Source organism: Syzygium oleosum, unplaced genomic scaffold (assembly GCF_021117445.2).
Source record: "Syzygium oleosum isolate NSW1041296 unplaced genomic scaffold, Sole_v2.1 Sole_v2.12, whole genome shotgun sequence".
NCBI lineage: Eukaryota > Viridiplantae > Streptophyta > Magnoliopsida > Myrtales > Myrtaceae > Syzygium > Syzygium oleosum.
This window is the reverse complement of record NW_026607496.1, coordinates 663,591-807,769: the sequence shown is the minus strand read 5'-3', so window position 1 is coordinate 807,769 and position 144,179 is coordinate 663,591. Positions and strand designations below refer to the sequence as shown.

Genomic DNA, 144,179 nt, shown 5'->3' with positions numbered 1-144,179 from the left:
GCGTCCTAAAAGCAGCCTCGGAATATTCTCTTTCTTGATCCATAATTAATGAAATCCGGTAAGTAGATCAATCTTAGAGAACACTGGGGTTTCTTGCAATCGATCAAACTGATTATTAATCATCGGTAGTGGTTACTTATTCTTAATCGTCACCTGACTCAACTGCCGGTAATCCATACATAACCTCATCGTCCCATTCTTCTTCCTTACAAACAGGACCGGCGTTCTCCATAGAAACACACTAGGACGACTGAAACCCTTGTCCAGTAGTTCCTGCATTTTGACTTTTAATTCCTCCAATTCTGACAACGACATCCTATAAGGCAGCTTCGAGATTGGCTCAACCCTAAGGCTAACTCGATAGCAAATTTTGCTCCTCTTTCTGGTGGCAATCCCGGCAATTCCTGAGGAAAGACATCGGAAAATTGCACACCACTGCTATGTCCTCTAGCCGCATTTCCTCTGTCGTCAAATCAACCACACTTACCATGTAACCTTTACAACCCTCATCCAACCATTTAGTTGCTTTTACTGGTAAAACTAATGGAATCAAGGTTCCTCTTCGACTCCCCATTAACTCGGGTTTAGGATGTCCAGCTGGACTAAACTGAATCACCCAGCCACTATGATCCATCACTGCATTTTGATTAACTAACCAATCTATATCCGCAATTACATCGAGGCCATACATAGCCAGAACTGCTAGATTTATCCTTTCTTCTCTATCATCGATCACAGAAGTGGCAGTCCTTTCTATCACCTCATAATCATTTGCCTTGGCCTGCTCATAAATCTCCTTATAGTCCTTCAGACTCAGTGATATCGTCTGACTACAGAGGTCCGGCTTCAATCCATCACGGAACCTCCGGGCTCTATCCAATGAGTCCTTCATTATTTTTTAGGCAAACCTAGATAACCGAGTGAACTCAGCCTCATACTGGTCCACTGTTCTCTGCCCCTGATGAAGCCTCATGAACTCCGCCAACTTCTATCCTGGGCACTCTCAGAGGAATACTTACCATTAAAGATTTCCACAAACATCGCCCAAGTCTGCGCGGTATCAACCGGGAACACTCTTCCTATGGTGGCTTTCCACTAATCATTTGCATTTCCTTGCAACTGATGCACTGCTAACGTTACTTTCTCCTCATTCGTACACCCCAATACCTCGAAGGCTTTTTCTAATTCTTCTATCCAAAGTGATACAGCCTCAAGGTTATCTCTACCATTAAACTTAGGGGGCTTTAACTTCGGAAACTGCTCGACTAGCTGATGCATTAGTCGATTCGCATTTACCTACCCCTGTCCTTGATTTCCATTGTTGCCATTAATGGCAACAGCTACAGCGGCCTCAACCGCTTGGGCAATAGTGGCATATCACTCCGGAGTCTGCCTACCCATCAAAGTCCCAACTTCCTCAAGGGTCCTTAAAATTCCATCCACTCTGGGGTCTACTGCAATTCTAGCGTTAACTCCGAGACCCTCTACAGCTCTAACATCAACTCTGGGGTCCTCTACAGCTCTAACATCAACTCCGGGGTCCTCTACAGCTCTAGCTTGAGTACCACCTCGACCCCATACTTCTCTTCTTACGCCCCTTCCTGCATCTTTTCCTGTTCCTCTACCTACACCTCTTCCTTCGCTGCTCATTATCCCAATTTCTATCACTCTCCTACCTGCTATAATTCCATACAGAGATTAGAAACCTAGGCCAACTATACCAGTCTAATCCTAGGCAGTGATTTACAACAATAATTCACTTAGCAGGCAATCTACCATCACAACACCAAATCACAATCAATGAGGTTCGAGCACATACCTCAGGTCCGGATGCACCTGCACTTCAACCATCACAACACCCAATTCAATCAGCAATCACCACAATAGTCTGGAAATACGTGTAGCGCTAGACACACCTATGGCTCACTATGGTCTCCCTAGCCAACTACAGCTACCCTAGATGGCTACCCCAGGGTTCCCACTCCTTATCACTCCAGGCTTCGACCGACTTAGATCGAGCTGTCCTCGCTCTGATACCAATTCAAACATGGATGTCACGCCCCGAACCCCATCGAGCACGCGACATCCCTCTTCGGTCGAATTAGTGCGACATCCCAGGAAACGTTGCCGACCCAAACGAACCCATCAGAGTTTAATCGCGGCAGAAACTTCAAACACTCAAACCATAATTTACCTGGGGTGCTAGAGAGAAAAAATTGCCAAACCACTCTCAACTTATATACTATACCTCAATTTAAGCACAATATCAATTTACAACATAAACTTATGCCACAATCGCCAATTCTGAAACCACAAAGCAAAATATACATATTGAACTACTAAACTGCAAACCACCGATATCATAAAAGATTAGTAGCCTGGGTAACGCTACACCAAAATGGGACACTTCCAGACTCTTCCTCAGCTCCAACTAATCCCTACGCCCTCTAGATGGCGTCCGCTCTGACTCACTCCCTTCGGAATCCTCGTCCGAATCCTCATCAGGCACAGCTTCATCCGACGACTCCAAATCGGTCTCAACTCGATCGGGAATTCTACCACATAATGATAAGTATGCATAACAATCCCAAATACGCGGTAGCGGCGGCTACAGAAGGTTCATGGCTCGGGCGGTTGATCTGAAATGGTTTGGTTGATACTACCATGAGACACTTCTCAATAAGTACACAACCTAACCCTTATCTAGGCTATCACGTATTCCAGACAAGTCCAGACACCGAATCAAGCAACACACAAACAACATCCACACAATCGTACTAACAATCACATGCGATCCTACCTAGGATCCATCATGCACATCCCTGCATGTCAAACAATAATACAGCCAATTCATTTATATCCATCCTCATCCAGCACCATATCACGCGAGGCAAACCACACTCACACACTAACTCACACCATGCGTCGACTTTCACAAACCTCACGCGTCAAACCAAATTCGGCTCACTCTCAACTTTTCCACCACTACCGCGCCCGCGTAAAACGCATCAGGCCAACGGTCTTCTGACCTCATCAAGCATCGTCACCCCGTCGAGCCGGGCATCGTCACCTCGTCAGGGACGGCATCGTCCCGCGTAAACGAACACCCCTCAGGACGGAATCCTACATTCTCAACTTTCCTTCTCTACCACGCCCGCGTAAAACGCATCAGGCCAACGGTCTTCTGACCTCGTCAGGCATCGTCACCCCGTCGGGCAGGGCATCGTCACCTCGTCAGGGACGGCATCGTCTCGCGTAAACGAACACGCCTCAGGACGGAACTTACCCTGCGTAAACGAACACGCCTCAGGGTATCACTTTTCCAACCAATCCTACATTCTCATACCTTCGTTCCACACATTTCACACGTATCACACGGCCACACGTACACACGGCCACACACAATCTCACGCCTCACACTCACTTCGCAAATGCACATCCTTGCCACACAAACACCACACAATCACACATGCTTGACACGTGAGCTCATTTCGCAATCACACCACACACCTCACGGCCATACACACATGGCACACGGCCACTCAATATTCAGCCAAACAATCATTCAGAAAATCAACCAACAACTACAACCACTTTACAAACACACCATCCACATACAAACACACATTCGGAATCAATTCCCGTCACAAGGGCAGCAACTATTCAACCTCGACACCCCCACCATTCCGCTCATAAAAACGAACATCTAAAGAATCGGGGTAAAATTGGGCAGTTTACACAGTGACCGAAATACCATTCAAATAAATAGTAAACGAACTCTAAAAATTATGAAATTTGGATATGTTGCGTAAAACATCTTGATAAACATTTTCCGTGAGAACTCGAAACCCAGTTCCAACTCTAAACACCTATTTTGGTCACTTGAAGTAAGATGAAAATCAACCCGCCCGGTCAGGCCGCCTGACCATAAAAATGCATCTCATCCAGTACCCAAATCACCTTGGAAAGCCTTGAAAGTTTTATATGTCATAGTCAAAAATGTCCCCAACAAGTTTTGTGAAGGAAGCATTTTGAAAATGGGTCTGGAAAAATTTATAAAAATTCGAACAGACCCGGAGGTCGGAGGAACAGTATTTCCGGCACACTAATTTCGGTCCAAAGATGGACTTCCGAATGGCCTCCAATGATTTCCAAAAATTCTCAAATTAAATTATGTCATACTTCAAGATGTTAGGAGCAACTTTCATGAAGAAAACTTCCTCAAATTCGGCCCACAAAATTCTCCAAAAAAATAGCAAATCGGATAGGTACAGTAGTCACGAATCCGAGAATCACCCCAATCAACCAAAATTCAAGTTCTAACTCACACCCATGGATCTCCAACCCACAAAACTCATTCCCAAATATCTAATCCAACACGCAACAGCCACTAACAGCCACGGTCAGCCACCAACAACCACGATCAACACCCTAATCAACTCCTAAACTACCCTAAACCGCGTCTAAACGAGTCCGATAATACCCGATGTCCTAGGCAAGGGTTAAATTGCGACTTACCGAGCTCTAGACTATCTCGGCTAGAGCGATATGCGGCGGCGGACGGCGGCGAACGGCGAGCGGCTCGGCGCGGCGGTGGCGAGCGGCGGTGATCTCGGCTTCCTTGGCCGGGACTCACGGCCTCACGGGAGAGAGAGGGGGAGAGAGAAACGGCGGCGAACGGTGCGGCGGTGATCGGCCAAAGAGAGAGAGATGGCCGAAGAGGGGGGGGGGGGGAGGAGAGCTCACGGTGGGGGGAGATTTTCGGTGGGGAGAGAGAGAGAGAAGAGAGAGAATGGGTCAAGGTTTAATTAGTCAAATTTTTGACCCAAAATGGCAAATGACCAAAATGCCCTACTCTCTACTTTTCATCCGACGGTCCAGATTCGATCTTATCTTGAAATCGACGGCCGAGACCGAATCTTGTCCAAAATATCCAAGGGCAATCTTGGAATTTCTCAAAAAGTCCAAGGGCAAAAGTGTCTTTTCCAAATTTTAGGGCAAAATGACCAAAACGCCCTTGCCTCATAAAACTAACCCTTTAGAAAGCCTTAGGGGCAAAACAGTCACTTCCTTCATTTCTCATCGAAATCGAATTTTTCTGAAGGATTCGGGACAATCCAAAATTACACGTTTCAACTGCAACGTCGTCCTAATGCCCCGTTGTGACTTCCTAATTTTCCGGTGTCCGATTTGGGCTCAAACAAATAATATAAATTTTATTAAACGCAACTCGAGCGTTTCTCAAACTAACGGGTGGCTCGTTGGGGAAATTCGCATATTCGACCCGTGACTGATAATAAATCGAGTCACGTGCAAGTTCGTTCGGTTCGTGACGATTTCGGTTGTCATTTAAATCGCGAGGATCAATCACTAGATCCAAGGGGTACGATCGTTCGGTATAGGTTCAGGATCATTCGTCAATTCATTTCGTGGTCCGGCGGAATCACTCGCGATCCACTACTATAACAGTGGCGAACTGACCCCTAACTATCCTTGGATCGGCCAACAGTGGCTCAAAATGTCACCTCGGCGATTTTATGGTCGAAAATCAATTCACGATCGAATTTTCTCCTAGTCGCACGAATTTAAATCCCTGATTAGCCTTTCCCCAAAGGTTAGTGTCCCAGGAATGATCAGTTCCGGGCGAGAACTAACTACGAGTACATTTATAAAACCAAATATTTCACAAATCTCAAATGGACAATTTTCAGGATGTCACAATTTCCATTTATATTTGTCGATTTCCCAAGGTGGCTATTTGCAGGTCAAGACTAGTGGATGAATTTTGAAAAATTACAAGGTTGAAGAGTCAAGATTTCAAATCTCTATTTCTTTATTGCACTTCATAGTTTCTATGTATCATCAATGCATTTTCTAAGTTCCTCGGTCTTTATGAGTCTTAACTATTACGTAAGTTTCAAGAGTCAAAGTCCTAAGTTCCTAGGTATTTAAATGCTTTCTAGTTCCTGTGTTTTTTTAATGTTTGGTTATTTCCTATGTCCTAATCCCTTTATAAAAGGAGGAGAGTTCTCTATTATAAGACAAGACTTGTTGAATGAAAATACACGAGATCTTCCTCAGTGTGACTGAATATCTTTGGAGAGTGGATAACTCCTATTTTGGTTTCTTTATTATTGGAGAGTGGATTACTCCACGATGATGAGCTAAGGATCGCTTTATCCTCAGCTGGTGATTTTCCTTCAAGCCCCGGTGGTGAGCTTCTCTTATCTCAAAATCCTGTATCATGGCAGGTGGTATGTCCTCAAAGCCTTGGTGGTAAATTTCGTCGATTCCGATCTTTATCCATGGTCGGTGACGTGTCCTTTATACCTTGGTATCGATCATAATTTATCCTTCATTTATATTTTACCCATTGACATACATCCAACAAACACACACTCATCCATACACGTACTCCATAAACCCCATTTTCGGAATCACTTGCCCACGCACGCATCACTTAATAAGTTGACATTATATAATGCAAAGTTAAAAGTGAGACAAAATAATACGTCTTGCTTAATATGATTTAAACTGAAAACGTGGAAACGGTCTTACTTTCGATTTCGTACCGTGCACAATTGTATCTAACATGCGCGCACAATAATATTGTGCACACGCGTGTAGAGAGCTAATATGTAATTGATAGAAATTATAGGTTAAATATATATACATAATAATATTGTCTTTAATTTCTCAATATAGTTGAGGATGTCTGGTACAATATCGGTGCTTGTGCAAAGTGAGACAAAAATGGTAGTTATGCTTAGAAAGAAAGCGGGTGGTCACTCAATAAATTGATATTATATAGTGCAAAGTTAAAAGTGAGACAAATAATAATTCTTGCATAATATGATTCAAGTCCAAAATATGGAAACCGTCTCACTTTCGATTTCGTACTATGCACGATGGTATCTAACACGTGCGTACAATTGTATCGTGCACACGCATGTAGAGAGCTAATATGTAATTGTTAAAATTTATAGGTTAAACATATATATACAAAATAATATTGTCTTTAATTTCTCAATATGGTTGAGAATGTCCGGTACGATATCGGTACTTGTGAAAGTGAGACAAAAATGGTAATTATGCTTAGAAAGAAAGCAGGTGGTTACTCAATAAATTGACATTATATAGTGCAAGTTAAAAGTGAGATAAATAATACTTCTTGCTTAATATGATTAAAATCGAAAATGTGGAAACGGTCTCACTTTCGATTTCATATCTTGCACAATCATATCTAACACGTGTGCACAATTGTATCGTGCACACGCTTGGAAAGAGCTAGTATGTAACTGCTAAAAATTATCAGTTAAACTCATACGCACACAACAACATTGTCTTTAATTTCTCAATATGATTGAGAATGTTCGATACAATATCGGTACTTGTGCAAAGTGACGCAAAAATGGTAGTTATGCTTAGAAAGAAAGTGGGTGGTTATTCAATAAATTGACATTATATAGTGCAAAGTTAAAGTAGGGCAATTAATACTTCTTGCTTAATATGATTCAAATCGAAAATTTGCAAACGTTCTCACTTTTGATTTCGTATCATGCACGATCATATCTAACATCCGCGCACAATTGTTTGTGCACTAGTGTGCAAAGAGTTAGTATCTAACTGCTAAAATTATAGGTTGTCGCGACCGCCCTTTTTGGAGAATAGTTCGGTAAATGGCATCAGCCTGGTTTACGAAAATAGGTGTCAAAATAGGTTAAACACACACACACACATATATATATATATACATAATAATATTGTCTTTAATTTCTCGATATGGTTGAGAATGTCCAATATGATATATGTACTTGTACAAAGTGAGACAAAAATGATAGTTATGCTTATAAAGAAAGTGGGTGGTCACTCAATAAATGACATTATATAGTGCAAAATTAAAAGTGAGACAAATGATACTTCTTGCTTAATATGATTCAAATGGAAAATGTGGAAAGGGTCTCACTTTCAATTTGTACCAGGCACGATTGTATCTAACACGCGCGTACAATCTTATCGTGCACGCGCGTGTTTAGTATGTAACTATTAAAAATTATAGGTTAAACACACATATATATATATTAATATTGTCTTTAATTTTTCAATATGGTTGAGGATGTCCGGTACAATATCAATACTTGTGCAAAATGGTAGTTATGCTTAGAAAGAAAGCGGGTGGTTAGTGGTTACTCAATAAATAAATTGACATTATATTGTGTAAAGTTAAAAGTGAGACAAATAATACTTCTTGCTTAATATGATTATTTCCTTTTTTTTGGGCAGTTGGCGGTTTTTTAATTTGAAAAGTCGTGGGTAGTTTTTTATTTGCTAAGCTTTTACAGTTTTAGCCTTTGAAAAAAAGGTTTTTATCAAGAAAAATAAATCTAAATGGAGAACAAAAAGGAGTTATTTTCTTTAGATGATAGTAATTTATGCAAAGGTGAATTCAGAAAGCCATAAGTGAGATAAACCTCAAATTTGGCTTGAACATAGGGATATAAATATAGATATAAGTAGATAATGGTGAAAAGTGAGATAAAATGGTGGTTATGCATAGAAAGAAAATGTGTGGTTACTCAATAAATGGGTATTATATATTGCAAGGGTATTTGTGAAAAAAAAAAGCGAGACAAATAACTAATAACCATCGTTAATTTTTTTTTCAATAAAGAGGAGAGAAATTGTGTTTGATTTTTAAAAGTGAATCCTATTTCTAATATAAACATACTGCTCAAATACCACAATATTTTTATAGAATTGGATTTAATTACCCCCCGATATTTTTGAAGAATTGGGAGCAATTAAAATAATTGTCCTCGATTGTTTTTTTTTAAATAAAATTTGTACCATTGAATTTCAAAACTCAATTTTGCATCTCCTATTCTCGAAATCCTACTATATATTTCAGAAGACACACACTTTCATCCCATTACAAAACAATCTTAATGCGAAGAAAATATGAAAAAATGTTCTCATTTCAATCAGTATAAATCCCTAACAATAATCAAATGATCCGACGTTAACAATGAGGTTCTGGAAAACCATGCTTACAAAAAGATGTTATATTAGGGCCCAACAAAGCCTCGTGTCTTAGGCCCAAACCTCATGCTTACAAAACTATGTTTTCTTCCTATTTATTTATTAAATTTCATATTTGGCAGTGTATTTTTCATGTCTTAACTACATAAACCACCATATAATTGAGATAATCTCTACCGATAAGTAAAGACTTTTCGAGGCGAACCGAACTCATGAAAAACAGCGGCAAATATTGAGTGCGGGTCATGATATTGCACACGATACACGCCATCTTCCTCTTCTTTCCCCTTAAACGACGGATACGGATTTTGCCCGAGAGAGCGAAAGGAAAGCGACAGTGGGGTCGGCCATGAGGATAGATAGCGACGAGGAAGCAGGTGAATGATCGGGAATACTGATTATGCCAGCGACTCGTTCAATAGATTACTTTCGACAGGAAAAGAAAATTCTCGAAAAGGTTGGAGAGAAGTACGTCAAGGCGGCCATGCAATTGTTAATATGCGTCGTGGGATTCGAGACACGACCGTGTGAATACACAAATAAAATATTTTTGATTTGAATAAACCAACCAGCTTACACCGATTGCCTCGATGCTTACAAGGGCTTTAACTGAGGTGGGGTTTGTCCCGGTGCGTGCGTATCCGCAGCGCGGCATAAAGAGGGACTTCGTCAAGGTCTTGTCCTGTCTAATCTCTTCTCCATTTTGATAAATTAGCAAAGTTGGAAAGCCACTTCGTATCAGTGACGTGACAAATGATGAAAGGGGGCGTTTAAATATAAGAAAAATGATATAAATAGTCCCTCAATTTTGATTTAATGTGAAATATTATTTATAAATTTTAGTTAAATATGCAATATGGTCTCTAAATTTTTAATTTGTTCAATATAATCCATAAAATTTTAGAATATGTTCAAATTATTCTATTGACTATATGAAAATGTTCAATATTATCTCTCAATTTTTATATAATTCAGGGACTAGTTTGAATATGTACAAAAAGTTCAAGAATCACATTGAACAAATTAAAAATTTAAGAATCACATTACATATTTGATCAAAGTTCAGAGACCAGCTATGCCATTATCCCTTAAAAATAGGTTAAATTGTAATAACAAAAAATGATTTGTCGCTGTATTTAAGGGAAAAAATATTGGTGCAGCTAGGTTGACCGCTGGTGTAAAAATATTCTTATACATCAGAAGTTGAATTAGTAAAATTTGCATTTAAAATTGATTTCATAATTGAATTTTTTCCACGTATCGATCATCCGACGACCAACGTGTTGATTTATTACCCACATCGCTGTCCTGATTCTTACCTCTGAAGTGGCTACCGTCCCTAGTTCGGTTTTTTGCCCTCGCTGAAAGGAAAGACACTAGTTATAGTTGACTTCAAAGCCTACCTACGATATGAAGGGAAAGCCAGTCTTTACAGATTTTTCCAGCTTTTTTTTATTTATATAATTTTCATTTTATGACTTTTTCTCTGAAATTTTTTCTTTTTTGGTCAGATACTTTTTCTCTGAAAGTAGAAAGTAAAAGAAAAATACTTTCGAATTTTGAAAAGTTTATGATAAACTTTCACATGATTTTGCATATCAATATTTAAATAATTTAAAATATTTCAAGTGTTTCGTCCTAAATAATAATTAAAGCATAAGTGCCGCATGAGATTGTTTAAAGCGATTTTTTTTGGATTTAATAGCACGAAAAATCCTAAATTGGTACGCTTGTAACGAATTTATCTCAAACTAATTTTTTGACTACCAAAAATACCTATGATAAGTTTACTCTCCGTTAAATTTTATCGTCAATTTGTTGAGTTGGATGACAAGTGTCAGTTGACTAGTGTAATGATTTGGGATTTTACCCTTCGTTTGCCACAGTTGTACTGGTTTGAAATTTTTCGTGTTATTAATCCAATTTAACAGAAATTAGCGGAGTGTGAATTTGTCACAGGTACACCAGTTTAGGATTTTTTTGTGATTAAAAAATTAATTTGAGGTAAATTTGTCTCAAATATACAAATTTGGAATTTTTCGTCGTATAAACCTTTTTATTTTTGACTTTTCTTATCTCTTATCGTGCACGCATTTTCACATTCTTTTTTAAATAAAATACTTAATACCTCAAAAAAATAATCTTACATTGACCGGTACATTTATATATTTATATAAAAATATAGATAAATTCATATCATTTCTTTTATTTCGATTTGACGGATGTCTATCATGGATCAATCCTTCAAAATATAGGGACTATGAGCTCTCCAAAAATAAATTGATACAACCGAATTAACTCTTTTATAAGCAAATGGAAATTACATTATTAACAAAAGGGTTCATACCACGAAAAATCCCAAATTAATATACTTGTGAAAAATTCAAAACTAATTTTTTGACCACAACAAACCTCAAATTAGTACACCCATGACACATGGTAGTTGACGACTGTATCAGTTTGTGATTTTTCGTAATATTAATCCAATTTAACAGAAATTAATAAAATGTAAATTTGTCACAAATATACTAGTTTTTTATTTTTGGTGGTTAAAAAATTAGTTTGGGGTAAATTTATTACATGTTTATCAATTTTGGATTTTCGTGTTATTAACCCATAACAAAACCAAGTACATATAAGGTTTAGCTTAAATGAAATTACATTTTATGATCATTTCGCTCATTTTCGAATTCGAAAATCATACGATAAGTACATCATCATGAAAGTCTAGCGGCAGTGTGAACCTATCACAAGTCCAACCAAACTCTTTCACATGTCCCGTCAAATTTAAGAACAAAAAGAAGAAAAAATTGCAGAGATGTTCCCAAGAAAAATGCGACCCACCAAATAATTTCAGGCATATTTTTCAGGGAAAGAGTTGGTATTTCAGTCTTAAAAAAATGCATTTTTCATCCCAACTTATGTGTGAACTCCATTAGAAAACATTAGCGCCTAACTTTGGCTAAAATAAACAAATCCTTGATTACGTCAGCCCCATTTTTTGTCTCCATTACATATTGCCCAAACCTAATCCCACTAAATTAAACCATCACAAAGTAAGAAATAACATATTAATGGACACGGAATTGGCCCCCAACCAAAAAAGGACAAATTCTGGCATTTGCGATATAATGGTCATATTCATTGCATCATTCACGATATTGCAAATATATCTCGAATTTGAGTATTTGATGGAAACTAAATCCAAGTATATTTCCTCAATTGAATATGTTTCCTAATTTGGTCTGGCCTATTTTAATGACAATATGTATACATATATGGGATGGAATTTTACGCGGTGGACATGTTTGAGCAAACAAGAATGTCATGATTTTTTCTCTGTGATCATCCACAATAGTATGAATATATCTCGAGTTTGAGCTTGTGAAGGAAACCATATCCAAAAAATGAATTTTTTTTATCGTTTTAGTAGGTTATTTAAGTTGACTAGCTTTCCTATGTATATATATGAGATGGAATTTTACGCGGTGGACACATTTGACCAAACAAGAGGGTGTTGGGATGTTTTCTTTGAGAGTTTTCTGAACGAGTCCACTGTGAAAAATTGTGAGACAACAAGATTAATTGTGAACTCCGTACCCTACAGATTCAAAGTGAATTTCTTGGTGATTGGTTCTCCCTGTGAAGTAAGTTTCGACCCTTGGATCGAACCACACTTGTGTCTTTATAATTTCTCGTTCATTTCTCTGGTAATTTCTTCTTATTGTGTTAGATTTGAATTGCAAGATCTAATAACTTTCGCGTTATTTTCAGAAACACAAACATTTTTTTCCCAGCACAATTCACGTCCCTTTTAACCTCATTTTCAACCACCACACAAGTCAACTTAATTAGGGTTATTCAAAATGGGGAAGTAAGCGAGGTCTCAAATCCATCCATGGACGAACCTAAGGTCGCAGTCTTGTGTGGAAATGCCATCAGAAACGTGGTAGAATCGTGCACAGATTAAGGTTTGAAACGCACAGAAACTTCCAAACTGGAGAAGTCTCAAGAGGGTGACTATACTCGTTCACCGCGAAAAGTTACGGTTAATATTGAATGCTTTTTCGTTTTGCTAGATCAAGTTAATCACGTGTTCCGATACGAACTTGTCCGAGTACCAAGATTGATTTCGTCTTGTAATATAATCCAATCAAACAAGAGAATGTGTGGTCTCTACATGGTTTTCTTTAAAGGGTCAACGTCCTAACAAAACATCCAGAGACTTTTACCATTTCTTGCATGCAATTCTACCTTCACCAGTTGGGATCTTAGTCAAACACTAGTTTATCGATCAATTTGAGACGAACCGTCCCATTTTCTAAGTCAAAGGAATACTCTTTCAGCCTCACATGTCATATCGTGTTTTTCTGTATATATATAAATACAGGCACGCACACATCACATTCATATCAGATTTCTCGACAGCAAGAGAGAGGATGGCCGGAGAAGGCGAGGGAGCTACGTTGGAGTTCACGCCGACATGGGTGGTCGCCGTCGTTTGCACTGTGATAGTAGTCATTTCTCTGGCTGTCGAGCGGTTTCTCCATTATGCTGGCAAGGTGCCCTTTCTTCTCGTTCTTTTTCATCGAATCGATATATTTGTGCATCAACTATCTGAAGTTTCATACGAGAACTCGGCATGTCTCTACTCGGGTTCCTTTTGTGACTAATGAAGACGTGTGGCCTTCCTCTCTCTGATTTGGTAAATGCAGTATCTCAAGAAGAGGAACCAGAAACCGCTCTTCGACGCCTTACAGAAAATCAAAGAAGGTTATCCTTAACTACACAACGATTTTTGTTTTCATTTCCAATATTTTACGGTTCATTTCATGCGTCCTTATAGACTAGAAATTGCAATGATGCTTCTAAAACTTGGCATCTTATGCGTGCACGATCTCATTCCTGGCAGAGCTGATGCTGTTGGGTTTCATATCGCTCCTGCTCACCGTGTTCCAAGGTAGGATAGGCAGAATATGCATTTCGGAAGAGCTCGCGAACAAGTGGCTACCTTGCAAGAAGGAAGCCCCCGCCGAAGGTGAAGGCAGCGGCACCACCGCTCACTTCCTGACTAATTTCTTCCATCCTGGAGGACGCCGCCTTCTCGCTGAAGGTTCCTCTGATTACTGCAGTAGCGAGGTAACTTAGCTTTCTATATCACAAATATTCTTCTCTCTCTTCCTCCTTTGTTGCGTGCATTTTCCTTTGTTCTTTCTTCAGTTTGTTTTCTTTTTTTTAGTTCTTCGTTGACGAGAGAGAGAGAGAGAGAGAGAGAGAGAGAGAGAGAGAGAGAGCGAGAGAGAGAGAGATGATAGATGGGCTTTATAATATGTTATGTTTACGCACGACTTGCCTTGATTGGGCACGAAAAAAGAAAGTCGCTGGCTTCTGCACGAGTAAAGTGAGCTCATGCGGGGCACGTATTGTAGATTTTCTGAAGGATATGCAATCTTTCATCTTGGAGATCCCATCTATACCAGTTGACTTTTTCTTTGAAGTTAGAAGTCCAAAGACATGGCTAATACAGTGACCCATGATTTGGCTCCTCAAGTATTCAGTCACTGTTTTTGTGGCCCAATTCCCCTAACAAGCAGTGACTTCAAGCCGGATCCCATTCTGATCCGAACTTTTTTGTCATGTAAAAGATCACTAACTTTAGCTCGGGTTCCAACTTTGGCCCTAACTTTTTTGTCTAAAAAAAATATCACAAACATTCAGTAAATACCCAAATTTTGCCCAAGTCAAGGTTTCGTTAAATGATGCTGTTAAAGATCCTACATTTCATTACACGCATACATCTCTTTCCTTCCACGTGTGAAGGAGTCCTTCTTCGACTCGAAAATTCAGAATTTCCCGTGCACTAAAAACTATACAGAACAGCTGTTAGATGTTTCTCAATGCTTAACGATCCTTACCGTCCACAAAAGTTATTAGGTACCTCCGAAAGCATGTTTTACCGCTCTCACATGTGATGCTGTGACTCCATTTGTGTGAGATTTACAACTGTTTGGTAGGAGATGACATAACATACCTTGAGGCCTGATGGAACAAATGTTAGAGATTGCGCGGCAGAATGACACCGTAATTATTGTTTCAGGGGAAGGTGCCGTTGTTGTCTCTCACGGCGCTTCATAATCTGCACATTTTCATCTTTGTGCTGGCTGTCGTGCACGTGGTTTTCTGTGCTCTAACGATCCTATGCGGAGGAGCACAGGTAACTTAATGTCATGCCAGGAGACTTTTTGTAATCTGTCCTTTTCGGTCTCTTACCTATCAAATGTGTCTTCAATCAATTGTCTAAGTGCTTGATATCGTCTCATGCGCTTTTAGATACGCCTATGGAAGCGGTGGGAGGATGCCATCCAGAAGAAGGAGTACGATCCCGAAGAAGGTAATGTCGTTCAATTCGAAAGTGGAAAATTTTGCTGTGGCATATTCTTCTGCACTATCATTCTGACTTTCCCATCTCAAACACTTAAAAATCGATGCACAGCTTTGCGAACGAAGTTCACACATGTTCAGGATCACACCTTCATCAGAGGCCGTTTTCTCGGCATTGGCAAGAGCTTATCTGCACTTAGCTGGGTGGTAAGTCTTGAAAGGCTCCTCTTCATCTGCCTTGTTCATGTAACTTTGTACTAAAACTCTTGGCTAACATCTGGAGACATCCAGCATTGTGTATTGAACTTTCGATATGGCATTTGGCCGTCTTCTATAATGTCCAGGTTCATGTTCAGGCAATTTTCATAGGCCTTGGCTCGTTCTTGACCAATTTTCCCGTTTGTGCAGCATTCGTTTTTCAAGCAGTTCTATGGTTCTGTGACCAAGTCGGATTATACCACCCTTCGTTTGGGTTTCATCATGGTACGATATTCCTCTAAACTAGATTTTTACTCCATATGCTCCTGTGATGCCCATACATGGCGAGGCGATCCTAGTAAAATTCAATACTGACAATTATCACATTCATCTCTTTAGGCTCATTGTAGAGGCAATCCGAAATTCAATTTCCACAAGTACATGATACGCGCCCTGGAGGCCGATTTCAAGAAAGTTGTCGGAATATGGTAGAAAGAAATTGCTTTTAGCTATTTACCTTTTATTTCAGGAAAGAACTCGGGCGTGTATTTTTACCAAGAGAAAAATTTGTGAACATTTCGGCTAGAAAATAAAAACATAGGAAGATTTTAGCTCGTTCTTCTTCAGGCTATCTACTAAATGATTGTCTCCTCGTCACAGTTGGTACCTTTGGTTATTCGTTGTGGTCTTCTTGCTGCTCAATGTTGCCGGTAAGTTGTCTAAGCAGTCTGTCAGAGCATATCGTTGTGCAGAAGCTGTACTAGAGAAATTATTTCCAATTGATCAACTGTCTTGGAATGATCTGTGCAGGTTGGCATGCGTACTTCTGGATATCTTTCATCCCGTTAATTGTAAGTAAACGGAAATCCCTAGTTAATATGTGGATGGTTCTCTTATCTAAATGTCTTATTGCTTCTGTGCAGCTTTTGCTCGCGGTCGGAACCAAACTGGAGCATGTGATAAGTCAGTTGGCGCAGGAGGTTGCCCAGAGGCACGTAGCAATTGAGGGGGACTTGGTCGTTCAGCCTTCCGACGACCATTTTTGGTTCCACCGGCCTCGGCTCGTCCTTGTCCTGATTCACATCATTCTGTTCCAAAACTCCTTTGAACTGGCTTTCTTCTTCTTCGTATTGGTAAGTAAGTGGGGCTAATTGTCAGTTAAAATTGAAAATTCCTGAAGCACAAACCGGACTTCGACTAATGCTCTGCCGTTCTGCAGTTCCAATATAAATTCAGCTCCTGCATAATGGGCGAGGTCCGTTATATCATCCCGAGACTTGTCATTGGGTGAGGCCGACACTAATCTCTTTGATCCATGCATCGTACGAAGACTTATCTTCGACTCCTGACATCAAAGCTTTGCTCATGTTCTGCAGAGTGTTTATCCAGTTCTTTTGTAGTTACAGCACACTACCTCTATACGCAATTGTAACACAGGTTAGAGACTTAGAGTTACTTAATACGACTGTTACAACATTATACTTGTGATTTGGGTAAACAATGAGACTGATGTGCTTTTATTTGTTTGTGCCGATGAAATTAAGATGGGGACTTCATTCAAGAAGGCGATATTTGACGAACACATACAAGAGGGGCTCGTCGGCTGGGCCCGGCACGCAAAAAAGAACAAGAATTTAAGAAAAACCGCCACAGGTGGGCCAAGTGTTCAAACGGGTTCCAAAGAGGGATCGGTGGGAGTCGAGCTGATAAAAAGTGGTGGAAAAGGTACCGCAACGGGAGACGTGGAAGCTCAAGAAATCCAGCAATCCCCATCTCCGATGTCCACAACCTCCGAGACGCAGACACTGATGAAGCCATGAAGTTGGTTCTTTTTAACTTGACGTTCACAAAGAATCAATTAAGAAGAGCAGGATTGTTCTGTACAATGCTTCATCATCTGTATGAGTATAGATTTTCCTTTTCTGTGTCAAGTCATCATCAGTAAAAAATAGCGAGATTCTAGTGTCGGTCGACCATATAAAAAGCGCGAAACTTTGAGCATAACTGGATAGACACATCCTGTGGATGAGGTGATGAATAGAACGACCATCAAAGTTCAATGACCCAAATGCAAGCGAACCATAAGGCTCTCATGAAATGAAACCATCGTTGCTGCACTTGGGACAACAACCTCACCATCACAAATTTGAATTGTGAATATTTACTAACTCATTATTTCAAGTAGGACACAACCAATATCATCCCTGAAGGTCATTAGCAACTCGAGATTACCAAGGTAATCCGGATTTTGATAAGCACACTAGAATGACATTTGAGGAGGAATGCGCGAAATGTCATCAGCAACTCGAGCCTCGGGATATAAACCCTCCATAAGCTTGAGAATATACATTTCCTTGTATGAGCCTTAGGACATGAACCCCCATAAGCTTGAGATTAGAAACTAATCATATTCCTGAGGAGTTGAGCTAGATTGGAGGTGACCCTAAATTCTACTCAATTTTATTGAAAGTGATTACACTAATCTAGTCTAAGCTAATCATTTACTAAGAATGTGATGCTAAGTATTTTTATTGTCTAAGGTAGACTACATCAACTAAAGTCTAAGCTAATTTGATTATCGGAACCTAAGTCTATTGGCTAAACTAGACTAATTAGCCCTAAACTTAGTCTAACAATCCTTGGACCGCCACCATGGATTCCTCATCCACCGGCTTCACGCCTTCGGCCATCGGCTGCCAATGTTTCTAATGTCGGATCCATTCAAACAATCACCCAAACCAAGCATCATTGGCTCACACAATCCAATCAACAAACAAGAACATAAATTTGAGTATGGAATTTCGATCATGTGATTCGATCACCCATCCACCTCATAGGAACTAAGGATTGATTAATTAATGTTAAGTGACAATTAACCTCCACTTTGCAACAATCACAAGCTTTCTTAGCCATTCTAGAAAGGAAAAGAACAACCAATTTATTTAAAATGCGGGAATGAAAGCACGCAAGTATTAAAGAGCTCGAGCCACGCTGGGATCCAGCGATCTGATCACTCAAGGCCGCTCTCCAGTGCTGCAGCTGCCGGGGCTCCCGATTGGCTTAGGCACCTAGCCTTGGAGTTTCAATCCCCGGCGGAGCCTATCGACAGGGCGAAGCGACTGTTGCACTACCGGTGATCCTGCCTCCCTTCGTCGAGTCTGCTCAGCTTGACGCGAACCGAGTCGCTGGCTGTGCGATGCAGGTGTGGCTCGAGGTCGGGACGTACGGTGAGTCATGCGGTGGCGGGAGGAGGATGAGGTTAAGAGCGGGATGACGACTTAGAGATCTCGAAGTGGTTCTGCTTGTGCCTGATCTGGGTGTGGACGAGGCGGAGCCGGAGGAGGTGATTGCCGTGAGGGCGGAGGATCTGGCAGCGATCAACGTGGGCCTGGTGGCGCACTCGAGGGCGAACACTAGGCAGAACGTGTTGACGAGCATGCAGAAGAGGATCGACGCTTTGATCAAGAAAAGATTGGTGGAGTTTTGCTTGTGAGCAGTAAGGGCTAGCGGAAGTCCGGTCAGTTAGGAAAATGGATATGTTCATTGAAATTTCTAAAATTTGTTACGGAAGTGCATTTGAGTCCTAAAACTTGCAAAAAGTGTAATCAAGTCCTAAAATTTGTCAAATTGGTTTAATCGAATCCTAAAGTTAACACCATCTAACTTACTAATGGAAAATGTTGATCTGATTCTAACATGACTTATTTTAATATTTTCTCTCTCCCACGTGGCGATGACGTGGCTCAATTATGAAATATAAGACTAAAACGACGTTGTTTTGGCAAAAAATTGATTTTTAATACTAATTTAAATTAAAATGAAATTTAAAAATAAGCTAAATAATTTTTAAAAAATTGCATCCCTCCTCACCGCCGCCCCACCATCGCCAGAAGAGGTCCGTGAGCGGTCGGGGTCCTCCCCTAGACCGGGTCGAGGGCCACCACTAGCGGTCGACCTCTGCTAATGGCGGCCCTCGGCCATGTCTGGGTGAGGGCCAAGTGCCAACGACCCTTGACCATGTCTGGGGTAGGGCCGCGACCCCTTGATCAGATCTTGGCGAGGTTCTGTAGGCAAACACTGGAAAATATTGTCATTTTCTTGGAAAATATTTTCTAGAATGTCACATTTTCCTTGAAACAAACAGAGCTCTAGTTACTTAAGAGGCTCTAGTATTTGTAGTAGGATAAATGTGACATACTTGTGTTGATCAACCCCTATCCAGTGATTTCGTGGGAAGACTTCAAATTTTAAGGATGATAAATGGTACTATTAATATAATTAAGTAGATGTATAGCCAGCATTATCAGATAAAGACATCCCTACCGAATAAAGACATTCCTATAGTAAGTATTGCAATTTAAATTAGATAGAAAATTTCGACCAAAAAAAAATTAGATAAATCCGACCGAAAAAAAATTGGATAGAAAATAATAAATGGAAGAAAGTAGATATTGTATTCCTATGTGTGCACATACAATGGCGTGGGAGATGGTTATGTTGATTGATCATAGTATCCAGTGATTTAATGGAAGGGGTTCCAATGTTAAGAGTAGATAATTACTCATCATCATCAAATAAGAGATGCATTTACGTCCTCGCAATGGTCCTTAAAGAAAGAGACAAACCCCTAAGTCCTCATACGACAGAACGGCAGTCCAAAGACAAACAGAAAACGGATCCTTTAGGAAAACGCAAGGGAGAGAGACTATGCCAATGGTAAAAGGTACAACAAGTGACTTATTCGCGCGAAACCATGACCACCTGTGTTCTCGAGATCGCGACCGGAAAACAGCCCGACCAGAGCTGCTGGACCGTTTTCGAGCCCTTGGGCAATGTCCTCCACATGGATAATCCTTCCATCTTCGAGCTGAGGCTGAAACATATCCGGGAACTTTGGATAGAGACGATAATAGTCAAGCACGTTGAAAACCTTCCAATCGAACCCGCTGCAGCATAATGTGGATAGAGCTGCGTAAACCTTCGGGGTGGCTCAAGGTTGTACTGCGAGATCATTCCAAATGCTGCAAATTCGACTGTGAAGTTGATCGCCTCGGGGAAGTATCTAAAGATTTCAAGAGGGAAAAGTGTTAAAAAAGTCCTAAACCTTTTGCATTGGTACCAATTTAGTCCTAAACATTTTTTTGGTGCAAATTCAGTTATAAACCTTTTGCATTGGGGCCAATTTAGTCATAAACCTTTTTTTGGTGTTAATTTAGTCCTAAACTTTTTGTATTGGTGCCAATTCAGCCTTAAACCCTTTGTCTTTGTGTCAATTCAGTCCTTCCGGACAATTTTGCCCGGATTTTGCTGACGTGGACGCCGGCCGGTCGGCAGCCGATAACCGGCGCTGACGTGAACAATTTTAATAATATTTTAATATTTTTTTGAATTATTTATTTATTCTTTTCTTTTCCTTTTCCCTCCCCCTCTCCTTCCTCCAGCCGGTCGTCGGATCGATGATCGGCTAGAGGCTGGCAAGGTTGACCTCGCCAAATCTGGCGAGGTCCAGCCTCGCCCAGCCTCTAGCGAGGCTCGACCTCGCCAGAGGCCTTTGACCTGGCGGCCTTCGGCGAGGTCGGGCCTCGCCCAGCCGCAGGCAAGGCTCGAGCCCTCGCCGGAGGCCGCGAGGTCGAAGGCCTTTGGCGAGGGCTCCAGCCTCGCCAGCGACTACATGAGGCCCGACCTCACCGGATCTGGCGAGGTCGAGCCTCGCCGGCGGTTGGGCGAGGCACGACCTTGCTAGATCTGGCGAGGTCCAGCCTCGCCCAGCCATGGCAAGGCTCGCCTTCGCTGTCGCTGACGAAGGCGACCTCATTGGCCTCTGGCCGGTTGTTGATTCAGCGACCGACTGGAGGAAAGAGGGAGGGGGTGAAAAGAAAAGAAAAAAAGAAAAAAAAATTTAAAAAAATATTATTAAAGTTATCCACATCAGAGCCGGTGACCGGCCAGCCGGCATCCACGTCAGCAAAATTGGCCAAAATTGGTCGGAAAGACAGAATTGGCACAAAGATAAAAGGTTTATGACTGAATTGGCATAAATGTAAAAGGTTTAAGACTGAATTGGCACCAAAAAAAGGTTTAGGGCTAAGGGCCCATTTGGTTCAACTTTCCAAATGCTACTTGAGGGAATGCAAATACCTTTAGGTTAAAGTCTCTTGGGAAAATGCAAGTGGCGTTTGGTAAAAAATCATTTGTAAAGCTACTGTGGCCCAAGTGGTGTTTGGTAAATTTTTTCCTGCAAAAGGGCTTTGAGAATTATTTTTTTTATTAAAAAAAAACCTATCCCACCCTTCGTCGGAGCTGGCGAAGGCCGACGGCCATCGACGAGCTAGATCTAGCGCTGGCGGCCGTCGCTCGAGGTCGGGCGACCCTCGACGAGCTAGATCAACCGCCGGCGGTCATCACTCGAGGCCAGGCGACCCTCGGCGAGGGTTGTGCGACCCAGGCGACGGCCGCCTGAGTCGAGCGACCCAGGCAACGGCCGCCTAAGGTCGCTCGACCCAGGTGACGGCTGCTTGAGTCGAGCGACCCAAGCGACGGCCGCCTGTGGTCGCATGACCCAGGCGGTAGATGACCTCGTGCGACCCAGGCTGGCGGCGCCTGGGCAGTTGCGCGACCTCAGGTGGCCATCGCCTGGGCCGTGATACCTCGCCGGCGCGATTCAGTGTAGGCCGCCCTCGTCGGCCTCCCTCGCCGGCCACCTCACGAAGAAGATGAACGGTACCTAGAGGGGCAAAACCGGAATAAGCCAAAATAAGTGAGGGTAGTTTGGGGACAAAAAATTTGGGTTCAACATTTGTGGAATGCCGAAAGCCCAAAGCTGGTCCGGACCGGCTTTGGGCTTTCGGCATTCCAAATGCTAGGCCAAAAGCTGGACCAAGCGGTTCAGCATTTTGAAAAGGGGCTTTCGAGGTCGAAAGCTGGACCAAACGGGACCTAAATTGGCACAAATGCAAAAGGTTTATGACTGAATTGGCACAAAAAAAGGTTTATGACTAAATTGGCACCAATGTCAAAAGTTTAGGACTTTTTTGACACTTTTCCCGATTTCAGGATGGAAAACGTCATCTCAAGTCGGCTTCGCGATCTTGCCCGCGTATGTAACAATGGTTAATTCGCTCAATAACAATTAATGCGTTCCTAAACCATTTTTGAAGCACACTAGTTCATAATGCCAAAAAATACAACCGAGTGAAAAAGGCATATACTCATTTGAACTCGTCATTAGTGAAATTTATAAATTGGTAGAGTAACTTAGAAAATGCAAGAAAAGGTTGGCAGCCTATGCGAAGCGGGCCACTGATCACGATACCAACCACCACGACGAATGCGTGAAACTCGATATTGCTTAACTTGACCGGCTTCAATAAATTAGGCCACATTTTTTATCATTCATTTAGTCAAGTTCGTGTAATTGATCGATAGGCATTCGTTTCCAATAGAAATTTTCCAAAAAAAAAAAACATTGACTAATGGCAGTTGACCAATTAGTTTATTACTTGATCCAATGAGGCCGAAACCTCGCGCACCACATGACAACCTTGACGCGTCCCAGACCATATCCACACGTGCGATTGATTGGCGGTCCGTTTCGATGAATTCGTAATCGTACTGAGCCATAACTACATAGCAATGTGTGCCGTAGTATTTGTGCTTTGGCGATGCATTTGCAGAAGGTACAACATCTTGAAATCGAGTGAGGCGACTTCTTAAAAGTTGCGGGTATTGCTGTGACACGCGGGGTGTTGCAACCATCCATGTTTGCCAAACAAGTTACAAATACAGAAGTCGAAACAACTTTTTAATTGATAACTGCAACGGCCGCACATAAGCTGTATCTAATAACTTCTGAATACTCTTTGAGGAGCGACATCTTATCAAGAGTCGTGATTCTCAGATGATCCATCTTAGATGCGTCGGAACTCGCTAATTGGTTGACGTGGTAAAAAAAATCTGTTTAATTTCAGGTTACCAATACACTCGCTAATTGGTCGACGTGGTGAAAAGTCTTTTTCTTTGATAGAGCTATAACTGCTTGTATATTTGTAAGTCCACTTTGTTCATATTTGGTCGTATATTTGTAAGTCTTTTTTTATTTATTTTTATCTAGGTCTTTTTTTAATCCTCTGATTAGACAAGTACCAACTCGTTCAGAGTCTTTGTTTAAGTAAGTTGAAAAATTGAAAGATAAGAGCAATAGACCTGCAGAAAATGCTGTCATTTTTTTTTGTTATATTAAAGACAAGAAAAATTGTCAAGCAATAATTTGTGAGCGTTTCTTTCTGGTGCCTCATATATTTGGCGGTTTCCTTTTTCTGTGTTGTATTAAAAATGAAGGACAAGCAATCTAAGAACAGATAAATCACACACCATCGATGGCTCAAAAATTATACACAACAAACCTCGTTCACACCTCGAATTGACTAAGTTTTGCTCTTGTTAGGTGTTGAAATTGGAGTCAACGCGAGGTCTCTATCTACCAAAACTCCCATTGGCGTTTTGCCAAGACCATATTCACTCCACCAGATGAGTTCATCTGAGAATTATAGTTTCCTATGAGACATCGGAAGAACAAGTCATGTTCCTCGTAGGTTCGCTTGTGTTTTGTCCAGTAAAACGAAAAGGAAATCGTGGATGTGTGTGTGAACATCGTGTAAGCATTTTCTTGTGCATCATTCGATATATATACGAGGATGCAAACGAGAGGCAATAAAAACACGCAGAGAGAGAGAGAGAGAGAGAGAGAGAGAGAGAGAGAGAGAGAGAGAGAGAGAGAGAGAGAGAGAGAGAGAGAGAGAGAGAGAGAGAGAGAGAGAGAGAGAGAAAGAGAGAGAGAGAGAGAGAGAGAGAGAGAGAGAGAGAGAGAGAGAGAGAGAGAGAGAGAGAGAGAGAGAGAGAGAGAGAATGGCCGATGCAGGAGGAGCCGAGATATCGTTAGAGTTCACACCGTCGTGGGTGGTGGCTCTAGTTTGCTTCTTCATAGTCTTGATTTCTATCCTTGTTGATAGATTTCTTCTTTGCGCTGGCCAGGTGATGACTCTTGCTACCTAAGTTCTGAGAGTATCGACCTCTCCTAAAGTCTAACTCCGACATGTCGATCGCAATGCCTACTATTCTCTAACTCAAGTTTCCTTGCCGAATGCAGCTTTTGCAGAAGCGCAAAAAGTGGCCACTCGTCGGCGCCTTACAGAAGATCAAAGAAGGTGAGGGATCGTTTTTTTCTCTTTTTTTTTTTTGGACTATGTACAATGCTAATGTGCATGCATGTGAATTCTTTCCTTTGGTTTTTTGGGTACGACGACGATGCAGAGTTGATGCTACTGGGTTTCATATCGCTGCTCTTAGCGGTGTTCCAAACTAGAATAGGGAAGATTTGCATATCGGAGCGACTCGCCAACTCCTGGCTTCCTTGCAAGAAGCCCAATTCTTCTTCCACTGTCGCCAGTTTCACTACTAGTTCCTTTGCTTCCAGCGGAGCAAGAGGACGCCGCCTCCTCGCTGAAGCTTCTGATACCTACTGCAGTAAAAGTGTAATTTTACCAAAGCTGCTGCTGCTTCTTCTCCTTCTTCTTCTATAAATATAGAGATTTTAACACTACAAAGGTTAGTTTAAAAGATTGATATACACAATTATATTGTAAACTGTAAACAGATATTAAAATAAGAGGATAGTGTTTTGTGACCCTTGAAGAGTTTATCATATCATTTAGGTTAATAACAATTTTCTATACAAGTCCTTGCTCATCTCCGGTGTTAAGAGAGATCTGAAGACTACGACGAATTGATACAATCTCTCACGGCGAATATTTGGTGCCACCGTCTTTTTTTCCAGGGGAAGGTGCCATTGTTGTCTGTTGAAGCACTCCATCACCTGGACATTTTCATATTTGTCCTAGCTACGTTTCACGTAGTCCTCTGTGCGCTCAAAGTAGTCCTTGGATATGCTAAGGTATGGTGTGCTATGACATTGTTGTCACTTCAACTATTTCTTTCCGTTACTTCTGCTTACAACTTTCCCTCCATATTTAAGAAGAAAAATATACCGTACTTGAGTTTCGAAAAAACGTAAAAAGACCATATGTGATTCCTCGTGTATATTATTTGATATTTCAATAGGTTTCAAGTGCTTCGAGTCCTTTTTTTTTTTTGAATTTTTCAATTTTAAAAAAGTCAAAAGTAAAACTCATCCAAAGTAGGAAAATCTCTAGAAAATTAGAGGTATGTCAAAAGTAACATAATTTTTGTCCTTCCATGCTGTTAGATACGTCAATTGAGCAAGTTGGAGGAACATGATGTAGGGAGCACGCATTATGATACGCTGAAAAGAGGTAATGTTGGCGAATTCATCCTGCTCAAGCAATGCCGTAAAAGGGAGGCGAGGATGAGTGATCTCACTCACTAAAAGTTCTTTTTCCAGTCTCCAAAATTTTTTCTAATCTGATTGTGGAACTTCTATTCTGTGTGCATCTGCAGTATTCACGGAGAAGCGGCGTCATTATAACAACCGACGCCACAGCGAATCAGCTGTACCAGGCTGGGTGGTAAGTCATTGAGTTTCTTAAAGTTCCCCACGACTGGAAATTTGTCCCGTAATAGTTATGGAATGCGATATTTATGATTACCTGGAAGGAAGAGTTCTTCGATCTGAGACCCAACATTGACTTACATTTTCCTCTTCAGCAGATATCATTTTTCAAGCAGTTTTATCCTTCTGTGACCGAGTTTGAGTACATCGCTCTTCGCCTGAACTTCATGGTGGTACGTATTGGACATTCTTATTCGGAAATTCAGTTTTGGTTGATGCCGAAGCGCGATAGAAATTAGGCTAAACAGAAGAATCGAAACAATAACGAGGAACAAACTGTTCTCTCAATCGATTAACAATCGATAAGTGTTCAAAACATTCAAAAACTACTGCCTCCCAAAACTCTAAAAAAGAGTTTATAAAGGGTGTTAACCCTAATGACAAAAAAAATGCAAAAAATACAAAACTACCCTTAATTCGAGAATTACTAAAATAATTAAAAAAACTATCTAAACGACCCCGAATCACAAAAATCCATCGTTAGTCGTAGCCAAAGGGTACGAGTATTGATCAGCACGCCGTTTCGCTTCAGCCGACCAAATTTGAGCTCAATCCGACATCGTTGACTTCAAGCCCGCTGATTCGTCTAGTCGTATAACGGGTCCACTGGTCCCCTAGGTGCATCATCCTCCCCTGCTATAGAAAGATTCATCCTCGAATCTGCTTCGTCTTCATTGTCGTCAATCTCTTCAGGGTCTTCTTCCTCTTCAGTGTAGTAAGGTGACAAATCTGCTACATTAAAAGTTCCAGAAACATTGTGCTCACCCGGCAACCCAGGTGGCAACTCTTCCAGTACGACATCAGCAAACTCCTCAAGCAAGGGCATAATTTGGGTAGGAATTTCGGGACTGTCAGAATTCCGCTCCATCACTACAATGGCAAAAAGCCCAGGCGCGTTCATTGCCTCTTCTTGAAATTCTGACCTGGACATCAGATTATTCTTCACTTCCTTTCTCAAATCTGAAGGACCTAGGGTAATGGTTCAGCCATCTTTCTTGAAGGTATAGGTATTTCTGAAACTATCATGCCGTGTCTTTCTGTCAAACTGCCACGGCCTCCCCAATAAAATATGGCAAGCATCCATTGGGACTACATCACACCACACCTCATCGATGTAATTTTTTCCAATCGAAAATTGCATAAGACACCTTTTGCTCACCTTCACCTCGTTCCCTTTTCTAAGCCACGACAGCTTGTATGGTTGAGGATGATCTTCTGTTTTCAACCCCAACTTTTCCACCATAGTCGTGGACACCACATTCTCGCAACTCCCACCATCTATTATCATGCTGCATACTTTTCCTCTATTAGTGCACTTAGTATGAAAAATATTATGTCTAAGCCACGATTCATCATCTGCTACAGCAACATTTAATATTCTTCTAACGACTAGGGACTCACCAGAATCAGCATAGATAATCACTTCCTGTTCTGCATCCGCATACTCTTCTTCGCCTTCAGATTCATCATAAACTGAACCTTCATCAAAGACTGGATTATCAACAAACGTCACAATCTGTCGGTTCAGACAATCAGCAGCAAAATGCCCGAATCCCTGACACTTGAAACACCGCTTGGCTGCAGTTCGTCCCCTACTAGTTCCAGCACTACTCTGCCCCTCCTTGGATGCAGGTTTAGAACTCGTATCCTTAACTGCGACTGGTGTCGAATTTACTGCAGATGTTCTCGCTTTTCCTTGGGATTCTTTATCTGACCACTTGGAACTGCTGCATGACCACTTAGAATTACTGCTCTTTCTTTTAAACTGCCCCTCCACCTTTAGGGCTAGTCTGCACACATCCTCATATGTCCAATACTGCTGTAATTGGACAACATCAGAGATCTCATATCGCAGCCCTGCCAGATATCGTGCAATCGTCTGCTCGTCTTCCTCCGCCACATCACAACGCATCCACAAGCGATCAAATTCTTCTGTAAATTTCTCAACTGTTTTATCACCTTGCTTGACGTTATGATACTCGATAAACGCCTCTTGCCTATAATGGGTAGGCAAAATTTTTTTCTGCAATAACTTTTTCATCTTCTCCCAGCGATCCACCTTCGGTTTCCCCTCTCTAGCGCGTTGCTTTTTCACGTGTTCCCACCAAATCGAAGCATGTTTTCGCAGCCTAATAGCTACTAACTTCACTTTTTGCCCCTCAGTTAGGTCTTTAAGATCAAAAATCCGTTCTACCGTATGCAACCAATCAATAAACTCATCAGGATGAGCCTTACCATTAAACTCGGGAATCTCGATCTTCATTCCGAAATTTTGAGAAGAGCGCTGATTTTCAGGTCGTACTCCTCGATTCCGCCCTTGGTTCAGAACCCCAAAAGGGTTTACGTCCTCCTCTTCATCATCGGATGGATCCTCAGATTCTGCTTCTTCTTCGGATTGAATGCCCAGCCTCGCCTCCGCAAGTTGTCGCTCCAAATCCTGGATTTGTCTTCTCTGTTCTTCAATTTCTACGTCTCGCAGATCTCTTAAACGTGGTTGGTCGTCTGCTTCAAGAACTTCTCCACGCCCCCGGCCACCACGAGCCCGCCGTCCACGACTGCGATTCTGTTCAGCCATTGATTCAAGCAACCTGTGCTCTGATACCAATTGATGCCGAAACGCGATAGAAATTAGGCTAAACAGAAGAATCGAAACAATAACGAGGAACAAACTGTTCTCTCAATCGATTAACAATCGATAAGTTTTCAAAACATCCAAAAACTACTGCCTCCCAATACCCTAAAAACGAGTTTATAAAGGGTGTTAACCCTAATGACAAAAAAAACGCAAAAATACAAAAATACCCTTAATTCGAGAATTACTAAAATAATTAAAAAAAAAACCATCTAAACGACCCCGAATCGCGAAAATCCATCGTTAATAGTAGCCAAAGGCTACGCGTATTGATCAGCACGCCGTTTCGTTTCAGCCGACCAAATTTGAGCTCAATCCGACATCGTTGACTTCAAGCCCGCCGGTTCGTCCAATCGCATAACGGGTCCGCCGGTCCCCTAGGTGCATCATTAGTCCTCGTATGCATCATATTTTGCCTTGAAATGGTTCAATAAGTTCAAATTTCTGTCATGTCCGCAGGCACATGATTTGAAAGATCCGAAGAAAGATTTTCAGAAGTACATAATTGGGGCCGTGAAGAAGGATTTTGAGAAAATGGTTGGAATCAGGTGGATAGATAACCGTTTTATACAAAGCTATTTAATTGGATGTTGCCATGATGAGGGCTTGGTGATCAACGAATAGAACAGAAAGGAATGAAATGAGAGAGAAGAAATTTTTTTTTTTCTCTTTACAAGAAAGAACTCATTTTGCTAGGATGAAATAATGAGTCGCTGGTTTTACTCGCCCCGCTCCACATGACACAGGATAGATCTCTATTGCAGCATGTTGAATTACTCATCCTCATCTAAAGGCAATACATATGGCTGATTAATTTGTCAACTATTAATAGGAGAATGTTATTGAGTAATCCAATCTTTCTTTCTACGACACTACTAAATTCATGAAAAACAAAACATTATGACTTTTCCACGAAAATAGTACTTCAAATATCAGAGAATGTTTAGTTCTTCTTCAGGCATACTGATTTGCATTTTTATCATCATCGCAGTTGGTACTTGTGGTTATGCGCAGTAATATTTTTGCTCGTGAATGTAGCTGGTGAGTGACTTAAGCACATAAATTTATAATTATTCTGCATTTTAACATTAGCGGTAACTACAGAGTTGGTTACTAGCATAGAGCAAAAATTTTAGGGAAATCAACTCAGGTCGAGTGCTAGTAAAGGACACAATACCCGGATCACATGGTCTTCCTCGAGGATGGTGATGACTTAAGGACATGAACATTCCGGTACTAATGGAGCTAAAATGATCGATTCTTACTACGCCTAGAGTTAGCCTAATCCGCATTGAAATATATCGTAGACGAACGAAAGGAAAAATGCCTTCCATGATACAGTGTTTATCTTAAGGCAAATTGCCACTAAGGATGAGCAAATCATTAGTAGTGACACTGAAAAAATTGCTTTGGATCTTAACATTATTGGACAGTTAGTCTTCCTATTCAAAACCTGGAATATGCATGTCCAATTGGTCTCTGTCTTCTTCTTTTTTTTTTCCTTTGAGATAACTAATAAGGTTGTATCATTTAGAAGAGAGGCATCCTTATTCCAATCCATTTCTGGGTACAATTGTTGCAGGATGGCATGCGTACTTTTGGATATCTTTCATTCCGTTTACTGTAAGTAGTGATAAAAACTCCCTTCCTAAGTCCTTATGTGTGGCAAATTCCAAATGATTCATGATGAAAAAAGAAGATGAGAGGGGTTCTTGCTAATTCTGTGCAGCTTTTGCTCATCGTCGGCACCAAATTGGAGCATATGATAACACAACTAGCCAAAGAGGTTGCCAAAAAGCATTCACGAAATGAAAATAACTCTCCTACCAAAGAATGTGCAAAGGAGTTGGTTGTTCAATTTTCAGATGACAAGTTTTGGTTCGGTAGGCCTCATCTCGTCCGCAACCTGATTCACATCGTGCTATTCGAGAACTCTTTGGAGCTTGCTTTCTTCTTCTTTATATTGGTGAGTATAAATAACTCAAATTGTCATTATCATTAGTAATGTTCAGCTAAGTTTCTAGCATATGGCGAAAATCCCAACTAATGTGCCATCGTATCTCTATGCAGTTCCAATATGACTTTCACTCCTGCGTTATGGGAAAGGTTGGTTTTGTCGTCCCAAGGATAGCAATTGGGTAAGACCTGTTGCTCATGTCATTTATATCATAGTCCTGTAATCTGTGTTGTATATCGTAAACAGTCGAGGCCTCACAATCAATTTCACACATGTGGCATTTGTCGCTCTCTCAGAGTGTTTGTCCAGTTCATGTGCATCTTCAGAACATTACCACTATACGCAATTATGAAGTCACAGGTGAGTTGAACTTTACACCCTACTATGCTCTCAAGATTTGGAAGTTCTTTGTTTTTTTCCTCTCTTCGAGTTTAAATCACACGACTGAAGATGCAAAGTTCATTTTATTTGTCTCATTAAGATGCATCCGAAGGAGAATCAATCAGATGAAGAGGAAGATATGTGGATTGTGACCAGGATTTCGAAGTGGATCGATGACAGAAAGAATTCAATATTAACAAAGGTGGCCACAAATACTGAATCGACCCAAACCGGTTCGAGAGAGGGATCTACTGGAGATGAGATAACAGAATCCAGTGACATGAATGCGATAGGAGACATTGAAGCGCAAAATAGATAACCAAGCCTGCACCAACTTTAGTTGTTTTTTTTTTCTTATCGTGATATGTACTTGTGACGAGAGCTCAAGTCTTGCTGCGCAATAATTCTTTCCTCTTCATTAGTGCAGCTTCTTATATCTGAGCATCTGCTTCTTAGAGAGAGAGAGAGAGAGAGAGAGAGAGAGAGAGAGAGAGAGAGAGAGAGAGAGAGAGGACAACAATATGATATAGGGTTTTGGTAAAATGAAAGTCTTTGGACCATTGTGAGAGTAACGTCATGTTGTGAGTTACATATTCTCGAAGGACTGGACTCCACAACGAATTATTATTATTTGTTATTTATTTTTTGTGGTCCATAACAAGTTATTAATTTCATAGTGGATTAAGGGCAATCACTTAATCATTCTCCATGATATAAGAGACATTTACGTCCTGGCAATCGTCCGAAAAGAAAGAGACAACCTCCGAGTCCTCACACGACAGAAGGGCAGTGCAAAGACAAACAGAAAACGGATCCTTTTGGAAAACACAAGCGAAAGAGATTATGCCAATGAAAAAGGTGAAACAAGCGACTTATTCGTGGGAAACCAAGGCCACCTGTGTCCCGACATTGCGACTACAAAACAGCCTGACCAGAGTTGCCAGACCGTTTTCGAGCCCTTGGGCAATGTCTTCCACATAGATAGTCGTTCCCTCTTTGAGCTGAGGCAAAACCATATCCGGGAACGTTGGATAGAGATGATAATAGTCAAGCACATTGAAAACCTTCCATTCCAACCCGCCTCAGCATAATATCGATCAAGTTGTGTACACCTTCGTGGCAGCTCAAGGTTGTACTACGAGATCATTCCACATGCCGCAGATTCAACCATGAAACATCAGATTGCGTAGCACCGCATCCAACATCTTTCCCCTGACATTTTCATCATAGATGTCGATCCCCGAGGGAAGTACCTAAAGAATTCAAGATGGGAATTTGAACTCAAGTCGGCTTCACATATGTAACAGTGGTTAGTTCGCTCAATCATAATTAATGCGTTCCTAAACCTTTTTTGAAGCACATTAGTTCATAACTACAGAAAATACAACTGAGTGAAAGGGCATATACTCATCTGAACTGTTGTACCTCGTCGTTAGTGAAATTTATAAATTGTCAGAGTAAGTTAGAAAATGCAAGAAAAGGTTGGCAGCCGATGCGAAGCGGGCCACTGATCATGATACCAACCAACACGACCAATGCGTGAAACTCGACAGGTCCTCAACTTGAGAAGCTTCAATTAATTCGGCCACGCTTTTCATCATCCATATAGTCAAGTCAACTGCCTCCCCCTCGGGAGATTCACAGCTCACTATCAATTCCCCAAAACTACATTGACTATTGATAGTTGACCAATTATTATATTATTTGGTCGACTATTTAAGTACTCCCCAGCAAACGATTCCTGTAACAGATTCAATGAGACCGAACCTTATGCGCTCCATGTGATGAATTGGCGGTCCGTTCCGTATAGTCACAATTGTACTTTATCATAACTACGTGGTGGTGATGCGTGCTGTAATATTTGTACTTGACAATGCGTGTTTTGAAGGTGCAATACCTTGAAATCGAGTGAGATGGCTTCTCAGCAGTTGCAGGGTAATGCACCCTGGTGGTGTTGCAGTGGTCACACGTGTTCCAAATAACTTACAAAAGCGGAAATACCCTTTCTTTCTTTTTTTATAACTACAATGACTGTGTAGAAGCTGTACCAAATAATCTCTAAATACTCATCAAAGAGTGACATCTTATCAAGTGTCGTGATTCTCAGACTTTTCATCTTAGTTGATGTGGTAAAAAAGTTGTCCAGGGTCCCATTTTAATTGTGTTCTTCTTTGATAGAGCTATAACTGCTTGTATATTTGTAAGTCTTTTTTGTTGATATTTTATCGTACATTTCTAAGTTTTATTATCTAGCTCTTCTTTTAATCTTCTGTTTAGGTCAGAGAGCACGAGAAAGATGGAGGCAAGACTATTGCTGGCATCGATGGCGACATTTGCATATTCTCTCTGCTTTAAGTTAGCGGACAAGAACCATCTCTTTCAGAGAGTTCTTTTATACACCTCTTTGTTTGAGTAGGAGTTGACAAGAATAAGATAAGAGCAATAGATCCGCAAAAAAATGCTGCTATAAATTCTTTTATCGTAATAAAGACCAAAAAAATTTGTAAAGCAATAATTTGTGAGCATTATTTTTTGGTGCCTCATATAGTTTTTTTTTCTGTGACGAATTAAAAAATTAATAAGCAATGTAGAATCGAGGAAAACACACCAGTGCATGCTCAAAAGTAATATACAACAAACCTCGTTCATACCTCGTGTTAGAGGGTTAATCATAATAATAGTTTCGATTAGACAAAATGTTGTTTTTCTCTTGTTAGGTGATAAGATTGAAGTCAACGCGAGGTACGTGTTTACCAAGACAAAACTCCCTCCACCAGATGAGCTTGTATGATAATTGCAGTTTCTTTGAGCCAGCGGAAGAACAAGTCACCAGATGCGTGAAAATGTACCATATGAGAATTCGAAGGCGGAGCATTTAGAGAGAGAGAGAGAGAGAGAGAGAGAGAGAGAGAATGGCGGATGCGGAAGAGGACAAGACATCGTTAGAATTCACGCCGTCGTGGGTGGTGGCTTTAGTGTGCTTTGGCATTGTGTTGATTTCTATCTTTGTTCATAGATTTCTTCTTTGCGTCGGCAAGGTGATAACTTTTACTTCCTAAGTTCTGAGAGTATCGACCTCTCCAAAAGTCTAACTTTGACATGTCGATCGCCACACCGACAATTTGCTAACTCAAGTTTCCCGGTTGAGTGCAGCTTTTGAAGATGTACAATATGTGGACTTTCGTCGGCGCCTTACGGAAGATAAAAGATGGTGAGGATCCTTCTATTTTTTTTTTACTATGTCACAATGCTAATGTGCTGCACATAAATGCTTATTGTTTCTTTTTGGTTTTTTGGGTGACGACGACGATGGCAGAGTTGATGGTACTGGGTTTCATATCGCTGCTCTTAGAGGTGTTCCAAACTAGAATAGGGAAAATTTGCATATCGGAGCGACTTGCCAATGTCTGGCTTCCTTGCAAGAAGCCCGACTCTTCTTCCAACGTCACCAGTTTCGCTACTAGTTCCTTCACTTCCAGCAGAACACAAGGACGCCGCCTCCTCGCCGAAGCTTCTGCTGCTACCGATTCCTGCAGTCAAAAGGTAACTTTACTAAAGCTGCTTCTCCTTCTTCTTCTATAACTATAGAAATCTTAAACATACAAAGGCTAATTTAAAAGATTGATGTACAAAATTATATGATAAACTGTAAATGGACACAAGATATGTGGATAGTGTTTTTGTGACGGATTAAGAGTCTATCTAATCATTTATTAGACAAGTTGTTTCAAATCTTCAGTGTTAAGACAGATCTGACAACTTAGATGAGCCAATACGATCTCTCACATTGAATGTTTCGCGCAACTGTCCTTATTTTTGTTTAGGGGAAGGTGGCATTGTTGTCTGTTGAAGCCCTCCATCACCTGCACATTTTCATATTTGTGCTAGCGACCTTTCACGTGGTCCTCTGTGCGCTAAAAGTACTCCTTGGATATCTCAAGGTATGGTGTGTGCTATCACCTTGTTGTCACTTCAACTATTTCTTTCTGTTACTTTCTGTTTCTCTTCAATATTTTACAAACAATATATTGAACTTAAGTTTCGAAAAGAAATGAGAAAACTATATGTGATCTCATGTGTACATTATTTGAATTTTACAATTTCATATAAACTCAAAAGTGAAAAGTAAAACTAATACAAATCAGGAAATTCTATACAAAAGTTAGAGGCAACTCTTGGATCAACTTTGTGACATTATTTTTGTCCTTCCATGCCGTTAGATACGTCAATGGAGCCAGTTGGAGGAACATGATTCGGGGAACACGCATCATTTTAAACTGCGAAATGGTACTGTCGTTGAATTCATCCTCCTCAAGCAATGTCGGGAAAGGGAGGGGAGCAACGTCATTGAATCCATCTATGTTTAGTCTCCAAAATTTTTCTACTCTGATTGAGATATTTCTATTCTAGGTAGAATTGCACATATATTCAAGAAGAAGCTGGAAAAATATACCAGCAACAGAACTCAACGCTTTTTCACCGAGTTAGGCAACAAAACAGCCGTACACGGCTGGGTGGTAAGTCATCAAGTCTCTTGAAGCTCCCTCCGACAGCATAATGAGAAAGAGTTTGGAGGGTCTTGCCAAATTGAGTATATCTTTACAACCTCAACTGTCATACAATTTTCAAAATGTTCTACAGTCTAATTTCTTTGGATTATACTAAACTTCAGTGTTAGTTATGTGGACAAATATTTAACTTTTACATCTTTGTTCACGAACACAGTATGCTTCACGAACACAGTATGCTTAAATAGATCAAGTTTAGGGTATTTAGAAACTTAAAATGAGCAAAATATACCCAAAATTGTTACGGATGATATTTATCAAAACCTGGAAGGGAGAGTTCTTCGAAGAGAGGCCCAGTATTGTCTTAAATTTCCTATTCTGCAGATGTCATTTTTCAAGCAGTTTTATCCTTCTGTGACCGAGTTTGAGTACATTGCTCTTCGTCTGAACTTCACCGAGGTACGTATAGGGCATTCTTATTCTGAAATTTAATTTGGGTCCTCGTTGTTTCATATTTGGCCTTGAAATGGTTAAATGAATAAGTTATCATTTCTGTCATGTCCATGGGCATATGATTTGGACAATCCAAAGGATGATTTTCAGTACATAATCAGGGCCGTGCAAAAGGATTTTCAGAAAATGGTTGGAATCAGGTAAATCGATTAGGCTTTACAGAAAGCAATTTAATTGGGTGTTGCCATGATGAAAGTTAGGCTTGAAGAATGAATTAAGAGTGAAGAAAAATTTCTTTTTTTCTTACGAGAAAGAACTATATCATTTTGCTAGGGTGAAATAATGAATTGCGAGTGTCACTCGCCCCACTCTGCATCAGACAGGATGAATCTCCATTGGAACATGTCAAATTACTCATCCTAATTTGAAGGCACTACTACATATATAAATGTCTTTTGGCCAAAAAAAATATAGCACCAGACTTTACTTTATGAATAGGAGAATGTTATTGAACCAACCAATCTTTCTTGGACATTATTAAGTTCATGAAAGACAATACAATATGACTTTTGCACAAAAATGGTACTTAAGATATTGAAGAATATTTAGCTCTTCTTCAGGCATGCTGATTTGCATTTTTTTTTTTATCAATATTGCAGGTGGTACTTGTGGTTATGCGCAGTTATCTTTTTGCTCGTGAATGTAGCCGGTGAGTGACGTAAGCAAGCATAATTATTCTATTTAGTAGTGGTAACTAGAAAGTTGGTGACTATCATGGAGAAAAAGATGTTTGGTAAAGCAACTCAGGTTGAATGCTAGTATACAGACACAAAATACCCAGATCACATGGTCTTCCTGGAGAATGGTTGTGAGTTATATACATAAACATTCTGGCCATAAAATGAGCTAAAATGATTGATTCTTACTATGCCTTGAATTAGCCTAATACACATTGTAATATGTGAAAGGAAAAATAAATTCTGTGAAACAGTGCTTCCCTAATACAAGGAAAATTTTCATTAAGGATGAGCAAATCATTATTAATGATGCTGAAAAATTGTTTTGGATCTTAATATTATTGCATTAGAAATCATATGAACACACTTGACTGTGAGTCCCCATTTGAAACCTGAAATATGCGTGTCAAACTGGTTTCGTCGTGTTTTAGCAGAACAAGAAGTGATGTTTTTCTACAATTAAAGTTCGACTTTCCGAATGAAATCACTATTGGTTATGAATGGAGCTCGATAGTATCTTTCTTTTCTTATTTGCCTTTGAGAAGAAAGACATCATCATTGCAATCCGTTTCTTTGTACAATCTTGCAGGATGGCATGCGTACTTTTGGATATCTTTCATTCCGTTGACTGTAAGTAGTGATAAAAACTCCCTTTCTGAGTCATTATATCTTGCAAATTCCAAATGATTCATGATGAAAAAAGATCATGAGAGGCGTTCTCGTTAATTCTGCTCAGCTTTTGCTCATCGTCGGCACCAAATTGGAGCATATGATAACACAACTAGCTAAAGAGGTTGCCGAAAAGCGTTCACAAAATGAAAAGAACTCTCCTACCAAAGAAAGTGCAAAGGAGTCGGTTGTTCAATTTTCAGACGATAAATTTTGGTTCGGTAGGCCTCATCTCATCCGTAACCTGATTCACATCGTGTTATTCGAGAACTCTTTGGAGCTTGCCTTCTTCTTCTTTATATTAGTGAGTATAAATAACTCAACTTGTCATTATCATTAGTGATGTTAAGCAAAGTTTCTAGCATATGGCGAAAATTCCAATTAATGCGCCATCGTATCTCTCTGCAGTTCCAATATGACTTTCACTCCTGCGTTATGGGAAAGGTTGGTTTTGTCGTCCCAAGAATTGCAATTGGGTAAGACCTGTTGCTCATGTCAATTTTATCATTGTCCTGTAATCTGTGTTGTATATCGTAAATAGTCGAGGCCTAACAATCAATTTCGCATATGTGGCATGTGTCGCTCTCTCAGAGTGTTTGTCCAGTTCATGTGCATCTACAGAATAATACCACTATACGCAATTATGAAATCACAGGTGAGTTGAACTTACAACCACAATCAAGATTTGGTAGTTTTGCTTTCTCTCTGCGTTTAAATCACTGGACTGTGCAAAATGTTTTCATTTGTGTCAATGAAATTAAGATGCATACGAAGGAGAAGGGGAAAAGTGCCAAAAAAGTCCTAAACCTTTTGCATTATTGCCAATTTAGTCCTAAACCTTTTTTTGGTGCCAATTCAGTCCTAAACCATTGCATTGTCTAATTTGCTCTAAACCTTTTTTGTCCAATTAAGTCCTAAACCTTTTAAATTGGTGCCACATTCAGCCTAACCTTTTTGTTTTTGTGTCAATTTAGTCGTCAATTTTGACCGAATTTCTTGGAACGTGGACGTGCCGGCCGGCGATCGGTCACCGCGCGACGTGGCGCGACGTGGACAAATTAAATAATTTTTAATATTTTTTGAATTTTTATGTTTTTTCCTTTTTTTCTTTTTTTCCACTTTTTTTTTTTGGTCTTCCCCTCCTTCCTCTGGCCGGTCGCCGGTCCGGCGACCGGCCAGAGGCCAGAGGCCGGCGAGCTCGCCTCGCCGGCCACTGGGGAGGGCGGCCTCGCCGGGCGAGGGCGAGCCTCGCCATGGTCGGGCGAGGCCCGACCTCGCCGGATCTGGCGAGGTCGAGCCTCGCCCAGCCGCCGGCGAGGCCCGACCTCGCCAGATCCGGCGAGGTCGGGCCTCGCCCGACCATGGCGAGGCTTGAGCCCTCGCCAGAGGCCGCGGCGAGGGCGAGCCTCGCCATGGTCGGGCGAGGCCCGACCTCGCCGGATCTGGCGAGGTCGGGCCTCGCCGGCGGCTGGGCGAGGCTCGCCCTCGCCGAGGCCTCCGGCGAGGGCTCGAGCCTCGCCACTTCGCCCGACCTCGCCCAGCCGCCGGCGAGGCCCGGCCTCGCCAGATCCGGCGAGGTCGGGCCTCCCGACCATGGCGAGGCTCGCCCTCGCCGCGGCCTCCGGCGAGGGCTCGAGCCTCGCCATGGTCGGGGAGGCCCGACCTCGCCGGATCTGGCGAGGTCGAGCCTCGCCCGACCAAGGCGAGGCTCGGCCTCGCCGGGCGAGGCCGGCCCTCCCCAGTGGCCGGCGAGGTCGAGCTCGCCGGCCTCTGGCCTCTGGCCGGTCGCCGGACCGGCGACCGGCCAGAGGAAGGAGAAAGCCAAAAAAAAAAGTGGAAAAAAAAAGAAAAAAAAGGAAAAAAATAAAAATTCAAAAAAATATTAAAATATTATTTAATTTGTCCACGTCAGCGCCACGTCGGCGCCGGTGACCGGTCGCCGGCCGGCAGCCGTCCACGTCAGCAAATTCCGGTCAAAATTGACCGGAAGGACTAAATTGGCACAAAAACAAAAGGTTTAGGACTGAATTGGCACCAATTTAAAAGGTTTAGGACTTAATTGGCACCAAAAAAAGGTTTAGGACTAAATTGGCACCAATGCAAAAGGTTTAGGACTGAATTGGCACCAAAAAAAGGTTTAGGACTGAATTGGCACTAATGCAAAAGGTTTAGGACTTTTTTGGCACTTTTCCCGAAGGAGAAGCAATCGGACGAACTGAAAAAAATGTGTAGTGAACTTGAGGAAATTAAGACGCATTACAAGGACCCATCAGACAAACGTATAAAAAAGTGTCTTGATGATCTTGATGAAATTAAGATACGTTTGAAGGAGAATCGAACCGACGAAGAGGAAGAAATGTGGATTGTGACCAGGATTTCGAAGTTGATCGATAACAGAAGGAACGCAAGATTATCAAAGGTGGACACAAATACTGAATCGACCCAATCCGGTTCGAGAGAGGGATCTGTTGGAGTTCAGGTAACAGTCCGGTGACAGGAATACAGTAGGAGACGTTGAGTAGACAACCAAGCCTGCACCAACATTCGAAACAAATGAGATCATAAATTGATTTTGTTCATGAACTTCTGTTTATTTTTCTTTGCTTACTTTGTACACATTACGAGAGCTCGAGTCTTACTGCACAATAATTCTTTCCTCGTCGGTGATGCTTCTTTTACCCGAGAACCGATCGATGAGCATCTGCTAGAGTCGTGCATGTAAGAGTCTTTTTGATGTGGCTTAAATTAATTGAGATTGTAATTTGCTGTTATATGAGATTGGTCTAATGAGGTGAAATATAAAGATTTTTAGTTTGTCTAATATGGGTCTGGCTAGTGTGGGCCAAGTAAAGCCCGACTTGTGATGAGAGGGCCTTTGGCTGAAAACACTATAAATAAAACTCAAGTCTCTTTTTTAACCCTGATACACAAATAACCTAATATAAGTAGTAGTTACAGAACGTGATTGGTGAGTGACGGTCTCATTAAGCTTACAGAGGGTAATAGAGGAGAAGCACTTGCGCTGAGAATTGTCGCTAGTCCGCATAAAAAACGATAGATCTTAAATTAGGTGCGCAAATCCCTTTTTTTTTTTTTTTTCAATTACCGTGTTCTAGATTATATTATAGAGATCTTGCGTGCCTTTTTTGCAGCTTACATGTGGTATTAGAGCTGGAATAGTCTAAAGCTAGAACCTTCGTAAATGGAGAGAGCTTGTCGAGAGGAGCTTTTTGATGGGTGGCGTGTCTCCAAGGGACGCCGCATGCGCCGCTGCAGTGACAGTGTGCGGCAACGCCTGCCGCCACGCGCGTGCGTCGCCCAGCGCATGCAATGCAGGCACTACGGTTGACGTGCCCAGGACTGATGTCATCATGACGTCAACAACTTGTTGATGTGGGTCGACCTGACTTGAGGACCTGATCTGTTGATTAGATCTGGGAACCGACCCAAGTTGACCGTTGACGAGTCAAAACTGGTAGGACCAGAAAACAAGGCCGAACTGGATTGGCAATTTGGGCTGGTTTAATCCAGCTAAGCATGCGCCACACGTGCCATGCACTCAGGCAGCGTGTGAGGGCGCGTCCGGGCTCCATTTGGAGCATGCTTGGTTCCGAGGTTCTCGTATCAAAATGCTCTACAATGTGGTGTATTCAGTTTACATGTTTGATGCTTTTAAGGATGTGCAATGTGATCCTGAACTTTTTTCAATGTGGTTCCTAGATTTTTGGTATATGTTTAACTTAGTCCCTAAACTATATTAAAATTGTCCTTCCATTAATTTAAGTTCATGGACAACATTGAACACTTTCATAAAGTGCAGTGACTAAATTGAACATGTACAAAAAGTCTAAGAATCACATTAAACAAATTAAAAATTTAGGGACCACATTACATATTGGGATAAAGTTGAGAGACTACATTGAACAAATTGAAAGTTCAGGGATCATTTTGTTCATCGGGCCTAAGTTCAGGGACTATTTGTGTCATTTTCCCAATAAGAAAACGGCATGAATATTGTGGTGCTTGCACATCCTTCTTGACCAAAATCATCAGAATGAGGTGAGAGCATAAGAAACAGGTTGTAAGTTTTGGGCAAGCGTACATAAGAAAGAGGTGGAAGCGATGGCCTGTGTAATGATGAATATTTAGGGGTGAGCATTGGGTCCAGCTTAACTTGGGAACCGAACTGGACCGGTCAGTGAATGCCGAGGTGGAAGCGAATCGGTTTATGAGAGTGAGGGCATGACTCGTCATGCCGGCAAAATCCGCTACCCTTTGCATCACCGCCACCTTTATGCCCCATCTCATAACCAACCCCCGAACTGATCAACCCAGGTGTTCTTATCCGTTAGCGTGGCGCTCACCCACATCTTCATGTTCCTCATGTGCCATGTGAAGTCCTAGCCGACGATCCAACTCGAGCAACTGAGCTTCCTCACCAACTCGACGAGCCAGCCCTTGGAGTCACTCATTTTTTTGGGGGAATAATTTAAGAAGAACAATTGCAAAGAACTGAAAACCTGTCCGGGTCGGGTCTGATTTAGGTCTAGGTCGGGCACGTATGAGTAGCCAAAAATGTATAATAATTTGGATTGGATCACTTTTTACCCGATTCAATCTACCCATTTGACGGGCTTAATGACTATCAATTAGGGCTTAAATCGTGGATAATCAATGTGAAAATGTTGTTTATTTATTTTATTCCTCCCCTTCTCATGATTTGTGTGTGCTGGTAACGTTTTGCTGATGCCCATCTGACCGTTGAACGTGATGCAAACATTACCTCATTCCATGAATTTAAGAGTAAAATAACGTAATTAATATTGGCCCAGTGTGCACCGGACGAGATTTATATTGCTTAAATTTGAGAGGAAGCCTGGGACCGAAGAAATATTATCAAAATGTCAAATTAAGCCAAGTTAATCACATAAAACATGAAGAAAAGTAGTATGATGCTGTTGACCGTCACGCCTCGACCCTCGAGCGTGCTAACATCCCACCAAGGTCGTTATAAATGCGACGTCCCAGGATGCATCGCCGACCCAATCGAATTACTAACGATTAAACGCATGCGGAAGCGAATTAAAAACTCCCAATCACAGCAACAGGGATAGTCAGGAAAACACACCTCAATTTAAACAACATCATCAGCAATACATCAGGTTAATATATTACAAGTCCACCACGCGGACCTTCCCGATTACAACCAGAACAGGTACGGGTTAACCTAACTCCTCTATCTACGAGGATAACCTCAAAAAGTGTTCTCCCTAAAAAAGCCGGTTCCCAAGGAACGGTACGTGTACTCATATCGGATGACCTGAAAAGTTGTTAACAACAACGAATGAGATAAATCTCAGCGAGTTCACGACCTAAGCCTCGACTAGGAGGTCAACTCATCTCGGATGTAACTAACCCATGCAACGATACATTGATGGCAGACAATTCAATATAGAACATACAGGTACTTCACAACACAATCACAGGCAACCTTACCTTGCCCCGGGCACATGCACACGCCATGTACGTTATGATTCACCATATGCAATAATAATGCAATAAGCATATAATACAATCGGAATACGCATCAATTTTCTCAAGCACAATGCATTCACACGTGTCCTGATTATAAAGTGAAACCGCTTCGGCCCGTCCCATACCGTGCCTAACAATTTCATTCCATAATCAAGCGCAATGCTACCACAATTTTTCACGCGTTTTCCAATTACTACAGCCACACCAGGGGCTACGGCACAACCAGCGTTATTCGCATCAGGTTGGCGGTCTTCCGACATAACCGGGCATCGTCCCGCCCTGTCGGGCACGGCATCGTCCCGCCCTGTCGGGCACGGCATCGTCTCACACGACCACAATGACGGCATATCCCATAAATGGGTTCATTCCGAATCCGATTCGCGAATGACTACGTCTCCCCTGCTACCAGCGACGGCTTCCAATTACCAAATTGGGGACACCCGTTAGGGCCACGGCCAAATCCTAGGTTGGCGGTCATCCGGTATACGGTTTTCCGATATAACCGGGTACGAAAGGAACCTTTAGGTGATCATGCACACATAGCAACACTCAGGTTCCATCATTATAATTTTTAATAGCCGATGCAAACATAATCCGTGCTAATACGTTGAAATATCGCAACTTCCACACGTAAAAATGTACTAAAATATTCACACGTGATTATGCACATATCAATAATTTCCCAAACTTGGCATGCTTCTATATTCAAGTATCCACAACATAATTCTCATATAAAACTTAACAAATAAATCCGACACCTCAGGGTTTATTAATTAAATACCCGACATGCTATACTTAAAATTAACAAAACAATTCAATTTGGCATACAAACCAATATATAAGGCAAATTCTAGCTTAGGAATCACAATTTAAGCCTAAAATAAACACAATTTAATTTCGGAATTTCCACAAAATATTAATATTTTTAATTCCGAAAATTAATAAAATATTATTATTTAATTTCCGAAAATTAATAAAATAATAATATAATTAATCCAATAGATTATCACTAATCCCTAATCAATTAGTACTAAGAACAATTAACTTAAACTAATACATCATAAGCAAGTTTAACATACTAATCAAAGGATTAGTGCGAAAACTCTCCCGATTAAATTCTGGAGACACCGGTGTGTCGGCGGCGGCGAGGGCTACGCTTTGCACGGTCCGGAATCGACACGGAATGACGACACACGGCCGGAATAGGGCTGAACAGCAGCCACAGAACCGGTTTGGCTTCGGTGAGGCGATTTGGCGACGGAAAACGGCACGAACGGGTTGCGCACGGCGGCGGGGAGTCACGGCGTCGCTGCTGGTGGTTCTGGCCAGCAAATCAACAGCCAAAGGGGCTGAATGGTGGCTGAATGTGGCTGAGCAAAAAGGGAGGAAGGGGTTTGGCGTGAGGAAGGAAGAAGAGGGAGAGAGAGAAGAGATTTTTGGTGGAGAGTGAGAGAAATGGACGTGGGAGGGACAAGAGAGGGAACAAGAGAGATATTTCTCTCCTTTAATGCATGCCCTATAAGTCTTCATCATCATTCCCCCCACATAAATGCCAAACCCCCAAAGTCTTCTTCATCATTTTCTTTTGTTTCTTGGTCATAAATGCAAGAAGGGTATTTTGGTAATTTCACAAGGTATAAAATATTTATACGCGTATACGAGCTAGAATTTTGTACGGACTCGTATAAATCAAATTTGGGCTCAAACGGATTAGGAATGGGCTTGAAAATGCTAATGGGTTCAACTTGGGCTTGAAATTGGGCTTAATGGCTTAATGGGCCTCATTGGCCCACTTGGGCTTGCCTTGGGCCCAAATGGACGAATCACATTGGGCTTGGGGCCCAATGTGCATTCGTCCGGCCCACTTCCTTGTGGGCTCAAATTCTCGACCCGATAAATCCTTTTCCGAGAATTTCGAGTAAACCGATAAACGAGCAAATCAATGAGGCGGTGTCCAATGATTTAGTTTTGAAATCCTCGGAGATTCGACATCCAAATTCGGATTCTAATTCGTGGTAAAAATCAATCAATTGCGACTTTAGTATATCTTAAACTAACGGGCGGCTTTTAGGAGTTACGCGAATTCGACCGTGGTTGATTCGCTATCAAACCACGTTTAAGTTTTCTCGAACCATGGATGATCTCGATTGTCATGTAATTGTGAGGGGTCAATCACTAGTTCCGAAGTGCGTGATCATCAGTCAATGGGTTTAGGATCGTTCGCAATACATACAACGGTCAAGCGAAATCACCCGTGATCCGATTGTATGCTATTGGCGAATCGTTCTATAACCATCCCTTGATCGGTCTATAATGGCTCAAAATTGTCTCTCTTCAATCCTTATGGTCGAATTGTCAATCCCTGGTCGAGTCTCAGGTCATGCGTACTTAATTCCTTAACAGCCTTTCCCAATCGGTTAGTCTCTCATGAGTGATCAATTCAGAGCGAGAATTACTAATAGTGCATCGATTAAAATCATCATTTCATTACATTCCGAATAGGGTCGAATTTGAGGATGTCACATTGACACCAATAACCAATTAGGTTGTTGACAGTAAAAATAAATTTGGATAACAGAGATAAATACAAAATTGCATGGTAAAACACAGGTCCATCGATGAGAAATGACGTAGGCCACAAGTTTAGTTGCCGAAGATTACAGCAATAGACAGCTGTCAACCACTAAATCATGCCGGCGGGAAGTTTTGAGTGTTCGAAATTTGAAAAGACTGAAATCGAAAAGGGAACAGTTGTCGCCAGAGAATCCGTCATGTAGATTATCGACAAAACCGTTATTGTATGGATTTTAGGCCGTCAAAGGCATCAACAAGAATAAAAGCACATGGCTTTACACACGATCGATGGCAATTACTTGATACAGATGGACAGGTGTCATAAAAATAAAGGACGAAGACGAGATCGATGGTAGTTACTTGGCACAGATGGACAGGTGTCATAAAGATAGAGGACAAGGACAAGGTCAATAGTAGTTACTTGACATAGACTGACATATGTCATAAAAAGGGAGGATGAAGATGAGATCTATAGTAGTTATCTTACGGAGGTTAACAAGTGTCGCAAAAATGAAGGATGAAGATGAGATCAATGACGGTTATTTGACGTGGAGTGATAAATAGCACTAGAGGACGGTTATCATACTTACAGTATGAATACCATCCGATAGCTAGCAAAAGTCTCCCATGAACACACAAACCAAAATGCTATCTTTTTATCTTTAAACTTTCCGTACTGTACTTTCAATTTCCTTAGCTATAGTTATCTATGTTTCAAGTTTAGTATCAATGTAACATGGTACTGAATGAGTTCGAGTGTAATGCTGCCAGTCAATGACCGGTTGGATTTGTTCAAACTGGTTATGAAGCTTAAGTTTCTTATCGATCAAATATTGTCACTACTCGGATTCATATTGTTCGATTGAACCGAACAAGTTCCTTTTTCTCGCTTGGATATCTCCCGTCTGGAGTCGCCACTGAATCTGGTCTTCTCTCATAAAAAAATCGAAGAACAATGTTCGGTGAATTATATTTCGTCCCGGAAACAATTCCGGCGAAATAGATGCCTATTGATTTCTACTTTAAAACAATAGTTTCCATCCTCCTTTCCACAATGTATTAGAACAATTAAGATAATGGCCGAGTGGTCAAGTGTTCAAACCCGTCTTTTCGATCAAGTTTAGCTTGAATGTGATGTGGCATTAGTTATGCATTAAAGGGTCCTCTGCTCGTAGTAATCTTGACGCGTGAGTCGCCACTCATGAATCGAGCATTATCCGATAAACAAGGATGGAGCAATTATCTGCATTCATGGACATCAGTTGAATCTAGATATATGTACCACATTCGAAATACAACTAAATTGTGAGATTTTGTGGGACTAGTGTTAACTATTCTAAAAACTTAAGCTGTTAGATGAAGGCGTGATTTAATATTTAAGCTTTTAGAACAGTTGAAAGTGATTTAATATTTAATTGATAAGACAAATGGGTTTGAACTCAGGACTTTTAGCTCTGCTACCAGGTTGAGAAATGTGAATGAACAAAATATTATTTTTCTCTTCCGTTCACATTTCCCAACTTAAATAAATCACAATGCTATTTTTCTTAAGTCTGCCTCCTGTTTCAATACCCTTTTTGGCAATGTCCATGGTCAACTCCCTTCTGTTTGGACAATTACAGCTAAACATCGATATTTGTTTCCACTTTTCTATTTTTATCCCCCTTAAAGTCACTGGACAGTTGGAGATTAACAATAAAAATTGACTAATTGACATTGACCCAACTAATTTTTGTCGACCTTAACATCGACCAATAAAGTTGACATTGCATAAAAATATTCCCCAACTAACGTTATTTGAAGCGGATTCATTGGAGCGGAAGCCCTTTTTTTCATTCTCATTTTTGTTAATTGGTCAAAATAAAATTATTTTTTTATTATGTCATGGAGCTTCTTCACCTCATATTGATAAACTCCGAATTCATCAACACCCCACCAATCATGATTCAAGACATATGACCAAACAGCTCGAATGAGTGAGCGAAGCGTGAAATTGACTTCACACTTGCTAATTGTTAGTTAAATTTTTTTGTCAGAAAACAATGGAAAAGATAACTTTTAAATGACGAACTTGCCTCTTGACAAAAAAAAAAAAATGACGAACTTGCCTGGTTGAGGGTTCATATGACTTGCACATGTCTTAAGTCTTTTCATCCGGGTCTTTTTTAAATCCTCTGTTTTAGGTGAGAGCACGAAAATCATGGAGTCAATGGTATTGCTCTTTCAGAAAATTAGATAGAGTCGTAAACACGCAACAAATGCTATATAAAAAAAGGGTTATAAGCAATCTAGAATCCACAAAAGATTATGGTTAATTGTTCGCTAAGAAATTACCACAAACCTCGTTGACTAGCTAAGAACAGTGAGCCAGTGAAAACATATAACATGCAAGTTTGCACAATCAATAAGGAAATCCTAAAGAAATCCTATTTGTTATAACGAAAGGCACGATAATGTGCAATTAAACACTATGAAAGTAGAAAATCACCCGAATTCACGTTGAAAAGACGGATTTTGAGTCCGAAAACGACCTCGAATGGATGCCTTGATTTGGCCAAGACATTGCATTTTGAACCAACTTTTCCATTTGGTATCGCAGGCCCCATGACTCCATCTAGATCAAACATTATGACTCGCTCATCGAGTATTGCGCGATTATTCATTTTGAGCCCACCTTTTGGACTACGTTCCAAAAAGTCTTTAACAGCGACGTCCATGTCAAATAGGGACAAGAACTCCAAATTACACCTAGAATACCCAAATCTGATGATCACAACCATAGAGGAACCGGAACCGGGGTGCATAGATTATTATGAAATGAATTGGAGCTCAAACTTATACATTCTCGTGTCAGAAGCTTATGTTAAATCAATTTTGCATGAGCTGCCTTGTCTCCGTAGCTGTGAAGTTTGCCTTACAATCTTTCCCGATTTTTAGCGACAAACTGGAGTCAACGGGAGGTGTTATTCGGGGCATTGGAAGAGCAATTTTCAAGTTCTGTATTGCCGCGTTCTTGTTAATTAAGTCCATCTTCATCGCACAGATGAGTCTGTGCACTGGTATTCTATTAACAAATAAGAGTAGCACATGGGTTCATATTTACGTGTCTATGTCATCCTATATATATGGGTGTGTGAGGATATGAAGGAGGGTACATCAAAAACACGCAGAGAGAGAGAGAGAGAGAGAGAGAGAGAGAGAGAGAGAGAGAGAGAGAGAGAGAGAGAGAGAGAGAGAGAGAATATGGCGGATAGCGGAGCAGAAGAGAAGACGTTAGAGTTCACGCCGTCGTGGGTGGTGGCTCTAGTTTGCTTCAGTATAGTTCTGATTTCTCTTGCTGTCGATAGATTCCTGCTTTGCGCTGGCCAGGTGCCTGTCTTCTTTTGCTCGTATCACCTTTCTAAAGGTTTAGCTCCAATACACCTCTTGGTATCAAAGAACGCTGTGTAACTTTGAGTTTACCGTCGAATTCATGCAGCTTTTAAAGAAGTCCAGATGGGAGCCGCTGTTCGGCGCCTTACGGAAGATCAAAGAAGGTGAAGGATCTACTTTTGACCCCTCCTTTTGACAACGTCAAATTCAGACGGGTGCGAATATGAATTTTACATTAACGTCATCAATGTTGGTGCAGAGTTGATGCTGCTGGGGTTCATATCGCTGCTCCTGGCGGTGTTCCAAACAAGAATAGGGAAGATTTGCATATCGGAGAGGCTTGCCAACGTGTGGCTTCCTTGCAAGAAGCTCGACTCGTCTTCCACCACAGCCCGTTTCACCAATTTCTTTCGGTCCAGTGAAGCACGAGGGCGCCGCCTCCTTGCTGAGGCTGCTGCTTCAACTGATTTCTGCAGTGAAAAGGTAATTTTATTCCACCAGCCTGCCCCGCGAAGCTCTGTCTTCATTAACTTCGTTTATGTGTATTCTACTTATCGTGACAACGGAGATGATATAAGTAATGATAGGGATACAAATGCTAGTATCCTAATTTGTTTATAAAATTGCATGATTTACTGTGAGGTGAACATATCAAATAATCAAAGCGTGTATTTTAAACATTCATCAATAGTCTGTCACATCATTTAATAAATCAGCACAATTAAGTCTCTGCACAACTATAACGTTACGAGAGAGAGATATCGAAAAGATAGCATGAGAAAAATATACAAGGTCTCACAAAGAACATTTTGGTGCAACTTTTATTTTTCCAGGGGAAGGTGCCATTGCTGACTGCTGAAGCACTCCATCACCTGGACATCTTCATATTTGTTCTAGCTACCTTCCACGTGATTCTGTGTGTGTGCAAAATAATGCTTGGATATTGGAAGGTATGGCTTATATACTACATTCTGAATCTCTCCAAACGTATCTTGGACCAATTCTGTGACGCTCGCCTTCCACATTGCTGTGTTCATTAGATACATCGATGGGAAAAATTGGCAGACCCTGATGTTGGGAACAAACAGTATCACGAACTGCCCGACGGTAAGCAAAGACCGTCACATTAGACTTATTTGCTTCTTGAATTTCTGGTACCCAGTGTCTCCGTTTTTTGTGAATCTGACTAAAGTGGTCATATCTATATCGTTCGGACCTGCAGAATCACTTCAGAAGCAACCAGAAAACCGAGGTTGTCTGGCTTTAGGCAATAAACCGAAAGCGCTTGGCTGGATGGTAATAGTCTCTACGAGTCTCTTGATATACAATGCAACAACACTCTTCAGTGAAGAAGTTCATGTGGAGCTATAGGCTTCTCTTTACATATTTTCGTGTCCTGCAGTGTTCATTTTTCAAGCAGTTTTATCCTTCTGTGACTCGGTTCGAGTATCAGGAGCTTCATTTGAATTTTATGGTATGCCATTCTTCTGCAAATGTAGAATTAATTTTCCATCGTAGACTAGTCATGCACTAATTTCGATGAAATGCTTCATACAATAATTTTTCCGTCTTCTTTACAGGCACGGCATTTGGATAAGCGGGGGGAAGCTTTTCACAGCTTTGTAACTGGTGCCGTGAAAAAAGATTTTGAGAAAATTGTTGGAATTAGGTAATTACTAATTAGTACACCTTTGATGCTAACGAAGCATATTTTCTTTCTCTTTTTTGGGATATTTAAACTTGGCGAGCAAGTAATCGAGTTGAAAATGATGGAACAAGAGAGAATACGTCACTTTATCGACAAGAAGGAATTATATTTCCGCTTCAACTATTCCGTTTGTATTTTGTTTTTGGAAAAACAGTGCCTTTCTCTATGTTGATAGATTTACGAAAGAATTGGCAAATGTTTGAATAAAAAAATGGAAACCGGTTATTTGATTTTACGGTGAAATTATTAACTCGTTTTAATGATATGCAAATTATCAACTTTTCTTCTCTTTTATCACAATTTATTTTGCCTTTCTTGTTAATGCTTCACAATAACTAACTCTTATATGAATTTTCCAATTTTTATTTTAGTAACTTATCAATTTTTTTTCCGACTAAATTACCAATTAGTTTTGAATTTATTAACTTTCATTTGTGTTACTTCCCAATGTTTATTTGGTTTTTCTTTTGTTAATTTATTGATATTTTTTACCAACTTTTATTTGTCTTTCTTACAAACTTTTATATGAATTTTCAATATTTGTTTATGTGATTTACTAGCCCTTCTTCATTAGGTTACCAATCAATTTTGATTTATCAACTCTCGCTTGGATTATTTGTCAACTTGCAATTATTTATTTTTTAAAACCTTGCAATACCTCTATTGAGTTACCAACTGTTTTTTGCCTTACTTACTGCCCGTTAAATGTACCAACTAATATTTTTTAGAAATTACAAATCTTAATTAGAGTAATTAATAACTTCTTCCGTTGATTTACCAAATTTTTTTGTCTTGCTTACCAACCCGTTCAATTTATTGACTAACTTTAGAAATTACTAACCTCAATTCAAATGATTATCACCTTAATTCCCATTAAGTTACCATTTAGTTTTGTGTTACCCATTCTTATTTGAGTTAGCTATCGATGTTTATTTGATTTTTCTTTGAATTACAAACTTCCCTTAATTTTGACAAACCAAAAACTTGTAGTGTACCAACTTCCAATTATTTGCCTTTCTTACCAACGACTTAGACTTACCAACTATTGAAGGATTTTACCAACGTTCATTTGTGTCATGTACCAACTATTCTTCAATTAAGTTACTAAATTATTTTTGGGTTACCCAACCGTCCTTTAAGTTTATTAGCAATGTTTATTACTATTCTCTTAAATTTACCAAATTTTCTTTTTTTTTTTGGTCAGAACCAACTTTTCTATTGAGTTGTACAATTATTTGCCTTTCTTGCCAACACTTTACCAAATCCTTTTAGAAATTTCCAATCTCAATTAGAGTAATTAACAACCTTTGTGCGGTTAAGTTATCAATTAGTTTTGCGTTATCAGCTTTTTTTGAGTTAGTACCAACCTCAAATATTGTTTATTTTTTAATTACGAACTCTTCTTATTTCTGCCCCCCCCCCCAAAAAAAACTTATTTTATATTTTACCAATGTTTATTTACCTACTCACGCCTTATATTAACCACCTATTATATGAAATTATCAACCTTTTATATGTGATTACCAACTTTTCTTCGATTAAGTTGTCAATTATTTTTGGTTTATCATAGAGTTGCTTAACAACTTATATTTGTTTCAAAATTTTACAACCTTTACTATTGAGTTACTAGTTTTATTGTCTTGCTTACCAGCCTTTTTTATGATTATATTACCTACTAGTCTTGCATTACTAACTCTTTTATGAGTTTGTTGCCCACATTTATTTGGTTTTTTCTCAACTTACCAACTTCATTTTATTTCTGACAAAAAGCTCTCTTATTTTTTACCAATTTTTTATTTACATTTCTTACCAATGCCTTAAATTTACCAACTATTATGTGAATATATCAACTTTTCATGGAGTGATTTACCTGTTTTTACACTTACCAACCTTTATCGAAGTTTATTTTGACGGAAAAAAAATTCCACATTTTTGGCACTATATAATAGAATTCTGCTATTTAAGTTTGCTTGCCATTCGGAACGTGGTAATGCTGGTGTCTTTTGGGTTGGGTGTAATTGCCACTCCTAATCTCCAAACTCTTCTCATAATTAAGGCCCAATTATTCTCAACTAAACAAAATGAAAAAGAATTGAAAAGCTAGACGTAAGTTTAGTAATCGGAAACAAAGTACTGAATAACTACGGCATTACTGACGGACTTTTCATGGAAGACAGTACGTTATGACTTCTCACAAGAATATATATAGTAAACAGAGAGTGCTGAGCTCTTGGCTTGTTGGTTTCGGTTTTTGGCCATTGCAGTTGGTACTTGTGGATATTCGCAGTGATCTTTTTGCTCGTGAATGTGGCCGGTGAGTGACTTAAGCACAATTCCGCAGCATTGTTTCATTGATGATAGTATTATCATGTCTATCGACTATGTATCTTCTTTCCTTTTGCAGGATGGAATGCGTTCTTTTGGATATCTTTCATCCCCTTGACAGTAAGTAGTGGCAACTTTACTAGTCATTATGTTTGCTTGCCCTTCAAGATATGGCATTTTGCTCATCCTGGAATTTACTCCAGAGATTGGATGTCCCTAAGAAACGTTTTCCATCTGAAGAACAAGATGTGTTGCATTGTAAAATTCTGAAAAATATAAGATGTTTATTTCTCCCACGGAATTAAGGAGACTCCACATGTAACTGGTGCTTCTCACTTCTGTGCAGCTTTTGCTTGTTGCCGGCACCATACTGGAGCATATGATAACACGACTCGCAGAAGATGTTGCCAAAAAGCATCCTGAAAATGCAACCCGCCCTGATTGCAATGTTGTCGAATTTCAAAGTCACTATTTCTGGTTCCGTAACTCTCAATTCGTCCTCAACTTGATTCACATCGTGCTATTCGGGAACTCCTTGGAGCTTTCTTTCTTCTTCTTTATATTGGTGAACATTATTACCCCTCAAATTATCATCCTCATTTCAATTAAGCAAAGTTTCTGGCCATATTGGGGAAATTCCAACTGTATAATGCTTTCTCGTATCTCTATGCAGTTCCAATATGATTTTCACTCCTGCATTATGGGAAAGGTTGGTTTTGTCGTCCCAAGAATCGCAATAGGGTAAGACCTATTGCTCATGTCAATCATATCATTGTTCTATACTCCAAGAGTTGTATAGGGTTAATAATTGAGGCCTAACAATCGATTTCACTTATGTGGCATTTGTCGCACTCTCAGAGTGTTCGTGCAGTTCATGTGCATCTACAGAACATTACCATTATACGCAATTGTGAAATCGCAGGTGAGTTGAGCTTACAACTTACTATGCACTCCAGATTTGGTAGTTTTTGTTTTTTTTTCCCTCTCTTTGAGTATAAATCATGGAACTGAACATGCCGAATTCTTTTTATATGTCTCAATGAAATTAAGATCCCTCCTCCAAAGGAGAAGCAATTGGACAAACAGAACAAAAGTTATCTTCTGAAGGAGAACCAATCGGAAGAATGTAAAGAAGAGCGTCTTGCTGATCTTGATAAAATTAAGATAGGGTTGAAGGAGAATGAAATGGACGAAGAGGAAGAAATGTGGATCGTGACCAAAATTTCGAAGTGGATCGATAAAAGAAAGAACTTAAACAAGGTCGCCGCAAAAAATGGATCGACCCAAACGGATTTGAGAGAGGGATCGGTTGGAGTTGAGACAACAGAATCCGATGACAGGAACTCAAGAGGAGACATTGAAGCACAAGAAAGATAACCAAGCCTGCACCAACATTCGATACAAATGAGATCATATATCTCTTTATTCATGAACTGTTGTTTTCTTTTCCTTTTCGTAATATGAACACATTATAAGAGCTCGAGTCATGCTGCACCATAATTCTATTCTCTTCACTGGTGCTGCTTCTTTTATCCGGAACCGATCGATGAGCATCTGCTAGAGTTGGAAATAATAATAATAGCAATAATATCAAATTTGCGTGTAGTCTGGTCGATCTAAGCAAAGAAAATATTTTTGATCGAATAGAGTGGCTACAGTCGCAACATATAACCCTCACCTGTTTATGTGAAGAATATTATAAATTTTTAAGGAGTTAGAAAATTGGTAATAAAATTACTGGCCACCTGATTCCCCCCACAGCTTATTAAAAATCCTTTGAGACAGTTACGAAGGTGCCCACTTTTTAACAGTTTACAAATCACAAACTTTCTTTTTTTATCTCCTACACCTTTAGATTGTTGTTAAAAAGTGATTTGCAAATTGTTAAAAAGTGATCAAAACGCCCACTTTTTCACAGTTTGCAAATTTGGTCATTGTTAAAAACTGGCGGTTGTCGTTAAAAAGTGATCTGGTCACCGTTAAAAACTGGCGACTGTTGTTGAAAGGAAGGTAAACTGGCGATTGTTGTTAAAAAATGATTTGCGAACTGTTAAAAAGAAAGTTTGCAAATTCCAAGACATATAATTTATGTCTTGGAATTTTGATTTTTCTTTTGCGGGATGGCATGTGTTCTTTATGATATCTTTCATTCCCTTGACTCTGTATTCTGTAAGTAGTTTTTAACCTTTCGGGTCCTCATGTTTGCTTGCCCTTAAAGATATGGCATTTTGCTAATCCTGGAATTTACTCCAGAGATGAGTGTCCCTAAGAAACATTTTAATCTATACGACAAGACGTGTCATACTGCAAATTTTGAAAATACACAGTTGTTTGTTTCTCTATCGGAATTAAGAAGACTCTACATCCTACTGGGTTTCTCGCTTCCGTGCAGCTTCAGCTCATTGCCGGCATCATACTGGAGAATATGATAACACGACTCGCAGACGAGGTCACCCAAAAGCATTCAGCAAGTGCAGACCGCACTCGTAGCCAAAAAAACGAAGAAGACTTGGTTGTCGAATTTTCACCTTACTATTTCTGGTTCCGTAGGCCTCAATTCGTGCTTCACTTGATTCACATTGTGCTGTTTGGAAACTCCCTAGAGCTTGCTTTCTTCTTCTTTATATTGGTGAGCATTCATGTAGCTCAAATTATTTTTTCATTTGTATTGAGCAATGTTTCTGGCCGTATTGGGGGAAGTTCCAATATGATTTTCCCTCCTGCATTATGGGAAAGGTTGGATTTGTTGTACCAAGAATAGTAATCGGGTAAGGCCACTGATTGCTCATATCCTTGTCCTTCGATTATCCCCATGTGCCAGATTAGATCGAAATTCCGAAAGCCGGTTGATGCTCTAGAGTAGATGCTAGAGAATTCCGAATCCTCCTCGAATCGAATGCACCAATCCCTTTTTCCTCTCAAGGTCTTTATTCCCCTTCAGCGTTTCTATCTTCTGGCTTGCATATACTGCCTAGTGCCTAGTGTGCCCAGAATTCTCTCACAGTTTGCTCGAGAATTCTGTGCGAGAGGTTGCTGTTTGTGCCACGAGTTCTCTGTTAAGCGTATGTGCTCTGCCCCCGGAGCTCATCCTCTCTGTTTTTGCTTCTTTTTCTTTTCCGGCAGCTTCCAGTGACCGAGGATATCTCACTCCCCTTGGCCAATTGTCATCTCTCCTTTGTATCTCCGAACTGCACCCCTTTCTTCTCTTTCTCTCTATCTCTGCCTCTTTCTGCACCAAGGCTCTACCTCTCTCCTCTGTTCAGCGCCTGTGCCCTGCCATCTCTTTGCTTCACTAAACCTTCTGCTCTTTCTCTGTTTACTTTCTCTTTTTGGCTTATCCTCGCCTGCACGAATGAGGAGTACTCTTCGTTTTTCTCTCTTCTTGCCAGCACCGACTGAACGTTCCCACTTTGTCATTTTGTGTGCCGATGACCTGCTTTAATCCTCGGTTGCTTTTTTTTTTTATCTCCCTCACGATTGTCTAGCTGAAAGTGGCCTAAACAAGGGCCATTTCGGTGAACAAGAAGGGGGGAACGGTAAGGATGAATTCGGAGAGATGGAGAGGGAGATCGGGCTTGTGGGATCGACCTTAAGTGACAGAATGGGCTTAGGCTTCACCTGGATGTTGGGGCTTTATCCAAAATTCTTGTTTAGGGTGTGTTTGTTTCATGTAAAGTTTTTGGAAAATATTTTCTAGAAAAACTGTTAGTTTTCTTTTATTTGGTAATATATGATCAAAAATGTTTTTTGGGGTTTGGGTATTATTTGGAAAATGATTTTAATCTCATGAATTTTTCTTGGACAAAAAAAATCGATTTTTTATAGTTTATTTAAAAAAATTCGAATTTTATATTATTTTATAATTTTCTTTTCTTTTTCTAAAATTTAGAATTTTTAATTATTATTTTTTCTTTTTTCTTTTCTTTTTTTTCCTATTCTCCGCCGCGACTGGCCGACGACGGCCACAGTCAAGCTCGATGTTCGCCCGATGACAGCCACAGGCGAGCTCGAGCTCGCCAGCCTCGACGGATCTTGGGCTTGCCTGGATTGGCTGGTTGCTGGCCGTCATCGAGGCCGGCGATCGGCAAAGGAGGAAGAAGGAAAATAAAAAAAATAAAAAGAAAGAAAAGAAAAAAGTAAAATAAAATAACATAAAAGAAAATAAAAAAGAAAAGAAAAATAAAAACATTAAAAAATTCAATATAACAATACTGGAAAGTGTTTTCACCTTCTTACATATCGGAATTTACTTTCGTAAATTTATATATGAATATTTTCATTGACCGAAAAGTGTTTTCGGTTGATTGGTCATTTTCCGCGAACCAAACGGACGAAAGTCTAGAAAATCAATTCCCGGAAAATATTTTCTCCAAAATAAACACACCCTTAAATTCATGAAAAACTCCAAGTCAGATTGTGCAATAGGCCTGTTCACGATCTCGCCATAAGTAGATGTTCCATACGGAGATGCCATTCTAGAAATAGGTGCCTAATTTCTAAATGCCAAAAATTGAATAAAGAATGCGAATGCAAGACTATGCCATGTCGATATTTTTTTTAGGGTCAAATTCTATTGCTATCGACAAATTCAATCCCCAATTTTCTTACGAAATGCATGAATACTTTACTAGCTAAAATTTATCTGTCAACGCACAGTATAGCACATCAACTCGATGAAAAGTTTTTGGATGATTCGGGTGTTTAAGAGCCTATTGCATCTCAGTTGTTGAGTTTTTTTTTTTTGGTCAGACAGTTGTTGAGTTATATGCCCGTCTTGATCACGTCACTCAAAAATTTGATCACGTGATTCAACAGGCGAGATTGACTAGGCTCATGTGCACTCAATTTATGAAAGTATTGCCCCAACGTGACTCACAAACTGGAGCAAAAAATTGAAAGAAGAAAAATGTGACTCACGAGTCATGTGCAAGTTAAGAATATTTCGTGTGGTCTTTGTTAGAAAAGGACAAAAAAGAGGAACATTACCTACTGTCCAAGCTGAAAAAATAAGGGAAAAATATAAAAATGATCACGTCAATCAAAAAGTTGATCACGTGATTCAACAGGTGAGATTGACTAGGCTCATGTGCACTCAATTTATGAAAGTATTGCTCCAACGTGACTCACAACCTGTAGCAAAAAATTGAAAGAAGAAAAAAGCGACTCACGAGCCATGTGCAAGTTAAGAATATTTCAGTTAGGGTATTTGTAAGAAAAAGACAAAAAAGAGGAACATTACCTGCTGTCCAAGTTGAAAAAAATAAGGGAAAAATATAAAAATCACACCTTATCTTTTACCCATTGACCACTTATATACATCTACATTAGAATATACTCAATACCTGGTTCAGTTTTTCCTTTGAAGGCTACTTTCACATCAATTTTTCTTGTATCCTTATTTATGAAAGTGTCATTTTCTCCAAAAAAACGAAAAATCCAAGCCTAAATCCTAAATTCTCACACCCATTCAAAATATTCAAAACCAACTAAAACCAAACCACCCAAATCCTTAGAAATATGCTAATAAATCGAGTTTGCAAGGAGGGGCAATTAAGTCATTTCAAAGTAGGGTTTTGCTTAAAGGTATGTGAATGGTATTTGCCTAAATAGAGGTTGTAAGCAGTCACTGGATAAATGGTAAGATATGTTTTTGGTATATTCCCCATAAGAAAAGGACTCAGTCTAATATCAATGTAATCCCCGCTATACAAAATTGAACAACAAAATGACACACTGATTTATAGAAGAAATGACGCAACAAACTTTGATTAGCTACTTGAACAAGTCAGTAATGTTTAAATATTCGATAAAGATGTACCACGTGGTTCACAACTCGGTTTCAAAACTAGTTTTATATTTTTAGTATTAATAAAAAGAAGGGACAACACCAACATTTAGTTCTGTAACTCTTAATCAATGTTCAATTTGGTCGTAAATTTAATTTTGGTCAAATTAATCCTTGTGCTCTTTGATTCGAATCAATTTTTGATATGGTTTTGCAAACGAGGAATTAATCCTCATATAATATTTTATGACTAATATGATTAAACAATACCGATCCATTCTTTAGCAAATATATATGGTTTTGTTAGATAACGTGGATTTTCGATTTTTCAGATCAATATACTTTTATGAATGCATGCAAACCACCCTATTCATGTGTATTAATTATATAGCATCGTATAAGACTCCATCTATAAAATGGTGAGCACAGTCCTCAGATTATTCCAAGTGAGAAACACTAGGGTTTGAATATGATTCCGTTGTATATTTACAAAACGTTTAGCTCTTAAGCCAATTTGTCGAGTGTTGAATGATTTTGATAATTCTCGTTTGAATATTTTTTTGGCATTTCGCAGAGTTACTGAATTCTTTGACTAGGTTGATCTATCTTGGATTGATGTAAAATCACTGGATATATAAAGAGAGTAACTATGTATAAATTATAAATTTGAACCATTTATTAGTCAAGTTTTGTATACTTGAAAGGGTAAGTAGACACAACTAGCGTGATTACCTCCTTTGAACGTAACCCACACATAATTACAAATTTGGCTTATCGGATTCTCAATTTTAAGTTGGTTTAAGACGACTTTTCTAGACATGGAGGATAACCTACTTATCCTATGCAAGCATGCTAATATGATTTGCTAGATAATATCATATTCATTAATAATATTAATAGTCTTGTTTGATGTGGTATCACAAAACATTTCACTAAACTAATCGTAGATACTAAGGGTGCGAATGATAACTATAATGTTTCTTTGTTTTTCTATTTTTCTATTCTCAGGAACAAGTTTAGAACATAAATCCATCTTGGTAATGCAGTTTCATTTTTTATTTTCGGGACAAATTTTTAGCTTGAATATAAATGAGAAGTAGAAATTTTCTACTTTTCTATTTCTGGAATAGAAACATAAATAAAAACTCTTCTCATCGGTCACCCTCGCCGCCCGCGGTCGCTGCCCATCCCCCGTAGCTGCGACCTGCCAGTCGCTGCCTACTGTCGCCCGTTGCCGGCCGCCACCCTTTGCTGCCTGCCGTTGCTTGCCGCCCGTCGCCACCTCTCGCTCGTCGCCTCTCGCTGCCCTTTGCTTGCTGGCTAGCCGCCCGCCCGCCCTCCGCCCACCTGCCTCAAAATTTAAGGCTTATAAAATGAATTTATGTTTTGTTCTGGGAACATAAATTTGGTGTTGTTATCAAACGTGTTTCTCTGCTCAAAAACTCATCCGGGGAATAGAAAGAGGAGATTTTATTTTTGGCCATAAATTATTGTCGAAAACAAAATGGTTATCATTGCGCCCTAAAGTTTCAGAAATGGATGTGCAAGTAGAATTAACATAGTATCGATTTGGCAATAAAGTATTAACCCGACAGAAAAGTAATAAGCATCATCCATGCATGAGATACTTTTCTTCTGCCATTCAATGCACGAGATACCTTAGTTGTGTTCGTTTGTGGAATAATTGGTTCACTATTCTTTTACCTTCTTGGCTTTTTGAATATATACTTTCCTTTGATAAACAAGCAAGGAACCATTTCCATATGAACGCATATGGGATAATTACTTAGTCAGTCTTAGGCTCCATTCGTTTGGCGGAAAATATTCTCCTTTTGGAAAATATTTTCCCGGAAGTCATTTTCTTGGAAAATGTTTTCTCGGAACATAATTTTCCAGTGTTCGGCGACCAATATGAAAAAATTTCGAAAATATTTTTCGCCGGCGGCAATGGCGACCGACGGCCGGGCGGCGGCTGGGCGACGGCGGCGGCCGGCGGCCGCCTGCAGTGGCGGCCGGCGACCGAGGCCGGCGGCCGTCGGCTTGTGGCGACCGGCGACCGACGCCGGCGACCGGCGGGGCGGCCGCGACCGGGCGGGCGGGATGGCGACCGGCGGCGGGCGACCGGGCGGCGGCCGGCGACCGGCGGCAGCGGCCGGTGACCTTAGTGAAAAAGAAGAAGGAGAAGCTCCGGAAAATGATTTCCGCTTTTGAAGAAGCGGAAGTCATTTTCCATAGACTTAGGCTATTTTGTGAGGGGGGAAGGAAAATATTTTCCCACGGAAAACGTTTTCCGCCCCCCGAACACCGGAAAACCCGGAAAATATTTTCTGGGAGAATATTTTCCGCCAAACGAACGGAGCCTTAAACTTATTTATAGATGTCAATTAAGTCCTAAAGTTTTTTCATTTTGCTAATGTAGTTCTATGCCTTTGTGTGAAATTCCATGTAGTCTTTTCGGCCAATTGCCGCCGGAAATTATTGACGTAAAAACTCGAATTATTCATTTGTTGCCACAAATTTCAATGTAGTCCTAACCATCATAATACTCGTTCATCAAGTGTTGCGCGAATTTTTGTTCTCGCCTGTCCTTTTGAAACTCGATGTTGCTCAATTTGAGCAGCTTCAATTAATTAGGCCCCGTTTTCACCCTCTATTTAGTCTATTCCCTCCTCCTCGGACAATCACGGTTAAACATCAATTCGTGTAATTGGTGGCATGGACATTAGTTTTCACTGTTGACTAATTGATATATTGACTATTGGCGTTCAACAAGACAAAACTCACTCCACCTGATGAGTTTATCTGAGAATTATAGTTTTTTTTAGACATCGGAAGAGAAGTCATGTTCCTCGTAGGTTCGCTTGGGTTTTGTCTAATAAAACAAAAAAGGAAATCGTCGACGTGTGTGTGAACATCACGTAAACATCTTCGTGGGCACATCACTCTATATATGTGTGCGCGCGCGAGAAAACATACCACATGAGAATTTCAAGGAGAGGCATCAAAAACACGCGCATACGAGCGAGAAGAGAGAGAGAGAGAGAGAGAGGGAAAATGGCGGTTGCGGGAGGAGATGAGACATCGTTAGAGTACACGCCGACGTGGGTGGTGGCTCTAGTGTGCTTCAGCATAGTGTTCATTTCTATCACTGTTGATAGATTCTATCATTGCGCCGGCCAGGTGATTGCTCGTGCATCCTAAGGTCCGAGAGTACGGACCTCTCCTAAAGTCGAACTCGGGCATGTCAATCGCGACGCCGGCAATTCTCTAACTCAAGTTTCCTTGTCGAATGTAGCGTTTGAAGCAGCACAAATGGTGGCCGCTCACCGGAGCCTCACGGAAGATCAAAGATGGTAAGGGATCTCTCTCTCTCTCTCTCTCTCTCTTTTGTTTTTTTCTTTGACTATTTCACAATACTAATGTGCAAGCACATGAATTCTTTTCTTTATTATCTTTTTTTTTGGTTTTTTGGGTTACAACGACCCTCGCAGAATTTGATGCTGCTGGGTCTCATATCGCTTCTCTTGACAGTAGTCCAAAATAGAATAGGGAAGATTTGCATATCAGAGCGACTCGACAATGTCTTGCTTCCTTGCAAGAAGTCCGACTCTTCTTCCGCCGTTGCCAATTTCACTACTAGTTCCTTCGCTTCCAGTGAAACACGGGGACGCCGCCTCCTTGCTGCGGCTTCTGATACTATGGATTACTGCAGTCAAAAGGTAACTTTACCAGAGCTGCTGCTCCTTCTTCTATAATTATAGAGATCTTAAAAATGCAAAGGCAAGTTTAAAAGATCGATATACAAAATTATATGTAAACTGCAAACGGATATTAACTAAGTCCAATAGTGTTTTGTGACTGATTAAGAGTCCGACCGCATCATTTATTACACTAATTTTCTATACAAGTCTTTGCACATCTCCAGCGTTAAGAGAGATCTGAAGACTACGGCAAATTGGTACGAAGAGAATATTTGGTGCAACTGTTTTTTCTTTCCTTCTTTTCAGGGGAAGGGCCATTCTTGTCTGTTGAAGCAGTCCATCAGCTGGACATTTTCATATTTGTGCTGGCTACCTTTCACGTTGTCCTCTGTGTGCTCAAAGTAATACATATGGTGTGCCACGAACTCCTTGTCACTTCAACTCTATCTTTCTGCTACTTTCTGTTGCTTCTGCTTACGACTTTCCCTCCGATATTGTAAAAGAATATATCGTATTTAAGTTTCGAAAGAAACATGAAAGTATTTGTATGTGATTCCACGTGGACATTGGTCGATATTTCAAAAGGCTTCTGAGTGTTTGAGTAATCCTTTTTGCGACTTTTCCAATTTTTACAAAAAGTTAAAGTTGAAAAGGAAAATTCGTCTAAATTATAAAAATCACTAAAAAAAATTAGAGGTATCTCTTGGATCAATTTTTTAACGTTAGTTAATTTCGTCCTTCCATACTGTTTAGATACTGCAATGGAGCAATCTGGAGATATATGACAAAAGGATCAAAAAATATGACATCCAAAAAGGTGGTAACGTTGGTGAGTGCATCCTCCTCAAGCAATGCTGTAAAAAGGAGGAGAAGATGAATGATCTCACTCCCTCAAAATTCTTGTGCAGTCTCCATTTTTATTTTCTAATCTGATGGAGAGGTATGTCTATTCTGTGTGAATCTGCAGTACTCACAAAGATTCGGGAACATTATAACAGCCGACTTTACTTCTTCAGAACTTTGGTAAGTCATTGAGTCTCTTGAAGCTCCCCGCGAGTGCAAAAGAGTCTTGCAAAATCAAGCATATCTTTGCGACCTCAACTATCATCCAATTTTCAAAATATTCCACAGTATAATTTCATTGGATCATACTAAACTTCAACGTTAGTTATGTGGATTTTTATGATTTTCTCTTTTCGGATATTTCAACTATCCATCTCTGTTCACGAACACAGTATGCATGTTTAAATGTATCAAGTTAAGGGTGTTTAGAAACTTGGAATGAGCAATACTTGCTACAATTGTTATGGAATGCGATATTTATGATTACCTGGAAGGAAGAGTTGTTTGACGATAGGCCCAACATTGTCTTGCATTTTGCTCTTCAGCTCTTGCCAAGTCTGCAGAAAGCGTATACTTCTTTGACCGAGTATGAGTACATGGCTCTTCGTCAGAACTTCATGGTACATAGAGGACATTCTTCAGCTGAAATTTTAGCTTTGGTCCTCGTTGTGATACAATTGGCCTTGAAATGGTTAATTTACTTGTCATTTCTGTCGTGTCCGCAGGCATGTGATCCCAAGGATCCAGGGAAAGGTTTTCAGAAGTACCTAATGAAGACTTTGCGAAAGGATTTTGAGAAAATGATGGTAATCAGGTAAAACGATAACCCTTCATACAAAGCTATTTAATTAGGCCTGGTGAGCATTGAATGGAACAGAAAAGGATGAAATAAGAGAGAAGAAGATTTTCCTTTTTTCTTTACAAGAAAGAACTACTTCATTCGAACACGTCAAATTATTCGTCCTAATCTAAAGGCACTACTATATATGTTAATTAAGTCGCCTCACTTTTGGCCGAAAATGTTATCGGATCGACCAATCGTTCTCCGACATTACTAAATTCGTGAAAAACAATACAATATGACTTTTCCAGGAAAATATTACTTAAAATATCAGAGACATACTGATTTGCATTTTTATCAATATCGCAGCTGGTACTCGTGGTTAGTTGCAGTGATTTATTTGCTCGTGAATGTAGCCGGTAAGCACATATATGCGTACTTATTCTGCATAGTAACTATTTCAAAATTTGTTGCTCTTAAATCATGTCTTGCGTTTGAGCCCGTGAAGGAAACATGATCCAACTAGTATTTCCAAAATCCAAATTGGACTTGTGGTATGATGTCCGAACGAGTTAGAAACTATTGAACTACTTTCCATGTTAAAGTTGGATTCGTAGTTTGAGTAGGCTTTCTAGTTTGAGTTGGCAAGTCACATAAGAACATAAAAAAATGTAATTCTTATTACTCACTATAGCAAACAAGATTAGTGTTAGGGTTTTCTCTCTATAAGTCTTCTGAATGAGTTATTTGTGAGTGATTGTGAGATCACACTTATGGGTTTTACTTTAGATGTAACCAGAGTTAGGAAACGCTTGAACAGTTGAGCGATTGTAATCTCTATATTTTTTGGATTCATAGTGGATTTCTTTGCGATTAGCTCTCCTCATGGGTTAGTTACTTTGGTGTTTCTTGTTGATTTCTTTGCTAATTTCTTCTTCTCATATTAAATATGAATTACAAAATCCATTAGCTTCCCCATTATTTTATAAGAGCGACTATCATAGAGCAAAAGATTTTTGGTAAAGCAACTCCGGTTTGAGTGCCAGTAAAGCGGATCACGCGGTCTTCTCGAGAACGGCAGTGACTTAGGTAGATAAACATTCTAGTACTAAAATGATCGATTCTTATTACGCCTAGAATTAAGCCTAATACGCATCGTGATATATCAATTAAAGGAAAAAAGAATTGAGTGAAACAGTGTTATTCTAATATAAGGAAAATTGCCATTAAGGATGAGCAAATCACTAGTGACACTGAAAATATTATTTTGGATCTTATGTTACTACATTATAATTCACATGAACAGATTCTACAGCGAGTCTTCCTATTCGAAACCAGAAATAGGCATGTCAAACTGGTTTTGTCTGAGTGTCTGCAGAAAAGAAGTGACGTTTTTCCGCAATCAAAGTTCAACTTACCGAATAAAATCCCTATTAATCCTGATTAAGCTCGACTGTATCTCTCTTTCTTTATTTGCTTTTGACAATAAAGACTTCATTGTTGGAATCCATTTCTTTGTACAATTCTTGCAGGATGGCATGCGCACTTTTGGATATCTTTCATTCCATTTACTGTAAGTAGTGATAAAAACTCTCCTTTGAGTCATTATGTCTTGCAAATTCCAAATGAATCTTGATGAAAAAAAAGATGAGTCTATTTTTGTATCTAATTAGGCATTCTCACTAATGCTGCGCAGCTTATGTACATTATCTACGTGAAATTGGAGGTCATGGTAGTGCAACTCGCCCGACAAGTGGCCGAAAAGCATACACAAAACGAAAATGAGTCTAGCAAAAATAGTGCGGAGGGGTTGGTTTTTGAATTTTCAAAAGACGATTTCTGGTTCGGTAGGCCAAATTTGATCGGCAACCTGGTTCACACCCTGCTATTTTTGAACTCTTTGGAGCTTGCTTTCTTCTTCTTTATATTGGTGAGTATAAATGACTCAAAATGTCATTATCATTAGTAATGTTAAGGAAAGTTTCCAGCATACCGGGAAAATGCCAACTAATGCGCTATCACATCTCTATGCAGTTCCAATATGGTTTTCACTCCTGCATTATGGGAAAGATTGGTTTTGTTGTCCCAAGAATAGTCATGGGGTAAGACCTATTGCTGATGTCAATTATATCATTGTTCTATAATCTGTGTGTTGTACATGATTAATGACCGGGGACTGACAATCAATTTGGCCTCTATGGCGTTTGTTGCACTCTCAGAGTATTCGTCCAGGTCTTGTGCATGTCCAGAATATTACCACTATACGCAATTATCAAATCACAGGTGAGTTGAACTTACGACCTATTATGCACTCAAGATTTGTTAGTTTGTTCTTTTCTCTCTTTGAGTTCAAATCTTGGGACTGAAGATGTCACATTGTTTTTATTTGACGCAAATGAAATTAAGGTGCATTTGAAGGAGAAGCAATCGGACAAACATAATATTGAGAAAATTAAGATGCTTTTGAAGGAGAACCAATTGGACGAACTTATAGAGGAGTGTCTTGATGATCTCGATGAAATAAAAATACGGTTGAAGGAGAATGAAATGGACGAAGAGGAAGAAATGTGGATCGTGATTTCAAAGTGGATTGATAAAGGAAAGAAGCCAAGTTCAACAGAGGAGGCCACAAATATTGAATCGACCCGAACAGATTCGACAGAGGGATCTGTTGGAGTTGAGATAACAGAATCCGGTCACATGAATTCAACCGGAGACATTGAAGCACAAAATAGACAACCCAGCTTGCACCAACATTGAAAACAAATGAGATCGCGATTTGATTTATTTATGAAATTACGAGATAACTCTTTTATCTCTAGGCAAATACTATTAGGGCGAAATGTAACTACTACAGGTTACATCTATCTTAGGCGAATGCAAGTAAAAAAGGAACTCTCATTTCATATAATTGTCTAGTTACAATAGGCAAAAGAACTGCCACTCTGCAATAAGATGGGTCAGGTATGTTCCGAGAGTATGGACAGCTGAAGTTGGAGGGAAAAAACACTTTAAATTGGTTCCAGTAGTTGCATTGCTCGATCAATTTCAACATGAAGAAGACCCACCTATCTTTCTTGTCAATATCACATTTTCTACTTGGTCAATAGGAAATATATAGATGTTACTTTCCAGAATGAAAGAGATTAACACAAGGGACCGTTTATGAGGCTCAACGATGATCCAGCTTCTGAAATTGGCCATTCCAAAACTGTAAATTCCTTCGTTCGTGCTCATTAAAAAGGTAAATAAGGCCATGATGACAAAGAAACAATCATATTTATGAGGAAATGTTTTGGGATTATCGCTTAAAAAGGTAAATAAGACCAATGACTCGATTGCGGAAGATTCACTAGATCTTACATGATCTTCTTCACTTCTGCAATTAAACTAAAACGTTGTAAGAAATGTTTCAGACTAGAAGCAGCCATCAAACACCAACATGCTTAAATTAGAGATACAGACGCATTCCCACAGCCAAAATCAAAACACAAAGAGCCTATCAAGAGACAACGGAACCTCAGCAGAATCCCAAAATGATTGTACATCTGAATTTTTTTTAGGGTTCAAACCACAAAAATCCCAAATTGGTACATCGGTGACAAATTTACTCAAAACTAATTTTTTAACCACAAAAAACTCCAAATTAGTACATCTATGACAAATTTACCCCAAACTAATTTTTTGACCACAAAAAACCCTAAACTGATATACTTGTGATAAATTTACTCTCTGTTAGTTTCCGTTAAATTGAATTAATATCACGAAAAATGACTAATCTGTACACTTGTGACAAACGGAGGGTAAAATCCTAAATTGATACACCCGTCAACTGTCACGTGTCATCAAACTTAGCAATTTCATGGTAAAATTTAATGAAAATTAACGGAGGGTAAATTTATCACAAGTATACCAGTTTGGGATAAATTTGTCACAAGTGTATCAGTTTGGGATTTTTCGTGGTATTGACCCACGCTCCTTTTTTAGTGTATGTTTTTTTTTTTTTTTTCCAGTTTGACTATGTGGTACGGGTAGAAAAGGATAACATATTGTTTACCAAGAAAATAATTTTTTGTTTGATTGCTTTAGAAGGAAAGAATTGGTGCGACCATAGCCATACCATTTTTAAATTACGGTTATGTGGACTGAGAAAAAAATTAGTTAGCCTATCTCACACTTAGGATTCGAGGACAATTACCGAAAAAGTCCTAAACCTATTAAAATTGTGCCAATTCAGTTGTAAACCTTTTTCTTTTTCCAATTCAGTCCTAAACCTTTTGCATTTGCAACAATTCAATCCATTTAGCAAATTTTGGCCGGTCGGCGCCGATGTAGACATTGGCCGACGCCGGCCATTTGACAGATGCTGACATGACAATTTTTAATTTATTTTTTCCAAATTTATTTATTTATTTTCTTTTCTTTTGTCGCGACCTGCCTTCGCTCGCTCTGGAAGGAGGAAGGCGTCTAGCCTGGATGCGCTGAGTCTAGGTCTATGACTTAACTCGGGCTCCCCCAAAGTCCATACCATATCACCATTTGTGGTTTAGGTTTTTAACCTGCAAGTGATTTTTATCGAGGAGTCGCTACTAATTAGTTTATGGTGGATCGATTAGACACCTAAATAAAGCAGTGGGAGAATTGCCTTACATCTGCGAACAAAAAATTAAATGATTTCGGAGACTTGATTACACTAGTTGAGTAACTAGTGCTCTTTCGGTACCTTTTATTCTGTTCATTTAAGAAAATATTTATCATGCATTTTGAATTGATTTTAGGATCTATTTTCCAACATGTGATGTAATCAAACGAGTGTACAAGCATTAATGATTAGCAGTCAAGATAGATATGCAGCATAGGATTCTAATCTTAACTAGGAAAACGACATTCAACACATAACAATTCATGCAATTATATACTAATTAGAAATAATAGGCATAACAATAATACAACAGTAGTAAAATTAACACCCGAAATCCTACCGTATAGCCCTATAAGCTTATCCGATTTAGACATGATTATTAATAAAATAATTCACATAATTTAGAAAAATATTAAAAAATACTAATTTCTAAACTATTTTCTACTTAGATAATTTAAAAAAATCAATTATATATATTTTTATTTTTTTAAAATAATATAATATTAATATCAAAATAGACTGGGTCGGGTTGGGTCGATGGATCCAAGTCGAGTTAGAATTGACCCAAGTCAACGGACTCGACCCAAGCTCGTTGACCCGGGTCCTGAACCGGATTGGGCCCAGCCTGCTGGAAAAGGACAAAATAGGGCCGGTTCGACAGTGTCAAACCGGCCCTATTTGGCCTGCAGATCGATCCGACCGGGTCTGCCAACTGGTTTAGGCCAAATCCCTGCCCTTTCACAGCTTCTACGATTTGATTCAGTTCGTATCTCGGTTCGGTTTTTCGATTTGGTTCTAACACCCCTAGTTGATGGTTTCTTCACTTGTGACAGCTCTTTCCTCCACCTCCATTTCTTTGGCACTACCATTGACGAGCTCTCTCTCTCTCTCTCTCTCTCTCTCTCTCTCTCTCTCTCTCTCTGGCTTCTCCATTTGTATCGTGGATGGTCTGTGCTCTATCTTTCTTCCCGTCTTCATCCTTTGTTGGATGTCCCTATTGTCTCTTTGTCCCTCTCGGCTTTCCAGTGTCGCATAGTGACCAATTAGTCGATGTGAATTGGAGAATTCATTTAATTATTGAGGGAAGCAGAACTTTCATGCTATTTCCTAATCTCCCTTCCAACTTTTAATTCCGTTCCCTCTTAATTGGGAGACCTAATGACATCTCTCTCTCTCTCTCTCTCTCTCTCTCTCTCTCTCTCTCTCTCTCTCTATCTCTCTCTCTGGCTTCTCCATTTGTGTCGTGGATGGTCCGTGCTCTATCTTTCTTCTCAGCTTCATCCTTTGTTGGATGTCCCTATTGTCTCTCTGTCCCTCTCGGCTTTCTAGTGTCGCATAGTGACCAATTAGTCAATGTGAATTGGAGAATTCATTTAATTATTGAGGGAAGCAGAACTTTCATGCCATTTCCTAATCTCACCTGCCAACTTTTAATTTCGTTCCCTCTTAATTGGGAGACCTAATGATCTCTCTCTCTCTCTCTCTCTCTCTCTCTCTCTCTCTCTCTCTCTCTCTCTCTCTCTCTCTCTCTCTCTCTCTCTCTCTCTGGCTTCTCCATTTGTGTCGTGGATGGTCTGTGCTCTATCTTTCTTCTCGTCTTCATCCTTTGTTGGATGTCCCTATTGTCTCTCTGTACCTCTCGGCTTTCCTATGTCACATAGTGACCAATTAGTCAATGTGAATTGGAGAATTCATTTAATTATTGAGGGAAGCAGAACTTTCATACCATTTTCTAATCTCACCTGCCAACTTTTAATTCCATTCCCTCTTAATTGGGAGACCTAATGACATCTCTCTCTCTCTCTCTCTCTCTCTCTCTCTCTCTCTCTCTCTCTCTCTCTCTCTCTCTCTCTCTCTCTCTCTCTCTCTCTCTCTGGCTTCTCCATTTGTGTCGTGGATGGTCCGTGCTCTATCTTTCTTCTCAGCTTCATCCTTTGTTGGATGTCCCTATTGTCTCTCTGTCCCTCTCGGCTTTCTAGTGTCGCATAGTGACCAATTAGTCAATGTGAATTGGAGAATTCATTTAATTATTGAGGGAAGCAGAACTTTCATGCCATTTCCTAATCTCACCTGCCAACTTTTAATTTCGTTCCCTCTTAATTGGGAGACCTAATGATCTCTCTCTCTCTCTCTCTCTCTGGCTTCTCCATTTGTGTCGTGGATGGTCTGTGCTCTATCTTTCTTCTCGTCTTCATCCTTTGTTGGATGTCCCTATTGTCTCTCTGTACCTCTCGGCTTTCCTATGTCACATAGTGACCAATTAGTCAATGTGAATTGGAGAATTCATTTAATTATTGAGGGAAGCAGAACTTTCATACCATTTCCTAATCTCACCTGCCAACTTTTTATTCCGTTCCCTCTTAATTGGGAGACCTAATGACATCTCTCTCTCTCCCTAGCTTCTCCAATTGTGTCGTGGATGGTCTGTGCTCTATCTTTCTTCTCGGCTTCATCCTTTGTTGGATGTCCCTATTGTCTCTCTGTCTTTCTCGGCTTTCCAGTGTCGCATAGTGACCAATTAGTCAATGTGAATTAGAGAATTCATTTAATTATTGGGGGAAGCAGAACTTTCATGCCATTTTCTAATCTCACCTGCCAACTTTTAATTCCATTCCCTCTTAATTGGGAGACCTAATGACATCTCTCTCTCTCTCTCTCTCTCTCTCTCTCTCTCTCTCTCTCTCTCTCCTGGCTTCTCCATTTGTGTCGTGGATGGTCTGCAGGCTCTATCTTTCTTCCCGTCTTCATCCTTTGTTGGATGTCCCTATTGCCTCTCTCGTCCCTCTCGGCTTTCCAAAGGTCGCATAGTGACCAATTAGTCAATGTGAATTGGAGAATTCATTTAATTATTGGGGGAAGCATAACTTTCATGCCATTTCCTAATCTCACTTGCCAACTTTTATTTCTGTTCCCTCTTCATTAGGAAACCTAATGACATCTCTCTCTCTCTCTCTCTCTCTCTCTCTCTCTGGCTTCTCCATTTGTGTCGTGGATGGTCTGTGCTCTATCTTTCTTCCCGGCTTCATCCTTTGTTGGATGTCCCTATTGTCTCTCTGTCTCTCTCGGCTTTCCAGTGTCACATAGTGACCAATTAGTCAATGTGAATTGGAGAATTCATTTAATTATTGAGGGAAGCAGAACTTCCATGCCATTTCCTAATCTCACCCGCCAACTTTTAATTCTATTCCCTCTTAATTAGGAGACCTAATGACATCTCTCTCTCTCTCTCTGTGGCTTCTCCATTTGTGTCGTGGATGGTCTGTGCTCTATCTTTCTTCTCGGCTTCATCCTTTGTTGGATGTCCCTATTGTCTCTCTGTCTTTCTCGGCTTTCCAGTGTCGCATAGTGACCAATTAGTCAATGTGAATTAGAGAATTCATTTAATTATTGAGGGAAGCAGAACTTTCATGCCATTTTCTAATCTCACCTGCCAACTTTTAATTCCATTCCCTCTTAATTGGGAGACCTAATGACATCTCTCTCTCTCTCTCTCTCTCTCTCTCTCTCTCTCTCTCTCTCTCTCTCTCTCTCTCTGGCTTCTCCATTTGTGTCGTGGATGGTCTGTGCTCTATCTTTCTTCCCGTCTTCATCCTTTGTTGGATGTCCCTATTGCCTCTCTGTCCCTCTCGGCTTTCCAGTGTCGCATAGTGACCAATTAGTCAATGTGAATTGGAGAATTCATTTAATTATTGGGGGAAGCATAACTTTCATGCCATTTCCTAATCTCACTTGCCAACTTTTATTTCTGTTCCCTCTTAATTAGGAAACCTAATGACATCTCTCTCTCTCTCTCTCTCTATCTCTCTGGCTTCTCCATTTGTGTCGTGGATGGTCTGTGCTCTATCTTTCTTCCCGGCTTCATCCTTTGTTGGATGTCCCTATTGTCTCTCTGTCTCTCTCGGCTTTCCAGTGTCACATAGTGACCAATTAGTCAATGTGAATTGGAGAATTCATTTAATTATTGAGGGAAGCAGAACTTCCATGCCATTTCCTAATCTCACCCGCCAACTTTTAATTCTATTCCCTCTTAATTAGGAGACCTAATGACATCTCTCTCTCTCTCTCTGTGGCTTCTCCATTTGTGTCGTGGATGGTCTGTGCTCTATCTTTCTTCCCATCTCCATCCTTTGTTGGATGTCCCTATTGTCTCTTTGTCCCTCTCGGCTTTCCAATGTCGCATAGTGACCAATTAGTCAATGTGAATTGGAGAATTCATTTAATTATTGGGGGAAGCAGAACTTTCATGTCATTTCCTAATCTCACATGCCAACTTTTAATTTCGTTCCCTCTTAATTGGGAGACCTAATTACATCTCTCTCTCTCTGTGGCTTCTCCATTTGTTTCGTGGATGGTCTATGCTCTATCTTTCTTCCCGTCGTCATCCTTTGTTGGATGTCCCTATTGTCTCTAGTGTCGCAGAGTGACCAATTAGTCAATGTGAATTGGAGAATTCATTTAATTATTGAGGGAAGCAGAACTTTCACGTCATTTCCTAATCTCACCTGCCAACTTTTAATTCCGTTCCCTCTTAATTGGGAGACCTAATGACATCTCTCTCTCTCTCTCTCTCTCTCTCTCTTTGGCATCTCCATTTGTGTCGTGGATGGTCTGTGCTCTATCTTTCTTCCCGTCTTCATCCTTTGTTGGATGTCCCTATTGTCTCTCTATCCCTCTCGGCTTTCCAGTGTCGCATAGTGACCAATTAGTCAATGTGAATTGGAGAATTCATTTAATTATTGGGGGAAGCAGAACTTTCATGCCATTTCCTAATCTCACATGCTAACTTTTAATTCCGTTCCCTCTTAATTGGGAGACCTAATTACATCTCTCTCTCTCTCTCTCTCTCTCTCTCTCTCTCTCTCTCTCTCTCTCTCTCTCTCTAGCTTCTCCATTTGTGTCGTGGATGGTCTGTGCTCTATTTTCTTCCCGTCTTCATCCTTTGTTGGATGTTCCTATTGTCTCTCTATCCCTCTCGGCTTTCCAGTGTCGCATAGTGACCAATTAGTCAATGTGAATTAGAGAATTTAATTAATTATTGAGGGAAGCAGAACTTTCATGCCATTTCTTAATCTCACCTGCCAACTTTTAATTCCTTTCCCTCTTAATTGGGAGACCTAATGACATCTCTCTCTTTCTCAAGTGGAAAATTCTTCTGATAGAAGACTTAGTTTGGATGATTCTGTCACTGTACAATCATGTGAAACATGTGTATCTATATGTATTTTTAATATTGTGGTTGCTTTTGTTCACTACATTGACTATGAAAAATAACCGATACGAACATTTATTGTTTGTGTCAATATGAAAAATCTAGGCGTAATCAATAGCTTTATTGCTAACTTAAGAGTCATAAAATTGTATTCCTTGTGTACACATACAATTGTATGTGAGATGATTACGTTGATTGACCATACTATCCAACGATTTAATGGAAGGCTTTGGCTTTAAAATTTGAAGAAACATAAAAGGTTATTTTTGAATAAGTAGATGGTTACTCAACATCATCAAATAAAGGCATTTCCATCAAAGATATAGGTAAGGATTAGATGAAAAAAAGAAAAAAAAGAAAGCATGAAAAGCAGTTGAATCGCATTGTGAGCACAAGAGAGAGAGATTGATCTAGTTGAATAAGGTAAACGCCAAATGGTGGCTTTAATTTAATATAATGTAAATGTAGAAGAGTACCTTAGATCGTAGGAATGAAAGGTTGCGCGGTGATAATTTTATAAAAGGTAGGAAAATTTGAAGCGATGGGGTCGTTTCGTGATGTTAGTATCATAAACAAGTACAAATAATTGAATAATCACTTATTCCAACATGAAGGAATTCCCCCGAACTATTTGTTCAAAAATAGATCCAAAGACACAATTTTTGAACGGATGGTCATGTCATGTTCTTTGAAAAGCACAATTTTTGAATGGGCATACTACTTCACAAATAGGCGCAATTCTCCAAGAAAGGACAAAGCTTCACAAATAAATCTTGAAGCACATTATTTTATTATAAGAAAAAATACAATAATATATAGAGCGACAAGGCACGGATTGATTGGAAATACAATAGTATAATGTATCGTGATACCAATGACAACGCCCAACGTGTGAAACGACATTGCTCAATTAGTTAGGCCCCGTTTGTCATCATCAATTAGTCAATTCAACTCCCCCCTCCTCGCACAAGCACAGCTAAAATCAATTCTTATAATTGGTCGCCTAGACATTCCCTTCCACCATAAATCCATAGAACCATTGACTTTTGTCAATTGGCCAATTAATAAATTATTTGTTGGGCTTTTAGATCGAACAGTTAAATCGGCTATTTAAGAACTCGTCCCCCACCAACGTTGCTGTAACGGATTCAATGAGGCCGAACCCTGCGCACCCCATGACAAACCTGACACGTCCCAGACCATGATCCACAGGGGCGATTGATTAGCAGTCCGTCCGATGTATTTGCAATTGTGATGTGTCGGTTACTATGTTGCGATGCGTGCAATGATATTTGTGTTTGGCGGAGTATATTTTGAAGGTACGATGCCTTGAAATCGAGTGAGGCGGCTTCTTAAAAGTTGTTGAGGGTACCGCACCGTGTGGGCGTTGCAACCGTCACATGTTTGCCAAATAACATAAGAGCCGAAACACCATTTCTTTCATGACTGCGATGACCCCGCAAACCATGTACCCAATAATTTCTATATACTCTTTGAGGAGAGAGATCTTATCAACAGTCGTGATGCTCAAACTATTCATCTTAAATGCATCGGAATTGTAGCGGAAACTGGTCAATCAACAATAAAATAGACGGAACAAGGAAATAAATTTGTTCGTTTGGAGTGACCTACGTTCACGAGGAGAGCAGCAAAAGATTTCACTATCAATCAAGCGATACAAAAGAGATTACAACTACACTCGAATCACTCAAATGCTCTCGATGTTTCTCAGCCCCCAATTACATCCAAATACTCCAATTCTTCTATGGAAATTGTTGTGTGCTTCAATGAACCAAGGTCCAAGATTGACTATCCATTATTGATAGTCACTTCAACACAGAAAGTATTTTCGTATTTTTTCCATATTCTTTCTCGGGTGGTTTCATCTGATAAGTTCAAACTCGAGATATGTTTTAACGCTTAGTATAATTTAACTCTAAGCCGTTCTTGTCCTTTGGGTGAAAAAGGAAATTCATTGGTAAACAGGAGTGTGGCAAACTCGCACATTCCAAGGTGAAATAAACCATTGAAAAAGTGAAGCACCGGTTCGGTATTGCTAGCGGACAAAGCATACAAGCATAGTCATATCTCGTCGCATGGAGATATATAAATGAGCTTGGTATCGGTAATTTGTGCAGGGCTTCTTGTTTTTTTTTTTTTTTGATAACCGAGGATCCGCCACCATTCCCCCGGGACGAGCCCGCACGGGTAATCAGGGCGCCTATACCTCGGGGGAGACTAGCCCAGCAACCCACCGCCAGGGCCCCCCACTTAAATTACGGAGCCGAACGGGGATTCGAAACCAGAACCTCTAGGAGGAAAGGAAAGCACCCACCAACTTGGCCATGCGCAAATCTTCAAAATCTGAAATTCACATTGAATAAATTTGTCTATGCGATATCCTGCCTCTCCTTTCAGAGCTCTCTATGACAAAGTCTAGGTGTTTTTTTTTCCTCTCTAACCATTAAAAAAGCGATGGCTTTGGCAAACACTGCATGGGTAGTTAGATTGGGGGAGGATTACCAAAAAAGTCTTAAACCTTACAATTGTGCCAATTCAGTTCTAAATCTTTTTTTTTTATCAACTGAGTCCTAAACCTTTTATATTTATGCCAATTCAGTCTATCTGGTTAATTTTGGCCGGAAATCGCTAACATGGACGCTGGCTGTCCTACGTGGCGCGATCGACGTCGACGTGGACATTTCAAGAATTTGAAATTGAAAAGATTAAGGTCACTGAGGGGATAAGCACCGGCCAAATTTTCGTATTGTGGATTATCGATGGAAATTGATACAAGAAGACCAGGCCATCGAAGCTGTCGATAAGAAAGAAGCACATGGCTCTATACGCGACTGTTTCATCGGAATACGCTAATGATAGCTTATCACACGCGGAAGGACAGATGTGAGAACGGGATAGCATCAATGACGGTTATCTCACTAAGAAGGACAGATGTCAAACTAAGGGAGAGATCAATCACAGTTATTTGACGAAGAAGAACATATATCAGAATGAAATAGCATCGATGACGGTTATCTCACTAAGAAGGATAGATGTCAAGATAAGGAAGAGATCGATGACGGTTACCATATGTAGGAGGACAGATGTCAAAATAAAAAAAGGAATCGATGACGGTTATTTCATGCGGAAGGATAAGTGTCGAAACAAAGACGAGGTCAAACAAACAGTTACTAAAAGATGTCAAAAAATAAAGGAAAATGATAAGATCGATAGCAATTAATGGACATATATCACAGGATGAACGATGAAGATGAGATCAATGGTCGTTGGACATATGATATTGGAGGAAACAGTTACCATGCTTGCAATATAAATACCACCTGATAGCCAGGAAAACCCCCCACGGACGCACAATCAAAATGTTATCTTTCAATTATCTTTACTTTCCCGCACTTTACTTTCAATTTCCTTAGTTGTAGTTATCTATGTTCCAAGCACAGTTATGTAATATGGTGTCAATGGAGTTCGGATGCCGCCAATCAATAGCTGGACGGGTCTATCTGAATTGTTTATAAAGTTCGAAGTTCTTGTTGATCGAATCTTGTCATGGATTGAATTTGTGTTGCTAATCAAAACAAATGAGTTCTTTGTTCACTCCTGGATATCTCTTGTCCGGAGTCGCCACAGAATCCGGTCTCCTCTCATTAAAAATTGAATAACAACTTTCGGTGAATTATATTTCGTCACGGACACAATTCCAGCAAAACACATTCATTTTGTTTAGGTTAGATAGAATCCGTACTCAATTTTAGTTGGTTGAACGTCTATAAACTGTGTAGTCTCTAACTTGGAACCTTGTATCCTAGCCATGCTGGTCATACTTACACTCATAAAACTCTTCAAGCTGCATATGGATATTTGCATCCTATGTTCCTCAGTGATCACCCATAGGCGAGGGCCGGCGAGGTCGACCTCGCCAGCTCAGCGATGTTGAGCCTCACCCACCCCTGACGAGGCTCGACCTCACTGGCCCTCGCCTCCGGCCAATCACTAAACAAAAAAGAAAGATAAAGAAAAGGAAAATAAATAAATAAATAATTCAAAAAATTATGAAAATATTATTTAAAAATGTTCACGTCAACATTGACCGCATCACGTAGAACAGCTGATGTCCATACCAGTGATTTCTAGCCAAAATTGGCCGAATGGACTGAATTAGCACAAATACAAAAGGTTTAGGACTCAATGGCAAAAAAAAGTTTAATATTGAATTGACACAATTGCAATATATTTAGAACTTTTTTGGCAATTTTCCCGTTAGATTGGAGGAAAATTAGAAAATAACTGGGTGGGATGATCTCTCGTTCCATTTGAGAAAAAAAAAAGGACAAAAATTCCCGTCTTTGGTAGATTTGTGAAAACTGTGGTAAGTTTCACATTTTTTTAATTAAAAAAGTTGCTGGTAAATTGCTTACCCATTAATTTGTTAGTAAGTTACCAACCCTCATATTAAATTGCCAATGTTTATATTATTGTTTACAAATTACCAACTATTCCAATAAGTTGTTAACTTTTATCAGGAAAGCTCATGAAAGTGTTGAAGTTATCAACTTTTATATGAAATTACCAAAATTAATTTGAGTGGCTACTGACATTTTTTCCAATGAAGTTGTCAATTAGTTTTAGATAATCAACTATCATTCGAGCCACTAACCAATAGGTTGGCCAAGTCCCAATTGCTCCCAGCTTCTCAAAAGTTTCATTTCCTTAGAAGCTTTTTCAATTTTGTCCATACGGGAAACTATTAAATTAAATTTTCATGGAAAATTATCTCTCAGGTGTCTGGCACAAGAAGGCTATTTCTTTGTGGTCACCTATAATGAAGGGCATGGCAATTCATGTTGAGTTGCACGTGTGAGTTGTGTTATAAAATCTCATATCGGAGAGTTGGTGTGTTATTGAGCAATTAATAAATCATAGTTGCTTCATAACTCATTGCTTTAAGCTTTTGAGTGAAGATTGGTTCAATTGGATATGTTGACAGACTTGAAGCTGCTCTCTTTGGCGATCTCCCAGATGAAGATATCGGGTTTCTGCTAGTCTCTTTCACTTGTGATAGCTCTTTCCTCCACCTCCATTTCTTTGGCATTGCCATTGACAAGCTTGCGCTCTCTCTCTCTCTTGGCTTCTCCATTTGTGCGGTGGATGGTCTGCTCTGTCGTTCTTCCTCTCCTACTCCATCTTTTGTTGGATGTCCATATTGTCTCAATAATTAAAGAATTGATTTAATTATTGAGGGAAGCAGAACTTTCATGCCACTTCGTAATCTCACCTGCCAACTTTTAATTAGAAAACCCAGTTTGGGTGATTCTGTCATTGAACAATCATGTGAGACATGTCTGTCTGTATGGATCTTTTATATTGTGGTTGTTTTTATCAACTGCATCAACAATGAAATATGACCAATATAAGCATTTATTGTGTTGCGGAAGCAAGCGATCGAATAATAAAATAGACAAAATAAGAAAATAAATCGGACGCCAGATTTATGTGATTCGGTTGTAGTAGCATATATTCATGAGAAGAGCAGTAATGAATTTCACTATAGATCAAGTGATACAACGAAAATTACAACCACACTCGAGTCACTCAAATACTCTTAATGTTTTTTAGGCCCCAATAACACCCAATTACATATACCGTGTTTAGCCCACAATTTCTCACGAAATAATTTCTCAATCTCATAAAGGAATTATACTCAAATTCGTTTCACAAGAATTTAATTGGCTTCAACACACTCGGATATCTTCAGGGTGTAATTTACATGCAGAAGCTCCTCTTTGATACTCTTCACAAAAAATATCCACTTCTTATATATAGGCAAAAATTGGATCCAAAGTAGGAAACTTTATTTTAGGAAGCCTGAAACCTATTCAAAATAGTAAATCTACTTGAATTAGAAAACTTTCTTTTTTGGACTCAAACTCGAGACATATTTTCAATATACTGTTTATGTCAATATGAAAAACTAGGTGTATTCATTAGCTTTTGGTGATGCACCAGTCGGCGTCGTTGACTTAGGAGTCCATAAGAAAGTAAAATGGTATTCCTTGTGTGCACGTACAATTGTATGTGAGATGGTTACGTTGATTGACCATATTATCCAATGATTCAATGGAAGGGATTTAAGTGTGAAGAAAGGTAAAAGTTTATTTTTGAATAAGTAGATGGTTACTCAGCATCATCGAATAAAAGCATTTCCATCAAGGAAATAGGTAAGGTTTAGATTTAAAAAATGCACGAAAAGAAGTAAAATCGCATTGTGAGCATGAGAGAGAGAGAGAGAGAGAGAGAGAGAGAGAGAGAGAGAGAGAGAGAGAGAGAGAGAGAGAGAGAGAGAGAGAGAGAGTTGAATAATGAATAGATTCCAGAAAAGTGATCAAAATTGAAGACTAATATATGGAAGGAAGTAAAAACGAAGTGATGGATTTAATTTAATTTAATTTAAATATAAAAGAGTGCCTTAAATCATATGATGAAAAGTCTTGTGGTGTGGTCTTTTCTTAAACGGTAGAAAAATCTGAAGTAATGTGGTCATTCGATGATGAGAGAGTATTGTAAACAAGTAAACAAATGAATATAGACTTACTCGAACACGAAAGAATTTTTCGTAAAATAGATTGAAACACACTTTTTTTTTATCTAATTATCAAGTTTCATGAAAAAAAAAAAAAACAAACACACTCACAACACTCTTGAAGGGAATACTATTTCATTAATAGAGTCAACTCTCCACGGGAGGACACAACTTTACCAATTTATTTGGAAGCACACTAGTTCATAATAACAAAAGTACAATGATTTATTGTACGAAAATAATAAAAATTGATTTAAATATTGTATCTTGTGATCATAGAAATTATGTACAAGGTAAGGATAAATTAGAAGATGCAGGCAATGCGGAGCCGGCCATCAATGATGATACCGACCACCACGTCCAATGTGTGAAACGCGATATTGCTCGACTTGGGCAGCTGCAGTTAACTAGGCCACGTTATTCATCGTTCATTTAGCCAAGTCAACTCCCTCCTGCTCGTACAATCACATCTAAATATCAATTCGGCTATTTAAGAAGTATTCCACAATTCAATGAGGCCGAACCCCCACGCACCCAGTGACAAACTTGACACGTCACAAACCACAATCCACTCATGGAATGCATTAGCAATCCGTTCGATAGAACTGTAACTGTACCGTGGCGTAACTTTGTTGTGATGCGTGCTATGATTTTTTTATTCGGCAGCGCATGTTTCGAAAGTACAATGCCTTGAAATCGAGAGAGATGGCTTCTCAAAAGTTGTTGGGGGTATTGGTGTTGAAACAGTCACATGTTCATTAAATAACTTACAAAAGTCGAAACACTTTTCTATTTCATTATTACCGTGACCGCGTAGGAATTACACCAAATAATCTCTAAACAGTTTTCGACGAGCGACATCTTATCAAGAGTCCCGATTCTCGGACTATTCATCTTAGATGCAGCGAAACTCACTAATTGTTGGTGTGGTAAAAAATCTGTTACAACTTCGAAGTTACCAAGGCACGGAAGATTGTTGTCCAGGGTCCAATGTACATGTATATTTTTTTCTTTGATGGAGGTCTAACTGCCTGTATATTTCCACGTCTTTTTCGTTTATATTTTACTGTATATTTCTAAGTTTTTAATCCTCCGTTCAGGTCAGAGCAAGTCATGTCACGGTTTGTTTTTGGGCCAAAAGGGAAAAAAATAAAAAAATAAATTCACGGTCGGTTTGCTAGGGTTTTCCAAACAGTGGATGAGAAGAGAAAGTGAGACGGAGACGTGTTTTGCATGCAGAATGAGCCTTAAGGCCTCGCAGTCTAGATTGATAAGCAATAAAAAATCGAGATTTTATTAGACCAAAGCTCCCACTGGCGATTACCAAGATAGAATGCAGTCTGCCACGTGAGACTATGAAGACGTAATTTATTATTTAAATATTCTAACATTTTTTCTTATGCGTAGAGGCAAATAGAGGCCCGGGAGATTTTAACTCATGACCTTCGATTTTGATATAATGTGAAATTTTATGTGATCATTGCCATTTATTTTAAAAATTTAAGCTTTTAGATGAATGTATAATTTATTATATAAAATATTTCAACATACCGCGTGAATTTATCTGTTACTTAGACTTTTTTTGAGACATACAAGTCATGTTGCTCTCAGGTTCGCCTGGGTTGTCCAATAAGACAAAAAAGAATTTCGATGATGTGTGAACATCATGTCAACGTTTTCCTGTGTGTATCATTCGGTACGGTGTATATATATGTGCGTGTGTGTAAAGATAAACTATGCGAGAATTCGAAAGTGTGGCATTAAAAACTCGCACACGCACACAGAGAGAGAGAGAGAGAGAGAGAGAGAGAGAGAGAGAGAGAGAGAGAGAGAGAGAGAGAATGGCGGATGCGGGAGGATACAAGATATCATTAGAGTCCACGCCGACATGGGAGGTGGCTCTGGTGTGCTTCACCATTGTGCTGATTTCTATCACTGTTGATGCATTTCTTCATTGGGTCGGCCGGGTAATAACTCTTGCTTCCTAAGTTCTGAGAGTATCGACCTCTTCTAAAGTCCAACTTCGACATGTCGATCGGGATGCCGACAATTCTCTAACTCAACTTTCCTTGTAAAGTGCAGCGTTTGGAGACGGACAGAGAGTGGCCGCTCAAAGGCGCTTTGCAGAAGATCAAAGATGGTGAGGGATCTGTCATTTTTTTTTTTTTGGTGACTGTGTCACAATACTAATGTGCAAGCATATGAATTCTTATTTTTGGGTTTTTGGATTACAACAATGATGGCAGAGCTGATGTTGCTCGGTGTCATATCGCTGCTCTTAGCGGTGTCCCAAACTATCATAGGGAAGATTTGCGTATCGGAGCAACTCAGCAAAGTCTGGCTTCCCTGCAAGAAGCCCGACTCTTCATCCACTGTCGCCAATTTCACTACCAGTTCCTTCCCTTCTGGCGCAACACGAGGACGCCGCCTCCTCGCCATGGCTTCTAATACTACTGATTACTGCGGTCAAAAAGTAACTTTACCAAAGCTGCTTCTTCTCCTCCTTCTATAACTTTAGAGATCTTAAAAATTTAGAGGCAAGTATGAAAGATTGATATACAAATTTGTATGATGAACTGTAAACAGATATTAATAAGTGGATAGTGTTCTGTGATCGATTAAGAGTCGACCGCATCATTTATTGCGCCAATTTTTTATACAAGTCTTTGCACATCTCCAGTGTTAAGAGAGATCCGAAGACTACGACGAGTTGATACGATCTCACACAGTGAATTTTGGTGCAACTCTTTTTATCTTTTTTTTCAGGGGAAGGTGGCATTTTTATCCGTTGAAGCAGTCCATCACCTGCACATTTTCATATTTGTGCTGGCCACGTCGCACGTGGTCCTCTGTCTACTCAAAGTACTATTTATGGTGTGCTATGACATCCCTGTCACTTCAACTATATCTTTCTGTTAGTTCTGCGACTTTTACTCCAAGAGAAATATATTGTATTTTTTTTTTGGGTCTGGGAAATATATCGTATTTAAGTTTCAAGAGAACATGCAAAAAAATTGTACTTGATTGCACGTGTACATTGTTTGATATTTCAAAAGGTTTCAAGTGTTTTGAGTATTTCATTTAGAAAGTTTTCCAATTTTCACAAAGAGTTAAAAGTGAAAAAGTAAAACTCGTCCAAATTAGGAAAATCACTAAAATATGAGAGTTACCTCTTTAATCAATTTTGTAACGTTAATTTCGTCCTTCCATGCTGTTAGATAATTCAATGGAAGAATTTGAATACGAATATGTTTGAAGCAGTGACCAGAGAAGATGTTGACAAAGGTAATGCCATCGAATTCATCCTCCTCAAACTCAAGCAATGTCGTCAAAGGAAGGAGAGGACGAGTGATCTCACTCACTCAAAATTCTTGTACCGTCTCCAAAAAATTTTCTAATCTGATTGAGGTATTTCTATTCTGTGTGGATCTACAGAACGCGAGAAATTGAGGCGGTCTTATGAAAACCCACCTGGCTTCTTCAAATCTTTGGTAAGTCATTGAGTCTCTTGAAGCTCCCCTTTACTGCAAAACGAGGAAGAGTTTGTAGGCTCTTCCGAAATTGAGTATATCATTACCACCTCAACTGTCATGCAATTTTCGAAATGTTCTGCCGTCTAATTTCATTGGATATATATGATTTTCTCTTTTCGAAATTTTTAACTTTGCGTCTTCGTTCACAAAGACTGTATTTTTAAATATATCAAGTTAAGGGTATTTAGAAGCTTGAAATGAGCAATATATTTATATATATATATATATATATATCGTATAATTGTTCTGGAATGCGATATTTATGATTAACTGGAAGGAAGAGTTCTTCGACGAGAGGCTCAGCATTGTCTTACATTTTCCTCTTCTGCAGAGGGTAGTTATGCTGAAAGGGATTACCTTATTGTCCCCGGATGAGTACCACGCTCTTTATGTGAACTTCGTAGGGGTACGTATAGGACATTCTTATTGTGAAATTTTATCTTGGTCCTCATTGTAATATAATTTGCGTTGAAATGGTTAAATTAGCTATCATTTCTGTCGTGTCCTCAGGCATGTGATCCGAAAGATCCAGGGACAGATCTTCGGAAGCACATAATGTGGACTTTGCAAAAGGAATTTGAGCAAATGATTGAAATCAGGTACACCGATACCGCTTTTATTCAAAGCTAATTAATTAGGCTTGAGGAGCAACGAATGGAACAGAAAAGAAATGAAATAAGAGAAAGAAGAAAGTTTTTCCTTTTTTTTTTCATTTTGCTAGGATGAAATAATGAGTTGCGGGTTTTAACAGTAGAACGTTATCGGATCAACCACTCTTTCTCCGACATTGCTAAATTCATGAAAAACAATACAATATGACTTTTCCAGGAAAATAATACTTATAATATCAGAGAATGTTTTAGCTCTTCTTCAGGCACACTAATTTGCATTTTTCTTGACATTGCAGGTGGTACTTGTGGTTATTCGCAGTGATTTTTTTGCTCGTGAATGTAGCCGGTGAGTGACTTGAGCACATAAATGCATAATTATTCCGCATTGCAACATTAGCGACAATTACAAAGTTTGTGACTATTACAATATGTCTCATGTTTGAGAACCCGATCCAAGTCGAAATTCGAAATCCATATAGGACTTGTGGTTTGACGTCCGAAGAAGCAAGAAAATATTGAAATACTTTCCACGTAAGAGTTGAATTCCTAGTTTGAGTCAGCAAATTATTACACACTAGAGCAAACAAGAGTAGTTTTAGGGTTCTCTGTGTGTGTAGGTTTTCTGAGTGAACTCTCCGTGGAAGATTGTGAGATCACTTGCGGATTTTGCTTTGGGATGTAAAAAATGGCTGGGAACAAATGAGCAACCGAGCAATTGTAAACTCTATATTCTCTTATTTAATAGTGGATTTCTTTGCGGTTGACTCTCACCGCAAAATACATACTGATACTCGGACCGAACTATGTAAATATCTGGTGTCCTTACAATTATGGTTGACTTCTCTGATTATATATTTCTTCTTGCGGTAGACATATATTGTAAGATCCATTAACTTTCGCATTATTTCATAAAAGCGGCTATCCTAGAGCAAAAGATATTTGGTAAAGCAACTGAGGTGGAGTACTAGTAAAGGGTAGAATACCTGGATCACTCGGTCTTCCTCAAGAATTGGTTTGGTTTAAATTTTTGCGTTGGACATTCTAATATGGTATCAGAGTTAGATTGTACCTTTCGCATCTGTGTCCACCCCGTTGGTCAAATTCCATGTCTCATTTCTAATAGGGCTTGCACTTGAGAGGGTATGTTAAAATATCCCACATCCTTTGACAATAGGATTTATATGCTTTTTACATACGTGCAGTCTCCCTTCATCTATTGGCTTAAACTTTTTGGTTGGACATTCTAACAATATGAACATTGATTCTTCCTATTCGAAACCAAAAATGCGCATATCAAACTGGTTTTGTCAGGTGTTAGCGGAAAAAGAAGTGACGTTTTTCCACAATCAAAGTTCAAATTTCCGGTTCCAATCACTATTAATCCTGAATGGTGCTTGATCGTATCTTTCTTTTTCTATTTGCCTTTGAGAAGAAAGACATCATTATTCCAATCCATTTCTGGGTACAATTCTTGCAGGATGGCATGCGCTCTTTTGGATATCTTTAATTACGTTGATTGTAAGTAGTGATGAAAACTCTCCGTTTGAGTCTCCACGTCTTGCAAATTCCAAATGAATGTTGATGAAAAGATGAGTCTATTTTTTTATCTAATTAGGCGTTTTCGCTAATTTGGCGCAGCTTTGGCTCATTGCCCACTTCAACTTGGAGAATATGATAAGACAACTAGCAAAAGAGGTTGCCAAAAACCCAACGGTTGTTGAAATTTCAAGCGACAAGTTCTGGTTCGGTAGGCCTTGTCTCGTCCGCATCCTGATTCACTTCGTGCTATTCGAGAACTCTTTGCAGCTTACTGTCTTCTTCTTTATATTGGTAAGCATAAATAACTCAAATCATCATTATCATTAACAATGTTAAGCAAAGTTTCTAGCATATGGTAAAAATTCCTACTAATGCTTTCTCGGATCTCTATGCAGTTCCAATTTGGTTTTCACTCCTGCATTATGGGAAAGGTTGGGTTTGTCGTCCCAAGAATAGCAATAGGGTAAGACCTGACCTATTGCTCATGTCAATTATGTCTTTGTTCTATGATCTGTGTGTTGTACATAATTAATGATTGAGGCCTAACAATCAATTTGGCTTCTGTGGCATTTGTCGCGGTCTCAGAACGCTCGTCCGGGTCTGGTGCACTTATAGAACATTACCACTATACGCAGTTATAAAATCACAGGTGAGTTGAACTTACAACCAATTATACACTCAAGATTTGATAGTTTTGTTTTCTCTCTGAGTTTAAATCACAGGACTGAAGATGCAAAATGTTTTTCATTTGTCTCAATGAAATTAAGATGAATATGAAGGAGAAGCAATCGGACAAACTGAAAGAAATGTGTCGTGATCTTGAGAAAATTATGACGCAGTACAAGGACCAATCGGACAAACGTATAAAAAAGTGTCTTGATGAAATTAAGATATGGTTGAAGGACAATCAAATGGACAAAGAGGGAGAAATGTGGATCGTGACCTGGATTTCGGAGTTGATTTGTAATAGAAAGAACCGAGGAAAGGAGCCAAACTCACGGGAGGAGTCCACAAATATTGAACCGACCCGAATGGATTCAAGAGAGGAATCTGTCGGAGTTGAGATAACGGAAGCCGGTGGCGTGAATTCAACAGAAGACATTGAAGCAAAAAAATCGACAACCAAGCCCACACCAACATTCCAAATAAATGTGTTCATGGATTGATTTACCTATGGAATTACGAGTTAACTCTTTTATATCAAGGCAAATACTATCAGGGCGAAATGTAACTATCACAGATTGCATCTATCTTAGGCAAATGCAAGTAAATAAGGAACTCTCATTTCATATAATTGTCTAGTTACAATAGGGAAAAGAACTGCCACTTTGCAATAAGATGGGTCAGGTATGTTCCGATAGTATGGACAGCTGAAGTTGGAGGGAGAAAAACACTGTAAATTTGTTCCAGTAGTTGCATTTTGCTCGATCAATTTCAACATGAAGACCCACCTATCTTTCTTGTCAATATCACATTTTCTACGTGGTCAATAGGAAATATGTAGATGTTACTTTCCAGAATGAAAGAGATTGACACAAGGGACCGGTTATGAGACCAAACGATGATCCAGCGTCTGAAATTGGTCAATCCAAAGCTGTAAATTCCTTCGTTCGTGCTCATTAAAAAGGTAAACAAGGCCATGATGACACAGAAACAATCATATCAATGAAGAAATGTCTTGGGATTATCGCTTTAAAAGGTAAATAAGACCAATGACTCGATTGCGCAAGATTCATTAGATCTTACATGATCTTCTCCACTTCTGCAATTAAACTAAAACGGTGTGAGAGATGTTTCAGACTAGAAGCAGCCATCAAACACCAACATGCTTAAATTAGAGATACAGACGCATTACCACAGCCAAAATCAAAACACGTAGAGCCTATCAAAAGACAATGGAACCTCAGCAGAATCCCAAAAATGATTTTATACATCTGATTTTTTATTATACATTCACGCCATAATACATCTTTTTTGGCAACATTAATCCTGACGTGAAGATTTTTATTTGGTTTTTAAAGTACTTTGCAATATTTATTTTTTCCCACACCTCCCTTTTTTCAGTATATGTTTTTTTTTTTCAATTTTACTACGGGGTACGGGTAGAAAAGGAAAACATATTGTTTACCAAGAAAATAATTTTTTGTTTTATGGCTTTAGAAGGAAAGAATTGGTGCGACCACAGCCGTACCATTTTTAAATTACGGTTATGTGGAATGAGTAAAAATTAGTTAGCCTATCTCACACTCAGGACTCGAAGAAAATTACCAAAAAAGTCATAAGCCTATTGCAATTGTGCCAATTCAGTCCAAAACTTTTTTTTTTCCAATTCATCAGTTCTAAACTTTTTCCATTTGTGTCAATTTAGTCCATTTGGCAAATTTTGGTCGGTCGGTGCCTGCCATCCAACAAACGCTGACATGACAATTTTTAATAATATTTTATTTTATTCAAAATTTTAATTTATTTTTTTTATTTTTTTTATTTTTCCTTTTATTTTTTCTATTCTCTTTTATTCTTTCTTTCTTTTTTTTCCCATAGTGGGTGGTGAGGCTCGGCAGCCACTAGGTGAGGGAAGCGAAGTCCTCACTGGCCGTCGGCGAGGGTCATGGGCGAAGGTGGCCTCGCCCACAACTGGCGAGGCCATGGCTGCCTTTGCTTGCGGCCCACAGGCCTCATGCCCAGATTTAGGCGAGGCCGCCTTGCCTACAGCCCCCAGGCCTTGTCGCCAGATCGCGAGGCACAACTGCGGGCGAAGGCGGCCATGGCCTCGCCATAGCTAGAATCTAGAACATAGTAATTGAGAAAAAAAGATTTGTGCAATTGATTTAGGATCCATTGTTCTTGATGCGGAATAACGACGATTTTGAACACAAGTGCTTCTCCTCTGTTATTCTTTGTGCGTAGCCATAAATCCTATTTTGTAGTGATTGAGATATGTTGACTTTGTATACCATTCCATTGTTAATAAACGAAATTATCATAGATTTATTTTGGTCTTGAAATTATATAATAATGGAAATAGCAACCCTAGTTGCCATCTCTAGATCTGTTTTACTTGTAAGTTTTACTAGGTGCACCTTATATACTGCTTTTGGGCATTCTTCTAAACAATTCACTAGCTCAATGAGATTGCCCCTCACGATTAGGGTTTAGTAATTGCTCTTGTGCATCCGGATTAGAGGAGAGACTTGAGTACTATTTATAGAGTTTTCGGCCACAGTTCAACACAAGCTAGGTTTTATTCTACTCACACTAGTCGGTCCCATATTAGACTAATTAAGAATATTTATATCGTACCTTATTAGACCAAGCCTGTAAAACGGTAAAATTATAATCTCAATTAATGTAGCCCACATCAGAAAAACTCTTACAGGCTGGCATATCCTCTTGTATTAGTAATTTTGATCACGTAAAATTCTAAAAAGAAAACCAACTTCAAAAAACGAGCAAATCTACCAAAGATAAGTGATACAATGAATACTATATAGTTGCATATATTAAACTATCTACAAGTAAAAGTTTTTAAAAAAATACAAGTAAAAGTCATAGAAGCTCTTTTCTTCTCCTGTGCACGCACACAAATTCAAGTTTCGGATTGGTAGCTGTCCATCATTTACTTTGCGAAGACAGGCTTTAATATATAAGTTTCACGCAAAAATACTTGAATTTAAGAAAATGAGTTCAAGGACCACCTTTAAATGAGTTCTTGTGGCATGTTTTCCCGAAAGAATCTCCCAGAACGAAAGATTAAATACACGAAAAAGTGAAAAAAAAAAAATCAAGTTTATCTTTGAGGAATTTGACGAAGTGGTCAAATGTCCGGTTTTTCACGTGATATTTTCACTTTCGAGTCACGTCTTTTGTCCAAAGTACCCTACACTATGGCCGGTACCCCACCGACAATATCTGAAAGGAGTTCTAATTTGGCGATGCACTTAGACAGGACGGTTTGAAAGTTTTATTAAGGAGTAGTCGAGTCGAAAGTTTAAAGCCCCCGCGCTAATAGAAAAAGGAGAATGATAAGCATCAAACTTAGGGCTCAAAACGGAGATATGAATCGATTCCCTGAAAGAGGAGGAAGGGATGATGACCCCTCCCACAAAAGAAAAAACAGAAGAATTATTCCTCAATGACTTCCGGTTCATTTATAAAGAAATAAAATCCTACTTTTACATTTTTAGATTTTCCTTATCTCACCCTTCACATGTGCTTGCTAACTCTCTTGTCCACTGCGTGCATGAAAGCTGATACATTTAAATTGGCCTAATTTCCTACAAAATCATAACTTTTGGTTCAATTTTTAATTTTGCCCCGAGCTTTGTTTTTGCCATAAAAAAATCATCAACTTTCATTTTAAGCCCAATACCGCCTAGGGTCCAAACACCAATTTTTTTCAAAATTATCAACATCAAGACCACTTAGAGGTTCATTATCAGATTCTATGCCTTAATCAACACCTCCACTTTCATATGGAATTATAGTAGATATTGATAATTTTGAAAAGAAAAAACTCATGGAAATTTTTGGACGAAGAATTAACAGGGTAAATTTGGAAGTAAAGTGCAATTTTGTGATTTTTTTAGACAAAAAAGTTCGAAGCAGAATTGAGATTAGACTTAAAGTTGGAGGTTTTTTAGAAAATTAAGGCTACCTAAATTTGAGACGGGAAAAAGCTGACGTCAACTCTTGCGTTATAGATTCTAAAAAATGACGTGGGCAAAGGAAATTCCGAAAGTCCATAGCAAGTCATTTTTTAGGCCGAAAAAATCAACAGCTAGCAAATCTTTTTTTAGAGTTTTATTTCCTCCCCGTCCCTCCCAAAGTCAATACTTAATCGCAGTCATTTTTTAGGCCCAAAACATCGATAGCTGCCAAATTCTTTTTATTAATTCCAGCATTCATTGCCAATACAAAAAAAAAAAAATTATACAAGCGGCTTTACTAACCCATGATTTGTTGGTTAGTGAAAGGGTTGGTGATTAGAACCCTCAAATTAGAGAAGTTTTAACATCAGCTTAGTTTATGTAGACCAAATCATAGGGTCCTCGCTTGGCTATGATTTTGTTCTAAGTAGGTTGAGTCTTTATAAAAAAAATTCTTAAATTAAGGGTGGATAAGATTACTTGTATAAAGTGTTGTTTATACCGCGGTGTATGATCTGATTTTTTTATTTTGGCCATATCCAGAAAAGCTACAAAAGTTGATTTATTGAAATTCTTATCAAGAAATGGTGGACTACTTCACCGTACAAAAAGTTCAGTAACTAAAGTTATTGCAACACGCTCTTGTCCGCCGAAGCCTAAACAACCACATGAATAATTTTCTTAAGACTATGGAAAGTTTTATTGCATTCTCTATAATTTTCGGTTATGATTTTATAGACATTCTTAAATCGGTCTACTAGTCTTGATCTAAACAGTCGTGAAGCGTTCACATATCTACTTCGTTCATAAAAAAACAAATATGAACGTGTGAATGGGAAGATTTTGTTTATCCATCTATATATATTATACAAGGTTCGTCTGTATTGTGTAGACATTAAGCAAGGTACCATCACTGGGGAGAGAGAGAGAGAGAGAGAGAGAGAGAAGGCTGCTTGAGAGAGAGAATGGTGGACGCAGGAGCGGAGGCCACGACGTTAGAGTTCACGCCGACATGGGTGGTGGCCGTGGTTTGTCGCACGATAGTGCTGATTTCTTTCCTTGTTCACAGGTTTCTTCGATGCGCAGGGCAGGTCCGCTCTTAGTTTCCTTTCTTTTACTTTGATTCCATCCCCTCCTGAGGTAGTCCTCTCATGATCTATGGTAAGCATTGTTGGGATTTTGGAACCAAAATCCCATAGAATTGAATGAGAAGTGTGTGGGTGAAAGTGTCTCACATAGGGTAGAAGAGAGATGGGAGATGGGTTCAAATAGTTGAGCCTCACAAATGGGTTTGGGCCCCAAGGGGTACCCCACTTTTGTGGAAGAGAGAGGACCTACGTCAAGCTAGGTCGGTCCACCTCCCGCGCGCGCGCCGCCGCCGCCGTCCGGCCGGCCGGCTCGGCTCGGTTCGGTTCCGGGTCCACGGTCCACTCTCTATCGGTTTTTTATTTTTTAGTTTTCGAACAGACACGTTGTTTAGAAATTATTTATTTATTTATTTATTTTTGGACAAACAAACATGTCTGTTCGTGAGGTTCGGTTCGCCCGAACGAAAACCGAAGCCCTTCGCGCCTGTTCACGAACCAAACCGGTTTAAGGCTCGGCTCGTGACTGTTCACATGACCGAACAAAATTGTTCGGTTGGTGACTCTTCGGTTTCATCCTTCTATATCCGAAATTCCTTGATGACTATTCATTCATACATGACCGAACAAAGTGCTCTTGGCATTTCATATTTTCGCGGCATTCTGCTGCTCTCTCATTCTTCATCATTTGTCATTTCGTGCGATTGTTCTGCAAAATTGCGTTCGTTGGAGTCCTCCGGATACGTACCGCTTCGGAGGAACGAGATCCGTTCTATCCTGGGAGACGATTGTCCAATATCCTCGGGTACTGATTGAGGGGCCAAATTCGTCTTAAGGACACGACGTTAATTCGTTGGGCTCGGATCAACATTCTGCTTATTTGGTTGTACTGCTTTCAGGTTAGTTTTTTCCTAACGTTTGATTTTAATTTCTGATATACGAACTTAGCCGACTACAATCTTAAGACGAATTTTGCTTCGGTTCTGTTCGTATATTCTTATGCGTTGTTCATATCAAATATCATATTGCCGTTTCTTTAATTCGAACTTTTGTATAGTTCGTATGTTCCTTGTCATATCGTATAGAATACGATTCTATTTGCACATTCTGTTCGTTAACGAATTTTTCGAATATTGTTCATATTAGAAATTTTCAATTCTGTTCGTGAATATGGTATGTGTTTATATTTCAGAAATGGCTTCGACTTCGGTTAATCCTGTTCCGAATCACGGAGAAAAGCCAGAAAAGTTCAATGGTACGGATTTTAAGAGATGGCAACAAAAGATGTTGTTCTATCTCACGACCTTGAACTTGGCTAGATTCCTCAATGAGGATGGTCCTAAATTGGACGTTGGAGAGACAAATAAAGAAAAGCTTGCTGCTGTGGACGCATGGAATCATTCTGACTTCCTGTGTCGCAACTATGTCCTCAACGGTCTGGACAATACTCTCTATAACGTATATAGTCCGCTAAAAACGGCTAAAGAGTTATGGGATAGTCTGGACAAGAAATACAAAACCGAAGATGCCGGATTGAAGAAATTCATTGTCGGTAAATTTCTGGACTTCAAGATGGTTGATTCAAAGACCGTCTTAAGTCGGGTTCAAGAGCTTCAAGTGATTATGCATGATATTCATGCTTGAAGGAATGACTCTAAGTGAGACATTTCAAGTGGCTGCATTCATTGAAAAATTGCCACCATCCTGGAGAGATTTCAAGAATTATCTCAAACACAAGAGAAAGGAGTTGTCACTTGAAGACTTGATTGTTCGGTTGAGGATAGAGGAAGACAATAGAAATTCCGAAAAGAAAGTTGGCAGCAATTTGGCGGTCTCAAGGGTCAATGTTGTTGAAGAAGGATCAAAACCCAACAAGAAGAGAAAAATGACTAGCAAGTCTGGAGAGGGATTCACCCAAGGCCTGAAGAAGTTCGTTGGCAAGTGCTTCAACTGTGGCAAGTCTGGACATCGAGCCAAAGACTGCAGAGCCAAGAAAAGACAGAAAACTCAGGCTAATGTGGTGGAAGAAATTTCCAATGGTGTTGATGATATCAATCTAACTGCCATGATATCCGAGTGTAATATGGTGGGAAATCCCAAGGAGTGGTGGATTGATACTGGAGCAACTCGTCATATTTGCGCCAATAAATCAATGTTCTCATCTTACATGCCTATGGAAGGTGATGAAAAACTCTACATGGGTAATTCATCGACCTCTAAGGTTGAAGGTGTTGGAAAGGTTGCTCTAAAGATGACATCTGGGAAAGTTGTGACACTAAATAATGTGCTACATGTGCCAGACATACGCAAGAATTTAGTGTCCGGATCTCTTCTTAGCAAGAATGGCTTCAAGTTGGTTTTTGTATCCGATAAGTTTGTACTCTCCAAGAATGAGATGTATGTAGGAAAGGGTTACCTCAGTGATGGTCTTTTCAAGTTAAATGTAATGACTGTTGTACCCAATGTTGTTATGAATAAAGCTGTTTCTGCTTATGTGCTTGAGTCTCCTAATTTATGGCATGATAGATTAGGACACGTTAACTATAAGTCGATAAAGAAATTAATGAACATGGGATTATTGCCAAAATTCGAATGTTCTAGTGAGAAATGCCAAGTGTGTGTTGAATCTAAATTTTCTAAGCCTCCTTTTCATTCTGTAGACAATAGAGTCTCAGAACCTTTAGATTTAATACACACAGATATATGCGATATGAAATCAATACCGTCAAGAGGTGGTAATAAGTATTTTATCACATTTATAGATGACTGCTCGAGGTATTGTTATGTTTATTTGCTTAGTAGCAAAGATGAGGCTGTGAATGCTTTTAGAATTTATAAGTCCGAAGTTGAAACTCAGTTGAATAAGAAAGTTAAAATGATAAGAAGTGACAGAGGAGGTGAATATGAATTTCCTTTTGAGGAAATTTGTACTGAGTTTGGTATCGTTCACCAAATGACTCCTCCTTATACGCCGCAATCTAATGGAGTGGCAGAAAGGAAAAACCGGTCTTTAAAGGAAACAATGAATGCATTGTTGAATAGTTCCGGTTTACCACAGAATTTGTGGGGGGAAGCTGTTTTGACGGCGAATTTTATTTTAAATAGAGTGCCCCACAGAAAAACACAACAAACTCCCTATGAGAAATGGAAAGGCAGAATGCCTAACTTGAATTATCTCAAAGTGTGGGGGTGTTTGGCTAAGGTTGCGGTTCCTAAGCCTAAAAAGGTTAAGATAGGACCAAAGACTGTTGATTGTGTTTTTATCGGATATGCTCAGAATAGCAATGCATATCGTTTTCTTGTTCACAAGTCAGAGATCCCAGATATACATGTTAATACGATAATTGAATCAAGGGACGCTTCGTTCTTTGAAAATATATTTCCGTATAACATAGTATATGAGCCAATTGATAATAATAAGAGGTCTCGAGATACTATATCTAGAAATGATCCAATTGAGGATGAACCTAGACGTAGTAAAAGACAAAGGACTTCCACGTCTTTTGGACCTGATTTCTTCACGTATCTGTTAGAGAATGAGCCTCGGACATTCAAAGAAGCTGTGACTTCGCCAGAAGCCCCGTTCTGGAAAGAAGCTATCAATAGTGAAGTTGAATCCATCTTGTCAAACCATACATGGGAATTGGTTGACCTTCCTCCTGGTAATAAACCACTACAATGTAAGTGGATTTTCAAGAGGAAAATGAAAGCGGATGGTGCTATTGATAAATATAAGGCTAGGCTTGTAGTAAAAGGATACAAGCAACGAGAAGGTCTTGATTATTTTGATACTTATTCACCTGTTACTAGAATTACATCCATAAGGATGCTAATTGCCATAGCAGCGGTGTATAAGCTTGAAATCCATCAAATGGATGTTAAGACGGCCTTCTTAAACGGGGATTTGGAAGAAGAAATATATTTGGAACAACCCGAAGGGTTCATTGTTCCAAGTCAAGAGAAGAAAGTATGTCGGCTTATCAAGTCACTCTATGGATTGAAACAAGCACCGAAACAATGGCATGCTAAATTCGACCAAGTCATGTTGTCGAATGGTTTCAAGATCAATGAGTGTGATAAATGTGTATATGTTAAGAACACTCATAATGGTTTTGCCATTTTGTGCTTATATGTAGATGACATGCTTATAATGGGCAGCGATAGTGAGGTTGTTAAGGCGACCAAACGCATGCTCACAAGTAAATTTGATATGAAAGATATGGGGGTTGCAGATGTTATTTTAGGAGTTAAAATCCATAAAACATATGGAGGATTAACTCTATCACAATCCCATTATATTGAGACGATTCTTGGAAAGTGCAAGAATCTAGATATTGTACCGGTAAAGACTCCTATAGATGTTAATTTACATCTTTCGAAGAATACTGGTGAAAGTAAGGCTCAAAATGAGTATGCTAGTATACTAGGCGAGTTTAATGTATGTCATGAATCGTACTAGGCCGGACATAGCTTGTGCGGTTAGCAAGCTAAGTCGATTTACAGTTAATCCAAATGAAAATCATTGGAAAGCAATGAAACGTTTATTGGGCTACTTAAAGCATACTCAAGATTATGCTTTGCATTACACAGAATATCCAGCGGTACTTGAAGGATACTGTGATGCAAATTGGATAACCGGCACTAAAGACACAAAATCGACAAGTGGATATGTATTCACACTTGGGGAGCGGCAAGTGTCTTGGAAATCATCCAAACAAACTTGTATTGCTAGATCCACTATGGAATCAGAATTTATTGCTTTGGATAAAGCCGGTGAAGAAGCGAGTGGCTTCGAAATTTCTTGGAAGATATTCCTAATTGGCCTAAACCAGTGCCCGCTGTATGTATACATTGTGACAGTCAAGCGGCAATAGGAAGAGCAAGGAATGTCATGTATAACGGTAAGTCTCGACACATACGTCGAAGACATGACACAGTAAGACAACTTCTCTCTAGTGGAATTATCACCATTGACTATGTGAAGTCAAAAGATAATATTGCGGATCCATTGACAAAAGGCCTAACTGGAGAGATGGTTGCAAAAACATCAAGGGGAATGGGTTTAAGGCCTATAAACAAGTCATCATAGCGGAAACCCTACCTAGTTGACTGGAGATCCCAAGATCTAGGTTCAAAGGGACAACTAAGTTATGAAGACAGTGTAGAGTACTGTTAAATTTTTACTCATTCCCGGATGAAGACAGTACTAATATGTGAAGGTTAAGCAAAAGCTTTTAATGATTCTGAATTGAGTATGTGATATACTATATGTTCAGAAATCACCTATGTGAGTGTGAAGTGAGGGCCGCTTCTGTGAGAATTGAAAAGGCCGAATTCTCTAAAACACTCATGAGACCAGGCGGTGTTCATGGCCAAAACGAACACAACAGTGAGAACCAATTTTGTTCGAGAAACAGTTGTGTGATTTCTATTGTCTAGGCTTACACCAAAGGTCGACAGTTCAAAGACATCAAGTCTACTGATTGACTGAGTAAGTCCGATAGGTTTCACTAAGGAAAGTTCAAGGTCTCAGACTACTTATCCTGATGCAACGTTTTCTCATGGAATAATCGCACATTGCATCTCATGCATACACAAAGAGTCATGATATCTGAACTTCTCATTCATGTGGGGGATTGTTGGGATTTTGGAACCAAAATCCCATAGAATTGAATGAGAAGTGTGTGGGTGAAAGTGTCCCACATAGGGTAGAAGAGAGATGGGAGATGGGAGATGGGTTCAAATAGTTGAGCCTCACAAATGGGTTTGGGCCCCAAGGGGTACCCCACTTTTGTGGAAGAGAGAGGACCTACGTCAAGCTAGGTCGGTCCACCTCCCGCGCGCGCGCCGCCGCCGCCGTCCGTCCGGCCGGCTCGGCTCGGTTCGGTTCCGGGTCCACTCTCTATCGGTTTTTTATTTTTTAGTTTTCGAACAGACACGTTGTTTAGAAATTATTTATTTATTTATTTATTTTTGGACAAACAAACATGTCTATTCGTGAGGTTCGGTTCGCCCGAACGAAAACCGAAGCCCTTCGCGCCTGTTCACGAACCAAACCGGTTTAAGGCTCGGCTCGTGGATTGTTCACATGACCGAACAAAATTGTTCGGTTGGTGACTCTTCGGTTTCATCCTTCTATATCCGAAATTCCTTGATGACTATTCATTCATACATGACCGAACAAAGTGCTCTTGGCATTTCATATTTTCGCGGCATTCTGCTGCTCTCTCATTCTTCATCATTTGTCATTTCGTGCGATTGTTCGCAAAATTGCGTTCGTTGGAGTCCTCCGAATACGTACCGCTTCGGAGGAACGAGATCCGTTCTATCCTGGGAGACGATTGTCCAATATCCTCGGGTGCGATTGAGGGGCCAAATTCGTCTTAAGGACACGACGTTAATTCGTTGGGCTCGGATCAACATTCCGCTTATTTGGTTGTACTGCTTCCAGGTTAGTTTTTTCCTAACGTTTGATTTTAATTTCTGATATACGAACTTAGCCGACTACAAGCATGTGACCAACTCTTGTTCACTGCAGCTTTTAAGCAGGCCGTCCACACAAGGCCCGAGAGCCGGCAAGGGCAGGCGAAAGCATCTCTTTGATGCCTTACAGAAGATCAAAGAAGGTGAGTACACTTGAAACTGAAAGATTTTATAGGACCACTGCCAACTATTCTAAAAACTTAAGCTGTTAGATGAAGGCGTAGTTTATTATTTAAATATTCCAACACTCTCCCTCATACTTAATCTGGTCATTTTGCTAGTACTAAGTGTGGAAATATTTCACTGGGGAGGGAAATAGGGGCCTGGAAGATTCGAACTCAGGACCTCCTGCTCCGATATCATGAAAGATTTTATGGGACCATTGTCAACTGTTCTAAAAGCTTGAGCTGTCAGATGAAGACGTGATTTATTATTTAAATATTCCAATAGAAACTATTAGAGAACGAGACGGGTTCATATCTTTTTATTTGTTATCATACACATGGAATTAATGTGCATTGGTTCTGTCCTAGGACAAATTTATAAGAAAGTAAAATGTGTTCATAACTTTATGTGATAGTTTTGTTTTCGAAAATTTGGCAGAGTTGATGCTGTTGAGGTTCATATCCTTGCTGCTATCGGTGTTCCAGACGAGAATAGGGAAGATTTGCATATCGGAGAGACTTGCCAGCGTCTGGCTTCCCTGCCACCAGCCTGCTTCCGCTTCTTCCACCACCACTGCCCACTTCTCGACTAATTCCATCGCTTCCGATGGATATCGAGGACGCCGACTCCTCGCCGACACCGCTGATTTCTGCAGTCAAAAGGTGAGTGTACTCTCTCTCGAACATCTTAGTATTGGCAAACAGACAGCCATTGGGTGTATTAGCAAATGATGAATCTATCATATAGTATTAATAATACTCCAATGAGTGTGCAAAATATGTGTGTATATATATAGGATAATATAATCTTTGATGCGTGTTGTTTCAGGGGATGGTGCCATTGTTATCTCTCACAGCACTTCACCATCTACACATCTTCACAGTTGTGCTAGCTACCTTTCACGTGATCGTCTCTGTGGTTATAATTCTATGTGGAGAAGCCAAGGTATATGACTATAGGTGACACAACATTTTCCATTTTTTTAAATGTCTTGAACCAAAGTACATACCGACCTTGGATTATCTCTGTATATTTTCCTACCATGCTGTTTATTATAGCTGCGCCATTGGAGGCACTGGGACAAATCCATTATTAAGAACGGACAGTAAATCAACGAAAAGGGTTCGTGATTCTATTTTATTAAAGCTTTTTCCTTTTCCCCGAGTAATCTCGAGCGCACAAAATCTTTTTCTCGAACTGACTACTAGTAACATGGTAAAATATTATCGAATGCTTCAAAATATACCTTACTTATATACCCATACGAAAGTTGTCATTTCATGGTTATTTACCAATTTTATATATCGAACTTTTAACCAACATGAAGTATCTATTTTGGAGAGCTGCAGATCGTTACACGAAGCTAACCCAGCTTGCCAAAGAAGATGATCATTTTTTCGGCAGAGGCAAAGATATGTAGTAATCGGCTAATTGGTAAGTTTTCTGTCTCTTAAGCGAAAAGTTATTACATGGTCAATAAACCATGGACCGTTAATTATTTGGATCATACCGTGGGACTCATATAATCAACGGTTGAGATTGACTTGATCTACATGGTTTCTAATTATATAATATTTTTTACTCTCTGGCTATTCCTTTGATCACGTTACTGTCAAGTAATCCTGGAGGAAATTTTTGTTACTTCGGGGGATCAATCACGACTGTTACATGAGAAGAGAAGATAGCCATAGGATCAATGGGCACCCAGATGAAATCACAATTCATGGTTGAAATTATATCGGCATACTAATAAAAATTACTCTTAAAGTAACTAACCTCTGTCAATATAATTTAGTTACCTAAGGTAGATTTGCACTGGCCAAATATCTCCACAAGTCTACAAATAATACTACTACAGAAGTCACATATGGTAAACCAACACAGCTGTCAGATTTGCTTCCTTATAACCTCTAGACGAATTGACAAATACAGTCAACGCCTGCACACTAGCTTCATCACCAATTGTTAAACTTCTTAGTCAACTTTCTAGTCTTCTTTTTTTTTATCATTCATTATTGTGGCCCCACCATGAGTGTCCCTTATACTAAATAATTCTGCTAACTACTATCAATTTGTCATGTAGCACTTCTTTTAATGAGCCACTAATCAATTTTTACTAATTAATGTAACTTCTAAAAAATTATGCAACGAACAACCGATGGAGGATTGACGGGATGACTTTTGGGTTGGGTCTCCTCTTTGTGTATTGAGTCATAATTCTCTTACATCAAGTCACTTACTCGAGTAAGAAGCCTCAGGGCAGCGACTTAGTCCCACGTCGCTTGGGCATGCACAAGAGAGGTTGTATAGATGTCTGGTTCCATGGAAGATGAAACTGTCTTAACCTCCCTTTTTGGCGTGCCTTGGGCCTCTATATACACTTCATCTTTGTCCCTCAAACCTGTGACATTTGTCTCGTCGATATTTTTTGACTTCATACCTATTGTTGAACATGAAATGTCTATCGCACTCTTCATAAATTCACTTGAAAATATTGATCGTGCGTTGTATGTACTCAAATGCATTTGAGGCTTCAGACCTGATGGGTGTCACCAGATTTCATTCCCATATAGATATTAGTACATATCGCACCCTCAAAATTGCCCTATCTTGCCCAACACCCTAGTCCGTGTAGAAACCAATATCTAAAGCTCCTTTCTCTGGAATGAAGATGATGAGATTGTCTCTTGACCATTCTTCCTCTTCTGCAGCATATATTATCCAAGCACTTTTTTCCTTCCGTGACTAAGTTGGAGTACATTGCAATTCGTCTAAATTGCATCAAGGTAAGAAATTCTTCAGAAACGTAATTTCTCTGGTTGTGGTTAATATTTCTCCTTACATTTAATTGGCTCATCTTGTCCGCCATCTTTACAGGACCGAGATTTGAAAAATCCCGTCGACGATTTTCAGAAGTTCATCATCGGCGGCGTGCAAAAGGATTTCGACAAGGTTGTTGAAATCAGGTGAACAATACTGCTTTGTGTCTGTTTAGATAAACAATAGTTACATTCACAAGGAACAATTTGTATCTTCTGCAATTGACATTGTTTCATGACAAAGATTATCTCGAAAAAAAAAAACATTCAGCAGGTTCTTCAGGCATACTGATTTCTCTGTTCTTATCAATGCAGTTGGTATTTGTGGTTATTTGTGGTGCTTTTCTTGCTCCTGAATGTTGCTGGTGAGTAATTTGGGCACGAAATGTGTTACATTCTACATTGTGTTGCTGCTATTAAAGTTCGAGACATCCAAGTCATTAGAGTGTTGCATGAAGTATCTCTCTTTCTTTACAAGAGATATTATGTTCATTTAGACTGGTCAACGAAATTGATTTCTTTAAGTGATGTGGTAGACTGCAAATGGACATTTAAATAAGTGGGGCACTTTCAACACTTGCAGCAATCCATCATATCACTTTTTAAAGTAACTTCGTGAGCGAACCTTAGTAATTACTTCGCATTTCTCTCTTTTTTTGCCTTTGAAGTGAGTAATATACTATTATTACAAATAAAGACATCATATGAATCTGTCTTGGATAATATTTCTTTGCAGGATGGAATGCCTACTTTTGGATATCTTTCCTTCCATTGACTGTAAGTGTAGTGATGAAAAGTAGTCCTTTTTGAGTAGTTGCATTTTGCAGAAGTAAAGTTCATATGTAATATTATTCAGTCTACCGTATCTTGGGATGCTCAAACTATGGCGGAACATGTGGTAAATGTAATTTCATTGGTTTTTGGATCAAGAACATAAAGTGATAAAACCACTGCTACTAATTAGAAGGAGGTGGACTGGTGCGGGCTTGTACTAATAGCAAATTGAATTCAAGACATACATTGGAATTCAACCATGTAACCCTCTTGCTTGCACTCAGAGATCATTTTGCTCATCGTGGAATCCATTCAAGATCATGTCGAGACTTGGAAACAATATTTCTCTTTCTTGGCTTTTCGCAGCTTCTGCTTGTTGTCGGCGCGAAACTAGAGTTCGTAGTAACACAGCGGACAAAAAAGATCACCGACGAGTATAATTCAAGTGCAGGGGACTTGACCATACTTACAGCCGTTGGGTTTTCAGCTGATGATTTCTGGTTCCATAAGCCGCACCTCGTCCTTGACTTGATTCACATCATACTATTCGAAAACTCTTTCGAACTTGCTTTTATCTTCTTTATATTGGTGAGCATTGATTTCTTAAATTTCTGTTTATATTGGTTATGAGAAAATCGGTTCCCAATATGCGTGTGAAAATAGGACTAATGCCCGTGTCTCTTCTTACAGTTCCAATATGATTTTAACTCATGCATTATGGGAGGTTGGTTATGTCGTCCCGAGACTCGTCATGGGGTAAGAATATTACTCATCTCTTCAACCTGTACGTCATATAAGATCGACAATCTGAGTCCTATAATCGCTAACTGGTCCAATTGTCTTGTTTAGAGTGCGTGCCCTGCTCATGTGCAGCTATAGGACACTGCCACTATATGTCATTATGAAATCACAGGTAAATAAGTTGAGTTGCTGCAACTATCACTGACATATGTGCGAGTCACCTATGTGTTCTCTTTAATTGGGTTCAAATATGGGACTGAAGGTGCAACATTTTCTTTTGTTTGTGTCTTGATGAAATTATAAAGATGAGTCCGAAGCACGATCACTCGAAAAAAGAGAGAAATGAAGATTGTGACTTGGATTTGGGACTGGATTGAGAGAGATTCAAAGAAGGTGGCGACTAATAATGAATCAACCCAAGCGGGTTCAAGAGAGGGACTAGTGGCAAATGAGCAAACAAAACCTGGGGAAATTGAGTCAGAGATGGAAGCAGGCATTGAAGCACAAGATCGAACCAAGCCTCAATATACATGAAAAACCAGGAGAGCAACAATCGGTTTAGTCATATAAGTTTTGTTCCGTTTCTTTCCTTCAACGTTACTTGGCCAACGATGAGATCATGATTCATGAGAGAGCCAGACTCTTCACGCAATAATTCTTTCATCTTCATCTTCATCTGTCGATTCATCAGACTTTGAATTACTCTTGTCGTTTATTAGGGTTTCACAGGGGGCCATAGTCCTGGAATCGATCGACGGACACTTGATGAAGTCATGAATAAGGATGAACCTGTTAGGGCTTGGTTGGCGTAGCCGCAAAAGTTTTAGTCGATTAGAACAGAAATTTTGTTAAGATTACCATACTGATGCATACACAGATTTCCTAAGGTTTGGCCTTATCTATAAGTAATAAGAAAGTCAAGTAAAATGGAGGTCTGTGGTTGAGTTAGATCATCACAAAACTCTATTCGCTTACCGTTTTCTTCACATTACTAGGAAACAATTATCATTTGCATTAATTAGATATAAAAGTTAATTATTCCACGTTGATGTTCCTAGGAAATAAAATGGTTTCATGCTATATATGTAGAGGTTATTAGTTATTAATTGTATATGTTGACATATACGTAATTTACTTAATTAGGCACATACAAATTGAGCAATCCATGACTTCGGAGAGTAGTTTCAAGTGGGATAATGGGAGGATTTGATGGATGAGAAGAGGGACTGGCGTGAGGCAACGAGACGTCCATGTTTTACAAGCAAAGGGGAGAGCCAATAAGATTTGCATGTAAAGATGCAGAGGTAGAAATGAGTGCGTCGCTTCCCAGGTTGGGGCAGGATCTGCTGCTATCCCAACCTTAGTTACCTATGCCGGTTCTTCCAAACACACCCATACAATTTCATACCTAATTGCATAGTCTAAATATGTCATTCCCAAATCAGTCTTTAATGTATAATTAGATCGGTAAGGATATTTATCGCACATTTGATTTGCTTAGATGGGTATCAAGAATGGAATAAATGCATATGATTCCAACCTATAGATGGGTAATAAACTAATCGCTTCTGAGAAATAAATTTTTTTTTGGGTCAAATCCTGCAAAAAAATTTAAGTGCTTAAATCTTTTCTTATTTTTTTTTTTTCTATATTTCAAGGGCTTAACATGAATAACATTCGATAGCCAACATGTTCTTAGCTTGTGCAAAGCTATCTTACCTTAATAAACACCATAACACAAACATTCTGTTCGAACACCACAAAACACAAAATAATAACAAGGCCGTCTCCACATCAGAATCAACGGCGACAATACATATACGACGTTGGACATGACGAATTTCGGAAATCGCAAGGCCTGAGATTTCCGAAATTCGTCATTTTCAACATTCCTCGCGATTTCCGAAATTCGTCATTTCCAACGTCGTCGCCACCTGATCGTTGCTGAAATCCAAAACCAGAGGCCGCGTGTATTCATATATGCCTCCGCTGTCGTCCACCCCGCCATTCTCCAAAATTCGCCATCTTCAACATCATCGCCACCCGATCGTCGCTGAAGTTCAAAACCAGAGGCCGCCTCCACATCAGAATCAGAGGCACATCTCCGGCCTGACGCCGTCTTCGGCAAGCAAAAGCCTGACCTCGATCCTCGATCTCATGGACTCCGCTTACTCGCAGCTCGACGATCTCACGCGCCGCCTCGATCGCTCGCCTAGTGAGATCTCCAAGGACGTCGACGCCTTCCACTCCCTCCTCCACGAGAGCTTCAAGGTTGTTTTGTTCTTGCGTTTCCGATTAGTTTGCTGCAGGATTTAAGTATAGTAAATAGCAGGTGCTTGATGCTTAATAAGCTCTGGTTAAGTGAAAGTCTGAAATCCTTGAGATGATGCATCAATGGGGCGAATCAGACATATTATGCCAATTAAAATCTCTTAACCTCCACATCTAACTGTGAATTAGCGATTTTCTATTGTCTGATGCAAATTAATAACTCGTGATTCATCCTTAGGTCTTGTTGGCTATTTCTACTTCCTATCACAGAGAGATTCCGTCAAAATCTGCCAAATTTTTGTAGTCATAGTAATATATGTTCTTCAATACTAAGATCTGATTATGTCTGAGGATGATTATCACTCGGGATGCTAATCTTAGAGTGAAATGACGTCAAATCTGTTATTGATGCATTGTAGGCGGACTCTCGAGGCAGAACAGCATTTCTCTTGTACATTTGACTATCATGAACTGAGGAGATGTCCTTCAATACTAAGATGTGTCAACTGATCGTTTTATTTTTCTTTAGGGCAAATATATCCAGTTGTTTGCTTATTCAGCTGCTTTGGCTTAGTTTTCATAGCCATGAATTTACGAGTTACTATCAATTGTGTACGTGGAGTTCAGTAATGTTCCTAGTTAATTTTTGCTCACTGATATCTTATCTTTGGGCTTTATTCCTAATATAGAAAACAAAAATATCATAGTTAATTTTGATTTGTTAATGATTATGAAAGACCTGCTCGCGTTATCTTTCTATGAGTTGGAAGTACGCCTTTTGATACTGTGTTTCCCTAATTTTTCTGTCTTCTAGACGTACTGAATACCATACCAGAAACCTAACGAGTCAATTTTCTCAATTGACATCGTGTTCCATATTGAATGTCATAGATCCTGGCACAGGCATTTCAACAACTCAATGATGAAGTGGACAAGGAAATAAGATGGGAAAAGATGAGGAAAATTATAGATGCTTTGAAGGTAGTGATAATGATACAGCAACTCGAAGCCAATCTTCTTCGGAAGTTTCTTGATATCGTTTCCTAACCAAATATGCAAACCAATGGTTCTTTACAGGCGATGATGGGAATCATGGAAGTTGCTAAAACCTGCCCATGTCACGGTATGATCATCCTGGAACCTGTCTCTCTTAAACTCCTTTTTATTGTGTAAAGAGACCCTTACCTGGCTTATTAAATGCAAGATCTGATATGCTCATGCAGAGAAACTTAGACTGTATGATTATCTGAATCCTTTAGGAATGATCCCGTCGAAAATCACAGCTCAGTCCCACCAAAGTTGCCAAATTACTCAAAAGATTCAAAATGTGCTCATGTTTTGGTTTATGTAGAGCTTGTTTGGCTTGGTTTATTGTTTAATGCATACTAGCATGTTCTTTTCTAAATTTGTGAGGCTTCTAGTCCAGTTTCTTATGACATCTTTTGTACGGGAAAAGGTTTAACAATCATTCTAGTCATATTCATGTGGCCAGCGTGGAGTGCATCATACAATTTACGGGGGAAACTAACATTTCACTTCTTTCAGTGTGCACAACATCCATCGAGGAATATTCCCAGAGCTTTAAAAAGTTCATGGATGTCTCCCTCAGCCGTTTGGGAGGTTCCGCAAGTTAGTTGATACTCATCAATTCCACCTTGCTTGGGTGATTGACACCCTTCTTGCGAATGGCTTTGAGTAACTCACCTTGCACGGCATTATCATACGAAGCCGAACAGGAGACCTTACGTGCTCTTGACCCACATGTAATCCACCTAGTTTAATGTTCTTAAATAGGATCCAGATATCTCGATTTCACAGAATAAAACGTGGAGCATCTCTGTCGGTGCACTCATGTCATAACGAGCGAAAGTGGATCTCTGTGTACTGCTTTTAGAGAAAATGCAGGACAGGACGCATGTATATTTTTCCCTTATCTTTATGCAATAGTTGACACTACAAATACGCAATACGATTTATTGCGGTGTACTATACGAAAATACAACTTGATCTCATCACAAACTTAACGTATTTGGGTTCACATTAAATGTATTTAATGAAAAAGTAGATATTTTGCACTTAAGGTAAATCGCTTACACATTCGGTCTTAGAACTTTGCCATGGTCTTTCGATTATGTCAACATGCCCTTGTCTTGTGATATGGAGTATCGATCTGGTAATTTAGATCCATGGTTCAAGTCCTGGATGCTTCCTGTTTAGATTGATCGTAACCTACTAACCATGAGTCTATGGTAAACTCTGCATGATCCGGCAAACGCTTAGCGATTGCTCAAAACGTGCCGTTGCAGATTGATGGTTGCTATGAACAATTCAATGTGATTCAGAAACCTCGCACTCTCTTAATAACCAACCACTGGGGAAGACAACTAGAGATGGACAAACAAACACGTCAATTCAATTCCTAGGTTCCGTAGAAAAGCTGCCCTCAAGAGGAAATCACTCCCACGCCCCACAATTAAACGCGACCTTGAGGAGCCCGAGGGGCTTTGGACCCTCTCCGAAGAAAGCCAAAAAGACCAAGAAATTAAACGGAGACCACGGTAGGGATGACAATAAGGACGACGAAGATAACGAAGAAGAGGACGCAAGAGACCAAGGCATAATGCCAGAAGTTGTGACCAACAGTATGATGAACTGGATGGCTTTCTCAGTCGTTCATCGGGCTCTTGTTCTTCCCAATATTCTACTACTCAAAGGTGGGGCTCATCGTGCTCATTGTATCGATTAGAAAGTCTAACCAAAAAATGGGGAAATTTGACGAACAGGGTGGACAAACATGAAAAATAAATTGGGACAAAACTAGCTCTACTGTGCCGTTCGGAAATTCCAACCCAATTAATGACATGCAATATATGAGCCCACGTAATTAAACATCCACCATAACCCAAAATAGGAAATAAACGTCTTAAAGATTAAAACCCCAATTATATGCGCAACTCGAAAGAGTTGTGACACGCCTAAAATCACTACAAAAAAACACGAAATTTGCGACGAACGTTTTTCCGTCTCAAATTTGCGACGGATTATATTTTCCGTCGCAAATTTGCGACGGTTTATTTCCGTCGCAAATTTGCGACGGATTTTGCGACGGTTTTATTTTCCGTTGCAAATTTGCGACGGAAAATACAATCCGTCGCAAATTTGCGACGGAAAAATGTTCGTCTCAAATTTGCGACGAAAAATAAAACCGTCGCAAAATCCGTCGCAAATTTGCGACGGCATTGTAAGTCCGTCGCAAATTTGCGACGAAAACTTCCTCCGTCGCAAATTCGTAGTTTATCAACCCTTTATATTCCAACCCTATCTCTCACTCTCGCTCTCTCTCGTTTTTCTCCCTCTTTCATTTGTCTGAAATAAGCAAAATCCGCGCACGCACATATTAATCTCGGTGAAGCTTTTGTACCGGTAAGTGTCGTAGCTAGCTTCGTGACTATTCGTCGTTGCATTGTAATTTCCATTTTTTTAATATATGGTTATGTTTGTTTTTTTTTTGTATCTGCATCACCGGTTTAACGACCGGCGACACCTCGCCGGCCTTTGGATGAGGCCGAACGGCCACGCCGTTTTGCGACGGAAATAGTTTCCGACGCAAATTTGCGACGAATAAATGAAATTCCGTCGCAAATTTGCGACGGAACGTAGTATCTGTCGCAAATTTGCGACGGATACCTGATTCCGTCGCAAATTTGCGACGAATGAATGAAAATTCCGTCGCAAATTTGCGACGGAAGACTATTTCCGTCGCAAATTTGCGACGGAACGTAGTATCCGTCGCAAATTTGCGACGAATAAAGAAAATTCCGTCGCAAAATTTGCGACGGATTTGAGTATCCGTCGCAAATTTGCGACGAATAAATGAAAATTCCGTCGCAAATTGCGACGAAGTTGAGTATCCGTCGGAAATTTGCGACGCAAAACTAATTCCGTCGCAAATTTGCGACGGATACATTCCGTTTTCATCGCACATTAAAAATTATTAAAAAATGATTCTTAAGTGATTATTCTTTTTTGGGTATGTGCCTAATTGAAGGTCTCGCAATCCAAGTGGACGTTGCAATTCTCATCAAATTGATCACTTTCTCCTACAAATATTTCAGTCAAATATTTGGGTAAGTCTTCTTTACATTGTAGTTTTTTCTATTTTTGCAATTTGATATTAATTGTTGCGTGAATAACATAAATTATAATTTCCAAAATTTTATGGTTTTAATTAACAACAATAGATATGATATTTTAAATATTTTACCAGAATTTTTTATTTTAATACAGACACAATGCAAAGAGAAAGGGCTTGGATGTATAATAAGAACTTACCTGGACGTCAAGGATTGACAGATGAGTTTCGTACTGGATTGGAACTATTTTTAGACTTTGCTAGTAGTAAATATGAGTTTATGGATGGAAATAAGTTAAGGTGTCCGTGTAAAAAGTGCGGTAATGGTAAATTTCTTGTGTGTGATCAAGTTAGAAAACACCTTATTAGATTTGGGTTTACTCCGAACTATTATAATTGGACTTCCCATGGTGAACCATTTATATCTGATGAAGGATATTGAAGAAGTGACCAATTTTCAGTTAGGGAAGAATGTGGCTATTATGAGCAATTGAACCCATACGAGAGGATGGTGATTGATGCAGCTAGTTATAATTTTGTCACAGAAGCAAATCATGCAAGTACTAGTTTTACTCCTACACGTGAACAAGTGGGTACTAGTCATGCTTTACAATTGGAAGATATAGGAGTAACGGGTTTTGAGGAGAATGTGTATAATGAAACTTTTCAATCTAATCGGTTAAGGATGTCTTGAAAGCGAGCGGATGAACCTCTATGGACAGTGTTGTGAGGACCACACTAAGTTATCGGTGACAGCCCGACTATTAAATATCAAGGCAGAGCATAATGTGTCTGCGGATTGCTTCAACTCTTTTGTTGAAGTAATGCGGGAATCATTACCTCGTGATAACAACATGACAAGTGATTTTTATGATATGAAAAAGCTAGTGGATAACTTAGGTCTTCCGGTTATAAGGATTGATGTATGTAGTAGGGGTTGTATGATATATTGGAGAGATGATGAAAATGCGAGAATCTTGCAAATTCTCGTAGCCAACCTAGGTACAAGATTAACGGGAGGCCGGGTCGTAATCGAAGCGTAAACCATGCAAGCAAATGTTTTATCTCGCCCTTAATCCCCGTTGCAAAGGCTTTATGCGTCTAAAGCCATCTGCTGAACACATGACTTGGCATGCAAATCATGAAACAGAAGAGGGTCTAATGTGTCATCCTTCGATGCGAGAGGCATGGCAACATTTTGATAGAACATACCCTGAGTTTGCAATGGAGCCTCGGAATATCAGGTTAGGTCTCTGTGCCGATGGATTTGCTCCATTTGGGAGAACAGGAAAAAGTTATTCATGCTGGCCAGTTATCTTAACGCCGTACAATCTTCCACCTGGTATGTGCATGAAGACACCTTATATGTTTTTGACATTGATCGTGACAGGGCCGCAAAATCCGAAAAAGTTGATAGATGTTTATATGCAACCATTGATTGAGGAGTTACAACGGCTATGGGTTGAAGGTGTCCCTACGTATGACGTTTCTACCGATCAAACATTTGTTATGAAGGCTGCCCTTCTTTGGACGCTAAATGACTTTCCAGCTTACGGAATGTTATCTGGATGGAGTACAGCTGGGATCTTAGGATGTCCGATATGTTTGGAGAGGACAAAGTCATTTAGATTAAAACATGGAAAGAAGCCTAGCTATTTTGACTGTCACAGACAATTTTTACCGCCAAGTCATCCTTTCAGAAGGAATAAGAAAGAGTTCAGCAAGAATAGGACTGAAAGAACGCGTCCACCATTGAGGTTGACTGGCAATCAAATTTGGGAGCGTGTGCAGGACTTTCCAACTGTTGTTGAAAACCCGCACGGCACGACTTTTGAGTACGGAAGTACACATAAGTGGACAAAACGCAGTATATTTTGGGATCTACCATATTGGAAGGCCCATCTTATTCATCATAATTTTGACGTCATGCACATAGAAAAGAATATTTTCGACAATGTCATAAATACTGTGATGGATGTCGCCGGAAAAATAAAAGACAACTTGAACGCAAGAAAAGATATGAGAGATATTTGCGATCGGCCAATACTAGCTGTGGATACAAGCAGCAGGGGACCAAAACCGAAAGCAGTTTATACATTGGATAAGGAGCAGAGGCGAGTTGTTTGTCAATGGTTGAAATCTGTGCGGTTTCCTGATGGATATGCTTCGAACCTCGGGAGATGTGTTGATTTGAAGGAATGCAAGTTGACAGGTTTGAAGAGTCATGATTGTCACATCCTGATGGAAAGACTAATTCCAATAGCTTTGAAGGAAGTTTTACCGAACTTTGTATGGGGCGCCATTACAGAATTAAGCAATTTCCTCCATGATATTTGCTCGACAGTGTTAAAAGCATCGCACATGGAAAAACTAGAGAGAGATATTCCAATTATTCTTTGCAACTTAGAAAGGATATTTCCTCCAGGCGTTTTTTGATTCGATGGAGCATCTCTTAGTTCACTTGCCTTATGAGGCCAAAGTTGCAGGTCCCGTCCAATTTCGATGGATGTATCCATTTGAGAGGTAATGTTTTCTTTAAAATACAGTTCAAATGAGTTTATCATATAATATGTCCCGATAAGCTTCTTTCTATTTCAACTAGATTATTATATCATTTGAAGAAAAAAGTGAAGAATAAGGCACATGTTGAAGCTTCAATTTGTAATGCATATATTGTGGAAGAAGTGACGATATTTGCATCATACTATTTTGAGCCGCACGTTCAATGCAAGAGGCGGAAAGCAGGCAGAAATGATGAGGGCCCCATTGATCCCAATTGCACAGCATTCTCTATTTTCAATTATCTGGGTCGACCAAGCGGCGGATGTCAGTTTCGTTATTTATCAGGCGAAGAACTTCATGCAGCCCATACTTATATTTTACTGAACTGTCCAGAAGTCGAGCCATACTTCAAGTAAGTGTAAATTTGTAAATATATGTTTTGCGTGTCAAATATTTGCTAATAATGATATGATTTTTAATATTAGGATTTTCCAAACTTCAATGTTTGGACTACAACCAAATGAGTTTGACCGTTTGTGCGATGAACAATTTGCAGCATGGTTCAAGACATATGTAAGTTGCATATGGATCAAAACCACGTTTTTAAAATTATATACATCATTTAGTTAAATATATATTATTAACTTTGCATGTATAACCTTAGGTTCACAGTAATTATGATGAAATTGGAGGGCAAGGATTGCTACATTATCTGTCATGGGGTCCACAGTTAATAGTTCGAAGTTAGCCAGCATATTTCATAAATGGATATAATTTTCATACTCAAGAATATGGAATGGGAAAATCCACAATGAATAGTGGTGTGTCTGTTCGGTCATCCAATGGTGACAGTTCGAAAGATGATTTTTATGGCTTGTTGGATGAAATCATAGAAATAGAGTACCCTGGACCATTAAAGATGCGGGTTGTGTTATTTAAGTGCACGTGGTTCGACCCCGTCAAAGGAATGAAGGTACATACGAAGTTCAATTTGGTTGAAATAAATCACAAGAAAAGGTATATGAAGTATGAACCATTTGTCTTGGTACAACAAGCAATTCAAGTATGTTATGTATCATATCCTAGTTTGAAACGTGACAAAGCTGATTGGTGGGCTGTATGTAAAATCAAAGCACGGAGGAAAATCGAGGAACACTGGACGGATAGAGCCTACCAACAGGAGGAAGTGTCTAACACGTTGAAATTGAGGAATATAACGTACCAACTTTACGAGATCCGTGTGGAGTAATGATAAATGTGGAGCCAACTGAAATTTGCGAGTTAAATGTACAAGAATGTTCAGAATCTGATTTTCAGACAAATGACGAAGACGAGGACAAGGACGAGGACGAGGACGAGGACGAAGATTAAAATTTTTGTCACAAGACACTACAGATGTGTAATTATTAATGTTACAGGTGCTATTTTGGTTGTTATCATTATTGTTCTTGTTATTATTGTTATTGTCGATTATTCTTTTTATTTTAATTGATTGTCCGAAATTTTGTCCCTAAATGCCAACAAGTATAACATTATTAGCGTGCCCTAACATTTCCGATATTCTAATTTCTATTGCAACATTTGAGATGCCTAAATTTTGGATTAAAAAAAGATGTAGCAAATTTAGGACCCAAATAAATGAGATGCTAAATTTTTGACCGAAAAAAAAAATTCACAAATTTACAACGTTCATGTAGTATGTGCATATTTGCGCCAGACTCAAGCTATCCGTCGCAAATTTTGCGAGAGAATTTGTACCGTTCGAAATTGTATACGGATAATTTAATCCGTCGCAAATTTGCAACGGAATTTTTTTTATGTCGCAAATTTGCGACGAATTTTTATTTCTGCTGGAAATTTTTTGTCGATCGCAAAATTTGCGACCGATATAGAAGGTCCGTTGCAAATTTGCGACGGATAGTTGATTTTGCGATGAGATTTTTACCGCTCGAAATTTTCGGCGTAAAAAAATCCATCGTAAATTTGCGACGGACTAAGATTTCCGTTGCAAATTTTGCGACGGACTATGATTTCCGTCGCAACATTTGCGACCGACGGCTGAGTCCGTCACAAATTTGCCGTCAAAAATTTGCCGTTTAAATTTGCGACGGCAAATCATTCCATCGCAAATTTGCGACGGAAAATTAATCGGTCGCAAATTTGCGACGGACAGCTGAATACGTCGCAAATTTTGCGACGGACTGAGGTTGTCCGTCGCAAAATTTGCGACGGACCAAGCTTGTCCATCGCAAATTTGCGACGGAGAGTCCGTCGCAAATTTGCGACGGACCGTGGTTGTCCGTCGCAAAATTTGCGACGGACAGTTGAGTCCGTCGCAAGCTGTCCGTCGCAAATTTGCGACGGACTCAACTGTCCATCGCAAATTTTGCGACAGACAACCACGGTCTGTCGCAAAATTTAGGAAGGAATTGTTGCCGTTCAAAATTGCGACGGATTAATTAATCCGTCGAGAATTTTTGTCGGTGGCAAATTTGCGACGGACGTGAGCGTCCATCGCAAATTTGCGACGGACCGAGCAAGTTCGTCGCAAATTTACATGTTATTACCCCTTCCCGACGCCGCCCCCCGCCAGATCTGCGCATTCCCCTCGCCCGTCGCCGTCGCAGCCGTCGCCGTCGCCGCCCGGCCGTCGTCGGCCGGCCCGCAGCCCCCCGCCCGTCGCCGGTCGACCCGCAGCCCCCGCCCGTCCCCGGTCTCCCCCGCCTCCCCGCGGCCCCCGCCCCGTCGCCCGCCCCCGCCCGCGCGCCCTCGCCCCGCCTCGCAGACCGCCCCGCCTCGTCGCGCCCTCGCCCCCGCCTCGTCGCCCGCCCCGCCTCGCCGCCACCCCGCCGGCCCGTCGCCCGCCCCCGCCGGTCACCCCTTAGCTCCCCTCGTCGCCCCGCCCCCCCGGTCACATCCCAGCGGTACCCGGTGCGCCGCCCATCGCCGCCCGCCCTCGCCGCCGTCGCCCACCCGCCAGGGAGCCGGCCGGCCGCGCCCTGACGCCATCGTCCCAGCCGCACAGCCTGAGGCGGCCGGCGCCGCGCCGTGTTGCTCGCCCGACCAGCCCTGCCACCCGCCTCCCGGTCGCGGCCGAGGCTGTGGCCGATCACCCGCCTTGTGCCGCCGGCCCCGCCGCGCCCCACGCCGTTGCCGCCGCCGACACCGTCGTCGCCCCTGACGCCGTCGCCGCCGAGCTCCGCCGTCGTTCTCCCGGTCGTGGCCGAGCACCTGGCCGACTAGTCACCATTTGAGCTCACGCTTGCACCGGCACCGCCACTGTTTTATCGGCCGATTTTTATTGTCCTTGAACCAAGTAAGCAACTCTCTAAACCCTAGTTAGTATAATTAGGTAATTAGTCGGACTTGTTTAAGGATTATTTAGGGTCACTTTTCGTTGGCTAAATTACTGGTCGATTTCAGGATTGCATGTGGCTTTGATCAATGGTCGACTGGTTAATTTGTCTATTATGTGGATGATTAAGCGTTAAATGACGATAAGTTGATTGATTAAGCGTTTTCACAGAAAATGCTTGAAAATTGAATAATTCTATAAAAAATCAAGGAAAATTACGGAAAATTAAAACAATGGTATATGTTGGCAACAAATATGAAATTTGACCGTAAAAGTTTTTTAAACTTTTTAAAAAACAAAAATTTCAGAATATCACAAAATGGAAAAAATTAATAGTGACAACCCATTTTCAATGAAATTTAGATTTTTTAACGTTCCGGGAAAAAATATATTAAAAAATTAAAATTTTCCATAACATTATAAAATGGCTTAACATAAATGTGGTCATCCATTGTGAGTGAAATTTTTATTTTTTTTGGGTGAAAAAAAAATTTAAAAAATATAAAATTTCAATACTGCACAGAATTGCCTAGAAAACATTTGGCCATCAACTTGCAGCGAAATGTAAATTTCTTTAGATGGCCCAAAAAAAATTAGAATTTAAAAATTTTCAAAACTTCACGGAATGACTTATAATACCTGTGGCCACCCACTTTTAGTTATATTTAATTTTTTTAACGTGCCCTAAAAACTATTAAAATAAATAAGGACAAAAATTTTGGAAACTTTACCTAATAGCTTAGACTACCTGTGGCCACCCAATTTTAGTATGGACAAATTTTTTTATTTCACGAAAAAAATTTATATTAAAAAATAATATTTTTAAAATGCTTAAAATAATAAAATTTCAAAACTTTACAAAATGTCTTAGAATATCGGTGGCCACTAACTTTTAGTGAAATTTTTTTTTAGGGCCCAAAATTTTTTTGCAATAATAATAATTTTTTCTTACAAAACTGTACGGAATGACTCGGAATACTTGGCCACCCACTTTCAATGAAATTTAAATTTTTGTACGTTGTAAAAAAAGTTTAATCAAAATGAATGCGATTCATATAGTGATGTTTAATACCGTAGCCACCCAAATCGTGCTCATACATTGATGTTTCATATCAAAATGAATGGGATTCATAGTATATTTGTTTGTAGGAAATTGCACGTCATAAACACTCGACATTGGCTCATTTCAAGGAAACATTTTCTCAGTCTTTCCATCAAAATGGTAAGCTTCGTCATGTACATCATTATGTGTTCGTAATACGTGTCAATAGTTTTGTATATATTCGCATAACCTTCCTACTTGTCAGTTTAAACGTGGAGGTCACATGCCTAGAAGACAAAGCTCTTCCTCGTCCTCGTCCCCGGCCCTTTCCTCTTCCCCTGTCCCAGCATCTAACCCTCAACCACAGTATGGTCCGTCACAATATGGACACGTTGGCCCTTCCTCCAACACTCAACAACATGTTACGGGACTTGGCCACATGCGAACTGAACGTTCTCCAGTTCAATCTCCTTTAGCTCCCTCTCCTTCCGTTCCACCCCATTATTCGGCGGAACAATCGAATATTGACGGAAACATAGGTCAAGAAGATAACCGATTCTTCATATGCCCATTTGGAGATTCGTAAGTACTTCATTTTTATTTTAGTATATGTAATATTTAGGGCTTTAGATATTGATGTCAATTGAATTGTCCATGTTGCACAATATTCATATGAATGCGATTCACGGATGCTCTGTCCTGTTGTGAGGAATTGAACAAAATAGTAAGAAACTTTTGGATGGGAGAGTATATTACTTACGAAATATTCCACAAGAAGTGAAAGAAATGTGGTGGAATGAGTTCAAGGTAAGTTTTACATATTTTATTTTCTCACCAATTAAGTGTGGTGTAGTATATTGATGGTCAAGAATGATGTAAAGGGACCAGAACAACTCCGTAGTTTTCGATACCTAAAGGACCAGATATTTTCCCTGATATGAACTTTACAAAATCTGTCTATATTTGTCTGGTGCATGGTTATGGATATGTAATCATCATAATAATTTTTAATTTGTGTTTTTATTCATTGCAGCGGAAGTTCAAGTGGGAGGAATCGGAAGACAATGAAGTGAGAAGAATTTTCGATAAGAAAATAAGTGATTTTATGCGAAATGTCATGAATAGAGCGAAGAGCAAGCAAGCGAAGCCGTCTTTCTTTACAACTGACAATTGGGAGGCAATTAACACATTTTGGGCATCTGAACAGAGTCGGCAACTCTGTGAGCGGAATAAGAAGAATCGATCTTCTAGTTCTAGTGATGGGTCAGCCACATATGCTGGGGGCTCTATCAACATTGCGGAGCATCGCAAACGAATGGCAAGTCTGTTAAATGAGTTATCAGTTAATTTAATTCAATTACTCATGTTTACATTTTGTAGGCACATGAATTGGGGACGGAACCGACATTTGCAGCTACATTTGAACGCACATTTCAAAAGAAAGATAAGACATGGACTGGCGATCGAGCAAAAGCTGTTAAGGTATGTAAGGTTATACTTTGTCTTATATGTAAACTATAATGAAAACCGTGAATGCTTTCAATATTTTTGGTAGATATATATATAGTGATTTTATTTTCATCTATATTGTTAATGTAGGAAAAATATGATGAACTTTTAATGAGCAGTGCTAGTGGTAGTGATGATTGTCCTGAGTCCCGGCCACCAGTTGATAATATGGCATTATGGATGGAGGCAACGGGTAGGGCGAAAAAAGGGAAAATATTTGGGATTGGATCATTATCAAGGATGTTCATGCCGAATGGTCCTGGAAGTTCATCATCCACTGGGACTGGTCGGAGGAGGTCACGACCAGACGAGAATTTGACCCAAGAAGTGCATCGTCTCAATAATTTACTTGTTAAGAAGGATGAACGAATACATAACTTGGAAGAACAAATGAGAGTCGTTATGCAACACCTTAACATCAATCGCTATGGCGATCCTCCTGTACCTCCAGCCAATCCAGTAGGTGATGGGTACAATGATGACCAACACATTGATGCCGAGAATGCTGCTGATGATGATGATGATGAAGATTTTCTCCGGTCTTTCTAGTTAAAATTCTCAAAATCGGGGGTAAGCTTGCTTCATAATCTTGATTTTTCATAATTTCACTCATATTCATATGTAAGAACATTTATGTTCGTCCCGAAACGTATTTTTGTTAACCCTTTTGTTATTTTACACCTAGTTCCACATCCATGCATAAACGCTTTTTTTATATTCTGGATTGATTTATGTATCGACATTTCCTCAGGTCTCGACAAAAGTGACTACTTTTGGTGTCCTGCCATCGTACCAAAGCCGCGTCTTCTTTTGTATGATTTTTTTACGTCTTCTATGGTTGTCCCGTCTCTTAGTTCATGTTTTGACTGTATTGTAAGATTGGATATCAAATAGTATCATGTCAGACTCTACAACTTTCCTTCTGTTATTTGTTTCAATTATATGTCATTGTGGCTGGTTTGTCAGAATTTATGGTTTGTTCGTTTTTCTGTTTCAATTATATATCATTGTCTCCTTTGATTGATATGGATAAGAATTTATGGCCGAAATGATATAAAAATAGCGACGAATATTTTAAGCCGAATTTTGCTATCATTAAAGTTTGTCACTAATTTGCGACGAAATTCGCGACGAATTTTCTAACGAAATTCGCGACAAATTTTACGACGAAAATTGCGACGAATTTTGCGACGAAATTGTGACGGATTTTTGCTACGGACAAACGTTCGTCGCAAATTTTGCAACGGACAAACGTTCGTCGCAAATTTTGCGACGAATTGCGACGGATTTTTTGCGACGAATTTTGCGACGGACAAACGTTCTTCGCAAATTTTGCGACGGACAAACGTTCGTCGCAAATTTTGCGACGAAATTGCGACGGACAAACGTTCGTCGCAAATTTTGCTACGAAATTTGCGACGGATATTTGCGACGGACAAAGTTCGTCGCAAATTTGCGATGGAATATTTGCGACGGACTATGTGCCGTTGCAAATTTGCGACGAATTCTTTTTCGTCGCAAATTTGCGACGAACTTGTGAATTTTCCGTTGCAAAATTTTGCGACGACCGATTAGCGACGGAATTTTTTCCGTCGCAAATTCGATTTGCGACGGATTTTTCCACGTTTTCCGTCGCAAATTCCGTTGCTAATCCGGTGTTTTTTTGTAGTGAATCTTCACCAAATCAAGCTAGAATCTTAATATGAATACTGAAATTGAGAATCGGTTTAGGGAAATTACCTAAATTGAGACCACAACTTCAAATTGTAACCGGCTAAGGGGTAATTATGGCAGCAACCAGCAAGGCTACAGTGCGGCCAAGAACGGCAATGGATAGTTGTTGACACATATTTTTAATTGCTCAAAATTAAATTACACAAAATTTAGGAGTTAATGGCCTTAATTCCTAAATAAAAAATATATATAATTTTAATTACATTGCATTTAGACATTAGGTGCATTTTACATTATTAGAATGTATTTTTTACTTTAAAAAAAGAAGAAAAAACACGGAGCGTAACCGGGCCGGGTCAACCCGGCCCCCTAGTCCTTCCCCTGGCTGGGCCTCACCTAGCTCCTTTTCCTCTCTTTTTCTTTTCTCGCTGGGCCCAGTCCAACCCTTTCTTCTTCTTTCTTTCCCCAGCCTAGCCTTTCCTTCTCCTCCTTTCCTCTCTCTGCTTCGGTTGACGCAGAAGAGCCGACCGCCGCCTGGGATAAAGCGGAGAAGCCGCTCCACCACGCAAAGCTGGCCACCAAAGTCAAGGGAAGATAGAGGCCGGTGCAGAGTAGTTAATGGAGAGGATAGGAGGGCAGAGGGCAGGGGTTCGTCGGCCATAAAAGAGAAGAGGAGGGGGAGCTCGGCCGACCGGAGAGGGAGATCGACGGCGGCCGTGGCTCGCCAAGCGCTGGACGTCACCTGGCGTGGGCGCCTGGTCGACGCCGGCGCCTCTCGGCGGCCGGCCAAGCGGAGCCCTGAAGAACAGGGGATGCAGAGCGTCGCGGGTGAAGAAGAGAGGATCCGGGTCGGATCCGGGTTGGGCGAAAAGCCTGACCCGGTTCCCTTTTTTTTTTAATTCTTTTCTCTTTCCGGGTCGAGTCCGGGTCGGTTCTGACCAGATCCGGTTCCTCCGACCCGGTTGATTATTATATTAATATTTTTTTAAATATTTTTAATTAAAAATATTTTTTAAAATCGTATTATTATTATTATTATTTCTAACAAATAAATAAATAAATCGTTTTTTATTTCTTTTAAAATTAGGAAATGGTTTAGAAATTAGTATTTTTGAATATTTTTTTAAATTATGTCTAAACCGGATAAGCCTTTTAGGCTATATAGTAGAATTTTGCATGTTATTTTTACTACTGTTGTATTATTATTATGCATGTTAATTTTTTAGAATATAATTGTATAAATTGTCATGTTTTAAATGTTATCGCCTTAGTTAGGGTTAGAACCCTAGGCTGCATATCTAGTTTAACTGCTAATTGTTAATGATTATGCACTCGTTTGATCACCTCACATGTTAGGAGAAACGTCCTTAAATCAATTCAAATTTGCCTGACAAATATTTTCTGAACTGAACAAGATAAAAAAGGTACCGAAATGGCACTAGTTACCTAACTAGTGTAACCAAGTCCCCGAATTCACTTAATCTCTGGTTCGTAAAAGTAGACTAATTCTCCTATTACCTTACTTGGGTTTCTAATCGGTCCACCCCAAATTGATTAGTGGTGACTTCAAGATAAAAATTATTTACAGGTTAAAAATCTAAACCCTAAGTCCCGAACATAAACTTAGCGCATACTAGGCGAGACCCCCTTTTCTTCTTAAAACCCAAGGTCGGTCGCAACAGTAGTAACTTAGAACGAGACGTCCGGCAATAATGGACAGGCAGTGGTAGGGAGTACGACAGGGGCTAAGGCATCGGGCGGCAACAAGTAATCATGCTGATGCAGCGGGACTCTTGATGGTATTGAAGTTATATACAGGGAAAGGTTTACTCATGTTATAGAAAAATCTAGGGAAAATGACACCAACAGTCCCTAAACTTTGTCCCAATATGTAATTTGATCCCTGAACTTTTAATTTGTTCAATGTAGTTCCTGAACTTTAACTTAATGTTCAATGTAATCCCTGAACTTTTGATTTGTTTAATATGGCCTTTAGACTTTTGGTACATGTTCAATGTAGTCCCTAAACTATATGACAATGTTCAATATAGTTCCTAAACTTGAATTCATGGAAAGACTATATTGAACATTTCCATATAGTTCAGATTGAATATGTATTAAAAGTTCAGGGATGACATTGAACAGATTAAAAGTTCAAAAATCATACTGTATATTGGGGTTGAACTTCAGGGACTACATTGAACAAATTAAAAATTCAGGGATCACATTATACATTGAGCCAAAGTTCAAAAACTGTTTGTGCCATTTTCCCTTTTGTATTTTGATAATTTAGTTTTTGCGTACCTTTTACAATTAATGATACCCTAAAATGACGTTGAATATATGTTAAGAAATATTTAAGTATACTCGTGTGTGACGATCTGTGTAGCGGGCGACGACCAAAATCGTGGTTAAGGAAAAACGGATTTTCTAGAAATCGATCGTGGACCTTCAGGAATCAAGCCGAAGAAGAACATAGCTCGCCTATGCCCCTGACTTGGATGGGCCTAGCCGACCTTTTCTTGATTTTTGTAGTGATTACCCAAATAATGAAAATAGCAATTTTCAGATTCTGTCCACTAAACAAAATGGCTTAAATGTTGTTATGAAATTAATTAATCTCTTGACAGATATAACACTATCTTCCATGATCTTAAGAAAAATTTTGTAATTTCATCGAAATAATTCGATCTTAGAACTAATTTCAATAAATTACAAAGATATTCACAAACTTGTCTACCAACCATAGCAATGCAATTGAAAATGATTCGACTTCCAAAATTATTTTATGTTTGATTTTCCTAACGTGCTACATCGTGTTTACTAGCAAAGCAGCGTACATACTTATAAATCGAGATAAGGACATCAATGTCATAACTTTCGTATGTTACTCACTTCAATATCGAAACTTTCTGAGCAATCACTTGAGTGTCATAGTAGTTAAAAATTAATCACTTAAGAGCTATTGACGATTTGTCTCGTCAGATCCAATGTTTGTCCTAAATGAAGAAATTGGGAACAAATGCAGAGCGTTCTTGAAGAGCCCTAACCCCAATTCCTCAAATTGGAGCAAAATTACCTTATCAAATTTGCAATGAAGAATAGAAGCGGGAGAAGCGGCTTATGACCGTGTCAACAGACGAAGGTCAATAATTTGCTATTGTGAGCTGAGAAAAAGTTGAATAGTTCACTGACTCCTCGTAGGCAAGGAAACCGGTTTACTTGTAATTGGTGGATATATTCCAATCAATCATAGATAGAGAAGAGAGATTTCAATTAGAAAATGTCCAAAGCTTGTTTATGATGTGATTTTAACGCAAAGTCTTGTCTTCAATCCTCCACTCATGGCCTCATCTTCACTGCAAAACCTCCTCTTCCTCCGCCGAGCCCGAAGATCAATCCCTTCTTCACCCATTCTTTGGGTTTTGTCGTCCTGAGCTGGGGCGAACGAGTATTGAAGAATCGTGAAGGTAAACGAGAAGCAAGAGGTTGGGCAAACATGGCGTGAAGAGGCAGCGGTAGGTCCTGTGCGACAACATCCAAGGCATCACGAAGCCAACAATCCGACGGCTAGCCAGTGGCGGCATGAACTGGATCAATGGGCTTATCTACGGAAAAACTTATTGAAATAGCGATAATTCCCATGCGAAAGCATTTAGTATGTTATAATATTAATGAACGCGGAAGCACTAATCCGGATTTTGCAAATAAGTAGATGTGAAATCACCGAAGAAATAAACGAGTAATAACTAAAAAAATACCAAATTTTATGTGATTCGGTCCGAGTATCGCTACCTACATTCACAAGAAGAGCCAGCAGTAAATAATATATTATAATTAAAGAATCAAAGTTTACAATTACTCACTCACACGCTCGAGTATTTCCTATACCTAAATTATATCCAAACCTTAAGTATTTACAAATAAACAAACTCAATTAGATATAAAACGTACAATCACAAGCAAAAATCTTCGCACGACTCACAGGAACGTCCGCACGTTCTATCTTTTCTTCGTGCGGCACGTTTTCTCGAGAGCTTCACCGTGCTGCATTTTTCTTCTCCGTGCGGCTACTTCACTTGTTGAAGAAAGTACCCACACCTTTTATGTGTAGGGTTTAGAGGAGTCAACAAAAGAAAACTTTGACCGGGACCCACACCCTATTCTTTGTGGCTTTTGAAAGTTCTTCCCTTGTACACGTTACAAGACTCCACGCACTAACATATTAAAATAAAGCGAGTCTCTTTTGTCTTGTAGTGCATGGGTCGAGTATTTCTTCTTTGCTCGGTTAATCATCCAATTCGAGTGGAGTCTTGTAAACGGCTCAAACTCAAGGTATTAATTTAACAATTTTATACCTTGGCTCGATGTTTAAAGTCAAATTATAGTGCTCATCATCCATATTACTCTCCCAATGCCTTGACAGGCGATTATTCACCACACACGTCAATTGTGTTTGAGTTTCGCTAAATGAACGGACTTAGTTATCATGTCTATTAAGTTCTCTGCTATCGCTATCTTTTTCACAATAACCTTACCATTCACTAAGGCATCTCAGATGAAATGGTATCTGAGGTCGATATGCTTTATTCACTCATGATGAACCGAATTATATGCCAGATATATCGTATTTTGGTTATCACAGTGTATAACAACACTTTTTAGTTCTAACACAAAGTTCGAGAGCAAACCTTTTAGCCATATCACCTCCTTTGCTATAAAGTTCAGTGCCATACAAGGCAACATGGTCTTATAATGACGCCGTCCAACTAATTATATCACATGCTAGCGTAAATATGTACCCTGCTAAAGACCTGCATCCAAATCACCCGTGTGATCCAAATCCATATAACCAGTTGTCTCATTGGCATTGTTGTCCCTCCAATACACTATTCCAATGTATGTTGTCCCCTTCAAATATCTGAGAATCCACTTAACAGCTTTTCAATGAGTTTTATCAGGATGCTTCATATAACGGCTAACTACGCTCATAGCCTGTGAAATGTCAGGCCTAATACATACCATATCATTCATAATAATATTCACTACACTAGAATATGGAACATATGACATATGCTCCTCCTTCTCAGTTTGCAGTGATAATTTATCTAAAAAGTTTAAAGTGCATCGCTAATGGTGTACTCATATATTTCAATAACTGCATATTAAAACGTGTCATAATCTTCTTAATATATTTCTTTCAAGATAGACATAAAACTCATGCAGTCCCGTCATGCAAAATCTCCATACCCAATATTTTTTATAGCACCTTAATCTTTCTTCTCCAACTCAACACTTAATTGCCTCTTCAGCACATTAATATCAAACATATTCTTAGTTGCTATAAACATGTCATCAACATATAATAACAAGTAAATAAAAAACACTTCCTCTAATCTCCTAAAATAAACAAACCTATTATTTGACTTTTCGAATAGTCCTGACTAGCTATGAAACATCAAAACGATATGTCACTATTGACACCATGATCTCCGGAGTCTCTACCTGAATCTCTACTTCACTACTTACACCATGATCTGTATGCTTTGTTAGTAGTGTCTCAAAAACCCTATGTTGAAGCGTTGCAGTATCATCGAAGATCACATATTTGTTGATTAGAAAATTGGGTGACTGGGGATTAGTGCATAATAGCCGGTAGCCTTTCACTCTATGCGCATAACCCATAAATATGCACTTTTTCGCCCTCGGCTCATACAACCATCACTCTCATGAGCATACGCGAGACATTCGAATACTCGTAATATGGAGTAATAAACAGGTTTTCCCTCTCACTCAACATCGTCATACCTGCCTCACTCATGTGCCTTAACGTCATATGCCATAACTGAGTCAAGTCAAAGTTCGACTCACCTAATGAAACTGCAGCTGCTTCGATCACGGTCTCTCTAAGTAGATGATAGAGAATATTTACTTTTTTTCCCTTTCATCACTATAATAGCACCTCAAGAGATCTTTAGCACTCCACTTGCAGAGGCGTACTTACACACGATGTCATCGAGTGTCCCTAGAAAAAGAAGGTTTTTCTTGAGCTCCCGTACATGCCCCGCATTTGTCAGTGTGTGCATCATCCCATCATGCATCCAAATCCGAACTGTTTTTGTCCTTGCAACCTTGCAGGCTCTATTATTCCCCATCGAAACTCTACTATCATCTATAGTCTAGTAAGTAGTAAACCAGTTCTTGTGAAGCGTCAAATCATAAGAACACCCCAAATTTAGCACCATTCATCTCCTAAAAAACTAGTAGTCACACACAAAATAGCCTTTGTATCGCTAGTGCTCTCCTTGACTATGTTTGCTGCACTGCTTATGGCATTCTACCTCACTTCAGTTTCTCCGCTTCGGACAATCTCTCATGTTGCGTCCCTTCTCGTGACACTTAAAAGCATTTTATGCATCTCTTGAACTTTCTATGGCGTGACTTCAACCTGCTTTTACCTCTATTGATACTTGACCCCCGATGTTGATTTTACCTCGAATTATTAGTCCCTGCACTACATCTACACTAGGCTATTATCTCACAACATTCTCTGCCACTCTTTAGGGAACAAGGCGGACTTTACCGCTTTTGAAATAATTGTGGCATGTCCTTATAGTAGTGAATCAATAAAGTGCTCTCATGACTCTAATAAAGAAGCTAACAATTTCATGCCATGCTCTTCATCATCTAAAATCTTATCAACGTTCTTTAAATCTGTCACGAGTTTATTAAACTAATCTAGGTGAGATTTGATAGATGCGCCTTCACTATATATAAACTGAAACATCCTCTTCAACATGTACAAGCGATTGTTCAAACTCATCGTTACATAGAGTGATTGAAGTTTTGTCTACAATGTCGCGGCATCCTTATCCTCGACCACCTCTATTAACACCTCATCCGATAAGTTCAATAGGATTATACTCATCGCCTTCATCATTAACACGTCCTTTTCGGCATCTTTCATTGTTTTAGGCAACTTAGCCTTGCCCTCCAATGCTTCGGCCAAACCTTGAGTTGTTAATAGTGCTTCCATCTTAATGCTCCATAACCCAAAGTTATTCCTCACGTTAAACTTCTCAATTTCAACTTTCGCCCTAGACATAATTGCAATAACATAATTCTAGATAATAATCAGACAAGTAGAAGCCTCAAATCACAATCCAAAAAAAAAAATATCCTCAATCTCTTATACCAATTATTGCAATATTAATGAACGTGAAAGCGCTAACCCAGATTTTGCAAATAAGTCAATGCTAAATCAACAAAGAAATAAACAAAGAACAATTAAAGGAAACCAAATTTTACGTGGTTCGATCCGAGTATCGCTACCTACGTCCATAAGGAGAGCCAATAGTAAATAATTTAATATAATCGAAGAATCAAAGTTTATAATTATTCACTCACATACTTGAGTGTTTTTCACACCTAAATTGTATCTAAATTCAAGTGTTTATAAATAAACAAATTCGATTGGATGTGAAACTTACAGTACAAAATCACTCTGTGCAAGCCCTAAGAAAAACACATCTTGTCTTTTCTTCGTGCGGCACGTTTTCCCGACTGATTGTGCTACATTTTTCTTCTCTGTGCGGCTGCTCCACTGGTTCAAGAAAGAACCCACACCTTTGACTGGGACCCGCACCCTATTCTTTGTGGCTTTGAAAGTTCTCCCATTGTACACGTTATCAGACTCCACACACTAATATATTAAAATAAAGTGAGCCCTTTTTGTCTTGTAGTGCATGGGTTGAGTATTTCTTCTTTGTGCGGTTAATCATCCAGTTTGAGTCGGGTCGGCTCAAACTCGACACATAAATTTAACACAATAAATGCAAATCGCACTCCTAGTAAAAAAACCGGAGAGGACTTGGCTATTGAATTTTCAAGTTAAATTTAGGGTTATTATTACAAAAAACCTTAAACTGGTACATCTTTGATAAATTTATGTCAAACTAATTTTTTGACAAACAAAAACCACAAATTAGTACAATGATGACAAATTTACTCCAAACTAATTTTTTTATCACAAAAAACTCCAAACTGATACATTTGTGATCAATTTACCTTCTGTTAATTTGGATTAATATCATGAAAAATCACAAACTGGTACACTCGTGACAAACAGAGGGTAAAACTCAAAATCGGCTGCCACGTATCATTTAACAAAACAATTTGACTAGTAAAATTTAAGGAAAATTAACAGAGGATAAAATTATCACAAGTGTACCAGTTTAGGGTTTTTTGTGATCAAAAAATTAGTTTAGGGTAAATTTATCATAAGTATACCGATTTTGAGCTTTTCGTGGTATTAATCCTTAAATTTAACACAGTAAGTGTGGGCCTCGATTCGTCCACCACTTGATTCACATTGTGCTGTTCGGAAACTCCCTAGAGCTTGCTTTCTTCTTCTTTTTATTGGTGAGCAATTGAGCATGCATACAGCTCAAATTATTTTTTCATTTGTACTAACCAATGTTAGTGGCCGTATCGAGGAAGTTCCAACTATATAATGCTAGTTCGCATCTCTATGCAGTTTCAATATGATCTTCACTCCTACATTATGGGAAAGGTTGGTTTTTTTGTCCCAAGAATAGTAATCGGATAAGGCTACTGATTGCTCATATCCTTATCCTTCGATTATTCGTGTGTGCCATATAATATCGATATTTTAATACTTAATTTGACCATATTGACTTATGCGGCATGTTTTTCGCAGAGTGTTCGACCAGTTCATGTGTATCTACAAAACGCTTCTCCTATAGATGATTATGAAATTGCAGGTTCGACGTACATATGACATGCTCATAAGTCGTGATTCCACATAATTTAAGTTTACATACTAATAATGGGACTGAATATGCATATCCTTTATTTTCAGGTTTATTGTCGTGATGAAAAGAAGATTCATCCAAAGGAGAACCGCTCGGGCGAAGGGGAAGAAATGTGGGTTGTGACCAAGATTTGGAACTGGTATGAGAACTAGAATAAGAGAAGAAAGACTAGGAAATCAAGTCAGGTGGTCATACATAGAACTGTCAAAATGGCCATAAAATCATTTTTAACCCATATATGAAAGATTAGGGAAAAGTGTCAGAAAAGTCCTAAACCTATTACATCTGTGCCAATTTAGTCCTAAACCTTTTTTTGGTGTCAATTCAATCCTAAACATTTTGTCTTTGTGCCAATTCAGTCATTCTGTCTAATTTTGATCGAATTTTACTGACGTGGACGTTGTCCGACTTACGTGGCACAACCAGCAATGATGTAAATAACTTTTAATAATATTTTTCGAATTTTTTAAAAAAATATATATATTTTTTTTTTATTTTCCTTTCTTCTTCCTCCAGCTGGTTGTCGGTCCGGCGACCAGTTGAAGGCCAGGGCCGGTGAGCCCTGCCAGACGCTGGTGAGGTTCGCCCTCGCCAGTGACGGCGACGGCTAGCCTCGCCCTCACCAGTGGCCGCGAGGTCGCGGCCTTCAACCTCACGGCCTCTGCCAGTGGCTGGGCGAGGCACGACCTCGCTGAATTTGGCGAGGTCGGGCCTCACCCATGGCCGGTGGGGATCGATCGTCGCCCGCCAGATCCGACAAGGGTTGAGCCTCGCTGGCCATGGGCGAGGCTCGAGCCTTCGCTAGTGGCAACGAGGTCACGGGCAAGCCTCGCCAGTGGCTAGGCAAGGCTTGCCGTTGCTGTCGCTAGCGAGGGCGAGCCTCGCCAGCCTTGGCCTCCAGCCAGTTGCCGGTCCGGCGACCGGCTGGAGGAAGAAGAAAGGAAAAGAAAAAAAAAAGAAAAGAAAAAATTTAAAAATTCAAAAAATATTAAAATATTATTAAAAGTTGTCCACGTCATTACTGGTAGTTTCACATAAGCCGGCCGACATCCACGTCATCAAAATCCCATCAAAATTAGTCGGAATTATTGAATTGGCACAAAGACAAAAGGTTTAAGACTGAATTGGCACAAAAAAAAAAGTTTAGGACTTTTTCAACACTTTTCCCCGAAAGATTAAATTGTTATATATGTTAGTTATATTCAATAAATGAGCCATAAATTGGTTTATAATTTATTTAAACTCAATGCACCTCTATAAATTTCTTTTCATTGTCTCTCGCCCTCACTCAATTTCGTCCTCACGCACTTCGCACTCTCACTTCAATTTGGATATAAATTTTTCTAGATTGTATTAAATATAAAAGTGTTGTAGCAATGTGGGTCGGGTCGGGTTGGAATAGATTGATAAACATTTGCTTTGACAGTGGAGGTAAAAATGTGATTTCTTACTAAAAAATCAGATTTAAACAGGAAAAAACAACAATTATGTTAAATTTAACAATCGCCAGTTTACATGCCTTTTGGTTTCTAGAGGATCAACCACAACATGCATAGTTTTGATACAGACCAAAGTGTTTCCTTTCACAATGATACAAGGGTTTCGTTCTCTTATATATTTATGTACGCCATATCAACAATTTTCACCTTCATGTACATTTGATGCACGCACATGACGGGTAAATGAGTGACGGAGCCAAAATAAATTTTCACTCGGATAAAGTGAATAGAGGCACAACATATCTTCATTTATAAATAAGTATTGCGATCACAATTTTTTTTTATAAAAGCCAACTTCAAAATACAAGTAAAACTACCAAAGATGAGATTTACAAGGAATAATATATAGTTGCATATATCAAAGTATCCAAAAGAAAAATAGACAAATTTAAAGAATACAGCTAAAAGTCATGGGAGTTCTATTCTTTTCTAGTGCAAGCACACAAAATTCAAAATAAAAGTGCACTACTTTCACGTTTCTCCAAATGTTTTAGCATGATAGGCGTCCATCTTTTACTTCATGAAAACGGTCTTTAATTATTCAAGTTTCCCACATATACAAACACTTGAATTCAATATACCAGATCCTAACATTTATGCCATTATTATACATTTTTTTTCCTTTTTTGGGTTTTCTGTTTAAATAGCATAGGGCCAATTAGGGACGAATGAGGAAGAAAACGACTATAATGACTCGAAGAACAAAATATTCACCGCATGTGAAAAAGTGCAAATAGATCAAGTTTATCTATGAAGGATTTGACTGAGTGGCCAAATGTCCAATTTTTCATGTGTTATTTTCGTGTTCATAGCATGTCCCAGAAGTATCCTTCACAAAGGCCATGCCCCACCACCAATATTTGAATGGACACCCAGTTAGGCAACCCGAATCAAGATGATCCAGCCATGACAATATTTTTTTTTTTTCATTTCAAAATTGGCTTCAGCCCCAATGGAAAGTATCTTGAAATCTAGAACTCCAATCTTGTTTGATTTTAACACTGTACGAGCTATTTGCTCTCTTTCCTTAAATCGATTACTAAAATATGGATTGAATCCCCTGGACTAGTAAGGGATTATGAGTAACTCCTACTGTCCATACTAGAAAGAGGTTGCAGCATCCTCGTAGAAGACAGCTTCAACAAAAAGTTAAGGTCTATGTTGTAATATGAACATGGAAGCTTACCGAGGTCTTGCTATTAAGTCAATGCAAAAATTACCAAAGAAATAAATAAGGAACAATAAAGGACGTGGTTTGGTCCAAGTGTCGGTACTTACATCCACGGGAAAAGTCAATAGTAAATACTCCACTATAATCGAAGAATCGAAGTGTACAAATGCTCACATGTCTAAGTGTTTCCCATACCTAGATTTTACCCACACCCAAAGTATTTACAAATAAACAATTCACATGGATGTAAGCTCAAGTATAAAATCATGTATTCGGATCCCTACCTCCGGCACCTCAAAGGGGTCCTCCAGTCAGCTGTCTTCTATTGTGTGTGCGGCTCTGTTAAAACTATGTCTCGATTTTGAGCCCGAAAAAGAAAGTTTCCTAAATCAAGTATGTTTCCTATTTTGAATAGGTTTCTAAATTGAATGGTTTTCTAATTGGAAAAAGTTTCTTACTTGAAGAAGGTTTCCTAAAAAGAGATTTCCTAATTCAAGTATGTATATTGTATTGTAGTCAATACACTAGAATTTGTGTTTAATTCTTTCATGAAATTGAGAGATTCTTTCGTGAGAAATTATGGGTTAAACACTGCGTGAATTATTAGGTGTAATTGGGACTTGGGAAATAATGAGAGTGTTTGAGTGACTCGAGCGTGATTGTAATTTCCGTTATATCGCTTAATTTATAGTGCAAATTCGTATTGCTTTTTCCGTATACGTAAATCACTACGATCGAACCACGTAAATCTGATTTTCGATTTATTTTTTAATCTGTGAAATTTATTGTTCAATGGCATGATTTTCGCAAGAGGCTCGTCTCTTAAGGGACTTCCTCGATCCTTCACTGTGCAGAGCTTTTCACTCGCCGAGGAAACCCCCTGGCGGCTTCACTTCAAAGAAAACAAAGGACGACCTAGAAGAAGACCCATACTTTGTTTTCTTTCCTCTGTTCTTGACCCCACGCGGAAGCCAAAGTTAAAGTCTCCTGTCTTTTTCCTTTTCAGCAATCAAGAGAAGTCCAAGTCTTGATCTTGTTCAAACTTGGATACTTAGGAAATTGCCCCCTTTCCTCGTCCAATTTGCATCGGGTTTCCTTAGACAAGACATATTTTGACAGTCGAGTCGAGTCGAAAGCTTTAATTCCTCGTGCTAATAGAAAAAGAAATTGCTAAGCATCTAACTCGGGACTCTCCCTGAAAAAAGAGCATTGTATCTCAAAAGGAGGAAGGGATGATGACCCCTCACACAAGGGAAAGAGAAAACAAGGACTTCCGATTCCGTCCATGAAGAGATGAAGTCCTCCTTTCACATTACCGTTCACATGTTGCAGCTAAGAAGCTTGTTCCCCGCATGCACGCAAGCTGATGTATTTAAAATGGGAGGAATAATTTCCTAAAAATCACTAACCCTCCCAATTCTGCTCTGACGTTTTTTTGTCTGAAAAAACTTCAACTTTCACTATAATCTTGAATCTGCCCACGTGTCCAAAAAATCGCCACTAGTTTTTTTCAAAATTATCAATTTAGGGTCTGTTAGAGTTGTATTATCAGATCTTACGTCTTCATCAACATCCTCAACTTTGTATGGAATAATAACAATCTCTTGATTCAGTGGCACTTTTTAATGTGTGGGAAAATTTGAGATTAGAGTGAAAGTTAGAGATTTTTTTTAGACAGAAAAAAATACAGAAAAATGTTCAGAGCAGAATTGATATTGGACATAAAATTGGGGATTGTCTAGGGAATCAGTCCATTTAAGACAAAATCTGACATCAGCACTTGCATAAAAGATTCTGAAAAATGACGTGGGCACAGAGATTCCAAAAGTCAGTAACATGTTATTTTTTAGGCCGAGAAAATTGCTAGCTTGCAAACATCTTTTTTCAAATGCATCTTCCCGATGTCCCACCAAAAGTCAATAGCAAGTCATTCTTTAGGTCGAAAAAATCGACAGCAAGTAAATGTTTTTTTAGAGTAATCCTAGCATCCACCACCACACAATCGATCCTAGTTATCCTTGAGTTGTTGGTTTATTGATCGAGTAGGCGATTAAAACCTTCAAATCAGAAAAGTTAAACATAGACTCTGATCCATGTGGAGCAAATCATAGGTCCTGCACTGTCGATGGCTACAAGCCTACGATCATTTTGGTCTGCATAGATTGAGTCTTTATAATATTTTTCCCTGAGATTGAGAGTGGATAAGACCGTTTGTGTAATGTTTCTTCACACTAACCGCTTCCACTCTAATTTTCCATTTTAATTTGGTCATATAAAAAAAGCTATAAAACGTGACTTAAGGAAATTCTTAGCAAGAAATGGTCAACTAATCGATATTTATCTATAAGTTCACCGTAGAAAAAGTTCCGAAACTCAAGTTAATGCAACACACTCCTGACCACCGAAGCCTAAATAAACCACAAGGATACCTTTTTTCTATTTTCGAAATTTTGAGCATAGACAACGTGGGAAAAAGTATTGCTTCCTTTGTTTCGCGGAATGACATATTTTTTTGAAAATAATTACTTGTATCGCTTACAAAAATGAATGAACGAAAAAAAAATTATTGTCCACGAGAACATTTAAATATAAGTTGTTGTCAATCATCAAAACATTTCTCATTGACTAATTATTAAAAGCTATACAAGTGATCATTTTTAGGAAAATATTTTTCAAATCATTTTTTTTTCGAGAAATAAACGGAGCCTAAGTTTATCAAAATTTTATTGTGTTCTCTAAATTTTGTACCATTTATGGTTTACAATATTTATATCTTAACATCAAGTTACGAGAACTTTCCCTCACCACGTGAGTTTAACCATACTAGTTCATTTGACCTATTGGAAGACCAAATTTCCACTGCTCAATTTACTTCTATTTTTAAATCGGTCTACTCGTCTTGAACAAAACAGTTGTGAGGTGTTCATACGTGTTCTTCGTTCATTGGAAAAGAAAACTAAGAAACATCTATGAACATGCATGAATGTGAAGACGCTGTTTATCACTCTATATATACTATGAAGGTGCGTCTGTATTGTGCAGAGAGAGAGAGAGAGAGAGAGAGAGAGAGAGAGAATGGTGGAGGCAGGAAAGGGGGGGACAACATTAGAGTTCACGTCGACATGGGTGGTGGCCGTAATTTGTTGTGTGATAGTGCTGATTTCTTTCCTTGTTCACAGGTTTCTTCAATGCGCCGGGCAGGTCCGTTCTTGGTTTCTTTCCTTCTACTGTGATTTCATCACCTTCTGAGATACTCATGATCAATGGTGACCGTGTGACCGACTCTTGTTGAGCGCAGCTCTTGACCAGGCCATACAAGGAACACCGGAGTCTCCGCAGGGGCAGGCGAAAGTATCTCTTCAATGCCTTACAGAAGATTAAAGAAGGTGAGTGCACTTAAAACTGCTAGAGAACAAGACGGGGTCGTATCTTTTTATGTGATATCATACACATGGAATTAATATACATTGGTTCTGTCCAAGGTAAATGTTCTAGGACAAATTTATATGATATCAAAATGTCTTTATAACTTTATGTGATGATTTTGTTTTTGAAAATTTGGCAGAGTTGATGCTGTTGGGGTTCATATCCTTGCTGCTATCTGTGTTCCAGACGAGAATCGGGAAGATTTGCATATCGGAGAGACTTGCCAACGTCTGGCTTCCCTGCCACCTGCCTGCTTACTCTTCTTCCACCACCACTGCCCACTTCTCGACTGATCCCATCGCTTCTGATGGACATCGAGGACGCCGACTCCTCTCCGACACCACTGATTACTGCAGTCAAAAGGTGAGTTTACTCTCTCTCGAACATCATAGTATTGGCAAACAGACATCCACTGGGTGTATTAGCAAAGGATGATTCTATCACATGCTTAAATTAATAGTCCAATGAGTGTGCAAAATATATAATCTTTGTTGCGACATGTTTCAGGGGAAGGTGCCATTGTTATCTCTCACAGCACTTCACCATCTACATATCTTCATATTTGTGCTAGCTTCCTTTCACGTGATCGTCTGTGTGGTCATTATTCTATGTGGAGAAGCAAAGGTACATGACTATAAAGACTCACAATATTTTCCATTTTGTTATCTCTTAAACCAAAGTATATACATATCTTGGGTTTTTGTTTTGCTAAAAATATACATATCTTGGGTTAATTCTGAAGATGTTCGTACCATGCTATTGATAATAGTTACACTATTGGAGGCAGTGGGACAAATCCATCATAGAGAACGATCGTTACATAAACGAAGAGGGTACGTCATTCTTTCTATTAAATCTTGTCCTTTTTCCTAATTAATCTTGAGGGCACAAAGACTGATTCATGGACTGAATCGACAAGCAATGTGGAAAACAATTATCAAATGCTTTGAATGCGCCTCACTCGTTTATACATCTACGAGAGTTTGTTTCAGAATTATATACCAATTTTATGGATCGATCTTTTGACTAATATGAGGTATTTATATTGGAGAGTTGCAGATCGTCGCAGTAAGCTAATCCAGCTTGCCAAAAATGATGGTCGGTTTTTCGATGGAGGCAAAAGATTAGCAGTAATTGGCTGGTTGGTAAGTGTTGTGTGTTTTTAAAACAAGAAGTTATTCAATAATCTATATATTAGTGGACCACTATCATCTCAACCATTAATTATTTTAATACTATTATGAGACTCGCATGATGTATAGATTGTACAATATTTTTTCCTCTTCCGCTATTCCCTTTAAACGCTTTATTGTCAAGTAATCCTAGAGTAAAATCTTTCAGTACCTTTCAATCAATCGCAACCTTTGCTTGAGATAGAGACAACCTTAAGATCTTTCCGTACTTAGATTGAACTTGCAATGGATGTTTGAAATTATATCTCGCTTACTTAAGAAGATTTACTCTTAAAGTTTATATAAATTAGTTACGTAAGGTAGATCTTCACTAGGAAAAATATGTCGGGACTACACCAATTTTCTTCTTGGAGTATTATCTACACAAGTCAACTAATAATGCTTCTACATTAGTGACATATGGTCAAACCCAATACACCTATTAGATTTACCCATTACAACCTCTTTACGAATTAACAAATAGAGTCAACGCCTGCAATCTAGCTCCATCACCAATTTTTAAAGTACTTAATCAACTTTCTAGTCTCTGCTAAGTACTAGCAATTTGTCTTGTAGCATTTTTTTTAATTAACCACTATAAATGTTACAAATCAACATAACTTCTAACAAGTCAACATGACGAACGACCAAATGGAGGAATGACGGGAATAATTGGATTAGGTCTCCTTTTTGTGTATTAACTCATCAATATATTAAGTCGCTAATTAAAATTAGAGGCCTCGGGGGCAGTGACTTAGTCCCGCATTGCTTGAGTGTGCGCAAATAGTGTTGTATAGACGTCTGATTCCACGGAAGGCGAGGCTGTCTAAACCTCTCCTTTTGGCATGCCTTGAACCTCTGCATACACATCGCTCATTTGCACCAGGATTAAGGTATTTGTGAGGACTTACTTCCTTGTGACCTGACTATAAGATATTTCACCGAATAGGTTTCGCGACTAAGACCTCACAGATGATGGGCTGATATCCGCGAATGTGAAAACAAACATGCCATGCCGTACTTGCAATTTCCGAGACTCGACAAGCAGAGAAAATATTGTTTGTGTGTTGTATGTGTACTCAAATGCATTTGAGCCGTCAGACCTGATGGGTGTCACTAGATTTCATTTCCATGAACTGCTTAGTATATCTAGCACACTCAAACTTGTTCCATCTTCCCCTATACCCTAGTCAGTGTAGAAAGCAATACCTTAAAGCTCCTTTCCGAGGAATGAAGCTTTTGATAAGACATGATGAGATTGTCTCTGAACAATTCCTGCTCTTCTGCAGCATATACTTGGCAAACACTTTTTTCCATCCGTGACTAAGTTGGAGTATATTGCGATCCGCCTGAATTGCATCAAGGTAGGAAATTCTGACCGTGCTTCTCTATTTCTCCTTTAATTTAATTGGCTTGTTTCTTCCACCATCTTCACAGGCCCATAATTTGAAAAATCCCAACGACGATTTTCAGGAGTACATAATCCGTGGCGTGCAAAAGGATTTCGACAAAGTTGTTGGAATCAGGTGAACGATACTGCTTTGTCTCTATTCATAGAAATGTTTGCCTTCACGAAGAACTATTAGTATCTTCTGCAATTAATAGTGTTTCATTACGAAAAATATCCCCAAAAAATATTCAGTGGGTGTCTTCAGGCATACTGATTTCTCAGTTCTTATCAATGCAGTTGGCATCTGTGGTTCTTCGTGGTGTTTTTCTTGCTCCTGAATGTTGCTGGTGAGTAATTCGGGCATGAAATGTGTTACTTTGTACATTTCTAGTATCTCTCTTCCTAATTCATTAGAGTGTTACATGAAGTTCAAGTATCTCTCTTTCTTTGAGCGATGTTATGTATACCAAGACCGATCTACAAAAATGATTTTTAAGTGATGTGGTAGTGGACATTTAAATAAGTGGCTTATATGAGTACTAATAACAGTTTGTCACATCACTTAATTGAGCAATTTTGTAAAACAGCCTCAGTTTCTCTCCTTGTTTGCCTTTAAGGTGTCATATACTATTATTTTCAAAGAAAGACATCATATGAATCTGTCTTGGATATTTTTTCATTGCAGGATGGAACACCTACTTTTGGATCTCTTTCCTTCCATTGACTGTGAGTGTAGGGGTGAAAAGTCGTCCTTTTTAAGTTGTTGCGTTTTGCAAAAGTAAAGGTTATATGTAATATTATTCAATCTCTACCCTATCTTGGGTCGACGGTCAAACTATGGCGGAATATGACGTAAATGCAATTTCATTGGCTTGTCCATCAAGAACAAATATTGATATAAGGATAGCTATTAATTAGTAGGAGGAGGAGGATTGACACGGGCTTGTCCTAATAACAAATTATAATCAAGACATACATAAGAATTAAACCATGTAACCCTTTTGCTTGTACTCAAAGACAGCATTTTGCTCATCGAGGGATCCGTTCAAGATCATGTCGAGACTTATTTGGTGGAAACAATATGTTTCTTTCTTTCCTTTTCGCAGCTTCTGCTAGTTGTCGGCGCAAAATTGGAGCACGTAGTAACACAGAAAACAAAAAGGATCACCGAGAAGTATGATTCAAGTGCAGGGGCATCGATATCGACAGTTACCGCTGTTGAGTTTTCAGATGACGATTTCTGGTTCCATAAGCCGCACCTCATCCTTGACTTGATTCACATCATGCTATTCCAAAACTCTTTCGAACTTGCTTTTTTCTTCTTTATATTGGTGAGCATTTATTTCTCAAACTTCTGTTTGTATTGGTTACGTGAAAATCAGTTCCTAACACACGTGCGAAAAGAGGACTAATGCCTGCATCTTTCCTTACAGTTCGAATATGATTTTAACTCATGCATTATGGGAGAGGTTGGCTATGTCATCCCGAGACTTGTCATAGGGTAAGAATGATACTCATCTCTTCAATCTGTACATCATATAAGATCGACAATCAAAGACCTATAATCGCTAACTGGTCCAATTGTGTTGTTTAGATTGTTCGTCCAGTTCGTGTGCAGCTATAGGACACTGCCACTATATGCCATTATGAAATCACAGGTAAATAAGTTGAGTTACTGCAACTGACAATGACATATGTGCGAGTCACCTATGTGTTCTCTTTAATTGGGTTCAAATACGGGACTGAAGGTGCAATATTTTCTTTTGTTTGCGTCTTGATGAATTACAAAGATGAGTCAGAAGCACGATCACTCGAAAAAAGAGAGAGAAATGAAGGTTGTGACTTGGATTTGGGACTGGATTGAGAGAGATTCAGGGAAGGTGGCATATAGTAATGAATCAACCCAAGCGGGTTCAAGAGAGGGACTAGCGGCAAATGAGCAGACAAAAGCTGGTGAAACTGAGTCAGAGATGGAAGCAGACATTGAAGCACAAGATGGAACCAAGCCTGCATGTACATTAAAACCAGGAGAGCAGCGATTGGTTTAGTCGTATAAGTTCGGCTCCTTTTCTTTCCTTCCGTGGTACTAAGCCAACGATGAGACCATGATTCATCTTCATCTTCTTCTGTCAAGTCGTCCAACTTTGAATTACCATTGTCATTTATTAGGGTTTCACATGGGGCGATAGTCCTGGAATCGATCGCCGGACGCTTGATGAAGCCGTGAATAAGGATGAACCCTTGAGGGCTTGGTTGGTGTCGCCGCAAAAGTGTAGATCAGAACCAGAATTTCATTAAGATTACCAAACTGTCGCATACATAGGTTTTCTAAGGTTTGGCCTATCTGTAAATAATAAGAAAGTTGAGTAGAATGGAGGTTTATGGTTGAGCCACATCATCACAAAGCTCTATCTCCTTTCACTTTCCTTCACATTACTTAGAATACATTGTCTTTTACATTAATTAGATAATAACGCTTATTAAAAATAATAAAAAAAGCTGAGTAGAATGGAGTTTTTTGTTGAACCACGTCTTCACCGTACTCCCTCCCCTTCCCTTCCCTTCACATTACTTGGAAACCATTATATTTTACATTAATTAGATTTTAAAAAAAAGCTTAACTATTCCACATTTTTGCTCGTAGGAAAATATAATGGACTCATGCAATATATTTAGAGGTCCGTAGGAATTAATTATATATGTTGCAAAATATGTAATTGCTTAATTATATATCTTGACTTATAAAAAATACAAATTGATCGACAAAAAGTTAAATAACATTAAAAAAAATAGTTAACGGTGTTTACTTAGAAACCATTAACTATTACGTTTATTAAGACAAAATGGTTTACTTTTTCAACTTTTACTTTAAAATTTTTTTTTGGTCGGTAACTTTTACTTTAACGCTTTCTAACTTTTACTTAAATTTAGAAAGCGTTAACTTTTACTATTTATATTCACTATTACCAAACTACTAGTTAATGACTAAAAAAGATTCGACAAAAAAAAAGACTAAAAATGTCACGCCCCGAACCCCAATGGCTCGCGGCACCCCTTCAACGGTCGTATTGAACACGACGTCCCAGGACGCGTCGCCGACCTAAACGAACTACGCAAGCGGAAGGGAAATAAAACAACCCAGACAACTAACCTGATGACAAAAGGATAGCACGAAACAATAATTGCATAACATCATAAAGCAGTCACTATTACAAAACGATAACCCAATGCTACCAATTTCAAACCACAATTTTCAAAAAGGGGCGGTGGTTGATAATCTTATCTCCTCTACAAAAAGGTACTCAAAAGACAGGGTAAATTTGATCTATCCTTCAATCCCTGTGGTACTCTGGCGGCCTCTCCGAATCGATCACGGTCGCGGATCTGAAAGTGGTTATACAATAACCGTGAGAACGAGTCTCAATAAGCAACACCCTAAACCCCACGTAGGCCAATGCGTATCCAGACAAGTCGTACAAGCAATCTAACCCTCAACACAGAGAATTCACGTCATTGTACTTACCTCGCCATCAAACGCATGCTCTGCACGTTAGTTAAACGTGATAATGCAATATTAATAGCCTAATAATACTCAAGCACCAACCACACTAACACTCAATCAATCCAACCAATTCAATCACACATTCAATCAGCAAGTCCAATCAGTTCAATCAATTCAATCACACTTAACTCGCATGCGTGGCTAAACAACTTTCCACGACCTCCCAGGTCCTTTCACACTGCCCGCGCCACTGCGTCTCAGGCCCAATCTCACAGCCCGCGCCACTGCGCCTCAGGCTCAGCCCTCAGATCAAGCCGGGCTCGGTCTCTCGTAACCACGCCTCAGGACATTTTTCCCCTTCCAATGACCCGCGTAACCTACGCCTCAGGTCCGGTCATGCCTTTCTCGCCACACCCGCGTAACTACGCCTCAGGTTGGCAGCCCTCCGATCAATCCGGGCTTTTCTCATGCACATGCACCACAACACAATTCGCAATTCTCACAAGTCGTACCAATCAAACTCAAGGCATGCTCACCACAATATTCCACCAACCTAACCTTCAAGTCGGTCACAATCAGCTATCAATTCCACTCACAACCGCCACGATAAGCCAATCATTGACTCACCAACAATAGCCACAAATATGCACCCACAATCGTCCCAATTCCAAATCACAATCTCACGATCCGACATTCAAGCCGGCCACAATCACACGTCAATTTTCCCCACACACGCCACGACAATACGGATATTTAACCCACCATAATTAGCCACTAATTAAGCCCCACAATTATCACAATTTAATTTAACAAATACGCACATACGAATATTGACCCTAATCCACGTTTAGCCACTAAACCGGTACTAATCACGTCCTAAACAAGTCTAAAAATACCCATAGTCCTAAATAAGGATTAGGAGGTCACTTACTTGGTTTTGGCCCGGAGAAAATCGGCTCGGACCTAAAATGGCCCGGGTGAACAGTGCCGAACTAGGCGCGGGCGCGGGCCAACGGGCGCGCTGGCCGGCCAACACGGGCACGGTGGCCGATCGGCGTGCCTGGCGCGCGGGCGCGGTGGCCGAACGGCGTGCCCGGGGCGCACGGGCGAGCCGGATGGGCGACACGCTTGGCTGGACGGGCGAGGTGCTGGGCAATGGCCTGGGCGAGCTCGGCCACGGCCTGGGCTGGCCTGGGCTGCTCGGCCACGGCCCGGGGCTAGCCGGCGGGGCTGGCTGGCTGGCCGGCCGGGCCGGGGCTGCGGCGGCGACGGCGACGCGGCGGCGATGGCGACGCTGCGACGACGAGCTGGAGGGGAGGAAAGGTGAGTCGAGAGAGAGAGAGAGAGATCGGGGCTGAGGGAGAGGGGCGAACCGGCGGCGACTGGCTGGGCGGCGGTGCTAGGCGAGCGGCCGGACGAGCTGGCCGACGGCTGGTGGAGCTCGGCCGCGGCGAACGCAGCGGCGAGCTGCTGCTCGCGCAGAGGAGAGAGAGAGAACAGCCGGTCGGGGTGGTGGCTGGCGGACGGCGCGACGGCGGTCAGGCGACGGCGGCGACGGCGACGTGGCTGGAGGCGAGCTCGGTCGGCGTCGGCTGGGGCGAGCAGAAGCAGGAGCAGAAGCAGTTGCGGGAGGAAGAAGGAAGAAGAAGAAGAATGGAGAGAGAAGGAAAGGAGAGAGAAGGTCTGACAGGAAGGGGAAAAATGCGCGTGAAGGGACACGTGCATGGGGGGGCCAACGTGCGCTGCAGAGACAGAGGAGAGAGAGAAAGAAAGAGGGAGGGAGAGAGAGAAAGTCAAAGGTGATTATCGCGATCCAACGGTCACAGTTCGAACTCAAAAATAATCTAACGGTCCACGAAAATCCTAATTAATAATATAAGAAAAAGGGGCAAAAGAAAATAACTCAAAACACGTTACGAGAGGTCTATTAGTCTAAATTCGCACCCGATCAAAAATCTATTTTTCACATATCCCGGGTAATCTCGAGGCTGGCCACAATAATATCGACACCGTCCAATTAAATTCGTCCCGGAACTCCCAGAAATTCGACACCAAAGTTTGGGCTCTAAATAACGGCAAAATTCGATCGAATGCGATTCTAGCGAAATCTCAAATTTAAAAACAATAACCGGGAGTGATCAGTTCCCGGGCGAGATTTTACTATAAGCACACTGACGAATTACACGTTTTATAAATCCCAACTATAGCCGAAATTCAGAATGTCACAAAAAAAAAGGAGATTCGATATCTTGGAATTCCACGTGGAGTTGCTAGTAACCACTTCCCAAAAGTGGTACAATGTACTCTAGAACCACAGCTATGAACAACAACAGTATAACCATACCAAAATTGTTATACCAAGTTGATTTATTAAATTATGTCACAAGTTATAAGAGGACATTCAAAGATGTGAATCATATTAAACGACCAATGAGAAGTCATGGACTCATTGCATCAAGTTGTAAAATCAATTTTTAGACATGCGATCTACTGACTATACCTAGAACTTACTTATGTATATAATAATTCCTAGCGGTAATTATCATCTACATCATTGATTGATTGAATTGCGTGAATTTTGGAATGAGCTAAGCTAAAACTTAATAAGAAAAACCTAATTTTCGAATCGAGGCAACGGACTTTATTTGTTTAAGTCTCAAGAGGGAGCATAGAATTATTCCTTCATTGACTTCAGGTTTTGTTCAGATGAATGATGTCTTTCTTTAACATTGTATTTTCTTCCTTTTCTCAGCAAGCTCTGCATGTACTTTGGTGTGAAATTGCGATTGACCCTTTGCAAAATCAAAATACTACTTGTAGGAAGAATTTGCGATTTAGGACAATAGGCATGGGGATCATAGAATTGCAAAAGACTAGAACATTAAGGAACTACCGGATGGACCGGGAACATCCGTCTATATAAATCCGGACCAATCAACACGGTAGGATTCAACCGTTTCAGACTCAGGCCCACCAAAATCAAACGGTCAAAATACATTCATGACGCACGCATGTCGCATGAGGTCCACTCCAACAATGTTTGCCTGGAAAAGATATGGATAGGGTCGGTTTATGAATGATGTAGTGGACAAAATCAATAACAGTCTATCAATTATACGAGAAATGTTTGTTCTTTAAGTGGGTCTTGTTAGTGGGAATTCCTAAAACGTGCAAGATTAGAGCAGAATAAAATGGAGCTGAGGATGTTATCTACCGAGTACGAACATCCTTTCGCCCATATCGATCAAGCAAATGACTCCAAGGCAATAAGAGATTACTTTCTGTCAACGTGGGACGCCAACTTGCCACTTCTTCATATTCCATCTTGTCTCAAAATCCAACTTCATCATCAGTTAAGAATCGAGGAGTTTGCACATGCCGAGTTGCCGCAAGAGAGGATGGCGGAGGCAAGAGTCAAGGGGACAACGTTAGAGTTCATGCCGACACGGGTGGTGGCCGTAGTTTGTTGCATCATAGAGGTGATCTCTTTCCTTGTGAAAGGTCCCTTCATTGGGCCGGCGAGGCAGCTAATTGCATTTTGTTCCTTGACATATCCAACGTTGTGCTGTACTCTCTCGAAAGACATTGTTCATGGTAAAGTAAGTGACTATGCAGTTTGTCAAATATCGCAGAAACTCCGAGAAACAGCAGAAGCGTCTCCTTGATGCCTTGCAAAAGATCAAAGAAGGTG

General features: G+C 39.7%; 8 protein-coding genes and 1 pseudogene across 8 annotated transcripts; all 9 read left to right on the top strand.

The window, feature by feature from the left end:
- The first annotated feature begins 13,358 nt into the window (after positions 1–13,358).
- On the top strand, positions 13,359–17,509 carry LOC130139513 (MLO-like protein 15). The gene is made up of 14 exons (XM_056316660.1): positions 13,359–13,601; positions 13,755–13,812; positions 13,952–14,178; positions 15,137–15,253; positions 15,370–15,430; positions 15,533–15,627; positions 15,829–15,903; positions 16,018–16,106; positions 16,279–16,328; positions 16,429–16,469; positions 16,542–16,751; positions 16,838–16,905; positions 16,995–17,055; positions 17,163–17,509. Exons 1-14 carry the CDS (start codon positions 13,392–13,394, stop codon positions 17,436–17,438), a joined length of 1,638 nt encoding a protein of 545 aa, XP_056172635.1. The 5' UTR covers positions 13,359–13,391; the 3' UTR covers positions 17,439–17,509.
- A 7,013-nt stretch (positions 17,510–24,522) lies between these two features.
- On the top strand, positions 24,523–31,492 carry LOC115665035 (MLO-like protein 13). Its single transcript, XM_056316630.1, has 14 exons — positions 24,523–24,648; positions 24,764–24,821; positions 24,928–25,148; positions 25,451–25,567; positions 25,880–25,946; positions 26,092–26,159; positions 26,248–26,376; positions 29,295–29,383; positions 29,827–29,876; positions 30,418–30,458; positions 30,565–30,801; positions 30,906–30,973; positions 31,089–31,152; positions 31,274–31,492. The coding sequence occupies exons 1-14, from the start codon at positions 24,523–24,525 to the stop codon at positions 31,490–31,492; spliced, it is 1,554 nt and encodes a 517-aa protein (XP_056172605.1).
- Positions 31,493–34,085: 2,593 nt separating this feature from the next.
- On the top strand, positions 34,086–40,725 carry LOC130139496 (MLO-like protein 15). The gene is made up of 13 exons (XM_056316629.1): positions 34,086–34,211; positions 34,327–34,384; positions 34,490–34,716; positions 34,998–35,114; positions 36,066–36,140; positions 36,225–36,334; positions 36,794–36,843; positions 37,461–37,501; positions 37,608–37,844; positions 37,949–38,016; positions 38,132–38,195; positions 39,870–40,019; positions 40,693–40,725. Exons 1-13 carry the CDS (start codon positions 34,086–34,088, stop codon positions 40,723–40,725), a joined length of 1,356 nt encoding a protein of 451 aa, XP_056172604.1.
- An 8,141-nt stretch (positions 40,726–48,866) lies between these two features.
- Positions 48,867–54,431, top strand: LOC115677054 (MLO-like protein 15). Its single transcript, XM_030600100.2, has 14 exons — positions 48,867–49,018; positions 49,128–49,185; positions 49,281–49,504; positions 49,855–49,971; positions 50,062–50,128; positions 50,244–50,317; positions 50,424–50,495; positions 50,602–50,690; positions 52,994–53,043; positions 53,134–53,174; positions 53,401–53,619; positions 53,728–53,795; positions 53,913–53,976; positions 54,105–54,431. The coding sequence occupies exons 1-14, from the start codon at positions 48,893–48,895 to the stop codon at positions 54,429–54,431; spliced, it is 1,596 nt and encodes a 531-aa protein (XP_030455960.2). The 5' UTR covers positions 48,867–48,892.
- A 7,458-nt stretch (positions 54,432–61,889) lies between these two features.
- LOC115668660 (MLO-like protein 15) lies at positions 61,890–64,681 on the top strand. The gene is made up of 9 exons (XM_056316628.1): positions 61,890–62,019; positions 62,135–62,192; positions 62,332–62,557; positions 62,845–62,953; positions 63,294–63,396; positions 63,508–63,563; positions 63,878–64,003; positions 64,109–64,197; positions 64,534–64,681. Exons 1-9 carry the CDS (start codon positions 61,894–61,896, stop codon positions 64,679–64,681), a joined length of 1,041 nt encoding a protein of 346 aa, XP_056172603.1. The 5' UTR covers positions 61,890–61,893.
- A 1,212-nt stretch (positions 64,682–65,893) lies between these two features.
- LOC130139495 (MLO-like protein 1) lies at positions 65,894–66,924 on the top strand. The gene is made up of 4 exons (XM_056316627.1): positions 65,894–66,094; positions 66,199–66,266; positions 66,384–66,447; positions 66,571–66,924. Exons 1-4 carry the CDS (start codon positions 65,894–65,896, stop codon positions 66,922–66,924), a joined length of 687 nt encoding a protein of 228 aa, XP_056172602.1.
- Positions 66,925–82,454: 15,530 nt separating this feature from the next.
- On the top strand, positions 82,455–87,462 carry LOC115677006 (MLO-like protein 15). The gene is made up of 14 exons (XM_056316626.1): positions 82,455–82,580; positions 82,696–82,753; positions 82,860–83,086; positions 83,380–83,475; positions 83,832–83,898; positions 84,049–84,104; positions 84,424–84,552; positions 84,657–84,745; positions 85,054–85,103; positions 86,235–86,275; positions 86,396–86,587; positions 86,692–86,759; positions 86,882–86,945; positions 87,064–87,462. Exons 1-14 carry the CDS (start codon positions 82,455–82,457, stop codon positions 87,460–87,462), a joined length of 1,662 nt encoding a protein of 553 aa, XP_056172601.1.
- A 4,445-nt stretch (positions 87,463–91,907) lies between these two features.
- Positions 91,908–103,571, top strand: LOC115663920 (MLO-like protein 15; annotated as a pseudogene).
- Positions 103,572–134,073: 30,502 nt separating this feature from the next.
- On the top strand, positions 134,074–139,163 carry LOC115669539 (MLO-like protein 15). Its single transcript, XM_056316624.1, has 14 exons — positions 134,074–134,195; positions 134,308–134,384; positions 134,564–134,787; positions 134,932–135,048; positions 135,194–135,257; positions 135,484–135,569; positions 136,886–136,985; positions 137,029–137,122; positions 137,284–137,333; positions 137,672–137,712; positions 138,093–138,317; positions 138,420–138,487; positions 138,581–138,644; positions 138,777–139,163. The coding sequence occupies exons 1-14, from the start codon at positions 134,074–134,076 to the stop codon at positions 139,032–139,034; spliced, it is 1,590 nt and encodes a 529-aa protein (XP_056172599.1). The 3' UTR covers positions 139,035–139,163.
- Positions 139,164–144,179: the final 5,016 nt, after the last annotated feature.

Excerpts from the sequence above, each read along its gene's own strand:
- LOC115669539 (XM_056316624.1), top strand. The coding sequence starts at position 134,074 with ATGGTGGAGGCAGGAAAGGGGGGGACAACATTAGAGTTCACGTCGACA. Across the intron at positions 134,385-134,563 it reads CTTACAGAAGATTAAAGAAG|AGTTGATGCTGTTGGGGTTC; the intron begins GTGAGTGCACTT and ends AAAATTTGGCAG. Across the intron at positions 137,123-137,283 it reads GACAAAGTTGTTGGAATCAG|TTGGCATCTGTGGTTCTTCG; the intron begins GTGAACGATACT and ends TTATCAATGCAG.
- LOC130139513 (XM_056316660.1), top strand. The coding sequence starts at position 13,392 with ATGTCATATCGTGTTTTTCTGTATATATATAAATACAGGCACGCACAC. Across the intron at positions 15,431-15,532 it reads GGAGTACGATCCCGAAGAAG|CTTTGCGAACGAAGTTCACA; the intron begins GTAATGTCGTTC and ends ATCGATGCACAG. Across the intron at positions 16,470-16,541 it reads TATCTTTCATCCCGTTAATT|CTTTTGCTCGCGGTCGGAAC; the intron begins GTAAGTAAACGG and ends GCTTCTGTGCAG.
- LOC115677054 (XM_030600100.2), top strand. The coding sequence starts at position 48,893 with ATGGCGGATAGCGGAGCAGAAGAGAAGACGTTAGAGTTCACGCCGTCG. Across the intron at positions 49,505-49,854 it reads CTGATTTCTGCAGTGAAAAG|GGGAAGGTGCCATTGCTGAC; the intron begins GTAATTTTATTC and ends TTATTTTTCCAG. Across the intron at positions 50,318-50,423 it reads CGAAAGCGCTTGGCTGGATG|TGTTCATTTTTCAAGCAGTT; the intron begins GTAATAGTCTCT and ends CGTGTCCTGCAG.
- LOC115668660 (XM_056316628.1), top strand. The coding sequence starts at position 61,894 with ATGGCGGTTGCGGGAGGAGATGAGACATCGTTAGAGTACACGCCGACG. Across the intron at positions 62,193-62,331 it reads CTCACGGAAGATCAAAGATG|ATTTGATGCTGCTGGGTCTC; the intron begins GTAAGGGATCTC and ends GACCCTCGCAGA. Across the intron at positions 64,004-64,108 it reads CTCTTCGTCAGAACTTCATG|GCATGTGATCCCAAGGATCC; the intron begins GTACATAGAGGA and ends TCGTGTCCGCAG.
- LOC115677006 (XM_056316626.1), top strand. The coding sequence starts at position 82,455 with ATGGCGGATGCGGGAGGATACAAGATATCATTAGAGTCCACGCCGACA. Across the intron at positions 83,899-84,048 it reads CAGAGAAGATGTTGACAAAG|AACGCGAGAAATTGAGGCGG; the intron begins GTAATGCCATCG and ends GTGGATCTACAG. Across the intron at positions 86,588-86,691 it reads CTGTCTTCTTCTTTATATTG|TTCCAATTTGGTTTTCACTC; the intron begins GTAAGCATAAAT and ends ATCTCTATGCAG.
- LOC130139496 (XM_056316629.1), top strand. The coding sequence starts at position 34,086 with ATGGCGGATGCGGAAGAGGACAAGACATCGTTAGAATTCACGCCGTCG. Across the intron at positions 36,844-37,460 it reads TTTGCTCGTGAATGTAGCCG|GATGGCATGCGTACTTTTGG; the intron begins GTGAGTGACGTA and ends ACAATCTTGCAG. Across the intron at positions 38,017-38,131 it reads GTCCCAAGAATTGCAATTGG|AGTGTTTGTCCAGTTCATGT; the intron begins GTAAGACCTGTT and ends TCGCTCTCTCAG.
- LOC115665035 (XM_056316630.1), top strand. The coding sequence starts at position 24,523 with ATGGCCGATGCAGGAGGAGCCGAGATATCGTTAGAGTTCACACCGTCG. Across the intron at positions 26,377-29,294 it reads TTCGCCTGAACTTCATGGTG|GCACATGATTTGAAAGATCC; the intron begins GTACGTATTGGA and ends TCATGTCCGCAG. Across the intron at positions 29,384-29,826 it reads GAGAAAATGGTTGGAATCAG|TTGGTACTTGTGGTTATGCG; the intron begins GTGGATAGATAA and ends TCATCATCGCAG.
- LOC130139495 (XM_056316627.1), top strand. The coding sequence starts at position 65,894 with ATGGTAGTGCAACTCGCCCGACAAGTGGCCGAAAAGCATACACAAAAC. Across the intron at positions 66,095-66,198 it reads CTTTCTTCTTCTTTATATTG|TTCCAATATGGTTTTCACTC; the intron begins GTGAGTATAAAT and ends ATCTCTATGCAG. Across the intron at positions 66,267-66,383 it reads GTCCCAAGAATAGTCATGGG|AGTATTCGTCCAGGTCTTGT; the intron begins GTAAGACCTATT and ends TTGCACTCTCAG.